General features: G+C 39.1%; 2 protein-coding genes across 2 annotated transcripts in view; one reads left to right on the forward strand and one right to left on the reverse strand.

Moving 5' to 3' along the window:
• Positions 1-12,546, reverse strand: part of LOC111220677 (gamma-aminobutyric acid receptor subunit pi-like) — a 46,142-nt gene extending 33,596 nt beyond the window's left edge. Inside the window, exons 1-2 of the mRNA XM_022743850.1 lie at positions 12,399-12,546; positions 2,825-2,914 (exon numbers count right to left, since the gene is read on the reverse strand). Of these exons, the coding sequence (XP_022599571.1) occupies positions 2,825-2,877 (53 nt within the window). The 5' untranslated portion in view covers positions 2,878-2,914; positions 12,399-12,546. The remainder of the gene's footprint in view (positions 1-2,824; positions 2,915-12,398) is intronic.
• A 39,582-nt stretch (positions 12,547-52,128) lies between these two features.
• cfap46 (cilia and flagella associated protein 46) lies at positions 52,129-100,630 on the forward strand. The gene is made up of 59 exons (XM_022743995.1): positions 52,129-52,177; positions 52,262-52,383; positions 54,248-54,379; positions 54,733-54,797; positions 55,666-55,830; positions 56,086-56,209; positions 56,574-56,668; positions 57,577-57,729; positions 57,919-58,018; positions 58,429-58,527; positions 58,954-59,144; positions 59,552-59,777; positions 59,870-59,987; positions 61,888-62,017; positions 62,563-62,687; positions 63,023-63,141; positions 64,037-64,143; positions 65,771-65,983; positions 66,796-66,994; positions 69,043-69,192; positions 70,355-70,465; positions 71,413-71,594; positions 71,970-72,101; positions 72,229-72,407; positions 73,481-73,519; positions 73,816-73,951; positions 74,038-74,221; positions 74,717-74,870; positions 75,575-75,798; positions 75,930-76,046; positions 76,471-76,632; positions 77,066-77,214; positions 77,641-77,739; positions 77,815-77,875; positions 78,458-78,610; positions 78,848-79,048; positions 79,141-79,247; positions 79,821-80,003; positions 80,242-80,380; positions 81,853-82,050; positions 83,952-84,140; positions 84,425-84,547; positions 85,799-85,981; positions 86,244-86,417; positions 86,887-86,984; positions 87,301-87,377; positions 88,004-88,170; positions 88,428-88,534; positions 89,089-89,174; positions 89,657-89,809; positions 94,234-94,313; positions 94,709-94,769; positions 94,883-94,915; positions 95,372-95,435; positions 95,571-95,683; positions 98,754-98,835; positions 99,059-99,195; positions 99,853-99,951; positions 100,215-100,630. Exons 1-59 carry the CDS (start codon positions 52,129-52,131, stop codon positions 100,325-100,327), a joined length of 7,731 nt encoding a protein of 2,576 aa, XP_022599716.1. The 3' UTR covers positions 100,328-100,630.
• The last annotated feature ends 21,266 nt before the right edge of the window (positions 100,631-121,896 follow it).

Genomic DNA, 121,896 nt, shown 5'->3' on the forward strand with positions numbered 1-121,896 from the left:
TCAATGCATTAAAAAATAAAGTGACTTTGAAGCGTGTGTGAGATCTGCACCATTGCCTCTTTTAGTCAACAATCAGTCAATTAAATACTTCATATGCAACCAAAGCCACGGCCTTGCGCTTCAGATGAGACAGATTCAGCATTCTTTTTTTCATTATGTATTCTAAGTAATTGCTTTTTTAATAACAAGTTTAGCTGTGATCCTTAGCCACTCTTCTTGAATTTCTTACTTTATTCTTTTCATTCAATGAGGAAAAACAGTGCTCCAGTGCTGCCCGGGTTTTCAGTGATAGCCATTGCAACATGAGAAATGGAAAATATCTAAGGCAAGATTTACACACAAGCATTTCAGAATTAGCCATTTGGAATTCATCTATATTGGGTTTATACTGTATTCTCATCATGAAGCAAGACATCAGTCTTTCCACAGAGTTCAAACAGGCCATTCATGTCCCTGTGAGCATTTTCTGCTCGAAGAATGTGTGGCTTTCATGACCCTTTATGAGCTTCCACTGTAGCAACTTGTGACCCGTAACAAGGTACTCATTTGTTCAGAGGTGAAGGTCTTGGCAGTTTCAGCATTCTCAAGGTCATAGGTCATTTTCATAAAGCTGTTGGATCAATGTATGTATGATGGTGAAAATGGGTGTAAGACATTTGTATTCAGCTGGCAGAGGGCAAGCAGTCTTTCCTAATCACCCTAAAGCTATCAAGGCTTCTGAGCTGAGTGCCTCACACTGAGAGGGTTTGCTGATAGGCTGCAGAGCATGGCAAATCAACTTTTCAGGGTCTCCATACACAATGTCACGGAGGTCATACCAATTATGTACTGAGCTGTTTGGTACCATTTGCAATCGCTCAACATTTAATTTTCATAATTAAATACTCAGGATTAGTTTATGTTTATCAAACACTATTAGTTATCAATGAAACACACCAGAGTACTTATGAACATTTGATGGTGAAAACTCAAAGGGGTCACTTGTCACTAAATTTATCTTAAATTTTCAAAAAAACAGTGTTTTCATGCTGGGCTGAACATCACTGCACTGACACAAAGAAAAAACGTAATTTCTCTATTTTCAAGAGCAGTTCCGAACACAAGCTGAAGTGATTGAGCATCACAAGGCAAAGCTGCACACTAAGCCTTTTGTTTTTATTTGAAATGGGAGTCAATGACGCTGACACTTGGAAATGCTTTTGCATGAAGTGTAGGCTATAGAGACTGTCAGCTGCATATATTTCTCATTCATGTTATTATGTATTACATATGAATACTGTGTATTGTATATTATTTCTGAATAAAGGTTTTCATGGGTCTAAAATGGACATGAAGAAAAACCTACCCAAACCTTATCCGCTAATGCTAAGAGTCCACAACCAGCTAGCAGCTCTGTGAGGCTGTACTTTGGCGCAGTTGTGCTTTGAGCTAAATGCTAACATACTCAAAATAACAATGCTAACATGTTGATGTTGATTATGGAGGACAGTCAGACCCAGCCTAAATAGACCAGAGGATAATTAGGACCAATCAAGTGCAGCCCAAACAGACCCAAATAGAGATAGAAGCCCATTACTGGCAGCGGAATCATTGCTCTGGCAAAAGAGCAGCAATACACATCATTTGCCCTGTACTTCATGCTTTTTACCTTTTGCTCACATAAAAATAAAACGTGCTTTTTTCATGCAGTTATTATGTAGAATGGCCTCAGTGCTGAGAACGAGTCTGCTTGAATTGGCGTAAGTCATCGACCTATGGGCATTGGGAACCTACCCCAGCTCATTAGATTGAATATAATTTGGACCCAAAACAATGTCTACTTCTGAGATATCTCTGGGTATCTACTGGGTAATGAGTCTGCAGAACTTGGCGGCTAGCAAATAGCATAGCTACATAAATAAATAAAAAGAGAGGTAGATAGACAGATAGCTAAAGTTACATTTGAAAGTCATTCTTTCAAAAATAATATCACATTTTTGCACTGATAAATTGACAAGCAAGATGCTTTGTACAAATTCATATTCTTATGCCTTTCTAAGCCTTGACTGACAAGCTTCAGTGCTTTGATGTCCACAGTGCAGTGGATGCAGTGTCATTACACATAGACAGTTCACTCAAACACAACAATGATCAATGTAAAAGTAATCTGCATGGGATCTTTGAAAGCTCACAGATTCATGAAATTAAGTCATTTGATGCTTGAATGACCCAAATCTTGCATATTGCGTCTACACTGAAAGCAGATGCATTTGGCAACATACTAGTGTAGCAGGCAACCTGCTACAGCACATTAATCCCAGAGCTGATTGTGCAAAGAGGCCCTGCACTAAACAGAGAATATCTTATAGCAGGATTCAGTGGGACCCAGAGGGTTTGCCTTATCTAATATGTGCAAAGTGCATTCTGTGCTTTGAAAATAAACTGTAAGAAGAGGAGAGGCTTCTCTTCACGGTAACAGACAAATGTGCACCAAAACATCCCATCATTCTCTCCGTATGACCTCTGCAGGGATTATAACACCAATTGTATGCAATGACTGATGCATGTGGTGCTGGATCCTGCCTCATCGCTTCTGCTCAGCAGTGTCATGAACGTGGCGATGGAATTTCAATGCTTCTTGTCTGATGCATGGGGAGTTGTTATTGAGTATTGATGGTTCACAAGAAAATGATACAACTGAGTACCTCTCTCTATCCTCATACAATGCTCTGGTGTTATTACAAATTACAATCTGACACGACTTGATTATGCTTCTTGCCCGTTAAGATAGCTGTGTGGCTACACATCCCAGCGGTTGTATTTCTCCTTCTGTGAGCGGTCTTACCTGCAAATGAGGAGAATGGTGAACGCGGTCCCTCCAGATATGGAGAAAGCCATGGCTGCTGAAGGAGTGGAGACACCAGGTGGAGTTTATCTGCAAAAAGAGCACATAGAAAACATGCAATTTAGATGTGATGAGAGTAGCTATAGATAAAAAGGATTTTTCTCCCTTTGAAAGCAATATTGTCCAGTGCATCCTAACAAAGATGCAACACTGTACTTTTACTGGACCAGTGACTTCTAAATCTTCTTTTCTCCGCTGGCAGGCATCACAGGTGGTCTGTGACCCCTTTCCTATTTTTAATCTTTACAGTCTACAATTCCAAAAATATTTTTCTACTGAGATGATATCTATCACCAAGGTAACAATGGTTTCTCTGTGCCACTTGGTTATCTTTCACAGATTCTTTCACAGACACGGAAACATGGGACAATCTGGGCGTATTTCTAAATCACACTGCAGCCATTTACAGTACTGACATACCCGAGAGACATTCTCTCAACAGCCTAATGACCTCTTGTTAATGACTTCACCCCTACTCTGAGTCTGGCACAGAGTTCCAGACTTGGGTGAAAAGTAATAAAGCATATTGCAGATTCCTTCAGAGAGACCTCTTGTTCCTGCTCCCTCCCTCGCTGCCTCTCTTAAGATAAAAGCAGGCCGAATACCTTAAGAGACCAGAATGACTTAAACAAGGAGCCCTGAGTGCCGTGGACAGCAAGCTGGGCTAAGGAAATATTTAATGTCAAGTTGAAAGCAAACTTCTCTGGCTGTGGTGTTAAAAAGTAGCTTTACAGTGATGTAAGGTTTGCAGTGAGACCTGTTTGGTGGTGATGTTACCTTTATGGCTACAGGTCTGGTTACATAACACTAAGTGCATGGCTCTGCAGCACTTAAGATGAGGCATTATCACTGCTAGGGGTAAATACAACATGGTTGCCACAGTAGTCTTTGTTACTGGGGTTACACGGGCACACAACAATTACATAACTTGCCCACAGGCCCCACTGTATTTTTTCATTTTTTTATGGACATAAAATCCATTTGGTTCATTTTTGTGTATCAGTGGTATCGCCCACGGACATCAAGTGAAAAACTACACTAGTTATCAGTACTAGTTATACTGAAAGTGTCTGCTCCGGGCATCAGCAGAGCAGAGTTGCACCACAGACAGTGTTTTATCCTGTGATGAGAGGAGAGTTGACCGACAAGACAGTGGTGGAGGATTTGGTGTGAAAGTGAAAAGCAAAGCATCTATGTGGCGATATCTCAGATTTAAACCCAATGCCTAAAGGGAACCTGATAACATTAATGAGGGTGGCAGCATCCAGAGGTAACACTTCTAATCTGCAGCTATTGAGCTGACATGTCTTTTCTTGAAAAACATCCAGTGTAATTGGTAACACACCTTGGCATCACGACTGTACAGCTGACAACGGAATTTACCACCACACCAATAATGACTTTATGTGCTGTACTCATGGTAGTCTACGTAATTGACATGTATAACATAACACATATATATTACAGTGACAAAATACAGTTAAAATTCCTGATATTCTTTAGATTATTTTCAATGTTACAGGCTACAGGTTTTGTAGCCAAGTGGGCACGCATCAAGCAGAGCACATTGCACATAGCTACAATCAGGACTCGTCTACATGCTTGACCTATGACCAACTTTGGTCATAAATGGAGAAAGCATTGCAAAGATACAGTATGGCCTACACACTGTTGCTGTTTTTGCTGTCAGTTTTGTCACAGGCGAACGGACCGCGGTGAATGATGACATGACTGATCCTGACAGAATTGCAGGGATGTTTGATGTTTTCACTCACTACTGAAGTCATGCTCATTCAGCTGTCCTGCATTATGAGTCATGAGCAAAATGTAGAAAAAGAATACAAGTGCAGACAGAAAGAAATAAGAGAATGAAATCTACAACATACTGCAACCACAGAATATATTAAAAGAGCAGGATTTCACATACGAATAACACCCAGGTTTAATAGACTCAGTGATCAAACAACAGGTAACACAATTAATTTTAGCATGACAGCTATTTTTCCCTTGTGAGAGCCCACATCTAAAAACTAGCCTAACAGACTGTGTGTGCTATTCCAGCAAAGTCAGTAAATGAGTAATACAGGAAATCACCCTCATGTAAAATAATTAAAACCCCTTTTAAAATTTAGAGCTATTGCTAATACAATATTTTTTTGCAGTACTGTGCAGTAGAAAGAAAAAAACATCAGTTATCATATTCTACTGCACACACCTCTTCGCTGATCTGTCATTCACAGCAGACTGAGCAAATGTACTCCATTTGTACCCAAAAATGCACCACTTCAGAGTGATTTAAGCTCCATAAGGAATGTTAAAAAAAAAAAAAAATAGCAGGGTTACTTTAGGACTGATGCACTGGTTTATGCTCTGCCCAAACAGTATAAAATGGGCTGCAAATTAGTTAGTGGAAAAGTTATTTTGGTGTTTTTTACTAAAAATACAGAGCTTATTGCTAACCTTTATGCATCACATGGATGGCTACACAGAACCATCTGGGAAGGTCTTTGTTGGAAACTGTTTGGAAAAGAGCAGGTGCTTTCAAAAAATACATAGCAGGTGATTGGAACTATCTGTCTATTACATCTGTCTATATAGGAGAGCGCTAAAGAGGAAACACAACAAACCACAGTCTGAGGAGCTTTGAAAGCTATTTAGCTTTGCGAGTGGAATCTAGTTAGCGTGTCAGCAAATGGTTCTCTTATGAATACCAGAACAGTCACTTGTCTGTAGCTGCCAATGGTTCCTCTCTCATAGGGCGCTGATGGTCCGAACCTTGGACCCTGGCAAGATGGATTCTCACTTATGAGAAATCCAGCTGCTTTGATTATCTTAATACCAAATACATTAAGATATTTTCCTGCTCCTTCAAATACAAATTAGAAACTACTATTTGCATGTTAAACACTTTACGTACATGCATTAGAAATTCTATTCATCCTTTTCATCACTACACTAAATGATTATCTGTATATGCAATTGAACTGTATTCAAAGAACCAAGTCAGTACATTACAGCACACTGTAATCGGGGGTATGCTTAAAAACCTGTGTGCCATCATAAAGAAATATTGAACATAAGATTGTTTGTCTCATTGTGTGTAGTATATGCCCTAGTTACTCAGGGAGCAGATGTGATGGGTCGGACAGTAAATGAGAATTCTAGGCTACATAATTTATTTTTTGTCTATCATGTGTAATTGGATTCATCTGTCACTGTCTGTGGAAAACCTTTTGATCTTTTATCAAAAGTAAATTAATTACACAACTTTCAGACGAGCCTTTGTGGCCTTATTGCACTTATACAGTACACAGCCTCTGACCAAAACACACTTCTAAAGCATCCATATAAAGAACTGACTGTTGACTATCACTATTTTAATCCAAGTCTTCAAAGTACCAAATTTGCTTATTTGTTATTTTAGGAGATGAGACCATGATTTTTCCCCGGGTTAAGCAGAGCTCATGCACTGATATCTCCACTCTTCAGCCCATGTTTGTTTGTTAAATCTGTCCTGGCATGCGCCCAAGCTCAGTGACCATCCTGATGAAGGACGCTCCAATGTGGGAGGATGGATAACAGTCTTCGAAAGTGAAGCCTGTCTTTCAGCTGTGACTCTAACTACTGACAATTTGATTTTAAGCTGACTTGAAAAGGGCAGCACCAAATATAAAAAGATATTTCAGGCAGAACTGAGTCACTTCATCTAATTCTCTGGGCTTTCTCTCCTTTGTTGCTCTTCAAGGTACTTATCCCAGGCATCATGGATGAGTCACATCAATAGCATATCAACCTTTGTGGCCCCCAAAATGCAAGTCCACACCGAAATTCACTTATTCCCATTTTTTCCCTTCATAACCATGGCTTACTGAACGGCAATGTTTTGGTTGTCATTGTAACCTGCATTTCATAAACCCACGTTATACAACAGGAGAGTGTTTCCTGCATTAAGAAACTGACTTTAACAGGTGAGCACCAAAGCTGCTACAGCAGGGGAAGAACATCATCACTTGGGTAGCTAACCATCACTGTCACATTAACAACAAAACATGTTAACACTGTATTTGTATGCCAACACATGTGGCACAAGCTACAAACCAGTAAAAACAAGTAAGCATTCCACATATTAAGATAAAGCATCATTTAACAACCTAGCTACATTGTTATTCTCGTATTTAAAGTGCTTCTTAGCTTGTCAGCTAGCTAGCTAACAGTGCTAAAAAAAAAAAAAAAGAATGTGAATAAAAACACAATAGACCAACACACAAACCATGGCTGTGTCCAAAACGTCTTCCTTGCTCACATATTCTCTCCTACTCTATCTACATAACAAACAGTCAGTAGTTTAGTCTTCAGCCAGTAGTAGTAGTAATGTTCCATAGCAATAACAGGCCTTGTTCACAGCAGATATTTTGACATGTCATTGCTGGAAAAGCACAGGTGCAACTAATAACATTAATTATGGCTATAGTTCATTACAGCAGGGCTCTGCTGTGCATGCTGGCTCACCAACTTAGCTTACAGAGACATCATTAGTCTCATTATGTACACCTGTGCTTGTTTTACTGTCACGAGTCAAAGGTTTTCTGTGAAAAACGCCTATTTCCACATCTATGAAAGATAAAGGGTAGGACACTACTTTTCCTTGCCATGTCATATTGCATTACATACAATATATGTACACAGTAGTACATATGTTTGTTATGTACACATTTTACATTGCACAAGGTACAAACAGAAAGTGATGCTGGACTCAGTCCATGGCTACATGTTTTCATTGCTCTTTTTTTTGTCACTTTACGTCCAGGGTTTCACAATCCACAAATCCATCTTTTCCTTTACAGATACTGAACCCATAACTTAGTGTACCTGCCAGTAATGAATACCAATTTGCTAGCAGTGCTTTCATTTTCCCCAAATTAAACAGTTTTTAGGATCATTTATCTGTAAAGAAACATAGATTGCTTTAACAATACCTGAGTCAGCAGCCCGTCATGATAGAATGCAACTGGTAGGAAAACACTGAATTTATTGATGATGTTTTACATGATGGAGGTTTTCTTTTGATTGGTTTCTGCAATGGATTTAGGATTTGTTTGGAGCATTTTTATTCTGTTTGATCTTTTACAGTGATTATAATCTGAATATTAGGCTCCATGTAAGCATACCTTTTGATAGTTATATCCTGCTATGTTCATTATAAGCTGGCTTCATCAGCTTATGGTTTATGTTTTTCAGTGAGGGCAGGATGTTCTGTTTAGGAGATTCCTGTCTCATCTACCAGTGTTTTTAGCAGGACCATAAACTAGCAGTTCCCATCAAAAAATCAGCTTGGATCATCAAACAGCTTGAACTCTTCCAGTGCAATTTTTTTCAACAGTTAATGAGACAGTCACCGGCCTGAAATGGTGTCAGACAAATCATTTTCCACCTGTATCTGACCCATCCAGTCTGGTAGTGAAACAAAGGTGAACAAAGAGATGATCAAAACCAAAATGGACTTCAAACAGCCCAGGCCTCCTGTCACATTCTCGTAACTCTTATAATCAAAGTGATCAGGGTCCTTTTCGAAGTGTCAGTCAGCAGGACTAAGCAGCCACATGACATGCTGCTGTAAAGACAATACATTACAATTAGGTGACAGAAGACAGAAAGAAAAAGAGAATATCTGACGTCAAAAATGGATAATTGTGCTAATAAGGAAGACTACAAGGATGAATACAATCTTTTATCATGAGTGTCAAAACAAAAGTTAACATTTTACACAATATCAAGGCATTCTTCCTTACATCCAGACCGTCCAAACCTCAGTCCAGCTTCCTTTTTTTTTTTGGATCTTTAAAATTTCTTTGGCGATTCCACAAGTACACTGGAACAAAAATAGCTCTAACAGAATCACTAATGTGAGAGTGATGGAACAGAGTAATGGAGCGTTTCACTCTGTGCTAGAATAGTTTCATCTTTGTTATCAAAGTCTCCCAGTGATGTTGTCAGTGTAGGGTCTTTAAGGTTCTTGCCACAGTCTAACCAACATTTTTATTATGTAAAAGTATCTCAACTCTATGTATTCCTCAGCTCACCTCCCGACGGACACCCCCTCAGTCTCACTTTCTTTCTTGTGCCGTCTCCTTTTCTCTTTCCAACACACCATGGTAGTGTCTCATAGAAACATTAAGGACTCTGTGGATTTCATCTAGGCGAAAGTCTCTCCCCCCTTGTTTTCATCTGCGGGTTTAGAAGCTTCATTTCAGGCTCTGAGTGACTTCTATTCCTCATCATCCCAGACAGGTCTCTAGGGTCCATCATTCTGCATTATTATTGGGATGAGCTAGCAATGTTGCTGCTCAAACATACAACAGTGTGCAGGCTGGCAATTACAGCAGTGATCACGACGGTGAGAATGATCAGGAGGAATCAGAAGAGATGGATAGGCCACACTTGTAACATAAATAACAGCTTTTTCTGTGAGACCCTCATCATATAACACATTACAAAGAACTGTTTAATGAGTATGAAACAACTAAAGTGAAACGTTTATGTGTAAATAATGGTAACATTAACCTCGGTTTCATGGTGAAATAGGCTGTTAAATATTTTTGTCATAGTTTTCATTGATGAGATTCATGGTGAGTGAGTGACACTGTATTTCATCTATAAACAGAGGTTCATCTATGGAGAGGTGCCCAAGCTGACATAGAGGAGGTTTTTACCCAAAATGTGCCACTTTGTGTTTTCAAAGTGCTATAAGCTAGGATTTCTTAACAATAATAAATAAGAGAACCAACAATGACATTATAAAAGCGCATAATTAAGGGATTTGGACATATTGAAGAAGTCACAAAACACCACTATAAAAACTCATTAATTGAGAAGGACTCATTCATGCCTCCTGGAAATAAGCTTTTGAGATTAAAAAAAAAAACATCCAAAATGCTTCCGTCTTTTTTCTGAGAGAATTGGCATTACTACGTCCTTGGCTGGGCTTAATGACTTCTCTTGCCTATAGAAAACACAGATGAAATGGGGTGTTTCATTTCATTGAAGTGTCTTGCAGCAGGAGTAGTTACATCATCCCTTTTGATAGAGCTCCTGTGTTCTGTGATAGGCTCTTTGAGAGAACAGGATGTCTCACCTACTGTATGTATACTATACTACATGGGCACTGTATTATATAGTTTTGCAGATGATAAAATCCTTAATATTGATGGTCGTCCCATTAGTAGGGTAGTTAAAAGACGAGGGTTTTGGTATAGGCTACTACTTTATACAGGCTCCATGTGGCCTTGAAATGGCTTTGAAGAAGCTCAGTTGCGAGCAATTCATGCTCTAACAACTCTGTCTCTTATGTTTCTCGTCCATTTACAAGTCACCATAGATATGTCCCTAAAGATTTCTAGAGGAGAACTGGAGTATGTGCCAAAGATGTTCTTGATGTGGAACAGTTAACAAGGTGTGGCTTAGATTTGAGCAGGTTTGTTTTGCAGATCAGCTTCAGTTGATCGGTGGACAAGTACAGATTAATTTCAAGACATTTTAGTGCATTGGACTCACTCAAAGTCCAGTGAAACTTAACCTACAGTATATGACTGCTTGAGAGCTTCCATGGTCCTTCAGCACAAGGCCTCTGGGCCATATTTCTATCACATGTAATCCTTGAGAAGTAAAGCCTGAGGGAAACCAGTTGATCTGAAGATGCATCTGGACACTGTGACAGCTCGTGAAGGGACAATACCAGGAGGACTTGTGCCATCAGATTACATTACTGATGACACATGACACTGTGCTACTGAGTCAAGGCAAAGTCCCATTAGACATGAGCCAGAAATGGACTCAAAGTGCTGCCAGGGTGCACCTGCACTGCAAATAAACCTGGCCAGTCTAAATTATAACTCTGCATAAAAACAAAAAACATAAGGTCTGACATAAGAGATGAGCTCCAGAAAATCTGAGTCAAACGGCTGAGATGAATCATTAGATGCCCATTTCAGTGACATGGGGCAATGTTCCCATTTAGCTGGACCACAGAAAGCAGTCACTAAGCAGGTAAAAGAAGCAAGAGGGGAGAGCAACAAAATCAATACGGAGAGAGAAAACTGAAAAATGAAGACAATGCTGGCACATGTTCACTAAGGCACAGCCGTGCCAATACTTCAATGTGTTGTTTAAGACTGACATTTTTTTAATCCATCTATGTTGTCCATGTGAGAGGGAAAAGAAAATACCACGCACTGCTCTGGAGTTTTGGTGATAACAGAGAGCCTTTCCATTATCTCCACACAACTCTCTACTTATGTAAATCTCACTCCTCTCCCTTCCTTTGCCTTCTTGTGACGGCTGAGAGCTATATCTGAAAGACAGCTGGCAGTTTATACCCAACGAGTGAACAAAAATCTGCACAAATTAACTCTGCATTACAATCTGGGCTTATTCTGCTGATTACAGGCATTATCGCTGTGGTAAATATAGTTCGACAAATTAGAGGAGGACTCAGGGAAACTCACCATAAGGCTTCACGGAGCATTAGCGTGATTTTAATTACTGTTTTTATCGCAGTGGAGTCATAGCATTGCTGGGAGCATTTTTTCTGTTGACTTGACAGCTTAACTGTTTTTATCTAATGCGGAGCTGCTGGGTAAATAGTGGCCAAAGTAAGCATCACCATTGATAAGAGGCATCTAATACACTTGGATATAATGGCTTGGAAATGTCTACAGGCTGTAATAGGTTAACTTTGATAAATTCACCATTTATGTATCCCAGTAACATCCTCCACTGCCTATAAAGACACAGCACCCTGAGGGGTTTCTATTAAATTCATCCCTGACCTTCACCTTCTTGTCACTTTCATAACTGTCATCCTTAAAATCACCCCTGTGCCCAATTAAAGGTTGCAGTTTGCTCTATTAGCTTGACCACAGTAGGAGCACTTGAATACTCTTCCTATTATAAACTGATCACAGTGTCCAAAAAATGGCCTAAGGGAAAAATCAATCAACGATTAAACGGCTTGCGTGGTCAAGCAAACACTTGTTAACCTCCTAACCCCCTTCACATTAAGAAAGAGCATCATCTACGCACCAGCAGCTTCCAGAGCCGAAATTAATTGAAAGCAACACAATTTAGGAAAGGAGACGCGCACACGCACTGATGCGCGTGGGTATATATACACATACACACACACACACACACACACACACAATCCATGCATTTGGCTGGTAGGTAGCGGCGTGATAAGCCTGGAATTGTTGACTACGCAGTAACATTTTTTTTACAGATTGTCGGACTTTAAAAAAAGATCACTCTTTACTTTAAAGTTTAAATGCACAGCGGACTTTGGTATCCAGCCTGCAGTAGATGGCACGCTCTAGAGACGCGCTCGTGAGAAAAAAAAAAAAGCGCACGAAAACACAAAACATACGTCTCCATTTGAGGCGCAGCAAACAAGAACAGGTTCTACCACAATTTTAAATTTTAAAAATCACCCAGAGCAATTAAGTTTAAACCTGAACTTTACCTGTAACTGCCGATCGCCGCGAGCATGTCATGTATGTCAGCGCATCCTGCAAAATAAGAGTCCGTAAGGCAAGAGTTTTCCTTCAGATCGGTGTGGTCGTAATCGAGACTTCCATCCAGTTTTGTTTTAAGGACAAGCACCTGCTGATCCGCGCATACAAATGCCCGTACAAACAACTGGTTGTGCTCTGTCAGCGGATTCTCATTAACCGCTATGGGCTGGACGCGCCGCTGCGCAATGACGCACGCCATGGACTCGCAGCTGATTTGGAGTCTCCAAAGCTGCCCAAGATGAATGCCCAGAATGTCTGTCATGATGGTGTCTGCTGTTTGTTACGCTGCCATTGCACAGTATGGGGGGAACGACGTTATTTCATGCCACAAATAAAACCATGAAAGTGTTTTTTTCTTTCTTTTATCACATGAGACAAAGATTTGCGTCAAGAGGCATTTAGTGAATATTTGTTGTCAAACCCTTAATAGCGATTCCCATCATTCAAATCAAACAGATCATCTTGGAATAATGTAATAAATACTGACACACAGCAGATGCACTATGTAATCAGTCAATCTCTATTTTGGTACTTTGAAGAAACCAAGTGACAATAATCCTGTCAGTGCACGTTTAACGCTTCGCAGCAGCACTTCAAGCTATTGCACTTTCTAACCAGCTTCACAGAAAAACACGTTGCTCTAAAGATTAAGGAGTTGAAGCTCCTACCTGCAGGTTGGGATGGAGGATCTTGTGCTCTTCAGGTGCTGGTCTCTGATGGACACAGCTGGACTGCCTTCCCCAGGCCTCACCCTCTTTTCCTCTGCGTGGGTGCACCCAGAGCCACTTCCATTCAAAACGCCCTTAGGGGACTGAAGGGGGGTCACTTAGGCAGCAGCTGATCCGATCTTAACTAACATGTGCGCCATAACTGTTGGGGGGGGGGGGGGGGGGGGGGCAGGGACCACCATTCAAGTGGGGAGAAGTTAAAGCCCTTCAGCCAAACCCTGAGAAGAACAATGACTCCCCTTCCACACATGGATGTATTGGATTCCACCTCCAGGGAAGCTGCTCTGTAGCTGACCCTGACCTCTGACCTTAGTGTGGAAGAGGAAAGAAAAAGAAGTCTTCCCTGTGGGGATCATTAAAGCATTAGCAGAATAGAGCTTTATACCCCACATATTGTATTTTACTGCAAGCCAAAGAGGCAGAGCTTCACTGATTGAGCTCAAGGAAGGAACATTATAATAATGAAATTAAATACAACTGTCTTGAGATTTTTTAAGATATTGATAATCAGTTAAATCCAAAATGTTGGAAAGTTTATGGTTTGACAGTAGAGGAAGATTAGTAGAGGAGATTTTAGACACCTCATTCACACATTTTTGAGTAACAGGATGATCATAATATTGTTTATTTTTTCATAATTTAACCAAACACCTTTAAAAAAAAAAATAAATAAATAAATAAATAATGAAATGAAAGGGAAGGAAAAGTAATCTCATTTTACTATAAATAAATAAAGGAAATAACCTATATCTGAGGATATTTAAAACATTAAAGATGCAGGCAAGAAAACAAGAATAGAATAAAGTAGGGACCCTGTCCTCTTACTAAAGGTTATGGATCTCTTTTACTGCCAAAAACCAGTCTGTCCATCAGTGCATCCAACAAATAAATAAAGTCAGCTTCCAGTTAACAGAACATAGCCCTTCATTTGTGTTCCTCACTGTGCAAAAATCTGTGCCACCTGCCCCTGTCCTTGTCGTGTATATCTTCTGAATATCCTTGAGGTTACATCAGGGACCCTCCTCCTGTAATTCTTTATGCATGTGAGAGTTGGGGACAGGTCAGAACTAGAAGGCCATCCAGATCTAAACCTTCTCCTCCAACGACAAGTCCACTTGTGATGAATCTCCCCCTCATATCTCTCGCTGTCACATTTGAATCCTGCTGGGGTATTTCACCATGTCTACCTGAGCCCTCATTTATCTGCTGCTACTGCTGCTGCTGCTTTCAAGGAACCATTTCACCCAGGGTTATAGGGCCATGTGCATGTTTTATGCATGATTTATGTGTGCTGTGTACTCTCGAGTTCCATCGCTTAGACCTAGGTCACCAGAGAAGACCAGATTAAAGTTTCACCCTGAAACCAAAGCTTTCATGCATTTGTCCAGTGATCTCTTTAGGGTCTCAAGGGGTCAATTGTGTGATACATTATTTGGATTCAATGTTAAAAGCTACTTTATATATAGATCTGTTGGAAATATTAATATTTTTCCAAGTGTGGCAGTAAAAGAAAGTCTTGGCCAGTGAGAGTGGTTATACTGTCGCTATGATCAGTACAAGACATTAGACATCGCTATGATGTCTAATGTCTTGTCCAATCATCATTTAACATTCGACCACACTGCAAGTAGAATTTGCTGGGATATTAGCATGGCATGCATTATGCAGTCTTTATGTTCAAACAATTCATTCATTCATTCATTTGAAGAAATAGGTTTCAATCAGTTGTAAGGTGACCTTGCCCTCCCCATCTGGGTGATGGATTTCATTGCAAAGCCTCATTCATCCACAATTTATTGCACAAGAACAAGAGCGTGGGCTTTGTAGAGCTGGTGCCATGTTGTCAACCATGGAATTTACTGCTTTTGACTCGGAGAGATGAAGACATTCATTTAGATTGCAACAATATCTGGTACCATTAAAGCATAATTATTTCTAATAATTCAGGACCATGGAGAGCGAACATTTACCTATTTCAATCTCTATCATCTATTCAAACAGCAGAGACTGGAGTTGTATGAGGGCCTAAATTGTTCAATATTAAATAAGTTGAAAATTGAATAAAATATCAAAATGAAGCAATAATTAATCTCAACTCATTATTATGGAATGTTGTTTTATCATTCACTTTCATAATTGTTATTGGATAACATTTTACTTGATTATAGACATTTTTATTTAAACATACCCTCTCTGCTTATATTTCATAAAGGCTTTTTTCCCCCAATAACACGTTTCTTTCATGTCAAGTTTTATTTCATAATGTTATCCACCACCCTATCGAAACTTGTCAAAGAACTACTGACCAATCAGATACCAGGAGAAATTGAATCATTGTTCCTACAGGATCCTGACAGGAACAAAAGAGTTTGCAATCACAAGCGACAGATAATAACGAGGAGGAGACTGTTTTGTAAAATGGTGGAATCGTTTTGGTGATTGAGTCTTTCCATGTGTCCACTCTGGTTTTAAAACAAAGCTTCTAACAAATGCAGGGAGAGTTTGTCACATCAAATAAATTCACAATAACTATTATAGCTTCATTTTAACTGAACAAAGATGCTTTCATCCCGACAGGATTCCTGACAGTGTTGATGTTTTACCCTGCTGCTCAGAGTAACATGCGGAGACCAGAACTGGGAATGAAAACGAAACCCTCTGATGACTTTGATTAGAAAAATTATCCACTCTCTGTTGAATATTTCTCATGATTATAAATGAATATTTCAGTCAGGTTGACCTCATCAGACATGAACTACTTTGTTTCTTTTCTTTCTCATCACAGTTTTTTTTTGCTAGTCTTTATAGTTTGATCATCATCAGACAAAATAGGAAAAATACTCAGTAAGAAGCTAATGATAATTCATATACACTTATTTACAATATAGCTTTCAGTCTGACTTTCATCATTGAAAATTATTTCTAATTTTTCTTTTTCTAGTCATGTGATCATATTGTTTGCATTTCCTTGAATATTACTTTTGGATGTTGCTAGAACCAAATTTACAAGCAGATATCAGCATTTCTTCTCATATCATATTAAGCACTTTATTCATGGTTTTTAACGATGTTGCTTATAATTAAAAACTCTGCCTCTTTCACATGAACGTGCCCATAGCCAGACAGGTAAACCCTGAGTTAACTGAGCCAGTTGATAACTAGTTTTGTAGTACAGGTTATCCAGGCCAATATTTTAGATAAGGACAAGTTATCCTTGGTATGTTGAACTTACTTAGTATAGGCCTCAGGTTTAACCATTTAGTTCCTGTTATCTCTCAACAACAATGCCAAAGTAATTCTGAACAAACAAAATAAAGGCTGCTGTTGTAAATACACTGTTGTAGTACACTGACACAGTTACTAAGCATGTTTAGCTTTAGAGCCTTAGCTCAACAAAGCTGTTAATGCTACCTATCTATCTGGCTAAGTTAGATCTTCCTGTGAGCTTGGATTAATTCAATTCAGTTTTATTTATATTGGGCCAAATCATAACATACATTATCTCAAGGTACTTTACAGAGTAAGGTGAAGACTTCTTAGTATTATAGAGGAAAAACTCAACAGTTCCCACCATGAGCAAACGCTTGGCGACAGTGGAGAGGAAAAACCTTTTAACAGGAAGAAACCAAAACAGACTCAGGGTGGTTGGCTGTCTGCCTCAACCGGATTGGGCTGAGAGGAGAGAAATGGAGAAGAGAAAGGGGGGGGGGCACCAATTGTGGCACCAATTAGTAAGAATAATAATGATATACAATGAAAAATTATTTGTTAATTAGTAGTGGCTCTACTCTACTACTTCGCAGTTGTAGACCTGGATCCTGCAGCTCTAGAGTCAGCGATCCCTGCAGAATGAAGACAAGACAATTGAGGGAGAAGAGACAAAGTTAATGACATGCAGTAGTGTGATATAAATGCATAGGGGGAGAGAGAGGGAGAAAGAGAGATTTGGGAGAGAAGAAGAGTGCTCAGTGCGTCATGGGAGTTCCCCCAGCAGCTTCGGCCTGTAGCAGCATAACTAAGGGATGGTTCAGAGCTCTCCTGAGATAGCCTTAACTATAAGCTTTATCAAAGAGGAAAGTTTTAAGCCTAATCTTAAACGTAGAGAGGGTGTCTGCCTCCCAAACCCAAACTGGAAGCTGCTTCCACAGGAGAAGAGCCTGATGGCTGAAAGGCTGTGCCTCCCATTTTAGTCTTAGTAACTCTAGAAACCACAAGTAGGCCTACATTTACAGAACAGAGTGTTCTGTTGGGATAAAAGGGAACTATGAGCTCTTTAAAATATGATGGAGCTTAGTCATTAAGGGCTTTGTTGACGTAAGGAGAAGGATTTTGAATTCCATTCTGAATTTTACAGGGAGCAGAGAAGCTTATATGGGAGAAATGTGATCTTTTTTTTCAGTTCCTGTCAGTAGTTGCGCTGCAGCATTCTGGATCAACTGGAAGCTTTTCCAGTTAGAGTTATCAGGACATCCTGATGATAAGGAATTACAGTAATCCAGTTTAGTTTGTTCTAGACTAGTTTTTCAGCATCCTTTTGTGACAGGACATTTCTAAGAATGCTGTCCTAGAGACTTGTTTTAACTTAAATCAGCCTAGTGTGGTTCCTTTCATCCCAGTGAACCAGCTTGCACTGCATCCACACAATGTTGGCAGGGTGGGGAGAACAGGAAAACACCCATTATTCCATCTTGGGAGTGTTATTAGTAGATATTAATCCATGGTGGTCATTCCTAATGCCAACCAGTCACACCAAATAACAGCCTATATTAGCTACTTTTTTAGTGTAGCCTTTTTGTAGCGTTTGGTACCAGATACTAATATGACCTCCTATAAATAAATAAAAATAAGGTTTCATAAAATTAAGAATGATGGAATGACATTTCATAATAATGAGGTGAGTTTTATTTTTAATATATAATACAACAGAAAAAGTGTTCAGTTCTCACCATGTATAGCCTATTTAAAATTGTTCCAATACTGCTTCTTTATAATGAAGCAAGACCCCACTTTCATTCATTTAGCTTTCAGCTCCACCTGCTAGAGCTATTGTCAGTTTGGAACCTCTAACTGGCTGCGAGTGAAAAACCACTGCATTAAACTTTAACTCTGTCAAATTCATTATATGCCTACTGCATGGTGTCTATTGTGGAAACTAGACAAAAATATACTGGAAGCATGCAGTGAAGATGCTCCCTAACTGAAGATTTTTGTAAGTGCAATAAGAAATAATGCATCTGGACACAGATTGGTAGAATTTGATTTTTAGAAGTTGCCTCTATAAAATCTCTTTTTCATCCTCATTACATTGTGGCTTCTTGAAGACTTGGAAACCTCATGATATCAAAGCAGCGTTATGTCTGGCTTCACAGGAGCTACTGTGCACCCTCATTAGACAGATGCTCTTGCCAGAGGGGACTGTGGTATCTGGGGTAAACTGTTAGTGGCGTCCTTGCTTTGCCTTCACAGGAACAGATGTCAGAGGCAGCGAGACTGCCTTGTCATTCCACCTGAGGTTTCCATCCTTTCATATTCTTGGCATATTCATATTAAATAGTTTTTGTGTCGAGTGTAGGCGCTGTAGATGGCTCGAATAACTTCATGTACAATGCAGAATGATGTCTAACAAAACAGCTGTACTAGGTTGATGAATAAATAAAAAAAAAAAAAATGTTGCAATGGTGTGTCATTAGTGGAGGAAGTCATTACGGAGCTAAAGAAAATTGTGTCAGTTTACCGCTAAATAATGTTACCCTGTGCATGTCATTTATTTTGCATAGCTAGAAGGGATCTTGGGTCATTAAGACTGTGTGCATCATGTTTTACTTGCTCCTTTTTTTTTTTTTTTTTGAGAAAGGAACTTTAAACAGGGAGTTAAGAGGGAAATCATTTTTTGTAAAAGTTACTCAAAGACACAACCAATTTAAGTGTTAGTGGGGCAGGTAGAGGCACACTTTTTATAATTGGTTCCCACAGCACATTTTCCTGTTTTCTCCCCCCTTTTCCTTTCCTGTGACATCCTTCATCTCTCACTCCTCTCTGTAAATATTTTCCCCATTTGATCCCTTGCTCATTCAGCTGCAAATGCTATCTTTGTCTTCCTCTCTGTCATTCTCCACCTTTGTTTTACTTGCATGTACATATATGCCCACACATTCCCAGGAAAACCTTAGCATTGCATATTGAGCAGAAAGACAATGCCAGCATATTCAGACTGGAAAGTGACAAATATAGGCTAAGTAAGTTTGTATTAATAGATGGAGGGAAAAAAAACAACAACTTTCTTTCATCTTCCCAAAGTTTTATCTAATTTTGTGTCAAAATAACCTTGAGATTACATCACCTGTCAGTCTGTCAGGTTGTCTGTATGATATATTAGATTTTATCTTCAAAATAAAATTGCCACAAAATCCATCCATTGTTTGACAAAGAAAACCTCTCACAGACTTAGGTACACAAAAAGCTATGAAAGATGAGAACAAACATCACACCTACAACTGAATCGTGCTGTTGTTATTGAACGAAAATATGTTTCTGTGAGTCATCCGAGTCCACTGGAGACCATCCCACTTAGAGTACTCACACCTTCAGTTTGTTTTCCTTGCTCCAAACTCCTATAGACACCTTTGCTTTATCACAGGCTGCAGTTACGTCTGATCCAGGGCTTACAAAAAAGACATAAAGGCTCATAATTAGTGTCTTTAATGGGCTCAGTGCTAATAACATGTTTTCCCTCCAGGTTAGACACTGGCTAGAGCACATGTAGTTCCAATAAATGCAATTCCATCTGAGGATTATGGGCTCTTCTTGTCTGGTGTCCACTTTGCCTAAGAATCCATTGAAATTGGCTGAAAACAATCTTCAGCTCAGGCTGTGGTTTGCCTGTTTCATTTTTCTCATGCGCTGCTTTCTAAGCTCACAGTATGAAAGCTACTTTCTCTGGGTCGACTCTGCTGTGTTTGTTTCCTGACTTTTGTTTCGCCTCATAATCTTGAATCAGCAATGCCTATGTTTTCTTCAAGGAGATGTATATTTTCAAAGGCCACTCACAAGTCGGTGATGGTATTTTTAACTTTGGACAGAGCGAGATTAGTTTTTGCCCTTGCTTCCAGTTTTTATGGTAAGCTAAGCTAATTGGCTCCACCTACACACTTAAAGGGGCTATTTGTAAGTTTTGCTATTGCTACATAGCCAACTTTAGAATGGACAGCTGTTTACTAGCTAGTCTAGTGGAAATGTTGCAAGTTCAGCATCAAACTTCATTCCTTTACTTGCCAAGAAGTTTACTCTTCTATTTCTTTCATTTCATTTCTTCCACTGAAGTTAGAATGCTGTGATTGCCCCTCTGCTCAGTTCACTCTGCTGTTGCTGTGTTTTGCAGACCAATTACAAACATAATCAGCAGCACAGGACAGCGTGTGACACCTGGGCCCGGTGTGTCCCATGCATATAAGCCAGAGCAGCAGTCAGTCTGTGGGCAGATCTCCTCACTCCACACAGCTCTGCATTGTGAGGTTTTTGCCTATTTTCTTTTGCTTTTACAGCACTACGACACCCACCCAGCATCTTTTCACTCAGATATTCCCTACACTACTGACTTTTCAGATTCCTCCTATCTGCTTTGTTTATTTTGACAATTTTGTTCTAAATAAATTTCCTTTGTTATTTTATATATGTGTGTCTTCTGTTTTTGTTGCAGTTTAAAAGCCGGGCTGTAACAATGCTAACCAGCTATCCCTGGTCCAGTCAGACTGTCTCGTCACTTACCGATAGCGAGTCACTGTAGCATCCAGTCTGCTCAGAGGCTGTATTATAACCTCTTGTATAATGCAACAATGGCTAAAGCCCTTAGCATAACTGGTTAAGTAAACAGCTGTTAATGAATACATTGGCTATGTTGCATGTCGAAGTTTGTGAACAGGCGTGACATAGTATAAAGAACGACAAAGTCCGTGTTAGGGGGAGCTTGGGTTGGATAAATGGGTTGACAAAACAAAGGACTTGCACACATGAGTCTGTTGTTCATTTGCTGTTTGAAACTTTTTTTTTATCAATGAGTGTTCCACAACATTACCTGTGTGTTTATTATTGTAACCAAGTCCTCTAACATAAAAGAAGTAGAGAACTTAAGAAGAACCTATTTTAAACCAAACCTCAATCTCCTCCTAAACCTAGAACCAAGTACTTCTTGTACCAAAAACCAAATGTTGACCGTTCCACAACTTCATCCGCATGTTTACTACAGAGGTCTGGTACACCTGCTGCTGGTACGCTCCTGTGGGTTGTATTATTGTTACCATGACGACAAAGATCTGGTACACCTGCTGCTGGTATGTTGCTATGGGTCATATCGGAGGAAAGGCTACATGGTCCTTAAAGTTGGAGGACTCGTTGGGAGTACTACTGTGTGTGTGAAGAGAAGGTTGGTGGCTCCACAGCTGACTTTGTCGATTGCCTCAAGTCATGTCGCTTCTGGAGCTGATGACTTTAAGTTTAAAAAAAAATCTGGGGTGTGGAGTAAGAAAGAACTGAGCTTACCAGACCTTTTGTTGCCTGCCCATCATCTCTGCCTGAGGCTGAGGCAACAGTAGCTGCTCCTGGCATAATATAACCAGATCAGTAACCCAGCTGTCAGGGATTTAGTTGCATTGTGGTTAATATAAACATCAGATTATGAAAAGGAAGATGTGTGTGTGGAATGAAAAAGACAACATATCTAGTTCTGCTGAGATAGTTTCTTTTTGTTTTAGTCTTTTTTTAGAAACTATCCATGGTGAATCCAACTGACAGTGTTATAGCAGTGCAATGCTAAATCAGTGGAGCACTCCTCACAGAATGGTATCGATCTAACTCCTGACAAACGACATGGAGACTTACAGAATAGTAGGTTTTGGTTTTAGTGTTGAAGAAGGGTTATAAGATGCAGAAGATCATCTTGAAAAAACTTGAGTATCTAGGTTTGAATTCTATTAAAACTTAGACTACTTAAATAATTTCTTTACCAGCTCTTGCTGATAAAAACCCATCAGATATTCTGTGTATGAGAGAAACGACTAATTGTACTGTATCTAATTATCCTGCACTACACATTCAACTGGTTTGGGGCACGAGAATAAGAGTTATTCTTTCTTTGGGGATTTTTTTCACTCGTACATTTAATATGTAAACATGCACAGTGATACATACTTGTATTCCATAATACTCACACTCTGTTTACTCATTAGCTCATGTACTCCTCACAGGAAAATCTGGAACAACATTAACAAGTGCACTGCCTATGTGCTTGTTTTGTTTAATAAATAAAGCAATTATACTCTAATTTAGTGAGGCAAGTGTACAATTACTGTCCATGTATAGTGTGTTTTGTTTCCATGGTAACATTCTGCATGTGGTCTGCAGGGATATTGATGAATAGGATATGAAGATGCTTTAAAACAAAAGACCCCAGCTCTGGAGCATCAGCTCACAGGACAGTTTCACTTTGCTGTAAATGGATTATTGTTGGGTAAGCATTTACATTTGAGCAAATTCTGGCACCTCGGTTCACATTTGTGTGACAGAGTGGAACTGTTTGACACCTCTTTGTATGAATGTTTGTGAAAGTTTTTAGGTTAGTCAAAAGAAGCTTTAAAAAAAGACGTCTGACAAAACAAAGGCTGCAGAACCACAGGCTCAAACCTGCATACATTTATTCAGAGAGATTGCAAATCAACCTCATACTCCAGGCAGGACTGAAGGTGAAGTGCCTGTAAGTAAATAATAAGTTACCAACAACAATAAAAAATATAAAAACCCAGCTCACATAGCAATGTATCTGTAAAGAGGATGAATATATAAAATGCAAGAAAATACATATTTCAACTCAAGAGCCATGTTTGGGGCCTAAGTGTAAATAAGTCTATTCTTAGTGACTGAAAGTTGCAGCTGAAATGAGCTTCTGTAAATGTGTGTATTTCTATCACTGCTAGTTGGCAGAGAAAGGTTTGGTGCATTCATCTCCTGGGAAAGGCATCACTTTCTGATGGGTACCCAGCACTTAGTTTGTTGCTGGTGCTTCGTTTTTCTGTGCGACTGCAGCTAGTAAAATAAACAGTGAGAAGACCATGTTCAACCAATGATTGGATAAAGGGTCAGCTGCAATACCGCTAATGGATCACGCACTGGCTAGACACTGTCCGAGTGTGTTGGAGGCTGAAAAATGGAAAGGTCACATCAGGTCAGAATAACAATTATACTGTATATACTGTATATGTTGGGTGGATTATATTGTAGTGTGGTTTTGTGTTTTGTCCAACTACAACTGATTCATTGTGCCTGAGGCCATGCAGAGGCCAGACTGCAGTATATTCTCTATCACATTTCCTCTCTTTACTTTGCCTACAATCCTATAAGGATAAATGATGAAATGGAAAATGAATGAATGTCTTAACATTGTTTCTTGAAAGATTTGCCGTGAAATTTGTTAGCAATTCACTCGAAGCACTGCTATGCACAAGTACAGCTTCACAGAGCTGCTAGCATGTTGTAGACTGATAGTTTTGTTTATGTGTAAAGCATGAAGAGCTTTTCAGCACCACTTAACTCAACCCACATATTACATTTCTTACTGGGGTTTCAGCTGCATCTCTTGGCCTTCATCAGCGGATTGAATTTGTTCATTCAGGAAAAAGGAGATAATGGGGAAATAAAGAGAAGTTAATAAATATTATAATAATATAAAATGATATAACGTAATATGATATAATACAATATTATGTAATATAATATACATAACTATAATACATGCACAATAATTAAATATAAAAATATAACATTTCATATAACAATGGTGTTATATTGTCTTGTAAATCATTAATACACTGTCTTTTTATACACTAGGTATGAATACTTCACTACAGCTGCATTATTGCGTGTTACAGTGTGCTATATAGTCTTAATGAATTGTTTCTCTGCTGCTTACACACAGAGGGATAAAACAAAGTTCCCCACATGTGAGTCAAGTGAGTTAAATATTAAATTGCCATGAATACAAATGCGAGTAACTGTCTATCTGCGTCAGAGCTGTGATGGACAGGTGAAGTCTCCAGGGTGTAAATTGCCATCAACTAAAAGCATGCTGGGAAAGGCTTCTGGGACTGATGATATAAGTCAGTAAAGAAAATAAATGAATGACTCAGGACTCATGTGATCTGAGGAAATTACAGAATGCAATACTATTGACACGAAAGGGATTAAAAGGATCTGGGTGCAGCGGACGAGTCATTTGGCAACGACTGACGGATGATGGATGATGATGGATGATTGTTGCAGCTAAACCAGAATTATTTACACGCCTTGCCACAGTCTGCTTCTCCTGTGTTAGGGGACCCTCTGCTCCACATTTTTTATGGCTGTAATTAGGACACGCTTTTACATAAAGTGTCACCATGAGGGAGAATCCATCACACTGTCTCTGGCAGTATGCTGTCAACACAAACACACCATGAGACAGAGGGAAAGCCAAGAAACACGCACATATATATGCAGTACAGTAGAAAAGTATTCATAAGCAAATATGATATGTAATACTCATGTATGAAGCATTAACATGTGCCAGATTTAGTAAATGTACTCCAGCAATGCATCTCAAATGTGCTGTGCGTACATTTGCATCTATGAATAACATATGGACATTCACATATGTGAATAATGACTCACTGTGATTTAACTAACAGACTGCAAATAAGTAGCAGATAACCCCAAGACTCAGCTTGAATTTCTTCCTTTCCTGTCCAGAGTACACCAGAGGAAGTCTAAGTGTGGGGTGTTTTTCTTCTTTTTTTGCACCACGTATTTGAAGTTGATTTTCAAAGTGGCTAAAAATGTTCAAAGTTTCCTAAAATAGTTTGTGAAACGATATAAATATGTTCAAAGCGAATGTGAACAATTAAAGTCTTGTTGTAGAACCTCTTGGCTTTAATAAGGTATGATCTCTGTGTGTGTGTGTTTGTGTTTCTCAGCTTGTGTGTGAACACTCAAAGTCAATAAGGCATCGGTACCTTGCAGGGACACATTTACAGAAAAGCAATTGTCTATATGTCTGTGAAGTATGATTAATAACCCACATGGTAATGGTATGAGTGGAGGAGAGTCTCAATTGAGGGTATCTTTGTGGCTGCGGAGGTAATTACAGAACATGTACAACAAGCGACAACACACACAATATGGACCGCCTCCTCATACTGTTGATTACTTTATCAGTAAATGAGAATCCCACCCAACACCAGCACCCAATTACAAAGAGATTGTAATGATTCATGACCAGTGAAATCAATAGGCCTTGGTTATAGCAGTTCTATAGTAGTTCAGTATGGGTTTATATTCAGATACTGCAGTTAACTGAGCTGTGTACATATAGTATTAAAGTAATGTAGACATTCTGAACTAAACCCGGCAAAGACTCTTAAAAGTGCCACGAGATGATAAATGAATCAGTGACACTTTTATCTCACAGCCTGCCCCATGAATCCTGCACCTTTCCTCTGCTTTTCATGTGGCAGGTCCAATTAAAAAGAAGATGAATTAAACTTGGTGGCAATTTAACTTGCCACGTAAATGATGACATTTAATCAAGGCTAAATTTATGTATTAAGTCATTGGGATTCTCTGGAGTACAAACACAATTACTATCATAGCTGTCAAAAAAGAGAGAGAGAGAGAGAAAGAAAGAGAAAGAAAAAGAAAGAAAGAAAGAAAGAAAGAAATAAAAAGAGCTGCAGCATCTCAGAAAAGTTTCCTCTAACTCTCAAGAAGAGGAGAGATTCAGATTTCAATGTTGTATCATTTTGTGATCATTTACATCTGAGAGGTCCCCTTAGGATGGAGGAGGAGACAACACAAAACGAATTCTTAACTTCACGAGACAAACTCAAATCTTGTTTTTCTAAATGTCCTAAATGTGCCAGATTTTTCCAGTAATACACTGGAGAGGGATGAAGAATCTGATCCGGACTAAATGACTCTAAACTCTAAATAACTGATTGTCTCACATCTCCTCTGCTTCTCCACAATGCAGCTCATCTCCTATTCTGGTTTATTTGTGGAGCATAATCATGTAAAAAAGAATGCAGTTACATGCTGTTTACCCCTGTAAAGCAGGCTGCACAAGAAATTAACCTATTTAAGAGGCTCAAATGCACCGTGCCTACACAGTTATTATACTGTACAATGGCTATTTCCAAGCTAAATATCTGCTGCCTCCATGTCCTCATTTGCCTTCTAAAGGAAAATATACCAGTGAATCTACATTTAATCATTAGCCACATTTCCATTAACCTGCTTAATGCGCAATTTGAAATTGCAAATTAAAAAACTAGTAATGGAAACACATAAAAATAAAAAAAAAACCCTCATATGTCGCAAAAAATTAAACGCTCACATGAGGTTGATTTTCAGACTATTCGACAAAGGAATTTTTTTTTGACTTAAGTCACATGACATGAGTAGACAGATGACATAAGATACTGCAGACTTAAATTTCAAAAATCTGTGATACATGGCCACCGCAAGATAAAATGGGTTTGCCTTTCTGTAATTTCCATCCTTGCCTTTGATTAAATTAAACAGCTATTGCAATGGATGCATTGCACTGCTATTGCAGTGGAAAGATTGCAAGAGGAGAAAATGCCAGCATAGACCATTTGCAATCGTGTTTTGTCCACTTTTCTAAAAAAAAAAGCTTCTATTCTGCATAAAATTGCAATGGAAACATGGCTATTCACAATAGTATGTCACATCTGTGGTACCTGTGGTGTTTCCTTGGTCAGCAGAGAGTTTCCAGCCATGCTAACACAATGGTAATTTGAACTAAATGCTCATTTGCGTATTCTAACATGCTCACAGTCCAAATTGAATGCAAATTTTTTAAAACTATTTGCAAGAAACTGGCAAAAGAAAATGTGAATTGATTTGTATTTTCATCCACTGCAGTTTTGTGAATATTAGGAGACGACTGTTATTATAAACAGTTGGCAGTAATTCTTCTGTTGGGTGCCAGTAAAAATTAAAAGCCAGCCAATAAAACATCAAATAATGGAAAACCATGTGGGAAAACATGATGAAAATATTGCATTTGTGTTTGTGTTGGTTACAGTCAACATCAGCCAAGATCTGTTTTTCATCTGCTGCTCTTTTTTCCTGTCTTCAGTGGAAGCTTCATGTACGTCATGATTTGTCCATTAATATTATTAACGTATGCCACTGTGTTTTAGACAAATATAAATACAAAGTATCTTATATTTATTAACTTGCTGGAGGTCAAAATTTACAGCTTGGTTTCTTGAGTAACAGACCATTTGAGATTTAAACGCAGCTGCAGTGCATCAAATAAAGGTCTCGTGCAGATTTCTAACTGCATTTCCATACATTGCTTAGTGTCAGCTGTGCGGGTTGAGACACAGACGTGTTCTGTACACACTGCTGTAGAGACAACCTTAATGAGCTGAAAAATATGCAATAGGCAAAAAGATCTGTAAGCATATGAATTCTAAGGGGCGATGAAGCAGTACATACATAGCCTTCCTCTGACCTATGCTATGTTATACACTTCAAACACATTTAAATCACATCCTGTCCTCCACACATAACATCTTTATCTGTGAGAGCAGAGCAAACTAGCAACTAGGCAAATACAGTTACAAAGCAGCTTACCATAGCAAGATACTGTCAATGTAACAACTAGAGTATATCACCTCTTAAAATGGTTGTTACAACACGCTTTCAGTGTTTCAATGAACAGGTTGTGAACATGATCGCGAATTGGCTAAAGAATTATCAGATCATCAGAACACTAGGTTAATTGATCACTCTGATAATCTTTTGTCTGACTACTTTTGTATAGAAGCTTATTTTCAGAGGGACCTGCAGCTGCTGAGTGCATGCCCTTCACTGTAGCTGGCTATGCTACAAAACTCAGTCTGTGTCAGTCAAGCTAATGTTGAGAAAATTAGCAGAGGGAAGTTATTTCTTTACACTGTGTTATAACTGGCTGCTGCTGCTGTGGCTGTCATTGACAGGCTGTGGCTGTGGCTTTGGCTGTGATTACTGGCTGTTACTATTGCTGTAATTATGGCAGTGGTGGTCTATGATTATGGCTGCCGCTGTTAAGATTACCAAGGCTGTGACTCTCATATTTTTAATAACATGCATTTGTTGTGCAGCAGTGAAGTGACAGGGTTGACCTGACTGAGCATTTCCTCCAAACCCCTGTGGTGAACAGGTAATGCATCTGACCTATATGATGGAAGTGCTGGGTTTAAATCTTGGCAGGAGTATATGGCATACTATCTTAGCCACAGCCACAGTCTTAGCCATAGGAACAGCCACAGCAACAGCTACAACCAAAGCCATGGATACGCTGCAGCCAAAGCCTTACACACCTTATTATCTTCAGCTACAGCTGTAACCATAGTCATGCTATGGCTGTAACATAACAAAGCCAAAGAAACAACCTCAGCCACATAACCACAGGCATAGCCATAGCTACACCGACACCTTTGGCCATGGCTTCAAGTTGAGTTTGAGCTCCCAACCCACGGCCAGGAGTAGCAAGCCATTGAACAGCAGTACTGTCAGACCTCAGCTTCCTGACAGAAAATGGCTCAGGGAGAAAATGTATTGCAAAGTATAACACAAAAGCATAGCTAAGATCCTGCCTTGACCTGCTTTCGGGCATCATTACAGTTTTCTATTAGCAGGAACTGTAGGGTTTCAGTGTTTCTAGGAAGAAGTGAAAAGAATAAGAATTCTTATCTGCAGCTATCTATAAATATCTATAATCGATCATCTCCTCAAGCCTGGAGCTTTAGAATAGAATCTCCTGTCTATGCTCTAGAGTTTATCATGTAATATATACTGTATGTAAAGTTTATGAGGGCTTGTAGAGTTAAACATATGGTTTATCACTTCAATGCAATGGATGAGTTTAAGTCTGTCTAAGCCTGCACCCAGAGTAAAATTTATTGCCTTGCCTTGCTCATCTATCATGCAAGCACCATCTGTTTGGGGGATTCATTCCATTTTTTTCTCTCTCCTCATATGTATTGTTTCTCTCTTACACCGTCTGTCTCCCTCATATTGGGATGCTGTCTTTTTAATATCAGGATTCTGCCAGTGATCAGGTGACAGGGGTGTACACTATGTCAGATTAGCAAGTCTGCCATATTATCCAGAAATGTGTGGGAGACTACAAAGCCCTGTCAAGTGCCAGAGAGGCGCACTGTATAATCTCCCAGTACAAACTCTGCCGCAGGACACAGCAGCTGTTTTTTCTGCAATGCCACAAAGAGGAGATAATGGAGAGGGACCATACCTAACTCCCAGATTTGACCAAATCAAGTTTGGGTGCTGTGATTTTTATTTTTTGCTTTTCAACTTCTTTTTATTTCCTTTTGTCAAGTGCAATCATACAATATAGTCACATGTTCAGAGATACAATACAGGCATAAATATCATGGGGGGCCATCCTCATAATGGCCTTATAGTGTATAGTTCATGTCCATGAACACAGAAAAACCAGACAAATCTATATTGTTAAAGAAAGTAACATGCAGTCTTCACATTTAAATGAGGAGCATAAATTGTTTCACTATCTCTTAAATCATATCTGTTGAGAAATCTGAGATAATTAGGGACCATTTAGTCAAATATATGTCTGCTTTTAATTGGAAATTAATATTTTCCATGTAGTAAAGATCCTTAAAGGAGCTATTTGTAAGTTTTCTCTGAGGCCAAACGTGGTTTCTTGCTGGGAGCAGGTGGTGATTGTCACTTGACAAGAGCTTCATTCCAGCCAGGGCTAGCTGGTCTGCATGCTAACTTCAGTAAAAGAAAAGACGTGACCAGAGTTAACAAAGGTGTTGTTTTCCACAACTGGAGACAGCTCTTGGTGAGTAAAGGAATTAAGTTTGATGCTGAACTCACAACTTTTCTTCTAGACTGGTAAGTAAACAGCTGTTAATGCTAACGCTGGCTATGTAGCGATAGCAAGACTTACAAATACCTCCTTTAATCTTCTGCCTCCACTGTGTTACTATTGCATCCTCAGCCTGGAGACTGTTATTATCTTCTTGGCAATTAGAAGAAGGACTCAGTAATAATGTCCGGTTGTCATCATCTATTTTTTCTGGTAATTTTCCTAATAGGAAGTAAGATGGTTCTAAATGCAATTCTGCATCTAAACATTATGCAATTTCATTTTTTATGTTTTGAAAATTTCGGACATTCTCAGAAGACGAGTGTGTGGTGTCCTACCAGGCCACAGTCCCTCCAGCGTTGGTCCAGTGACCTAAAAAAATCCCATCTAAACCTTGCATTCAAATTCCTTCCAAATGGGTATTTGATATTTAATGAGCCTCTCCGTATGATAGTTCCCTATTTTCATCACCAGTTCCCTTTTTTCCTTGATATCCAAACTATTATCCGTTAGTTCTTCGTGTAAACTCTTACACATCTGTGATATAATCCTATTTTTAATAGTCCCTCAACATATATTGGATGGTGAAATACGTAGTTCGTCCCTTTCCCTGTGTTTCTGTAGGCTGATATCATTTTAAACAAGTCATGGACGATATAAAACTGCAGACATGACTAGAGTGATTACAAAGGATTAGTCATTAAGGAGAAGGGAATATCACGAGGAGAAGATGAACAGTACAGAGTGAAATGTCTCAGTCTCATCTAGCGGGTGCAGCTGTTATTAGACAAATCCTTCCCGTGGGAGGGCAGGGCAGATCTAGTTTAGACTACTGCAGCATTGCATAATTTTTTTTTTCCAGCCAGACATGTTGGCAAATTATTGATGCTAATGGGCTACACCGCGCTGAAGACAGTAAGCTATTTCCTCACAACATTTTTCAAGTAATGTGCATCTGTCTTGCTGGGAGTCCATTTCCTGGGAGAGTTGTGCACTTGATGTTTCTTTGACACCATGAACTGCACTGAACAGATCTTCCCTTCAAAAACATGGCCTAATCAAAACCAAAGAGAGCACGGGAGAACATCTTGATGGTTCACGATGAAGAGGAGCTGGTTTTCGCGGCTCCAAAACACCATAAATTGACTCTTCAAAGCTCAATGGGTGACCTACTTTTTTGTAGCCAATTATATTATGTCTCACACTTGCATCTTCTTTAAGTGGGTCAAGAAACACAAGAAATCTGAAAATAACTGAACAAGTTTATACACAGACGGTGTGGTATTTGTTTTTCTTTTCTGACTGATGATTAATAAATGTCTTGGGTTGATGATCAGTTAAACATGAATTACTTAGTTAAATGGAAAGCTGTTGCCACAAATGGAAAGATATTTAAGAAGAAGATTTACCAAGAACCAAAGGTAAAGGTTTATTAAGAGAAGTTTGGCGTATAGGAGCTGAATATAAACTCCTATTCTATGGCTTCCTGCGAATGTATCTGCAGCTCATATGAATTAGTTTTCTTTAGCTCTGCATTAGTTTAACATTTCCATGTTTTCCATAAAGTGTTATAGGCTGTTTGGAAATTTCTAAATACTTAAGACTCTGAGAAATATGGAAAATCACATTTGAATTACTACAGAAGGTATCACTAGCAACGTGAGCACGTCAGACACACAGACAGTGACTGATTACTTCTCGGATCATGAACATCCATGATAGCATAAAAACTGGCAACCCCCATAATGATCTGCTACAAAACATTTGCCTGATTAATGGAGTAAAAGTACCTGACAACAACCAACCAGCTTGTATGAGTCACTCAACAGTGAGTCAACACAACACTTTTCACTTTCTTTTGATAATGACCCAGTGTTAAAGATGCTATATGTGTGGCATTATTCCATATAACGTAATAAATTTTTGTCTTTCATGTCAGATCAGACTTAACAATGTAAAACAGTGCAGGGCTTAGCAGTGAATGCAATAGATTCCTCCTATACAGGTTTCTTTTGGTTTCAGCTGTATTCAGGATGCTGGCTTTCTGGTCCAGCAGCGTTGTCAAATTACAGTTAAGCTCAGGAGGGATTTGTCTCTGAATATAGATGTGAAGGTAAACAGTGCTGAGTGAAATTAGACACTAAATTTGCCAAAATATCTTTTGGAACTAGAACATCTTAATCGGGTGTTTGTAGATGTGTGAAAAGATGAACAAACAAATGAGACCACATTGAAAGCAGAATCTGACTATTATACCACGGCATTCTTCACGAGGCTTTCTAACATTTAGACATGTGTATATACTGGTGATGTAGTAAGATACAGCAGTAGTCATCATTAATAACTGACAGACAGACAGACAGAGCTGTTGACTGTTGACAGGGTGATCCCTAATGCACCACTCTGCCTAATTATTGAAGCTTTTACCAATTAATTACTTTTTTCAAAGACTTGAGAGGTGACCTGGACTGTGGATGAAATCTTTTTCAGCTGGAGAAGAGATGATGACCAGGGGTTCAGATGTCTCAGGCAGAAGTATTTATTGTAAGCTTGGCACCAAGGGAAAAATGATGACCAGTGCAACGCCAACAAGTGACTCAGAGTAGTACCACACCATTTTCTGAAGATGTCTTGTCCTAACTATTGCTATGTGTCTTGCCTGTTGTCCTTCTTTACACCTACAGCACTTGTCTGGGACTGGATTTGGGCAGTCTCCTCTAAGTTATGCAATAATATCTTCCTGCTTTCTTATCTATGACCTTCATTACCATAGCTATGGAGGATAGAGTTGGCTCCATCTAGACACCAACAGCCATAATAGAGGCTAAACAGTGAACCACTGTCTAACAATGTGAAGGTTGAGAGTGGTGAGAAAAACTCCGTCACACGGACTAGTCCTTGAAAAGACCCAAGACTTGTCTAGGACTTGCCCCTCTAAAGACTTGAGATTTGTTCCAAAAGACTTAAAAACAGGGATCCAAGTAGAATAAAGAATGATACAAGTGTTGTTATAAAACACCAGCACTATCTATACAAATAGGATTAGGCAGTGGCCTATCAATCACCAGAACAGTGATATCTTCTCTTATTAGCATGAGAATGTTGCAACACGTATCACCCAGATGGAGATATATATGTGTGTGCGTGTGTGTGTGTTTGTGTATTGGATAAGTGGCATAAGTGTCTGTCTTTCTAGCACATGCACAGCAGAATACTAACAATTCTTCCCTCTCTTGCTGTCTTTCTCCAACTGTGTGGGAAGGTTAGGATAACATGAGACTACTGGGAACCAATCCACTGAAAAGAAAAAACGACTTGGCGGCGAAGCAGTCAGGTTCTTTTAAAACCCCATTACTGTCCCCAGCCCCGAAAAGACACAAGCCAAGCTGAGGTCTGAGAGGAATGCTGAGATAAGATGTGAAACAAGCTAAAAAAAAAAAGAAAAAAAAAGCTGCTTAACAACTCGTGTGAGTTTCCATTTCTGACAAACAAACAACTTACACCTCCACCATAACAAAGCATCTGGCTGCTAAAACTTAACAAGGCGTGAAGTCTCTGTTGCAGCTGATATTTTACCTTCCACTGTTGTCTCTCCTCTCTGACTGGATTTCCAACTTTATTTGTCTTCTGAGGCAGCCAGATGGATTGAAGAGCATGAGTTTAAAGGGGCACTAGTATTTTTTGGACTAAAGCTGCTGACAGTGTGAATCAACACTCAACACCATGTGACCATTTTTCAGGTCCAGTTTTTAATGAAAATGCAAACAAATATTTCAGCTAAGCCTGTGTCTTAATGATGCCATGTTTAGAGTCTCAGGGTATCAGTCTGGTTTCGGTAACTGTGTGTGTTTGTGTGTGTGTAACACAAAAGCATGCCCATGAGCACAGATTGCCTCCAGCATTACACAGGCAGCCTTGGCCATTTGGCAAGCAGCAGACTGTAGTCTCTGTCACCGGGAGGAATACACAGCACAGCCTGAGGAGGGGAAAGAAGTGGAGGAAGGCAAAGTGCCAGCGGACACTCAGAAATAATCACTCTCTCCCCCATCACCCACACACCAAGTTCTGTCAGTGCAAATACAGCCACCCACTTGCTGTGTCCGAGGTCCTACAAACACTTGAGAGCCAAACTGACACAGTTCAGCGGGTTTCTGGAAAAAGCACGCGCCTAGTAATCGCAGTCGGATCCAGACGATGGCAGAGTTCTCTGTCAAGCTCAAACAGGTCACTTAAACTGTGACAGCAAAGTAAACAGCAGTCGCTCTCGAATGTTTAATTAGAATGCCTGAGTTACTGCCTGAGAAGAAATTGTGGTTTAGCTGTAACTGTTTAGTCATTAATGCAGATTTTTTTTTTAAACAACTGACAACTAGTTTGTTATGAATTGACAAAGTGTGTAAATGAGCAAAAATCTAAATTGAAGTTGTAGCAATCAAATTTGCTTCCTTAAGGCTATGTGGGTGCAGTTTGATCAAACTTGATTGACAGTGCCGTCAACAACTATCATCAAATTCTCATTCTCATGATTTTATTGCAACATTTGTAATTGGTACAGGTGGAAATACGCCATACCATCTTTTTCCGACAAGACCCAATCATCTCAAATGCTGCTGTCAGACAAGAGCGTTGATATTGGCCAATTCTGCAAAACCCACAATTATGTTCACTTACAACATGTTTCTAATTCCAGTGTCAATATTTTTTTAATTCTAACTTTTGACTGTATCTGTGCAAAGCAACAACAGAATAGTTAAGATAAGGGAAGATTGATGTCATGGCAAATAAACTATGGTTAAGGAATGGTTAGACGACTAAAACTCTTGGTTAAAGTTAGGGAAAGATTGACCTCATGTCAACCTCAGAGTAATGGTAGGACTCCAAGAAATAGCCTGGCCCTGTCAAACCACAGCTTGTAGATTTTACATTTTGTTAAACAAGCAAGATATAACAGTTAGCCACTGGTAAGCCGCTGGTGCTAGCTTCTTATCATATCATATCATATCATATCATATCATATCAATCTTCTCATCTACCTCTCGGTAAGAAAACAAACACATTTCCCAAATCTCAAACAGTTTCTTTAATAAAAAGGAGAATGTTAGCAGCAAGTCTGTCATGGGGCCCAAAATTTGTTTTCCTTCATTAAAATCTGACGCACAGCAGCCCATCACCATCCCTCGCTACATATAGTGCACAGATGGATGGATGGATTGCTGGTCGGGCCTACTAGGCACAGCCTCTGTTGGAAGTGACTACTGACACTATCTTGTTGGAAAGTTAATGAAATGACTACAAAGATGTGAAATGTTGGACAGTGACTACAAAGGCTGTAATTTGGATGTAATTCATGAGGATACTTTCAGAAATCCCCAGTACTGTTCTGACTTTGGCATTTATTATTGTGTTCACGTGGGACCCTGTCACTTTAAGAAAGACACTAAAGAAAAATATAAGTAACATCTCTGCTCTGACAAATGGCAGCAAGTGGTAAATGTTACTTCATATAGCATGTTTGTGCTTTCCAGTCCAGTTGGTATGTGAGGCTCTACAGTGTCAAGCCTACCTTGAAATTACCTCCTATCCCACCTAAGCGAGACAGACAAAGACAGGCTTTGAAATAGAATATGTCTCTGAGGAAATGTTTCTGTCCATTTTCCTCCTGTGTGCATCGGGTGATTTACTGAAAACAGAGAGCAGAGTGTTGCGGCACTGATATGAAAAAAAAAAAACTCAACTGAGGGACATTGAAATAAGATTAAAAAGAAACTTTGAACAAATCAAATTAAAAGTAGATGCTCACTGTTGAAGTCAAGCTCTGCAGAACTTGCTGTCAGATTGCAGCAGAATGAATGACAGCCATTGGAGGACTGATATCTGATTGGCTTTATCTTATCTGACTGTGATATGAAATGCTGTAGTTTCATTTAGATCAACAGCGATAACACAGCTGCATTTTCTAAAAAAATATCCTGCGTATCCAGAGAAGAAAGGTAGGAAAGAATCTTGCCTTCCAACTGCCCGGTGCCAGAATATATTAATATCATCTAGCCCACAGCTATCTCACTTGTAAAAGAGAACACAGCCACTCCATTACTGAGCGGCATCCTGTGTGTTTTTGTGTGAAAGTGAGACTAGCAAGCGGGAGAGAGAAAGTGTGTGTGTGTGTGTGTGTGTGTGTGTGTGTGTGTGTGTGTGTGTGTGTGTGTGTGTGTGTGTGTGTGTGTGTGCGAGTAAATACGAGCATAACAGGCACCAGCAGGAGCTGAGATTCAGCTATCATTTTGGGATGCATATGGTGGAGAGGGTGGGTGGAAAGAGTGGAGAGGATGAGAGCGAGAAATTCTAATTTGCTCAGGGTTGCATGGCAAATATTTTGTGCTGATATGTTTACAAAAACAGAGGCTGGTGGAATATTTGCTGCTGCTTTCTTTTGGGGTTTTTTTCTGCACTTACCACTGCACTTGTGATGTGAATATGTCATACTACAATATACTACAACTGTTTCTACGGCGTAGGCATTTTTTATTTTATTTTATCACTAGCACACATATAGCTACATCCAACACAGGACATCAAGTTCTTGATCTTGATCTTTGTCCTTTGTAGCTAACTTTAGCATGAGAGCTGATGCAACACTGGTGTCTTGAGGTTTGTGTGACACATTATGTCCCACTGTATCATGAATGACTCAAAAGAAGTGTAGCACTTTGGGAACGACATTCAGTTCGCCAGTGTGTTATGGCAGCTGCCATGGAAAGGGAGGCTGGGGTAAGGGCATGTAAGCAGAGCTTGGGTCAAGGATGCTTCATATCACATATGATGTTATCTTCTCCAGAAACTAATTACTACAGAAGTACAAATAAATGCATATTCATGCTGTAGCTTTGAATAGAGCACAGTTGCTGCTTGAGCTACAATCAGTAGTTGTAGCTTGTTGAAATGACGTGATGAAGGTGCTATTGCTGCTTTAATTTAGCTTTCCCATGAAGAACTAGCTCCAACTGTATTGCTCAATTTTGAGCAGTACCTGATTCCGAGGGAAGATACAGAAGCTGCATATTTAGCCATGGTTTGACAAAAATGTGACTGTTGGGAACATACTGTGCAAACAGATGGGCAGTGGTGGTGTGCCTGTGCTGCAGAGGACATTTCTTTTGACATCCCCCTCATAATCTCATCACCACTGGAATCTATTGTATTTGAAGAGATAAAATCATGTCCCTTTGATAATAATCTAGAAACAGGAGCTAATAATAAAGCTTTGCTTATGTAGCACATTCTATACAAAAAGATGCTTCACAAACGAAAAAAAAAAAAACATAAAAAGAGAGATTCAAGAAATAGGAACATTAAAACATGAAAAGAGAGAAAATTCATATTTAAATGGAGTCTTGACTGTAGATAAGAACGGACTAGCTGAATATTTGGAGAGGTGGAGATGCTGGCAGCAGCAGACAAAGGAACAGATGACCAGTGGCAGATGATTGGTTTGCAGAGGCAGTGGCAAAATCTGATTGGTTGAAGTGAGGAACGTAAACGCTGTTAGTCATCTGATTAAGTTGGAGTCGGGAAAAGAAAGAAAATCCAAATAAATGGAGTATACATGAGCATACACTGTCACTGCTTTATGATGAAACCTTGTTAAGGTTTTACTATAAACCGTGTGCATGCAATCTCATCTGTCCAGATCCTCCCTCAGTTGTCCTGTGTGTTGAGCTTCGAGTTGGCTATTGCCTGGAGCTTTCTTAATCCGTCTTCCTGATTTAACTTGCGCTAAAATCCATTTGTGTTGCCAAACTACACTGAATGCATATATTAGTAGGTAATATTGGCCGATTCAGATTCAAATAAACAGCAAGCTTCCACAACAACTCTGCCATCTGTGCTGCAGAGCTGGTAGAGCTTCAAAGAGTTTACATTTATTGATGTAAACACCAGGTGACAGGTAGACCATGGCTCTGGCACAAGTGAAGTGGTGCATTACTGAAAAACCTAATCTGCATCATGAACAGTGCACTGTTCAACTAGAAGTGCAGCACAAGGACATAATACTGTAACATTTCAAAAACCATTCACACTGAAACTGAATCTTGGTTGCATCCCTATTATCTTAGTCATCTCAGCGTTTGTGCACAAAACATCCCTTTGTCAGTAGACGGAATGGAGAGAACATCTGTGATGGCACCTAGCACAACATAAAAAAACTGAAGTACACAATGTAAGTTTAATAGGCTATAGCCAGCAGTGTTTTCATTTTGATGTCTTCGCATCTGCTGTAAGCAGCAAAGAAAATGTCTGTTCACAAGAGGTGCCTGCAGTATCCATACACAACATCATACACATCAAGCTGGGATCCCTACAGTCTGTGGGGTTTCCATGCAAGTGTCACCTTATGAGAGGATCTGAACACATTTTTTAAGGGCCCATATAGTATAAATGTGAGGGCTAACATGTAGGCTGAGAACGCTGCCCTCTGCAGTTTGGGTTAGGGAGAGTTTCCTGCCTTTTTAAGGACAGGTGTGGGCAATCAGTGCCTCTTTGTCTGAATCCTGGTAGATGTGTGGTAGGACTGCTTGGTGTGTGCAGATGTGGAGAAGTTGTGTCCTGATTGATCCTGTCTGATATAAGCTCTGCAGCCTCGTGTTGAAAAGGAAATTCAGCCTTTGTCTTTCCCTCCAATTTGAGCCAGAATAGTTGGTCTGCTGACCTCTCCAGTGTCACCTTTAATCACGGCCCCAGATTTAGCAAGACTTAAGGGGCAAACTTAGTTTAGTTATCAACATCACAGAAACACAGAGATGTCTGAAACGCCTAGAGAGCGATCTTTATCTCCATCCCGAAGGACGCTCCGACAAGAAACCACGTTCAATGCCAAAGAAAAGAAGAAAACATGGGTAAAACCCGGTGTGGTTTTCCACTGCTGGAGACAGCTCCGAGCGAGTAAAGAGATGCAGTTTGATGCCGAGTTGCAACTTTTCTTTTAGACTGGTGAGTAACATCTAATGTTGGTCTGTAGTGAAAAGTATCATTAGGAGAAATGACAAACCGTACAGAAAAACACTTCAAGTGGCATAAATGTATGATTGATGATGTCGACAGACGTTTTAGCGATTTAGTAGAATTTCGCCTGTTCCTGCGGCTGTTGTCCAACTAGATGAGTCAGTAACTTTTCTTTTACAAGTAAGACAAAGAGACTGTTTGATCCAGAACCAGCGGGTTCAGGATCCACTGCCTAATACTGTATTTATTTTAGCAAATTCATATCCATCCTTACTATTTATTATACACACACAACAGACCTAACATGTTTGAAACTAGTTGTCCTATCACATGTTTGTCTGTATCAGGACCAGAATTCCAGTCCTCCCCAGTGATGGACTAGCACCTGCCTTTTCTTCTGCGTCTGGCCTCATCAATCAACAACAACCACATTACAGTAACACCTTGGAGTATTATCGCTGCACAGAACAGATATTTTGCACATCCTGCTCAGTAGGAGTTTTGTCAACACTTTTGTACATTTATCTTTTTGACTGTTGCAGTATTTTACCTTTTTTATTGTTATATCCTGGTAATATGTTTATTGGATACTGCATCAAACACCAAGCCAAATAGCTTGTAAGTAAAAACTGGCAATAAACCTTATTTTCTGATTCTGCCTTTGTGATGTCATCATCCCTTCCTCGCGCTGCTGTAGCCTGACACCATGTGTCATGCAGTATCCCCTTGCCTTCATATTTTTATAGGTAAATAAAAACATACTGTTTGTATTACAAGTACTTATAATTTGTTTCAGTGCAATCAACAATTTAAATATCAACAATAAATGCACACATGTACAATACATTATAAGGAACATGGAGAAAACAACAATATGATTAACAGGGGGTGAAGACGTGAAATACTGCCCCCAACTCCCAGCCATGCCCCAAGCCCTGACAACCTGGACCCACCATCACGGTTTACCTGAAATCTGCTACATTTTTATTTGATAACTCAGAAAACAGTCAGGCTCACCAACGTGAGAGAGGAGATGTAAAACTACATTGAGATTGTTTGTTTTTGGTTCTTAAAACCATAAATATATCTTCTTATGGATCAACACTTCAAATAAAATACAGTAGAAGAGGAAAATACGGGACCTTTTCTTTTTTTTCTTTTTTTTTTTTTAAAAAAAGAAAAAAAAAAAGCTGAATCAATCTGAATTGGTTCCCAGCAGTAAGATAAATGCTATGCTTGTTTTTCAAGCTTTCTTTTGTAAATATTCTGTTACAGGATATTTTTTCTTACAATATGAGTTGCAGAAATAATTCTGGTATACTCCAGCACACATTTGAGTCTCGTACTTTTTTTCCATCTTCATCAGCTTTTATATTTTTGTCAAGCCTGTGTATGCTCTGACTAAAGCCTGAAAAGAAACTGCAGGACGCCCGGGTCATGGCTGGACCTCTCTGGCTACATGACAGTACGGTGACAGCAAGGCCAGAGTAACCCTGATCCAAGGAAACACTGAATGAAAAAGTAACAGAATGACAGCATGACCTTCAGACGTAAGATTTGCGAGGGTCACTGGATGAAACAGACAGTCAGCACTTGGGTGGCAAGGTCAGTGTGTCGTGGGAGGATGGAGGATATGAATGAGCAGTCTTTTTATAGGGACGTGCATGGCTCAGAACACTTGCACCCTGCAGGCCCCTCAAGAGTCAATTTAGCGACAGAGTTATGGAAGATGTGGACATGAAGAGAGAGACAGTGTGAGAGAGGGAGAGAGGGGAAGGGGATAGCCTGCATTAGGTTGAACTTAATGTCTTGGCTCACAGGGGATAGATTTTCAGGAGCATAACAGCCCATCTGTGCCCTTACGTAAAGTGTTTCCCTCATGTGGGATTGTGAATTGAGAGGGAAATGCCCTAGTCTGCACTATTCAGCCTGGTGAAAGAAAAGCCACTTGAACCGTAAAAAAGCTGGGACCATCCTAAAGGGCATGTGATGACAGAGAGGTATCACGCCTCCCTTCCTCCTTCCCACTCTACTGTTCTCTATTTGAACCCTTGCTATCATCCTTTGCTAGGCTTTTACTAGTTGCTGTAAACACAAAGTATTGAGATGATAAAGCTCTCCCCTGAACAACGATCGTCTGATCACGGCTCAAGCTTCGGATTTCTCCACATGTTGACGTGTACAAAAACTTCCCTCTCCAAAGCCAGTGTGTTTATCTGCCCGAAAGCAATAGTTGCAAATGTTAGCATGTCTGGCTCACTACCTCACTACACACAGTAGTAACCAAACCCAGCATTACCTCCAAGGCCATGCAGTAGCATTTCATAGGTTGCTTTGAAAAACATAAAACCTTACAGAACTAACACAGCCACTGTTTCTTACAGTCTTACACGCTACTGTATCAACAGCTAATGTTAGCAGCTCCGTCCTGCTCTACTGGATTTGTGGAAGTTTACACTCAGGCAGCTGCAGGCAAACTTGTATTCCAAAATAGCCTGACATGGATCATCAACTGGTTGTGATGCTGACATTTTGCCTTTGACATGCAGTGTAGTGTAGTTGGAGTAACAGACTGATGCATTTATCTGATGCCAAAACACTGGACAATGGTTTGTAATTGTCAAACACAGGGTATTACAACTCAAGAAAGTTATCACAGCAAGTTAACAGTAGAAATGCTCCAGTCACATTACCAGGAATGTGAGTGAGCTTGCATATATTTAATTGGCTAATGCAGCTCCTTGCTAGAGGCATTGCATTGCGTTGCAGTGCCCATTTCGCCCTGTCACCCATGTCCACCCATGGCAGAGCCCTTTTTACAGGCTATGTCCACACTACTACATTTGAGTTTTAAAACACATACCTGGTGTAATTGTAGCAAAAGTTTGAAAGGTCTGGTGGGGCAGAAACGGAGACCTTTGGAAACAGCGACGTAGACACCAACGTTCGCTCTCTGATTGAGTCTCATCAGCCTCGACTACCAGTGGTACCAGTGGGGGGGGGGGCTTAGTGAATAGTCAATGCAATGCACTAGTGTCTTGGTTGCTTCGGTGCATAATGTTATGTCCAACTTACAGCATATCCTCAGAAGACTTCATCGTACTCCAACTCTCCCATTAGATCAAGATTTCCTGTGGTTTAGATTGATTTTGATTGTTTTTTGACATATAATTTGACACTGCACACTCATCAACAAAAAGAAGAAGAATAAAAATAGAACAATAGAAATAGAGTCAGGGTTGGCTCAGTTTATTAGGACGTACAAACTTTTCTGTTATTAAATTTTGAGTTGCTCTACTTTGAATAATCCATGTAGTGAGGGGCCAGTGAAGTGCCTTATTCTGACGCGTCCTGAAGCTAGAGCCAATATGTTTGGCAAACAGCCAAGGAGCAACTGAGAAAAAAGACAGAGCACCAAGCTGCATTAAGAAATATAATTCACACATAAATACTACATTTTCCTTCAAAACATGTAAATTTAATCTATGACTGACCCAATTTAGCTTCTCTTAAATTTAGTTCTTTAACACATCTAAAGATGTTTCTTTTTTCAATCATATTGTGACAGCATTGCATTATAAGTTTTTTTTCAAGCACATGTTACTTTTCTTATCATCAAAGAGAAGAAAGAGAGGAGGAGTGAAGAAGGGAGAGGGAGGGAGGGAGCTGCTCCCTTAGAAATTGCTTTCATAATGTGACCGTGATGTGAACTTTGTCACCAGTATGACATGTCCACAACTCTCTGGTAAATCTATGTACTGTTAAATCATCAGTCTGATACCGATTGATGACCAGTTGCTCACTGCCACATGGTTATGTGTTTCTAAAGGAGTACAGCCTGTTTTAAAGTATGGAGATAAAATGGGAAAATGGCAGCGGGAGGAGGGAAGTTCTGGCTGGTTACCATGGTACCTGAGCTCAGCGATGATGCAGAAGAATTAAATATCACTGAGGGTCTTTTTGCTTTTGATCCAACTCTTCAAGAGGCAGGCGGCTCCTCCTCAACATCTTGGCAGGATGGGCACCTTGCTGGAGATACAGATCAGCCACCTGAGAAGAGAGAAACAGTCAGACGCAGTAACACATACACATCCACAAACTGATACAGGACTTAATATATAACAACATGATGAAAAACAGGTTCTCATTAGCCAGGTGCACCATTCTGAGAATGACACTTTCCTCCTGAAATATTCATGAACATGTATTATTTTCATCTCTTTGAAAAGATGGTGTCATATTTTTGTGACAGTTGATAAAGTCAAGTCAGATATCCATGGAATTTGGAAATGTCATTTCCATGACAGTGTGTATAAAATTTTCTTTTTGTTGTCACTTTATAAAACATTATCTGTCCTGCTTAAAAACGAGCCAGGAATGTGTTTGGCATTTCCTGTTGTGAGGAATTTGCAATGCAAGAAGCTTCTGCAGCTCTTGGAATATCAGCATGAATGATATGAATGGATATGTAAAGGCTACATGAAAACATATGCTTATCCAGGTCATTTTAAACATGGTGCATTAAATCATACAAAGACAATTATACCAAAAGTGGAAAAACAGCTCACTTCAAGTGCAGCACCTGCACCACCATGCATCACTCCTGTCTGCACTATTCAAAGTTTTACATTTGTATAAACACATATCTCAATTAGCCAGGTGAAAATTCTGGCAGGAAATAACATGAAACATATTTTGAAATATTTTTCAGTTGGCATTGCTAGAGATGTCCTATTTCTTATAAGCTATGGAGCTACAACTCAAACAAAGAATGTGTCAGTTAACATTAGCGAGCATATCCAAATCCAGTCTGGTTATACATGTCACAAGTGAACAGCCTTGGTGCTCGCAAGCTTCATGTGATCTGGAAGAGGTGACCAAAACAAAGGGACAAACAAGCTACCTTGCCAACCTGCCGACAAGTTCAAACTACCAATGAAAATGCAAATAAACAGTTCACCTGCATGTGCTAATGTGTGTGAGATACATAAACAACTATCATGGTTAACTTTGGAGGCAAAATTAAAATCTTGTCTTCTGTTATTCATGCAAAATGTTCTATAAAATAATACACCACACTTTTTGTGGAAAAACTAGTTTATACAGGTTTTTGTCATGTATATAATACATGTCAAGTGAGCAATGGTCATCTGTTGGTGCTGAGTCCACTTACAAATTGTACGATGAGAACTGTGCTTTATAGGGCTCGTTCTGCTTGGAATATGTTCTGAATCTACATCAGATAGACTAAAAGTAGATTTTCTTTCAAAAGGTTACAAAAACAAAATTTGACATATCTCATATAGATGTTATTGTGGTTTCTGTACCTTCGATTCTTATTATTTTTCATTTTAAGTTACTTTAGTTATTTGTTTTACATGTAGAGGTATTCTAATTATATTCTTCGCTTTGCTTTGTTTTGTTTTTTTCTGTTTTATTGATATAGTGTGATTTTAATTATTGTTTTTTGTTGTTGTTGTTGTTCTTGTGTGTGGACCCCAGGAACACCAGCGAACACTGTGTGGAAACTTATAGGGGATCCAAATAAAGAAATAAACCTGTGAGCATGGCATCGCTCAGCAGTCAGTTATGTAAGGTACCAGGTGCTTTAGATATAGCCTTCATTTCTTGGTTGTCCATCTGTAGTCCTGTGGTGGAGCATCAGGGATGGCTATCTGTTTCCCTTTAGCTCAGTGCTCACTTTTTGATTAAATTATATCCTTGTACCAGCAACACCATGTTTCTCATTTGGCTCTGAACTGAAAACTACCAAATACAACTAAAGTCAGACTTTTAGCTAATGACAGTTCAGTTTAACAGTTCGGGGTCAAGTCCTTATACCTCGTTACTCTTTTTCAGTTTCAACACTATTGTCTCATTTCACAATAAAATTCAAAGATCCATCATCAGACCATTGATCTTACCCCACCATCAGAAAAGCAACAGCCTGCAGAGAGGCACAACTCTAATAGTCAGTTGTGATGAGGAGAGGCTATATTTGCTATGGGCAGTAAATGCACATGCTTCAAAATATGTATGTCATTGAGCATGAATTATAATCCCATGGGTCAAGTGACCCTAGGTTCAGTTATGCCTATGGATATGAGATGTGGTTTATGTTCAGGTCAAGCTGTACTGAGGCATCGTCAGGCGATGGACGATAGGAGCTAGTAGTGCAACCAGCGTGCGTCTTTAAGTGGTTTATTGATGCCTGTCGACTGGGAACTGGAGTGTGGCTAATCACAACCGACACCCTGTCTCTGTGCTGAGAGGATGGCTTTGAGAGGGAGGTGTAGGAACCTTGGCAAGATCAATCAACCCGGCTTATCCTTCCAGCAATCTAAATGGAAACAAGACTCAGACTGTATAGGCATACTGTAGCTTTGCTTTTTTTTATTGTTACAATTCGAGGGGCAAAAGTTTGAAGTCAAAAGGGTTTATTATGTTGTGCAAATTTCCAGAAAATTGGCAAATGAAAATGCAGTGAATGCACATTTCCATCTACTGATGATCCAGTCCAGTTCCAGCCACTGCAGGCCAAGAGAATGCAATGAGATGACAATTAAAAGAGCGCTAGTCAAACTTTAAACAATGGAAAACTGTTGGAAAAATGTAATGGAAATATGACGTTTATGTTTGTTTCATGTATTCATTTGATTAAAGTTACAGACTCCTCACTGGTCCACACATATATGATGTTTTAATTTTTCTTTAGTTTAAATCACATACTTTATACACATCACTTTGTCACATTTTTTTTATCGCTACACACACTTTTCCATGAGTCAAGCATAAAAAGATTATTGCCATATTTTAACTTTCCACTCAGTTTTTTTTATATTTATACAGTATATATAGAAATGAGTGAGAGTGAGACTTTTCTGAATGTTTCTGAACAGTAAACCAGCAGATACTCTAATATAAAATTAGCAATTGTCTCATTAGTCTGAATAACTGAGTGGTTTGGGTGTTCTCTCATCAAACCCTCAGTGCCATATTCTGTATGGGAGGGGTTGTTATTTTACTGTAATATGTCAGAAGCAAAGAATATACTGGACACATACATTTTTCACCTCAATCAAAACAGCTGTGTTAATCTCATCTAGTTTTGGTGCAATTTTTTACATTTTTTCTGCTGCCATTCTTCTGGCTCAGGCTCATGAAGATGACTCACCTACTCTTAAGTCTAGTTACAAAGATCTGATTGGCCCAGGTCTTTTTCCAACCAGGGAAAGAATGAATACAACACCAGACCTACATGAATCACTGAGGAAATCTGGGATGTGGGCAGCGATTCAGAAGTCCCAGACTACTTTAGATTACAACACACTACAATGACTGAAATTATTAGACCAAGGCCTGTTATGTATGTGTGCTCTATGAAACGTCACTGCATCTCTTAAATCTTCAAGACTGTAAGCACGGGGAAATTCGAGCATACTCTATGATGACAGATTTTGCTCAGCTTGAATTACAATATTCTTAAGTAAAAAGCTTGATGGTGCAAAGTGATAAAGTTTGGATCATACTACTTGAATTTATAAGATTCATTCTTTTGGCATCATGTACAATCCCTTCAATATTTAACCAATGCAAATACATCACTCTGGATCAATGTTAGACTGACAGCCAACCAAAACTGTAATCCTAAGAGTCACATCTTTACTGTGGCTAAAAATACATCTGGTGAACAGTGTTATTTATCTTCCAGTTGACTGCACAACTGATCAATCACTTCTCAATCTCTATCACATACATTAGGGCTTTTTAATGAGTCTGTTGAGCAATTGCAGTAAAATTAAACACTAAAACTGTCTAGTGATGATTTACGTGTTTCAGGAAACACCTTGTCAGAGAAGACATTTTTTATTTTTGCCCGAGTACAAGAAAATCACACCATTAACCATAAGATAACCAGCAAGCACAGAAATCTGACACACAGTTATGTAAAAAAAATCATGTATTCATGTCTGCAGCCCTGTTTTACACTGCTGATGTGAATTCAGATCACATATCAACATGAAAGTATGACTTACAGTATACATGTAAAATATATGCAGCTTGAGTGTAAGGCAGTGCTTCTGTAGAACTTGATATAAATGACTAATCTCTATGGAGTGCAACCAAATCAGTAAATACATGCTGTGAGGGATTGGGCATCGTGTCAGTTATTGTTAAGTATGCATCCAGGGTGCCACCAAATCCAATCCCCACACTGATGATGCTTAGACAAATCAGTGACATTCGTCATCTCCAATGAGAGCGTGTGCAGTGAGTCAATACCCTAATTAGCCGTTTGAACACATGCTGGTATAGATAAGAAACTGTGTGTGACGGTCCAGTTCTGACAGGCCAGATTATTTTTCAAACGTGAAACTGTTTAAGATAGCAGATCAGGAAACCAAGTCATACTAAAAGTGTGTATGTGTATCGCGCGTTAAGTAGGACACTTGGGTACAATGCAGATAAACTGTTGGGTACAAATTTAAAGGACATGCAACATTAACCCACTTAGTGTTACAAAATTGGATAACAAAAATCTTTAGGTAATCAAATGTCCATCAAACAACCTGTAAATTATTTATTGCTCATAATGACTCAGTATTACTTAGGGAGGGGCGTATTCTGCACCAAAACTGCTATGAGGTGTAACAAATGCGTGCAAATGCTCCACAGCATGATTTACACCACTAATTACCCCTATCTAATAGAAATCCTCCTTCCTAAAGGGAAATCAATATTAATATATATGTATATATGAATGAAAAGAGACATTATAGAACATTTGGTCACATTAATAACCAACTGATTAATTGCCTGAAAGGATTTGAAATGGGCACTTGGGAAGGGCTTACAGTTTAGAATTTAGCCTGATGCTCATTATCCAATCAATGCCTGTTGTTACCGTATGACTATTTAAAAAAGAGGGGGGGTGGTTTGGGGGGGTGGTTTGGTTCTTGAGAAAGTAATTATACCCAGCTCAGCGTGGGCTTTCTCTGCATATGCACAGCGAGTTCTGGATGCATTTATTTGAATCATAACACCTACATCTGTTTAAAATTTTATGCTGATTGACTTGTATCTAAAATGTGGGTGGTCCTGCTGATTAGCTGCAAACACCACAGCCGTGCAGTAAAGACTCTATATACATATGCACTGTATATTTATGTTGTGTAGGCTTCTGTATGTTTTTGTACAAGCTACTGACTAGTGTAATGGCAATGTCGTTCTGTTGGTTCAGTCAGTCCACCACTTTGGCACTTTGTACATTTGGTACGGACGTTCGTGGTCCCCAGAGGATGATGCTGAAGGACTTTGGTGATCTTCTGACTTTGAGCTGTACTTTGTGTTTATGGTGAACATGGTAACCATTATACCTGCTTAGCAGCAGCATGTTAGCATTGCCATTGTGAGTATCCTAGTATGTTGTCATTAGCATTTCATTTAAAGTGCCACTGTACCTCAATGACTAAGCTGCTAGCATACTGAGGCTGTGGACCAATTCAGGGGCCAAATCCCTCAGTGGGTGCATTTGAAGACTGAATGCATCACAGCGGCGTGACTAGGCTGACCCATTTCGAAGGCTCCTTCAAATGCGGCCCAGAAACTCAGACATCTTTACTGGGCAACGAAGGCTCCAACGGGTGGATCCTTTGTAGCTTAAACTAAAAGTATTGGGTTTCAGCTCAGTTGAGTAACTAACAGTACAACTGCCTTAAAACGTCAAGTTTCTGTGAAAAAAGTTATGTGTTGTCAAGGTTACTAGGCAACAGGGGCTGCACTTTGTGATGCAACAGAAAGGGCGGGCACAGCTGGTGACACAAAGTGTAAAAACAGGAGAAAATAATAACTTAAAATTGCTTTTGCATAGTGTGGCATTTAGTATGGTTTCTATGGTAATGACTGATTGGAAAAATTGTTTTAATCCTGCACACTAGTTGCAGGTCATTTTAATGAGCCTCTCAATTTTAGATGTCATCATATTTATGCAATATTAATAGCATTTGAACTATTTTAGACCAAATCCACAACAGTTTTATAAACTTGATTTCCAAAGCTAATGTATTCTAAACCTTTCAAAGTAATACTCTGTATTGCAGTGCACTCTGCAGTAAACATACAGATAAAAAAAAGTGTTTTGGCACCGGATCCAAAAGGAAGACATTTTGTACTTCTATATGTATCCAAATAGTAAAGTATAATGGGATTTGCATGTATGTAGCAACACAAGCAGTCTGTATGATTTAGGCTGATGTGATCACTGCTTGGCTGCTGCCATTCTTGTGTATGTGGACTTCACATGTGTAAAATGTTCAATTATTGATAACAATTTGAGAGTTGATCAATAATTAATTTGATCCTGCTGATTTAACAGCTTAAGAGTATGCTGGTATTATGGGGATTTTGCAGAGATGGGTGTAGGAGGGCACATAATGCAAAGGAGTTTGCTCCACACAACTGCCTCAATTCATTATGAATGAGAGGTGAATTGTGCATGCATAGGTTGACACAAGCAAATACTTTTATTGACCACTTGTTATGTTAATGATTGTTATCAAAACTCCACCCACTCTAAGAGGCTCTAGGTATTGATTAGTGGCAGTGTAATATATCCTAACTTCAAAGGCTGTAGCTTTTCAAAAGTTTGCCACATCAAATGTATCAAATCATCATGATTATCTGAATGCATGTCTACAATTGAGCCTCCTCGTGCAAAACACAGGAGCAAGCCTTTTGGGTTTTTGCTTCTATTCATCCCTGGAAAATACTGGGATGATTAATGTAATTTCACTACTGGTGCTGCATTGTTTATCTTTGTTCTTCACCCTTGGTGTGCATCGGCGCTAGTGACAAGATTGTGTCATGTGGTTATATCCTCATTAACTGTGGCTAGTGTCTGTGCACTGGTCCAAAGATAACTCACAGACACAACTTATGGATCATCACTTAATGGCATTTCAATTTCCTTTCTAATTTTATGAGAGACCATGACCCAAACATACTGCATCTCAGAAAAATAGACTGTGTAAACAGAAGCTGAATGGAATTAAATCTGCTATTGAGCCCTGACTGGAGCTTAGCATTTATACATTGGATTGAACTTCAACTCACTCTTCAGTTCCTTAGATTAAACTCTGAAAAGAGCCCAGGCTTGTTAGTCATTTAAGCCTAGACAGTTAAGTCTTTCTTTGTGAGATGACAGTGAATTAAAGTCAGATATTGTGTGTACACAATGAAAATGCCCTGGTTGTTTTTCTCGGGATATTGGCACATATTCTATTTTATAACTGTCATTCTGTCTGTTTCAAAAAGCTAGTTTGGGTAAATATTTCCCCTGTGAATGAGGTTTTGTCTTGACACTACATGGTGAAGCTTAAGTCCTGCTATCTAGATTTTTTTTCCACAGTTGCAGATATTAATTGAACTTTATGAGATCGTAGCTATATAATATATTATATCAATTAGGATAGGGCATAGGATTATACAATAATAAAGATTCTTGTAAAATATATAGCAAAGCAGATGTATTGTTGGAATATACTGGATGACAGCTTGAACAAGCACATTTTTTGAGCCTATTCATCATCATATTGCACCATCTGTGTTGGCCATGATGCCTGGCTACTGATTTGTGAAGCCAGCCACACCCTCTATTGCTATGAAAATACTTGTTCTGTGCATTAATGAATGTGAATGTTTGGACTCAAGTCTGTTTCACTAAGAACTTATAGGTGATGGGTTGGTCAATGATTAATTTTGAGAACATGTAATTGCAGGTACTTTATAATGCACTGATTCAAAGTGCTTACATTATACTCCTGAAACATGTTTTAAGTATTTGAGTACACCTGACCAAATCACATCAGGCCAAGTGTTGTCCACAGAGGTTTTGCTCTAAATCATATCCCTTATATTTACTTATACGTATAATCAAATACACCATATGACATGACAGAAATTTTAAACAACAAATAAAAGCACTAACTCAAACCATTAAGTAGGTCAAGTGGCAAAGGAAAAATCTCTTGCAGAAAATAATTATATATTTCGCATTTAAAGCCTTCCAAAGGGTGAATATTCCCTTTGTGTGTATTTTTAGAAAGATCCCACAATGAACTGCTTAACAAATTTGCTTGAGGGCCACTGCGGAGCTATCTATGCTGCTTTGAAATACTGGCAGGTAATACATGACTCTGTCATTTAAACCTCAAACTAGGAATCCCAAGTCCATTATAGGGAGAGAGCCAGAGTAGTTTGCTTTGCCTGACTACTTTGTCCCCTGTCACATCAGTAGTGGTATTTGGTTTGACCAAGTAAATTATATTTGCACACTGAGTGGCCTGATTTCTAATGATGCACTTTGAAGTTAAGAAGTGTTGGGACCACAGGCATGAAGAGGTGCTTTTTGTACCCATGTCTGTGTGTATGTGTGTGTAAGGGGGGTGGTAGTGGTGGTGGTGGTGGTGGTGGGGGGGGTGTATTATTTATTTATATTATTTTTCCCAATTAAAATTTATAATTTATGCCAATAAAGTATTTTAGAAATTACAATATGTATTTAAACTGTAACTGGTAGTCAGGGTCAATTTAGGTTAATGACATTATAATTATAATCAATTTTAAAGCATGTTAAAGCAACGAGTGTCAGCCTTTTTGTCCCGTTCGGTTACCGTACTCCAAGCCCGGTCCCCAGTTGCTTAGTAACGCTCCCTAACTACAAACACGGATGGTGGAATAGTTCAGTGTCAGGTCTAGTATTGCTGTCGACATAGGCCAAGTTGTTAATTAAAGAAACTAATAAGCGGCATATTTACATTAACACCAAATTTAACGAATTATCATGTAGTTTATCTACTTGTTCGACAATTTCCCATTTTTGTTGACAACTCAGTTACAAGTTAATGGGGTAGCGCTAACATTAGCGTTAAAACCCGCTATTAGCCTATTAGTTTTACGTTAGCCAGTTAACGTTAGCTGATACACAAATAGCTTTCACCAGATATGGACCTGGACATTCGTCAGTATTTAACTAAGGCAAAGGTGCAACAAGGTTTGTGATGTAATAATTCAGGGGTAATCACAGCTGTAAAGAGTTGTAAAAGTAAGCTATGCTCACCGTGGCTCTTTCACACAGACCCTGGAGCTCTGCAGTCGGCCTACCATTTAATTAAAGACATGACAGCAGCTGGAACCAGCGGACCAACTCCACGCATTGCCCCTGAGTTGTACGTCGTTTGTTCGGAATCAGCTCTTCAGGTGAGACTTTTAGGCGGGGGTGGCTCAGTGTAAGGATCTTCTGAACGTAGACTTCATCAACATACTGTCAGCAGGGTCATGCCCAGGATTTTAAAGGATAACAGGCTCTGAATCAGATGCCTTAAGTGTGTGGCTAAGGACATGGGGATGGAGGACACACTGTATTTTATGAGTCAGTGGTTTCATAGGAAAAAATGTCATTCAAATACTATCATTCTTATAGTGTCCCCTTATTAGGATAACACATTCACAGTTCTCAACAGCATAATATATTCTATGGAGAGGGGGTGGCTTTGTCTTGTTTGGTAGGAAAACTAACAGGCCTAGTGAACAGTTATACTAGGTGTAAATTATTTTCCCAAATTACACATACAATATGAAGTTTATGATCTAACTCTAAATGCCAAGTTTGCCTATGACATTGACAGTACCAAGTTTATTTAGAATCTCCAAAATCTCAAGAAGTCTTGGGTCTTGAAGACAGTACAGTACAGTCTTGAAGTCTGAATACCTATACTGTATGAACATAATTTTCTTAATTATGTGAAATTCTACTAAATACAATGTTAATTTAGAGGAATAAAATTACTAAAAATGCCCACTGTCTAAATGACATGATGTCATGAGCTTCATACCATGGGTAGACCTAAATTAAGGAGCCAAGTTATGTCTACACATTGGCCTACACTCAACCTTAGACTGATGCTGAAATCATCTGTGTGAAACATTGATCTGAGAAAACACATGCTATGAATGTGCCTTCAACCTTGTCCTCCAAGTGCTGTGAGGAGTGTTGTCCCGTTATGAGGAGTTCATAACTGCAGAGATGTCACAAAAGACATGAGGCTTCAAGCAGTCTCTAAGAATGAAAGATTTACATCTGACTGTGAAAAATGTGGAGCTTGTTTATGTTAGTAAATACCTGCTCTGTGATGATGTGTAGGCATCTTCTTCTGTGGAGGTTCCTAAATTATTAGTGACATTAACTACATGTAGAGAGGATTTTTTTGGGTTTGACAGCAGGATCTGGATCATTTTGAGGCTGATGGTTGATTAACACCAATGCCTTGTTTTGTATTTACAGGTACTGATGTAGGAAATCATGGAAATAAAACCTCTGCAAAACCCCTCTCCTAGAAGAGTCTTATCACAGATGTCATTATGTCGCTGTTTTTGTATAGTAACTTTATTTTGCTAAATTTAACGATTCTCCCATTAGGGAATATTAATGAATATTTAGTATTGTAGAGTGAACTGTCCTGGGGCAAGGGAAACGTATTTGAATAATGAAACACAGTGCTATTCTATAATGTGATTTGTTCTCTCTTCTTTATATCATACAGCAAGTTTGCCTTGAAGTCTCAGGCTTAAGTGAATACTGAATTAGTCTTCATCCTCAGCAGAACTACATCACATTCTTCAGTTTTCTAGAGAATCATGACTATTCCTGTTGCAAAGTTCATTAGTGTTAAGTTTCACTAGTTTCATGATTTTCTGGCCTGAAAAAAAATCACAACACAATTATCTTAATAATCTTACAATATACTGTCAAAATATCTGTTACAAGCTTATCTCGCCTGACAGTGCTGCAACTCCTTCAATGAAAACTAGCCTGTGCGAATTTATTTATCTATCTATTTGTTTATAAGACAACATGTCCTCAAGGACAACAGCCTGCAATTAAGACAATTTATGTTATGCATAAAATAAAAGGGCATCTCACATACTGTTCATTAAGCCATTTCTGAATAGTTTTAATAATGTATCAAATGTAGAGAAGTGCTGGTGACACAATATAATGGCGGATGAGGTTGAACCATTTATTTTTTTTGGCCTTTGTGTATCTCTTTTTCTGTGTTTTCAGCTGGGTTGTTTGGAGATAAGCGCAGCGTGTCTAAAGATGTACTTTGAAGGGAATCCGCCGGCTAATCAATTTTTGTGTCGAGCCTACCTCTGCCAGGGCCAGCTGAAGTCTCCACCGGCCACTGGGAGTGTGGTGAGGACAGTAAATTGGACACATCTCCTCAAGGGGGTTGTGTGTGTTTTTGTGTCTGTGCCAATGAGGTATACACACATACACCATTATAGTATATACTGCTCTTCTTTGCACTAAAAATGGGGCAGATATCCTAGTGTCATAAACAAACTCTGCGGTTTCACATTTTTTCACACTGTGGTCAGTCTTTAATGCATATTGCCCTTTGTCTTTTTACACTTTGTGCAGTTTAATGTTTTTCTTGGTATTTCATCAAGCTGTGGCTACCACTGAATAAACTGTTTGTCAGATCTTTGTACGTTTGTCTGATATGACACTTCTCACTTCCCTCTATGCATTATTTTCTGTCTTAGGAAGACTTTGAAGAGGCTGTGATGTATTTTCTTAAAGCAATTGAAATTTCAAAGCAGGAACCAAGGTATGTAACCTCTTAGATGTGTGCTTGGCTTGTCAAGAAAGTTGAGGACCAATGTATGTTATGTACAGTTTATCATCTCTGATATTTACATTTTGCCAGTTACACCTGTAAAAAATAAGATGAAAGTGAAATGTTCAGAACAGTGAATATGTTTCATGTTATGAGGGTTCTGGCTGCTGCATAAAGACATCCTGGGACATGACGGTTTGAAAGAACATTGTTGAAATATTACAAGATTCTTCATGCTTCGCTCTGACCTCTTATTCACAAGTGTATGATATTCAGCACATAATCCTCTACATTTTAACAGCTATTTTGAAGTCTGTGAGCACAGTGAAAGGCGTGATAAATATAGATTTAATAGTAGAAATTGTGAAAGACAAGTTTCCTTGTTCCTTGCACGGAAATATGTCTTTGGAGATACTGAAGCAGCCTTTGCAAGCTATCAGCACTAAATCTCTTTGCTAATGAACTCATAACCTGTCAATAAAAGAGCTGAATGAGCAATCCCAATTAACACCAAAGAGAATACATATCTAACACATCCAGCCCAGACTAATGTACAACACATTCTCTGGTGAATAAATTAGCAGCACTCAAACAGTCTGTTCACACGTTTTCTCTTAAACAGCGCCTTAAATTCATAAATTTCCCTTATTTCACATAGAAAGGCTTATACAGGGTGCACTCCTGTGGCTCATTGGACCATGGTTAATCCACACCCATTTGCAATTCACAGGACTACACCATACAGAGTTGACATTAGGTCTGAATTGAGTTTTATTAAGAGATGAAATGGGTTGCATGTGCATCATATAAATAATTCAGAGCTCTGTGCTTACTTCTGCATGTGGTTTGTGTCTTACAGATACCATTTCATGGTGTTCAATGCCTCAGTGCTATATTTCCAGACAGTGCGTCCCCTCCTGCGGCCAGGGCAGCGCCTACACCTGGTTCCCTCCTTCCAGCAGGTGGTCCAAAGTCTCGAGGAGGTAGCAGACCAAGACCACAGCTGGAGGGCTGAACTCATGATGCAAGTGACCCCACAATGCTCTCTTACTTCTCTTTTATGAATAAGTCGAGTCCTGATTCTGAAGGGCTATTGTATTTCATTGTATTGGATTGTGTTGGATGTGCAATAGTTAAATGTATACTTCAGTGCAGACAACTCTTGTAAAACTAACATCATGGCACCATTTCCATATTTTGTGGAATTAACCCAGTAAACCTTGAAGGTTACAAGACACTGTTCTTTTGCAGTTAAATTTTTTTCTTTGTTTCTATTCAGGCACCTCATCAAATGTCTTGTTGACTCAGGGAAAATGGAGGATGCTGCAAGGTTTGCCAAAGTTACAGAAGAATTGATGAAGTCACATACTCTGCATCTTTATCCAAGACTCTTTATATTACTGGTAAACAGCATTTCTTTGTCACTTACTAAAAGTATAAGATTTAAGAATTAACACAATGTAACACAATTAATGAGTTTTTAGGGTGTTTTTTGTTAACAACATAAAAACAATGTCTGACCCCACAAAATAGCATTTAATCTTTCAATGTATCTAAAATCTGCACATATGGAAATACATCTATTATATCTATTATTTGTAATTATCCTCTTCAGCCCTGACCCTATACCAGTTTAGAAAGTAGCTATCTTTGCACTACTTTTTATGCAGTTAATTGAGTTTTATTTTGAATACAGTAGACCTATTATTTACACATTTTAGGTTGATAAATAAAGTGTGATGTCTACCTTTACTCTTCTCTTCTCAGGTACAACACAATCTGAGAGAGAGTAATGTCCTCATTGAAATGAGCAGGCAGAATACCACCTTAGCAGTCATTTACAAAATACAGGAATTTAAAAAGTAAGCAAAGAGTTCTCTGTTATATTTAAGTAAAGGTTATTTTTTCTTTTGCTCTAACTTTGCTGCAGGATTGTTTTGCAGAAAGCATTGTTTTCATGCTGTCATGATAAAAGCCAATTCCATTTATCTGCAGCTAAGATAAACAAGTTGTGCTGGAGTTGTCCAAGAAAACAAGCCCTTGATCTGCTTTAATAGTATTTGCTTTTAACAATTGTGGAGGCAAAACACTTTTAAAGCATGTGTTTTATTGATTGATTGCATGTTTACTTTTTTAGAATGCTAATAATAGAGGCAAGCTGACTCATAACCGTTTATGACTTTATTAATGGTGAAATCAAGGACATGTTTTTTGAAGTCTACCATTCTGTATTTGTAACCTGCAAAGTGTATTTTTATATATGCTATGTTTTCTTAAGCTTCAGGACTGACAGAGCGATATTGATGTGTTTGTGATCCTGAAGCTTTAATTCCTTCAGCTAACGTGGAAGCTGTGCAAACATTAAACCTGGGTCAATAGTCGAGTGATCCGCTGGCTGTCAGCTTAGTCTGTGGCGTCCCGTAGTGGACAGGTTTATCTATCTGCCTGTGTACATTAATAGTATAGCACCATGGCCTCTAGTGTGGCATACTATAGTACGAACCCAGCCCCCACTTTTCTGCAGGCATGTACTCAACATGTCAGAGCTCCTTATGGCTTTTCGGCTCAGCTATAAACGTTGACAGTATGACTCAGCCTGACCCAGCCTTCGTCAGCATCATATACGTTATTTTGCCTAAGCTTTATGCATGGTTTGGTGTGAGTATATTAGAGGGAAAATTAAAATACACTTGCATGCATTCTCCTGGATGCATAAGAGCGTAAGCGTATATTAATATACAAAGACACATTTTCCTGTTGTTTCCACCAGGTTGGGAGAAATAAATAAGGATGAGCTGACAAAAGAGGATTCTGCCAAGCTTGAGGAGATTTTCCATCTCCTGGTGGATTGTACGAAAACATCCACTACGTCCATGAACCTTAGCCCTCTCCAGAGCCCAATCCCCATCCAACCAGCTGACAGGTCTGTGACCCAAAGCGTCCCGATCAAATCACCTACCCAGCAAGCTTACCTTTGTTGCTCCCTGTCCTTCTCCTAAACCTTCCAACACCAAAAACCCACATATGGATATCCAAAGGGCAGTACACGACTCAGATTACTGTACTGCAGTGTTGTGAATTGTATAAATTATGTTTTATCTGGGATTTGCAGAGTTGCTTTCCTCCTGGAGTTGGCTCTGCTGGCCTTGCAAGTGAAGCATCAGAAAGTAGCTGCCGACTGTTTGAAAGAGCTAAAGTTGGCAAGAGAGGCTGTGAGTGTCCGATATTCTTTTAAAACCTCAGGCAGTAGCATGGCGCCATGCTGTAACTGTACATACTATGAAAACATGCAAATTTATGCATGGAATTTGACATCCCCTCTTAAGTAGGCTCCTGACAATAGATTGGATTAATTAGCTGAGCTTATGCCCAAGAGGTTGCTGCATGGTTTTGATGTCTCTCAGCCATGGAGAATTTATTTCACAGAAAAGTATGCAGGTTTTTCAGAAATTTGCCCCTTTTTCTTTAAGGCAAATTAGGTGAAACGATAATATAATTAGCAACATTGCATGTGCAAGATGTGTTGGCATAAAATTTGACTGAATATTTGTAGTGTCATTCTCTTTTCCATGCACTGCAGAATGCTGACTTCTGAAATCACATGTGTGTCTGTCATTTTTAGAGCATTGGCCAGCGCTTAATAATGGAATGTATCAACTGTGAAATCAACCTCCTGAAGAAAGCGGCGAAGATGAATGTCTATTCCAAAGCCAGTGTGGAGGTGCTCGATCATAGACATGAATTATTAGCCATGTGTTTCCGCTGCATGTTATAATGCAGGCATTAGACCCATTGGCAGGGACTTTATTCACTGTTCAATAATATTGCTGTAATCCTATTCATTAATAGGTAGTTTAATAAGTTTAAAGGCAGTGAATCCAGAAATCCCCTTCACTTGAATAGGTGTCCCTGATTTAAGGAACTGCTGACCCAAGAGTTTTTTTCTCTGACAAGAACAAAATCTTGGGGAAGAAGGATTGTGTAATCTCATTTCATACCATATAGTATTTGGTGTGAAAATTTAAGTTTAAGAATTGGCACCACATATTCAATCCAATTCAATCCAAGTCTACTTGCCAAGTACATAGAGGTGTTGTGCTGTCATTGCTATAGTAGAGATTCTCAATCTGTAGTTTTTATTCCACAGGCCCGGCTGAAGGAGATAGGCAAGCTGGATAAGTGGCTGCAGACTGCAGTGAGAGAGGGGGACCCTGAGGCTGTGCAGGCAGTGTGTGCTACCCAGTGGAGATTCTGCCTGCCCCTTTTGCAGCACAACCTCAGGAAATGCATCAAGACACCTCTGCTCAAAGTGGTGCAAGCACTGGAAGACATGCAGAGGTTTCCACCTTTCATCATGATGACAGTGTTATGTGTATATATCTTGATTTAGTTTTTATTGATGTGTTTGCACTTCACTGTTAATTATGTTTACAAAAAAATGTGGCCTAATTCAACATTCATTTCCATAGCAGCACTGCCTTTAATACAGTATACAGTATGTTATTATGGGCCTGTTATATTTCCGCTCAAATGTGTTTCACAGTTTGATCAAGATAAATGCTATTATGATCATTTATGGTAAGATAGAGAGGCTCTTTTTCCTATTGCCTTTTGTTATAATTACTGAGACACATCATATAGGTATTTTTCAAGATGACAAAAGTAGACATCATAAGTATCTCCCAACTTGCTACTTTCATGACATATTAGTTTATGCTGGAAGTGTTTGTGTGTTATTTTCACAGTATGTTGCTGGAGATGCGCTGTCAAGTCCACTCAGAGCTGGCAGTGATTGAAGAGGAGGAGGGGCGCCTGGAGGCTTCTTTGACCCAGCTTCAGAAAGCCATGCTGCTGGATAACGGGGCACAACGAGAACGCCTGTCATCAGCTTTGCGCCTCCTGCAGCTCAGAGGGACCCTCTTCCAAACACCCTCCCGGACTGAGGACAAAGCTGCTATGCTTATGCAGCAGGTTTTCATTCCCTTTGCATCAAACACTCTGGACTGTAAGTTAACTGTGTGGCAAGTTAACTTGGATATTCAACACATTTCTCTCTTCCTCAGGCCAGGGACATGGAACCTCAAGATAAGACAGACACTCGTCCCATCCTGGTTGCAGTGGGTCTCCTTTTGGGCCCTGATGATTTCCAGATGGTTCTGGATGGAGACAACCCTTCCACAAGTACAAATTTCTCATCTTTGCTTTCAGTTTTCACTAAGACACAATCACATTCTCTTAAGGCATCTCTGAGTTGAAATATCTTATCTTGTGAGGACAGTTTGAAACACATTTATATTTACTGAGCCCTTTTATCTGCACCAGGAATCAAACATTTCATTAAACTAACGGACAGTTTACTGGCCTGGAAGAATATAACCTAGATACTTTTTATCTGAGGTATATTCTGCCTGCAGCAAAGTGCAGTTTTCTCCTTTATGCATAAACATTTAAGGGAGAAATTAGAAAAAGTAAAAGTATCTGAGTATTTTATAGCATCAAATGGTGCGGAGAGAAGGACTGGTGGTTTTGTATTCATTATATTTCAACATCACATTCAGTCAACTGTAAAAGTGCTATAAGTTGGAAATTTTGTTCTTTTGATAAGACATTTACAGTTCACATTTTCTCCGGCCTCCACCTGCTTGGTTCTGAGCCTCTGCTGAGCCTGCCGGTCGGTCCTACTTAGCTATCCCTCCGTCTCTCGTTCACTGCACTCATTGTGGTGGCTTGGTACACTGTATTTATGTGTTGTTTTTTTCATTGAAGTTCATTTATTTAGCCCTGTTGCATTAATAATATAAACAGGCCTACAGAACAGGGAATATAAATTATTGAATAATCAAACTTTTGTTTTAGGTGTTAGGTGACTGAGCTCTCCTTCACTCGCAGAATGCCCCTGGAAGGCAGTCCTCTGCACTGATTATGTAATTAGCTGCTGTCTCAGTGAAGCAGCCACTGATTACCTGCAGTTTATGAGTGAAAATTGAATGAACAACACAGAGCACTGTTTTGTATGACAATTTGTTCCTTGATCTCTAAGTCTGGACAGTCTCTCAGTGACAGCGTTAAACTTTGTTGCAGGGTTGTGTGCTATTTCTCAGAGAATCTGTGTGTTCCAGTGTAGCTCACAGTGAAGCAGTGTCCACTGTGTGCAGTGGATCATGGAGCAGAAGGGCGAGAGCCCGGGGAGAGCCTTTGATCTCAGAATCATTCCAGGCTCCTTGGTCCACAGCAGCAAATGAACACTCAGCAGTCCTAATGACCAAGGGAAGAACTGGCCTCTATCAGCTAGTCTAAGGGTTTCTACTGCAGGCATGGGTAAAAGCTTTGGTCCCTAGAGGCACCTGTTGTTTTCATCTACAAACCTCAAGCATCCCAGAGATGACGACATTTTAATCGTTGTGTTCTTAGCTTCAGAGCCAGCACACCAAGTAACCCTTGAGAACAGAAAAATTTATTAATTGCATATGATGCTGCCACAATTTTGTATTGTTCCTCAGGCATTCATCAATGAGAGGTGTGTGCTTGATAGTGTGTGTGTATTTGAACTCTGAGAGCATGCATGCAGACACTGGAGCCCTTTGCTTCTTTAAAACACTTAAGTCACAGACCTGTAGTCATAATTCAGTCCATAAAACAAATGCTTAAATACCCCTGTTGCTGTTGATGGATTTGAAAGAAAATCTGGAATATGTTTCTTTGTTTTTGGTAAATCCTACGTGTCTAATCTGATTACACAGCAATCAATAACAACCCTGTTTGAAAGAGTTGGCAGTGTTGGAAATAAGATGTTTACTCAAGTTGTCTTTCCTTGCTTACATGGACATGACATAATAAGGATAATTATGTAACTTCCTCAAAAGGATAACATTCTCACTATGCATATGAGTGCAGATTTATTCCATGTTCTATAAATTATAAACTATGATTTAGGTCTAAATTGAGAAACACAATGACTAGACCTTTTCTTCTGCACAATAGCCAGACACCTTTATTGATTCATTCTTTACAGAAAATGAAGTTTTCCTGATAGTATTAATGAAGTTTGACTTATGCAAACAATACCTCAACAACTGTCTAGTTCCCGTAGGCAGTCTTGGATCTGGACCAGTGGCTCAGCTCTCTGCGAAGGCTCAGCATCACTCTACATCTTTACAGAAGGTGGATGGACACCTGGTTAGACAAAGCAGTGACACCGATAACACAGAGAGGTGTGTGTACATTTAAATGTATTCATTTGAATGTATGTGTATGCATTTTTTCTGTCTTCTTGCCAATGTAAAGTTTTCTGTAATTATTTTTAGCTGTCAGGCTTCCCAGAAACCCAGTTTGGAAAATTGCCTGTATAATCAGCCTTTTTATGCCTTGTTGAATTTATTACTCCATGCTTTTACTGAACATTAGATACTAATGAATGTTTGATCTATTGCTCCTCTCTGCAGTTAAAGTTGTTGTGTGAATATAATAGTTTGCAACATTCTATTATGCATATCTATGCAGAGTGTATAGTTGATTTCCCACTGTTTTACCCCTATCATTACAGTTAAAAAGTGTGTACGTCAGAAATGCCAGGCTTAATGGTCAGAGGAGAGCAGAGCCATCAGGACTTGAAGATTCCCCAAAGGAAAAGTTTATTGCTCGTTGCCCTGCAAACAAGCAACCTTAGATCATATGCATATGACTGTGCCCTTGCCCTGACTTCCATGTTTTAAAAAATAATCATCTCTAAGCTTTCTTTATTTCTTGGCTGTCCAAGGATGAAGTTGTGGGCAACACTGGTGAAGACAGCCAGGAGACAGGAAGTTTGGGATGTGTGCCGAGCTGCTTGTCGATTCTGTTTGCTTTACGATGATGGGAGATGGAAGATTTCCAAGGCTGACAGTAAGATAATGAATGATTCTGAAGACTGACATACCAGAAATATTTATAAAGCTGAGGGAGACAGTATTAGAATGATTTAAAGAGAAATCATAGATGTAGATATATAACTGCTGTGTGATTTAGTTTGCAGAACTGCCGTGTTATCATTAGCAGGATTATGAAATTATTGTAGCTCATTGTTCATGTGTGAATCAGATCCATAATAATATAATGGATCTGGTATACATAAGGTATAATTTGATACTGCCAATGAAAAGAGACAGATGGACACAAAGTAGTGGTAATAGTAGAGGTTGTAACAGTGTGTCAACACAGATTTTGTTAATTCTCTGCAGAGTGTACATGCTTGGAGGAGGAAAGCTGTGCAGAATGTCTTCACGGGTGCAATGAAAGCCAAACCTGTGTGAGGGACTTCCTGCGCCTTTTAGCTGAAATCCACTTCATCAGTGCTGAGGTTTGTGCTCCTACATCCTAATACACCCAGTAGGAATTCATCAATTTTATTCTACAGATCAGACACAAAAGCTTTTATGATACACCATGTTAATCCACATTATTTGCCAAGAGCAATGGAAAGAATACATTCACATCTTCTGCTCTACAAACTTTTTATCTCAATTATTTGGGTGTAGATGTTTATTGAAGTGAGATGGTGATGCTCACAAATGCGTAATAGGAATATTATATTTGAATTTTTATCTTGAACTCCTCTTTTGAAATATGAAATCATAAACAAAGACTTCTTGCAGTAGTAGACAAGCATTATAAGGATTCCAAACAAGCCCGTGAGGTAGATGTTGATTGGTCGGAGTCAGAAATTGTTGTGCTTGTCTTATGAGCTTGTCTTATTATGTAATCACACTTCCCATCAAGCCTGCAGCTCCAAGTCTTTATTAAGTCCGTAGAGATGTTAACTTGACAGCACTTTGAAGAAAATGGAGACGACTATCCACAGCAACTACATGACCTTGCAAAAACTGACTCACACTGCAGCCTCTTTGCTTGCTCCTCTCATGTATTTCTCTCTTTGTTCTATGACACATGGATATGATTTTTTTAGGAATAGGGTTGTAATTCATTAAATTAAAAGATACGTACCTCTCACTCTGATGATGAAGACAGCTTCCTCTTGTCTTACCTGAGTTGCCTGCCACTGAAGTGAAAAGCTCACCAGTAGTTTCTTTTTTCTTTGATCTGCTATAGCTGAGCTTTAATGGCTCTAGAGAAGCTGTCATTCCCATAGTGGGAGGTCTTCTATTCTCCTTTTATTATGAAGTTGTCAAAACAGGAAGTCACCTTTTAATATTATCTTTTGAAGTAGAGAAATTAATGTACTCTGTCTTGCTCAGGCCACCGTCCAAAAGCTGCTAACGGAGGGGGTGCAGCTTAACAGCCCTGCTGTCCCCCCACAGGAGGTTTGTGTGTCTGAAGCGGACCCACACTGGGTTATTTACAGGTGAAAACACAATATGCACACACACACAATTTTGCATCATAAAACTAGAATATTTTGTTTGTTTTGTATATCTTTTTTCAGTGTTCTGTATGGTTCTGCTTTATTATTTAAATATCAGAGATTTAATACATTTTTTATTCATTTTAAATCAAAAGTTGTCATATTATATACTTTTATGTGACCATATTTAACAATTTAGATTTAGAGTTTAGTTTTGGTTATAATTATAAATAGCTATAGCAGCAAATTAAGCATCAAAATAATAAACAAAAGTTTGATAGGACAGGACTAACGTGTATCCACATTTCTTTTGTTCTGTCACCACATGTGACAAATTGTTCGGACAAAATTATGATTTCCTATGGTTTAAATTTTTTTTTTTATTTAGGTCAGAAAAGTTTTTCCAATTATTAATTAATGCGTCTATGTGCTTTACCAGCTGTGGCTGTTCCGTTAGTGTGGTTATCAATGTATATGCAGATGGGAGAAAAAAAACAACATAAAGTGTCTTAGTAAGGTGTTGGACCACCACGTGCTACCAGAACAGATTAAAGGCTCCTTGGCATCGTTTCTACAAGTCTATGGATTCGATGGTTTCGATGATGGTGGTGGAGAGTACTGGCTAATACGTTGGTCCAAAATCTCCCATAGGTGTGTGTATAAAGGGAAATTATTTTCTGCTTCACTGGCTCTTTAAGTGGGCCAGTGAGTAGTCTTTTAAAGTAAGTGAATTTCCATAACTGGTCAAGAAATAATCATAGGCACTGGTGGAAATGACACAATCTCTTGAACTGTGTTTTCTTTATCTCTTAAACCAAAACTACACACCAGATCTGAAACCATTCAAACCCCATTCATGTGGTATGAAAAAAGCATCATCAATTATGTGATCTTAAAAAGGTAAAGACCAAGATGTTGTAGATGTACACTACAAAGCTCCAGGATCACACATTACCTGTATTGTATTGTTTCTCCATCACCTCAGAGTCATGCTGACAAGGGTGGCTTTCTTGCCCATTGATTATGGGATTCAGAAATTGGACCAAGATAGATTCTTTTTTCTTTTTTTTTTAAAAGAATGCTTTATATGTGCAAATTTTCTCCTTGGATCACAATCATTATTGTATTATACAAAGGAGGAGTCTTAACAGCTGATTTGTTGAATGGACAAGAACTGACATAACACATTCAGCAGTGGAACCACTGTACTACTCTGCTTTGCTTGAAATTTTGCCTGAAAAACACATTACATTACGGGGGCTGAGAGCTATCACTGTGCATCCAGGTGCTCAAACAAATTGCTGTTGCATGCCTCATTAGATACAACCTATCTGACATTGTCATGGTAGGGTTCCACTCTTCTCTTTGCGTCATGCAGAAACACCTGTCAGAAAAGCATGCCACTTTTCTTTAGCAAATGGAACTATTCATGTAAAAATTTCATGCATTATAAGTTTAAACAAGCAATTTTTTAAAAGATCCATCAACTTTTTCACCTTTAGTTCACTCAAGATGACACCATGTGGCCACTATACTGCTGTATCTTTCTCTCTCAAAAGCAAACACGATTTTCTCTCTCTCTCTTTTTTCCCACTCTCCACTGTACTTCTCTACCTCCCTCAACTAGAGACTGGATCCAGGCTCTGTCTGCCTACGCCACCTCCAACTTCTTGCGGGCAGCGGAGCTCGGATCAGAGATCAGGGAGCCGTGGGTGGTTGGAAATGCAGCCATTTACCTGTGGAACTACAGCAGCCACTTACTAGCAGCTGGCGAGTACCAGTGCTTGTTTCCCCCCTTCCAGAGTCTGGTGGAGATGCTACGAAAGATAGAGTTCACTGGGTAGGCTGGGTTTATAAACTAGTATCATTCTGTTACAGGGAGTAGTTAGGGTGTTTGGCCTGTAGTTTTTGTAAATTTTATTTTGGTCCTGTACTAAAAAAGAGCCAAGCTGCTCCTCTGATGGATGAATGACATTGATATGAACTTCTTTATAAACAGGTTGGAACCGGAATATCACATGCGTTTGGTAAAAACTCATTCACAAAATGTCAGCATTCGTAGAAACATGCAACATAGCTGTTTTCAGACTGATGACTGTACATATTTTAAATTACTCAGTGGGTTTTCAAAGAGTTTCATCAGCCCAGCAGTCATTTTCTCAACCCTCAGTGGGCTACTGTGGATACAAAGTCATTCAGTTCAGGTGAAAAATGAAAATTATTACTTTTTCAGCTATTAACAGCAATATGTATACCTGTCCTCAGAGAATCACTTTAGGCATAGTCAAAGTTGACTTCTGAAAAATGTTTGTAAATGTATTCTCTATGGCATTACAGCTAATTCACACAATGAGAGGCAGTTTAAGCTCTGCTCTTATTTTTGACTATGAAAAGAAGCAGTGAATGTTCATGAAAACAGACCAAACTGTCCTTGGGCATAACAATAATTATGTGAATTTTCAGTTTCAGTGACATAACATACAGTAGACAGTAGACAGTAGAGTAACATACATTTTTCTGTCCAAATTTGTGGTAAGGGTTTATACTTTTAGGAAAAACTAAAGTATGAAAAGATGCCTTCAAGCTCAACTTCCTGTCTTTGTTTTTCCAGATAAAATCATTTTTGAGAGTTCTTTACATTGTGTTTCTCAGGAATCGTGCCCTAGTTGTGCTGCTATGTGATGCTGTGGCCCGGGGTTTGATCCAGCCTCTATGTGGACCAGAGAGTGTTGAAGAAGCCCTGCAAGGAGACAAGAGCAAAAGCAGAGCTGAAAAGGGGATGGAGAAGGCTGCCACTGCCACTGTTTTCTTAGACCCTGCTGCTCAGCAGGACGTCCGCATGGCATTAGAGGTATGTTAGTGTGTGTATGTGGCAGTAGGATGGGCACCTTTCCCGGACTAAATGTTTAATTAATATATTTGATGCATATCAGCCCCACAGAAGTGTTTATGAAGAATTGTGATTTTTGGTTTTGTTAAGTTTCAGTTACATTATTGTAGCATTAGGCTTTTGCAGTGGCAGGTGTGAACTACCACCTACACTAATTCATCTACACCAACATGTGCATAAAACTTGCTTATGGCACCATATATTTGCATAAAATCATTACAGATACATTGATACCCACATGGATACAAACTTCCTTCTTCATAATAAATTGTATAACAGCTGCACACATAACTATACATTTGCATAAAAATGTCTTTTTTTTAATCATATATTTGTATTAAAAGTCCCTACATCAACAATTATTTGCAACATAATGAATTAAGTCACTATATTTGCATAAAGATTAAAAACTACAAACTCAAATTGGACGGACAATTGCACAATCACTGATTTTGTCCAAAACTTCTTTAGAAGATAAGAAATAATCAGTCTTGATTGAGGTCGAGAGAAAATGTTATAATACTTTCCTCAGGGTTGAGAAACCTCCAAGTATCATGTAACATGAAATCATGACAACTCAGTAACCAGCTTTTTTGCGACCTATATGTACATTAATCAAAACATGTGAAGTTGGATATCTGTTGATTGGTTATATTTATTTGAAGCATACATGCTTGACCCTCTGCCAAGTCTCTCCCAGACTGATTGTGGTGTTTTGAGACACTTTTTTCACTGTCTGATCTTTCCAATGTGAAAACAAAGTCTGAAATCCCAACATTCAAAGCTTAAGAACAGATTGGTATCTCTGAAAAGAGCTGAAAGGAGTGTGTTGAGGAGTGTGTATATAATCTTTGAATGAAGTTTGCTGAATCTTTGGGGATATATTATGATCACAAACTCAAATTTTAATCTTTGTACAGATATTACACTGCAGACATTATGCACGAAACAGTTTACACACTCTTTGAAAGTTTTCAACTTTCCAGTCCCATTTTTTCACCTTTCTAACCGCAGTTTGAACCAGCAAATGTTACTTTTAATCTTCCAAAGGTTCTCTTAATTTTATGAATTATGAAACAGGTAAGTATCATACAGATACTGTCATCCTCCATAAAATGTGGCTGGTAAGTAAGCTGTTAGTACAGCTACCCCCTGAAATATATTTCAAAGAAAAGAGCCACTTTGTACATGTTGAGGCTTAGCACTTAAAGCAAGAAAAGGTCATAGATGCAGACATTGTTCAGGTTTCATTCAGTATCTCTTTGCATCTGTGTCTAAGAAATACGAGGCCATTGAGGAAGCATTAATTCCTCCTTGATATGATATCGTGACACATTTTGAAGCATCACAGGTGAAAAGTTGAAGAGTCTCGGGGCGTCTTTTGTTATCTCATTCATTCACATACATTACTCATCTGACCATGCAAGCACACACATGCGTTCACACTCACATGCAGCTTTCATGACTGGGTTTCTTTGTGCCACTGGAGTTTGATGTCTCTGTTCTCTTTGCTACTGTTGCCAATTAAGCCCTGTTTCTTTTCTCTTTTTCTATCAAAGGTTCCAGCATGAATATCAGCTCTAACTTCAGATGAAAGTCGCTTTATCAGTGAATTATTAACTAAATTTCATTGTATCTGTCCCCTTTTTGAAGGGAAGATATAAGCCTTTCCAATACATTTTTCATAAGTCGTCCACCGCAGGGTCAGATACAGTGTCTGACTTGTAAAAGTCTTAGTTAATTTGAGTGTTTTGTGTATTTGTTTCACATCTGCAGCTTACAGGCTGGCAGAGGGCTTGAAAAAGTTCAGGTTGTGTTGTCAGTTCCCCAGATATTTATAATAATCAGTAGTATTTGATAGACAGTATTTGATCAATATTCATGTTTTTAACATCATTCAGGATTACACATTATACTGAATGTGTTAATGTCATGTGTTACCTATAGAGCTTTTCAGTCTGCTAATACCGTACCAAGTACTTCTTGTTATTTTCTACACTTCCACCTAGCTCTGTGACTACGCCCTCCACATATCTAACTGCAGCATCCAAGGGGAGACGGTCCCCATTGCAGCAAGGAAACAGGTGGTGGCCACATGGGTGCAGATCAAGAGGCTGCTGCAACAGCAGATCGGCTCAAAGATTGACACTAAAGATGAGGTACCATTCTCCACAACTCTGGCTTTTGTAAAGTTACTAATCCACTGTATGTTTAGGGTCCTAATCAGCATTTGAAAGCACTGTTTATAATCATAAGATTTTACACTGTAGTAACTACACGAGCACACTGTGCATTGGGGTTACAGTTGATAAGAATATGGCACGAGTATAATTTCTTATTTTCAGTGTGATTTTAGTGCCTTAGTGTCCTGGCCAATTAGGATTTCAGTAGTCTTTGGATACTGATTCAGAATATCTTTACTTACAGTTTTTCTCCATTGCTTTGATGCATTGCCTAAAAACAAAAGGCCCATTTAGAGAATAAGTTAATGAAACAATAAAACTATTTTCCAGTTTGTGAAACAGCGTGGTCCTTCATATGCTCCATACTTCTTTTTTTTTACTTGAAGGGGCAGATATCCTCTGTGTGTATTGTATCTAAGATAAAAATGGAGGATGAATCATGGCTGAGACAACAGTATGGTTGTGTCACAACATAATCATGTCACATTCATAGTGTATGCTGTTTTATGGTCTACTCACAGTTCTTCTAAAATGTGGTTACGATATTGTAGGCTCATGGTGCCTGACATTTTTATTAATCTTTTTGATGTTGTAGGTGTTACCTCCGCCATCTCCATATTACAGCATTGTATCCATTAGTCTGCAATCATCTCCGGATGATTGTACTGTTTTGCTGTGAGACCAAAATGTGGGGAAAGTATTTATACAATTTGTCAGTTAAATGGACTGTTTGATTAGTCACCATAATCCTATGACCATTTGTCAGCCAAGAGTTCCCTGGCGTACATTTCAGCTTGATGGCACTGAGTCCCAACTAAATGAGGTTTGTTTTTTTGCTGTGCAAATGAAGAAATGCAGTGTTAATATAAATGGGGTTTATCTCTTATTGCAATCAATAAATCATTCATCAACTAATTTTCTACACAGTAGGAAGTCATACATTATCAACGAGGCCATCTCTTCGATATTTGGGACACATATAACATGATAATCATACTGCAGGTCCATGTATAATTTATAGGCAAGTAGTAATACATGTATATGTCTTTTGTATAATTGAACTTAAAGGATTTATGTATATACAGCAGAGGATGGTACTGAAATGCTTAGTATGAATTGTTCTCTCTCCTGTTTTCAGTGTGAGAATGAGGAAGTGTCAGCGATGACGCGCGTGCTGATTGGAGTGGAGATGCTCCAGTGCAATAGGAACCCGAGGCATATGGAGTTCTCTGTTCCCAGTCTTTCCTCAGTATGTATTTCTCTGTTCACATTTTCCTACTGTGGCTGCTGTCAAACAAACACATGCCGAAATGACCTATGAGCCTTCAGAGCCTGTCTACATCTCATCATGTGTCAATACCTTCAAGATACTGTAGCTCTCTCCATCATCGTGCTGTGGTCGGATTAAAATCATCAGAGATTTCTTTGACATGATATGTTATTTGCATGTTTCTGTGGATAGATCCTCACTCTAACACTTCAGGCCCTTTAGCTTTTTTCCACACCTTTATCTTCTTTCACCATGTCTCTCATCCATCCATGTGCCCACGGCTCTCTTTTCTTCTCCTTTCTGTCTCCTCATTTTTAATCATTCCTTCCACTTCTTTTTAAGTTATATACTCTCCCCCTTTTTGCGTCACTCTCTACACACTGCTTTCTATGCTCTTCTTCTATCAGCTTTTCGTTATCTGCATGCCACCATTCACTTTCTTCATTCTTTTGCTACCTTCTTCTTCTACCTACTTTTCTCCCTTACTTCCAGGTTTCCTTTCCCTATGCTTGCCTTCACTTTTTTACTTACTCTACCCCTGTGCTTTCTTGTTATTTACTTCCTCCTTCTCTTTTCCCTCACTGATCCTTTCTTCATTTCTTTCCCTTCCTTTTCTTCTCTTTTCTGTTCCATCACCTTTACCTTTCCCAATTTCACTCACTACTTATTGTTTTCTCCCATTCCCTGCTTGTATTATTTAATTTCCCTGTTTACATTACCCCTTTCCTCCTTTCTTTTCATTCCCTCCTTGGTTGCCTCCCCTCTTTTGTCCACCCTCCCTCTTCTCACATCTTTTCTCTAACTTTCTCCTCCCCTTTTTTCCCACATTTCCTTTTCTGTGTTTGCATTCCCTCCCCTCCTCCTCCCTTTTCCCTCACCACCTCCATTTTCCTCCCCTCCCCTTTCTCCTTTCTCCTCACCTAAAGCTGGTGAGCATGGCATCAGAATGCAGCTGGACGGACGCCGTGGTGGAGATGCAGGTGTGGAGCCAGCTGGCTGCCTTCTGCCACTATGCCAAGGAACACAGCTTGGTGTTGTGCTGCACCAAGAGCGCTCTGCAGCTGGAAGAAGCAGCAGCAAAGAGCCTAAACACCATGCCCTGTGTTTTGTAAGTGTAGTTGGATGATTAAGATTTATTTAAACAGTAAAGAACTTTTAGAAATACAAAGGTAGATTTGTCTTTTTTGTTGTTTTATTGTTAAAAATAGGCAAGGGAGACGACGCTTGATATGAATGTGTGTGAAAAGTTCATTAGAGTTGGGTATTAGGGGTGGTTGAGATTTATGCTTCTGAAGCTCTCTGAGGGGCAGGTGACATCTTGTGCATATTCAAGAGTATTGCAGTTGACATAAATAAGCCATTTTCATAAATGTCATTTTTTCAAGTTTAAAAGTTTTAATTAAGTTGCCAAGTTTTACGTTTTGGTTGACTGATTGATTGATTGACTTTTACTGACAGCTAATAAATGCCATCATACACCTAGGTATGACCTTACTGCAGTGAATGAGATACTAAGCAGTGCAGCCTGTTTGAGGGGCTTGAGCTTAGTCCATGAGTCCAATGGAGATCTACACACTTACAGAGAGGCTATGAAGGTGCTTCTCTCCAGTGTCAGGTGCTGTTCACTTGTTAATTTATGTATTCACTAATGCCTTTGACTGCAAGAAATTTTTTTTTTTTTTTTTTTTACATTCTCTTAATCTACTCTTACTTATCTGCTTGCTCTCTTCTCTTGCCCACAGCTATGCAGAAAAGGCAAAGAATCCAGCATTGTGTGTCACAGCTGCCAGGCATTACTGGAACACTTGTCTACTCCTGACACATACTCCCGAGGAAAGATGGCAACTCCAAGATCCCCTGGAGAGGATCCTGAATGCTCTGGTTCATACCACCACTAAACATGCAAATGTAAAAATCCCTCTTTAACCACATTTATACTATCATATTCCTCCAGATAAATTCTGGCAATTTTTCATGTTGGTGTCATGTGTGAGCAGGAGACTGAGTTTTTTTTCTTGATTCTCATTCAAATCCTATTAAAATTTACATAAATTTTCCTCTAAGTTTTAACTAGAACAAAAGCAAAAGAAAATCCTTTGAAGGTCTTTCTGTGACATTTGGACCCTTTCAGGTCTTCATCAGGAAAGTGACCACCATTGGGGGCATTGCACTGTGTATATGGGCACAAAACTAATGACTTCCTGTTGTAGTCAGCCAGGTCATCTGATATATAATTCAGCCACACTTAGAAAATGACCCACCAGATCCATCATCAAAAATTGAACTAGTACTAGCAACAAAATGAACAGCAAGTGAGCAAAACAAGAATTGAATGACAGCCAGAACTGACCTTTTATACCCTGTTATTTTTTCATTCCCTTTTTGTTCTATTTTTTGGTTCAGTTTTTTAATGACTCTAGTTTGGTTGCTATCAAACATAGTAAAATATGCGTCAAAGCTTGATGAAAATTTTTCTTTAGGGTGCTACAGGGAAGAGGTTGTAGGTGTGCTGAAGTGTGAGAAAACATTTTCCCATTGGACAGTTTAACAGCTGTTCAACTGCAAAATAACTTAAAATCAATAATTAAAGGCAGCTTATGTGAGAAATTCAGAATGATGATCATCTGCGGTGTTCTTTCCAACTTGACACTGTTCTTCACCAGTGCTGTGACCCACAGTCAGTCGGGAACAAAAGCTTAATCTGTCTTGTCTTAATAGACTTAGTGTTCATTTTTTCTGTATGGGATTCCAAGTGTGAATGTCAGAAACAATCCACATAATTAAAGACTGACTCTAAGTGTGGAAGGGGGCAGGGTTGTACACAGGGCAAGGTCACATAACAATTTATTTATGATATACATCACTGAGCTTTAAGTACCACCAACTATCCACCACCATCAACACTCTTCTATCATTCTTCTAGTGACTTAAGTATTAATCTTCTCCCACTTCTATTTCAGAAACAGAACAAAGTGAAAGGTTTGCTGACCTCGACAGCACTGCCTCTTGGGAGTTCTAAACATGAAGCAACAGGTGAGTTGAAAAAGGACCAGAAAGAACTTACCCCTTGCAGATGGCTTCATATTTGGTTTTACTTCCTGCTATGGCACTGAGTGGTTTTATTTGCACCACTACTGTAAATAATTGATGGTAAAAAATTCATTTCAGCATAGACAATTAAGTTTTGAGCCCTCTGACATTTGCATTTGTATTGTCTGTTTGGACTGTTAGATTTCTAAGATGATGAACACATACTTGCTTTCATTTGTTTATTGATCAGTCTTCTAAATATGTGTTTTTGTGTATGTATGTATGTGTCCCTGTAGTAGGTGAAGAGGACCTAACCCTGAGAGCAGCCATTTACAGTTTGCTGCTCCACATCCACATTGATAAAACAGACTGGAAAAGTGCTCTGCAGCTGCTGGACAAAGCTAACAGAGACATGCCTCGCAGCAGACACAGACTGTAAGTAAACTTGACTTGAAAAGGACAGGAAAGATAGAAATACAGAAAGACAAAGGGAAATCTAATTTTCCTCTGTGTTTTACCAGACCTCTGCTGAAACATTCTATACTGGTGAAAGCACGACTGGGGGCAAGTGTATTGATGGACATGCAGAAGTTTCAAGACGAAGGAGAGCAGTGCTGTTCATTTATGTGGCATCAGGTGGCACTGTGTGCTGGCAATATAAGCCAGCAGCTGACTTGCTACCAGAAATCCATCACTTCTCTGTTGGTAATACCTCTGCTCTGGCACCATTTTTATATCCTTACCAAAAGCTGATCCGTCAGTAGATTAATGCAGACAGATGATGTTGTAAATCTGTCATATGAGAGATTCTACTCATTAAATCCATAATTTTATTTTTTGTGTGGTTTGCTTGAAGTAAAGACAAAAATGAGCATGAGGCTCAAGCACCATCTTGTGGGGCCAGAATGTCACTACAGCTTATTTCCAAGGACTCCTTGGTGTGGCCTGGAAGGAGGAGAGTGCACACATACATCCTTGTAACACTGGGGTTAAATCATGTTTTGTTAGATTTAGGATTAGTGACATATGTAACAAAGCACAAGCTCCAAGGTTCTTACTATTAGAAATAGAAAAAACGTGATTGTCCAATACATGGCAATGGAACTTTGTCTTGATGAGCTCATGAGTAAAAAGCAAACAGTACAAACAAAGTCAAAATGTTAATGTTATGGTTTGTTTGAATTTGTGTTGGTGATACAGAGCACAGAGACCCAGTGGCAGAAGGTCAACCTTATGCTGGAGTTTGGAGAGTGGCTGTATTGTCACAACTTCCCCAAAGCCACTGCCCAACACCAGGTTGAGTGGGCCATAGACATCCTTCTACACCTGGAACCTGAACAGGAAGAAGGAGCAGGTAGGACTTGCTCATTGTATCTTGACACAGCTTTGTAAATTACCATTTAGTTTTTAATTATACTACTGTGAACTGTCTAGACTAGAGGGAAAGGTAACAGATTCCCCTCAAGGTACACATGTGGGCATGAAACACAGATATCTCAGAGGTATGTTGCCATATGGTTCAGCTTTTGTGTACAGCTGCACATGTGCATGTGCGAGTACACTTTTATTTTAGGGAATTCCTGATGTTTTACACTGTGTTAGTCAAAGGGGAATAACATCTCATCTGTCAGACTGGAAAAGGGCCATGTCACAGCTTTTTGATGGTTGCATCAGCAATGGAATTTAGTGTTTGTGCTTTTATTTCAGTTGTTACACTTTGTAAACAATAAACCAAGCAAACATTGTTCAGAGGAAAAGGAGCTGACCAGACAAAGACACAGATTTCTCAAGTCCCATGTGGGTACCCTCTGAGAATAGCACAGAACTCTTTTTAGTCTCCTTCCATGAGCCTTTTGATATTCCCTAAGAGACAAACTGAACATTCAAGTAAAAGAAAAGGTGTAAACCGATTACAGAGATACTGTATGTGTCTCTGTATCACTGGCTTCACGCATAGTTGTTTGAAATAATGTTATTGATGCTCTTCAATTACATTCAGAGATTATTGTATGTATCTGTCTTGTCACGGTAAATGGTGTATGTATATCTTTCCTTTAGAGGACAAGTCAAAAAAGAGGGGTTTACGTTCAGTGGAATGTGAGTCTCTGGTGGGAGTCCAGGGCTTGTCATTCATGCAAAATGTGTCCAGTCTGAGAGATGTGCAGCGCCTTGACTGCTTAGTCCGAGCACACACTCTGCTCGCTGTCATGGCAGACAGGACTTCACCTGAGCACCAGCTTAACCTGCTCAGAGCCTACACCTTTGTACTTCAAATATGGCAGGTACTGAATCTTTACAATAATATTGTCCTATCACTCAACTTTGACAATGTGGTCTTGGCCATTCTTCCAATACAAATTATGTTTGAGTTGAGTACTGAATGTGCATATGTGGGCATTGTATTTTACCACAGGTTTCCATGTCAGTTGCTTATGAGATTTCCAGTGATATGGCAAAGACTCAGCCACTCCAGCCTCCTCCCTCTGCTGGATCCAAAAAAGGCAAAGAGAAGGGCAAAGGCAAGAAAGATGTAAAAGTGAAAGATGTAAGTCCTGTAGCTCAAATTGGACTATCATCCTCAACAGCAGGGCTGGTATTGTTTTCACCTTGTCAGTCTGTGTGTGTGTGTGTGTGTCTGTCTGTCTGTCTGTCTGTGTGTCTGTCTGTCAGCCTGCCTGTGTGTCTGTGTGTGTGTCAACATGGCAAATTCTGGTCCTGGAAACACCTATTGTAGTGGGAACTACCATAACCATTGTACATATTCTCTGTCTGTATGTTGTTGTTGTACTACTGTCTTATTATTGATTATTATTATATATATGTATACATTGTGAATGAACATTCATAATGAAGTTAAAATATTCTTGACAAGTATTTACTGAACTTTATTTAAATGTACTTATACATTGTAATAACAAGAAAAAGATCATTTCTATGTCTCATTGTTTCACCAGACAACACCTGCAGAAGAAAGAGCTAAACCTGTTGTCCTGGATCAGGCACTTCCTTCCTCACCGAAAGACTGGGCTCGCTACATCTGTCCTGACCAGGCCAGGCAGATATTCAGAACCAACAGTAACCCCCACTGTATCAATACACACAGCATCGCAAAGCAGGCAAGACTTCCTCTCCCTCACATTTCTCTGTGTCATGACCATCTGCTGTCTATGGTATTGTCTCTGATTTCAATATTGTTTTCAACAAGAACTGTATCAACTGCCTATAGAATCAAAGGCTCAGCTGGCAAGAGCATGAACTTGGTTATGAGTGTTGCTCTAAGAAGTTGTCATTTGTTGGTCAGGAGGAGGTGCATTAATTGATGTTTGTGGATCACGTTAAGATGTTGGTTGAATCCTCAATATTCTGAATTAAAGGTGACATTCATTTAGATGAAAATCTTCAAGATTTAAGTAGTTTGGAAATGAAACAAACAGACCATTTCCTATTCTGATTAAACACTGGAAACTATGTAAAACATTAAATTGTAAAAGCATTAGAATGAGATTTTTAATTCTTAATTTTTCCCTGTGTTCGTTTGTTTGGCTGCAGACTCAAAGCCTGTTTTATCTCGACCTGCTGGAAAAAGAGCTTCACTCACTCTCACTCGATAACCTGACCCTGCCCATAATGCATCTAGCTGAAACCATTGCTCATGACCTTTTGGATGGGAGGAGCCTCTCTGACCTCTACCAACTTAGGTGAACACACTACATTAAAGGAGAACTCCTCTAGAGACTTGAGACAACTTCACCACCAGAGGCATAATACACCCAATTTACAATCAAACTGTCTGAGTCTGAAAATGTTAATGAAATGCAGTGCTAGATAGGGTGAGTGTTCTTTTAATATTTTGTAGGGATATGAACAGCACTGAAATAGGTCTGATTTATTTAGGTTGGTGTGATCCAATTCACTTTGTTTAAATTGTGTACCACTATAAGAGCATGATTTCACTAAAGTCTGCTGTCATATATTTAAACAGTTAAAACCCAGGGAATCACAGAAAACTGAGTGAATGAGGAGCATAAACTTACAGCACCATTTACTTTGAGAAATCCTGTTAATACCAAATAAGTCAGTTTTGTGTGGTGACGTCTCCTGTTGTTCTTTTTTGACCTAATTAGGATTGTGAGGACCTGTCTTCAGCTGGGTTTGGAGACACATTCACCATATCAGGAGAAGCTCCTGAACTTGTGTAGAATCCAAGAACAAGAACAGATGGAGTACGTCAACTCAGCTATAAAGATTTATTATCTGCACATTTTTCTTCAATAACCAAATCATACTCTTGACTTCAGGTGCCACAAAGCGATTGCTTGTTCTCAGGGAAGGAGAGGCCTTCACAAAGCTTACAATCAGGTCAGCCTGCTGCTCACAAAATCAATATATGATTTTATTTTGCATCAAATGATTCACATTCACAAGGATTTACAACTTTTAATTAACTCTATTTCATTACTTCATATAGGATGATTGGCAAGTGCCTACAAGTAACTAACTGTACTTAATATTGGCAAAGGAAATTTACCGTATGCTCTAATTACTACTTTTATAATGTAACACTGATTGATGGCAGATTAATATATGAGGTTCATGACAGTCTAATGACTTGTCTCATAAACCTGGAATGAGTGTTCACTCTTAATGGTTTGAATTTTATATTGAAGTCTACAGGGCTCATCTCATAAACCTTAATATGATAACCCTTAACAGAGAACATAAGAGTGGTTTTTCTCTGTTGCACCCATTTTTTCACATGGTGGTATTGATGGTTGTGTGTGTTTGCACTTGTGTATGCAGCTTTCTGTTACATGGTACAGTATGTCTTGCGTGTATCCAACCTGCTCCAATTGACTGCTTTAAAAATCATTATCTGTTTACAGTTTGAGTCACTTTAGAAACAAAGTGAATTGTCCCGTATTGTCATTTGTCATTTTTCAGAAAGCTGAGATGGATGAAAACGTTGGGTCTTGGAGACACGGTATGGATGTGTGTGCTCAGGACATTTGGCTGAACAAAGCTGAGGTTTGCCTCAGCATGGGGCTCTATCAACCTGCCCGGGACCTCCTGGCAGAAGTTCATGTAGTGGCTACGGTGAGTTGGAAGAAAGGAAAGACCACAGTGCCAGGCTCTGACAGAAAATAGAATGTGAACAATAAATCTTGCTTAGATTGAATGAAAAATGTTGTTTTACTATCATGGCATACCAGACTGGACCAGTATTACATCTGCAATGCCAACAAATATTTTCTCTAGTTACATGAAAGAAAATGTTACTAGTATTTACTGTAATTTACTCTAATGACTGTTTTTCAAATTCTCTCTGTTCAGGAGCTTGGCGATCAGAAAACAATTGCAAGAAGTTTGCTCAGTCTGGCCACTCTGGCTTGTGAAGAGCAGAACCATGCCCAAGCTTTGATCCTGCTGGAAAAGGCTCAAGCCCTGGGTGGGGATGAGGAGTTCTGGTACCAGCTCACCCTCACTAAGGTTAGAGCTGTAGTAGGCCAAAGACTCCAAGATGCACAAACCAAGGTATAGATTTGCCAGCTTCGAACAACCACATACAGTGCAATTACCTTGTTTTCGTAGTGAATACATTTCCCATTGTGCTTTTTTTTTCACAGGTTATTCAGACTATAAAACAAGGCTGTGGGGCTCTGAAGCTGGTTCTGGAGCAGCGGGTAAACAGAGTCCCAGAGCTCACATTCTTGATCACCTCCTTAGAGATGAGGTAACCTCAAATCTGTGTAATCAAAACTGATGAATGTGTAATTTTTCCTGGTTAATGCTGTGTTGTATTTGATTAAGACTTTTAACATTTCCAAGTCGCACTATCCAAATGTCTTAAATGTCTCCACATAACATAACAAATGTTTGAAACAAAGTGAGTCAACAACCAACCTTCAGAAACAATTCCTGATTTTTATGAAGTTCAAAAAACCTAAGATGCAGTTTATTGTTTTTACTCTGAGGTTTTAATAGAAACATGTACACACACACATTCACAGTGGATCCCCACACCTTAAGTCTATAGTCATGAAACCTATAGAGATGAGGTAACCTCAAATCTATAGTCATGAAGACTATAGACTTAAACTGATAATATACTCGATTGAAAGTCAACTATGAATTAATAAAGACCACTTTGCATGTAGGCGGAACATGTTCTTCACACTGTACCGGATAGAATCGTTTTTAAAAACATCTATAAGCACTTAGCCAAACATACTCAAGTAAATTGTATCTACAATAGGCATTTACATAACATAACTGGGCAGTTACATAATCTTGTGTTGTGTTCCAGAGGTGCCATGGAATGTATACGTGCCACTGGAGATGGTGAACCTGGAGAGACACTTTGCACCGAGGCTGCCCAGAAGCTAATGGCTGCCTGTGATACACTCAGAGAGTGTGCCAGTAGTTTCACTAAACTCACTTATAGAGAACAGGCAGCAGAGGCACATGCAGAGTACGCACATGGTGTGAGGTTAGTCTGTCAGGAGCTACTCTAGACCTGACTGGAATATTCTGTAAATAATACAGTATACCATTTGTTAATACAATTTTTGGATGCCTTTTGTCTGCACATAAATCAAACCAAAGGATAATTTCAAACCAATATTTGTCCATATTGCCATATTTGACTCATTTCCTGTCTCACTCACACAATCATACTTTGTCTTCTCTGTTTTGATGAACCATTACACCACATTATTCCTTTACAGAATTTTAGCCAACCATGCAACTGATAAAGAGGAGAAACAGCGCTTCCTGCTCGATGGCCTCTCCCAAATGCAGTTAGCTGTCACAGTGCAGGAACATCTGGTGCTGAACGCTCAGAGCCTGCTCCCACCACAGAAGGAGGTAAATAAAGTGCATGAGAAAAATCCATCTTTCATTGTGTTGAAACAGATTTTCAAAAACAATAGGAGGCATTTCATCTCACACATGTTCTGAGAAACACTCACTTGTCACAGCCTCTGTACTTTTGAGGATACTGATCAGCAGAGAATGTGGCTGAAGATAAACGGTAAAAATCACTGACTGAACAGAAGCAGAAAGTTTTACACTGTCTTACATCATAAAAAACTTGCTTTGAACAACTGTGAAAGTAGATTTGTTTGGCTGCTACACTCCAGCTAGGAAGTTGCATCCTGGCTCAAATTGCTGGCCCATTAATGACACATGCAGATGCCAAATCTTTTGATCCTATTTAGTATCTGAGCAGGTTTTTCAGTGCTGAGAGAAGAAAGGAGTTTTCTTGTTAAATGCTTTGTTTAATGCCAGAGAGAGAGGTTGTTTTGTTTGTGTCATCTGCATTTTCATTTCCTAAAGGGTCTAATTGACTGAATCTCAATTGAGTTGCTGCATGAGGTCACTAAAGCCCTGTTGTGCCTCTTGGCTGTGTGATATGTTAGCTAAATATCATTCGATGTGTGTGTGTGTGGGTGTGTGTGTGTGTGTGTGGGTGTGTGTGTGTGTGTGTGGGTGTGTGTGTGTGTGTGTGGGTGTGTGTGTGTGTGTGTGTGTGTGTGTGTGCTGGCTTTTATATCTCATACCACAGTTTAACAATGTTCCGATGTTCTGATACAAACAGATAAAGCCTCAATTACTGTGCCTTGTCAACAGCAGATGGGTGTCAGAATCATATTTTATCCGGACACTATACAAGCTCTCATACAGATGAGGTTATCTGAGGGCTTCTGTGCCAGAGATGGACTGGCATAGCACTTACTGCGGCCTTGATTTACATGTTGATGAAATCATGTAAGAAAGATTGATTGAGCAACTGTCACACCTGCTGCGAATCCTTGTTCAATTGAGTTTTTGATTAAACCTTCTGTGGGTGTTTGACTAAGCCATTAGAGGCTGGATTGTAGCAGCATGCTTTCAGCAGATGGTGCTGCTTCCCTTGTATCCAGCCTGCTTTGTAAACAAGACAGCAGCTGCAATCAAGCTCGTTTATTCATATCTCTGAGCTGGGCTAACTTTTGCTCCATATTCTATTCTATCATGTTTAAATCAGTGGTTTTCAGTCTCATTCAGATCATTTGCCATATCTCATATTATCTGATCATGTCTCACTTAAGTAGCTATTTGTCTGTGAACTCATCATCCTCATCCTCATCTCAACCCCACCCTGCACCTTAACCTGCCACTTGAGAACAAATGTCTCAAATTACCATTTTAATAGTAGTGTAGTAGTAATAGTAACTTTGTGCTTTGAGTTATTTCCATGGCTCATACATTGTGATGTGTATATTTCAGGTGTGTGTTACATTTTCTTTTATGCTCTATCGTGTGTGCATATAAATTTTCTGTTTTTTGCTTGCTAGAATCATGGAATGTCACTGGCAGCTTTGCGGAGGCTGCTGCGCCTGCGACTGGCTCTGGCAGACTATTGTCTGGCCATGCTGGAGGAGCACTGTACTGAGGAGAAACACCAAGCGTTGTCCCGCGAGAGGAAATCCTCTGCTGAGATAGCACTGGAGGAGTTTACACACTGCACACCTGAGCCCAACTCTATTGAACAGGTTACACAGTGCACACGCATCCTGCGCCAAATATCAAAACTTATATCTTTTTAAATATAATCAGACTTACCTAGCACAGTAATGATTTACTGTAGTAACAGCAATTAATGTAATAAGATAACAGATTTTACACATTCTGTGTTCTTGTAACAGACTATTGTATTAACTGTATTATGTACTGTACTACAGCATCTACATTTAAAGGATGAGACTGGCATCATTTTATCTTTTTGTTGTCACAAATCCCATAAACACACCAGTACCAACAATGAATTTGTCCTGCTCACAAATATAGCTTTTATGCATATGTGCAATGGACCTCCATTGTTGTCCAACATATATTAAAAACATTATGATGACATATTTCTCCACTATAATGAACATGACTATTGTAGCTCAATACATATGGATGAGGCAAATTTCTTTAGAGCTGTGTTGTACTTTGTTGTTATAAAATATAAATAGACTCCTGTAATATGAGTCTGAATACTGAAGAAGAGAACTCATGGCCTGTAGATTACCTAAATTAAATGAAGGTTTCAGGCAGAGTCACTGGGACACAGAAAAGGGCAAGCTGCAAAAAAAACATTCTTGCAAACATCAACAAGTGAAAGATCCACGTTGATAAAAGCTGCCTTATTATAGGTGAGAGGATTGTGCAGGTTGGTTTCATTTTATTAACACTAATATGCAGAGCAAAACCAAGCTATTTTGTACTTTATAGACTTTATCTGTGACCACCCTTCAGGGAAAATCTCTTGTGGCTTACTAACAAATTACAATTGTTTAACTTCTGGTAGCTCTGAGGATGTTACCCTCAGCAGACCCTGCTTTTGTCTTCAAATTGAAACTGCTTCACTTGCTTTGAAAGAGGATGCTGTTGTTTATTATTGTCACAGTCACAACCAAACAATTGCAGCAACAACCCATCATTCCAAGTTGGCCTTTCATCAGTATATTTATTTGGTATTACCACTGCCTGGGATTTAAACTGGTCAGTGTTTTGCTTTCATTCAGAATATTTATGTATGCATGTATGCATCTCACTAGAGTGCTGGGTTGACGAGAGACAGATATAGTAAATGTTTGAAGAGTTGCCAAGGTTCATGGCATATACTCACTCTCCTGTAAGCTACTGCTCCTCTGGAAAAAAGGAGCTAAATATGAGCTGTATATTAATTTATCCAGCATTCACCATAACATGTATTGCTCATAATAATGCAATTTTGAAACAATAATAAAGATTTGATTTCCAGAATCACAATACATACCACAATACATACTGTTACACTATGTAAGAATTCCCTCCATTCTGAATGTGCTTATTACCAGTCAACATATGTTTGGAAAGCCAAATAAGATGTTAGTGGTTGCATCACCCAGAACTCTGAATTGGAAATTGCTCATTCAATATTAATAGTTCAGGCTGAGAAGGGCTTGCAGTGAATGCGAGAAGTGCAGTTCTCCAGCAGCTCTTCTCTTGGTCTTTATGAATGGTGTAATCACATAGACTTGATATAATTCTGATTTTCCTAGTAAATTCCTATTTTTCTCTCATTCTCTCTTGCTTTCTCTTTCTTCCTCTGTCTTCATACCACAGGGACTAGCTTTTAAAATTAGAGTACTTCCTTCATGTTTTCTCCACAGACACAACTCCTCTTACAGTCCTACTTCTGTACAGCTTTCATAACAGCTTTCCCTAGCGAAAAATCAAAAAAGATTCCTGCCAAAATAGATTAAACCTGAGGTAGTATTTGCTCCCAAAATGAATTTCTGTTCACCCAGTGCCTGAACATTAATCAATGTGTCCAAACAAATTTTGAGAGCTTTGTGTTTTCGAATAAGTGTATTCCTTGTGATCCAATCCTCATTTGACCTTAACTTCCTTGTGTGTTGTCCAGGAATGGGTGAGTGTTGGTAGCACTTTGGGGCAGGTGGCTCTGGGCCAGCTGGCTGCAGTCACTTCTCACTCCTTGGACAATGTGGAAACCAGAGCGCGCTGCCTGAGTCTGATGGGAAAGTACCTGAGACTGCTGGCTGTGCAGGAGGACCCCATTTATCTGTGTGCTCTCTGGGACAAACACAAACATGTAGGCAACACAAATGTCACTTGAGACATGTAATTGATTATGTGAAGTCATAGAATCTTTTGGAATATTACAGGCACGCAACACATACGTAGATGCACATGCATACACCTCAAAGGCTAATAACCTGGAAAGAATTGCTTCCCAGAGTGAGAAGCTTATTGTGATTAGAGAGATGAATGTCTGTTTACATAATTTAAGACTTGAATTTTCATGGTTTGTGATCATGAGGGGATTTTATACTAATTACAATCATTGTTCTGTGATCTGGAAATAACTTTGTGCAGAAGGAGGCCTGGCCTGACCCTAAAACTGTTTCTGTGGAGGAGGGGAATTCAAAGAATGACAGAGACAGAGAATCAAGCAGAAAAGAGCTGAGGATGACCTCTGCTGAAAGTGCTGAGCTGCAGGTACATACCTCCTGACAAGTGAACCAATCACTCCTGACTCAAATCTAATCCAAGGTCTTTATACTGAGGTTCACCTCACATTTCTAAACTCCCAAAGGTAAATCCCTGGGCGTTCTGCATTGTTCTCATATTGAAAGTCAGTGTTGAAAGATCTATTGTCCATATCAAGCTTGGGGCGGAATAATATGGTGGCAATGTATTAATTATTTGGCAATATTTGGCAATATTAAGTAAGATTCAATTGGTGATGATGTAAGATTTAGTTTTCACCTGGGTGTCTGCTTTGAGATTAACTGTATCGATACGAAATTTATTGTTAATGTCTAGATCCCAATTGAATCATACCAAAATTAGATTAATGCTTTCACAGACAGCTCAGTTCATTTCTTCTGCTTTTGTCAGTGGGGAATCAGAAGATTGTTACCAGACAAAATGAACTTCTTTTAAATTGCAAAGAACGTTGTAGCCTTTTTTAGAAACATATACAATAAACTTTACATATTATGTGCCTTTTAAACTATTAAGAAATTGTATCTTATTTACAAATGTAGGAGTAAAGTATCTATTAAGACATGGCTATAATGAATATGTGCCTGAGCTGCACACTGATGCAAGAGATGTCTCTTCTGCAATGGGCACATGCTGGAAAAGTTTGGCAAGGGCCCCTGTTTGGGGTTAAAAAAACACACCAATACAAGTTTTAAATGTCCTTTTATTTTCATGAAAATATATAGAACCATGGGAAGAGGTTAGAACAATAAATAACAGAAACACCCCTGTTGAAAATGAAGCTATGGCAGAAACATTATTGTGACTGACGAAAGTTTAGTCTTGATTTCATTGTGGGCATCACAGTGAAGTATACTGTTACACTAGACTGTTACATTAGATTTAAAAAACAGTAATGTAAAGATGGGTGCATTTGAAGATTATAGAAAATTATTAGAATATATCAGAAGATGATGGATGATCAGAAGAGATGGGGATCGGAACTGACGGTCTCCATTATGTGCAAAAAATGCTGTCTAAGCAACAATTGAACCTTATATGTGGCTTCAGCTGTCTAAGTTATACAAATTAAGTGAGTATCTTCTGCAATCAGTACAAAGTTCCATCTTTGTGTCAAGCCACCCCACCTGTAAAGTTTGGCGTGCATGTCTGTGATTGAGTGATCATGTGGACTTGCATTCACTTTCATAATGTATAATAATATTTGCATGTGTGCGTTTGTCATGTCTCTTAACTGTGCAGCGGAGCAGGCATAAAGCCCAGCAGCTGTTGGCACAGGCCAGTAAAGCTCTTGCTGAAGCCATCAGCCTATGTCTCCATCATAACCTGCCTTTTTCCATCCTGGCTGATGCCTCTATCAACATGTTGGACTGTCATGGCCAGTCTGAACCTACAGTGGCAGGTCAATATCTTGCCCTGTTTCAGGTATTATGCATCAGATCATATGTGTGAGTCTTTAACTAATCATCAGGTTTCACTTTCAGTCTCATCATTGTTATGCCCATGAACTATGTAGAAAGTTCCATATATAGTACATTGTATGAAATAGTGGTCCATGCTGCCACTGACCAGCATGCACAGCACTTGCTTGGCTTACTTAGTGGTATTCTTTAACATATCATACATCAATTGCAATTCCTGCTATTACCTTTCTTGCTGGCTCCTTCATCTTCTCTTTTTTTCCCAGAGCTGCTGCACTGCAGCTATGATAGCTGAAGTCCTAAGTTCTGCCTGTGCTGACACCAGTGTGTCCCAGCTCTCGGCTCTGCTCAGCCTCCACAGGAAACTGCTCCTTTCTCAGGAGGAGAGGCCCAGCAGCATGCTGAAGGGAGCAAAGGACTCCCTCAACAGCCTTTCCAAGGTATTGTGTCACTGACCCCCCCCCCCACTCATGATTTATGGATGCTGTCATTCCCATCTCTAAATTCCCTTGATGAGGGACATGATGTTGGTGCTGTTTTGACCTTTTGCTCTGAATGTACTGAAGGATTCCAAAATCACACAGAGCAGTGGAGCTGCAAACGTACCATACTTGTGCTTAAAAGTTTAGTGTATGTTTATGTGCTAGTATGTGGGACATCTTGGTAGTATTGTATGACTACTATGACTGACTTCTATTTGTACATTTAAGAATCACTGATGCTGGTGATTTTAACTTGTAATGTTTTATTATGACTGAGGATGAATTAGTTGAAGAGGTTTCATAGTTAAAATATCTTGGGGATTGGATCCATTCTTTTTATATTCTGAAATCAAACATTGAGGACCATTATTTTACTTTTTATGCTTTCTGAAATGTTGTGATCTTGAAATGACTTTCTGGTTCGCAGGCCTTCAGCCAACTAACCATCAATCCCAACCACCTAAGCATCCTTGCAGAGCTCCCACCCAACCTGAAAATCCTGCTGCTTCAGCACTCTGAAGATGGGTAATTTCTTGTTCTTATCTCTTTATTCTCACTATTTCCCATTCTTTTCCATGCTATAAATTCTGTCCTTATCTGCCTCTGACAGTATCATGGTACATGAGTAAATGAGTACAGGTCACATTAAGTTTAGGCCACAGTCATACCTGGAGCAGAAGGAGCTTGCTGTGTGGTATACCTGCCACTAGAGGCTGCAATTAAAATTACTGTATTTGTGTTTGTGGATGCAGATAAAGGCATTTTAAATATACTTGTGAAGTATTGCATACAGTAAACGGGAAAAGTGTAAAAATCCTTGTGTTGGTGTGTTTAATTTTAGGTCAGAAATTTATGGGGCCTTCTATGAAATGACAAAAGCTCCAGAAAATCAGAAAGGAAAGACTACACAAGTTACAGGTTTGGTGCTTGTTCATTTTTAAAACCAATGTTGACACAAACACAAAGAGTAATCAGACTTCCTAAGTATATGAGAGGTGTGGGCAATTTCAAACATAACATTTACTGCATTTATGTATTTTTATACTGCGTTTAATTTGTTCCATAGCTCTGGGGAATATGGTCTTCATCACACATACAGTGTTGCATGAGGCATTGTTGTTAGCATGTAAACGAAGCCAAATTAATTAAGTATTCCCAAGTAATGTTTATCTGCAAGGCAGATAAAGAATTCCGATTGGTGTGAGGGAAAACAAAAAGCAATGAAATGTAGAAATAAAAAGCACCTGGATCTCCCTTTCACCTCTCTCCTCACATGACCTTTCCTGGGAATAGTCTGACATAAGTAGTTGTAGAAACAGTTGAAAAAAAGCAGTTGGCTCTTATCTAGACTCATTGCCTGATAATGAGGACAAATTTGTAAAACAGAAAAACAAGGCGGCAGAAGAGAGAGGGAGATCTTACAAAAGGAGCATGAGGAGGAGGAGGAGGAGGAGGAGGTGGAGGTGCGAGCAGGGACCAATTACAAGGCCTGTATGTGTCTATGAGTATGCATGTCTGATTGTGTATAAGTTCTGTTGTTGCAGGTACCCTGACGTGCTCTAGAGTGGCCAAGGTTTCCGTTTGCCCGCAGGCTCTGCTGGCACTGAGGGAGCAGACTCGGGCCTTTGGCCAGCAGACTAGACATTCCCTCCTCAAGGAAGCCTGTTGGCACAGTGCTGAGGGCAGGATGGAGGCCTCTGAGGAGCATCAGGTTTTTCCTTGTGTATGTCCTCTTGACACCTCTGCTTCGCTTTCACTCTATTAACATTATCCACTGTGAGTCTGATAAATCAGCTCACTCCACTGCAATTATCATCTCATGTTTTTTTTTCTTACTTGCTCAGGAGACAGGGGACAACTGACTTTTACATCCAAGCATTGTGTAGCTAAGGAATGGCCTGAAACAATAAATACTACATCACAGCTGCTGAAACTCTCCTTTTTCCTTCTTCTTGTTCCCCTACACAGAAAACTGCTGCAGATGAAAAGTTAGCACCTCACTTCTGCAAAATTGTACAAGATATGGAAGACTATTTGAATCCACTTCTCACACAGTTTGACTTCTCTTGCTTAAGGTGAAGTATTGTATATGTCATTAGATTCCCCAACTTTGAAGTGAAGATTTTTAAGTTTTAGAAGTCTGCAGTTACTTATAAAAGGAACTTTTTTCATGACAGTGGAGGTTATGGTTCGTATACTTCATATACTGTAAATATCCCTGTTTATGCTGTGTAGTGTGAAAACTACAGATTTTTCTCTCAACAAACATTTTGACATCCACAGAGCCAGGATCCTGGCTCTCTCATTGGTAGACCTAAATAGGGCCTACATTATTAATGTCACAAGTTAGACTTGTTTTTTTTTCCGCTGTGGCAGGTGCAAATGTCCAGTGTGAGAATAGTAGTTATTCAAGTGTGTTCACATGAGACCGGTTTGTTAATCTAGGTTGGTCAGGTATGTCTTTCTCTCTGCATTCACAGCTGCTTGCAGCAAGGTTACACAGCAAGTGCTGCATGTCTTCTTACACATTGTCACATCTTACACAGTCTGGTTCTATCTTATGTACTGTGCTTGTCAGACATGAGGTATTGTAGCCCTACTGATCCTCACCTGTCCTTATCTCCTTCAGGCTCCAGGCTGCATCAGTACCATTTCTTGAGACAACCAAAACCAAAGATAAAGAAGAAAAAGGGAGCTCAAGTAAGAGTATTTTGGGTGTGGGCTTGTGTGTGTCTGTGACACCCTCCGTGCCTTGTGGTTATCTCTACAGTGTATCATGTGAACCACTGTTCCAACATCTGCTGTTATTCCTATCTGACAGCCCATCAGCAGGTTTCTATTCAAGCTGCCCACTGCTCAGCCAATGTTGCTGCAATACATGTGATTTAAAGTGATACATGTTGACTTACAAACACACCCTGATAACTTTACTTTTACTTTTACAAGGCATACTGGGATTATAGTACCACTAAACAGTTTTCAAAAGAATTAACAGCCCATATTGTTGGGACAATCACTGTAAAATCTGCACTTCACAAGTGGAGAAATTGCTCTTTAAATGTACAGTTGTAATCAGAATCTTATAGATTCAAAGGTAGAAAATAGTTACACTGTCATAAAATACACAATATACTGTAGGTGAAAATCATTGTACTTTTGTGTATGTTTGTGTATACAGCTATTACCAACCGAACCAGGGGAGTATGTGGTGTTGCTGGCGGACAGAAAGTTGCTGGAGTTGCCACTGGAGTCTTTGTCAATCCTTCAGAAGGAAGGCCTGAGCTCTGTGTCCCGAGACTTTTCCCTCCAGCTTCTTCACAGTCGACTGAACAGAGAAGTACTAGAGAAAGGTAACAATGACACATATGTGAATATGAATATGTGAAAAATGAATTGCCTAGGGATTCCTAACCCTAATCCCCATGAACATGCAATTTTAAGACCAACATAGAGCAGCTAGTCTAGTGGATTCTGAGTCTGCTGATCTTGGTCTTTGCATAATTCATGTCATTTTATAGTTGTACTGTCAAAGTTTTAGTCTATTGCACAGTTTAAATAGATACAGAATGACATGCCTGTGCTTAGAAAAAATGAGCTAACTACAAAAAAATCCAAGACACTTGACATTTTTGCACTAGAGCTAAGCATATTTGCACTACTTTCCAAATAAAAGATGTGACTGTGAAGTTGCAAATGAGGCATTTGTTAGCCCTGAGTGTGTACAGGAATATCATTAAGAATGTTTCAACTGTCTGTTAAACGTGTTTAGTTTGATAGCTTGTAATGGCCGCACAGAGGTGCACACAGACAAACACATTGCTAATGCTGTATAATCTAGTTATTGGTGTAAACAAAGGGCATGAGTAATGCATTATTTTATATAGCACAGGTATTGTTCGAAACCTTTTAGAATATGGAAGTGCAAATGAGTGGACTATGTGGCAGCCACATTATTTCAGGCAGGTCAAAAATCATCAGGAGACTTCCTGCTCAGCATTTATTAAACCTGTTATTACTGCCCAAATTAAACAGGCCCCCTGTTTAAGTTTTCACAAAGCTAATACTTTTTAATTGCCCAAAGAGTGTTTAATCAAGATGATTATTTATGTTATTATTCATTCCCTGTAATAAATTTTTAACTCTAAGAAATCCTTTTTCTTTGTCAGTTTAATATCTAACTTACTAATTTCTTATTATTAATTATTATTCAAAATTATTATATTATTCTTATTATCTCAGTGGCAATAAATACAATTCTGACCAGTCCTTGAAAAATGGGCCTCTATTTTCCATGGGAGGATATTTTCACATAAAGATCAGTAGAGAAACAGCAAGATATGACTTATAATAAGACAACCTATGAATGGGCCAGAGCTGAAATTCCAATTCTGTATTTAATGTGTCCAACCCCAGAGTCACAGACACTGTAAGATGGGAGAAAAAGGACAATGCAGTATAACTGCCTTATCCATCATCCACTTTTAATAATTAGAGTAGGGTTTTGTGTATGACTGGATGTTTGCCTCATATAATTCCTCATCATATTTTAGTAAATAATGGCCTACGCTTGCGAAAGCATCTTGATGCCAGGATTTAGGCTGCAGGCAGCCATCCATAGAAATGGAATTTGTTCAGGACAGAAAGGTCATTTCACATCCTGGCAGCATGCAGAAGTTCATGCGGACATCCGTACGCACTGTAGCTTGCTTTGCTAAAGTGGATGTCCATTAACTGTGGCCATTTTGCTGTGCCTGCTAGAACAATTTAGAGTCAGCACTGTAGGTTTGATTGTCCAGGGTTAATGTATGTAGGTCTGGCCAAAGATAACTGTTCACTTAGCAAGTCAAGCTTTAAATTTAAATGACCACATTTGTTGAAGTTGTCAGCCTAAGACACAAAAGGTGTGAACAACCGAAAGGGATCATATCCAGCCTCTTACTGTTTTGCCATGTTCTAGATTTACCCTATTGGTCAAGCTCAAATTCTGGTGTCATTATTGGACACTGGCAGGAAAAAGTGACTAACTGTTAAATGCAGACTTTAGTCTTAAACAGTTTTGAATAATATGTCCATCTTAGGGAAACTGTAGCCAATAGTGTCTGATGTTTTCCTACTTTCCTCCAGAAAGGAAGAACCTAAACCAAAATGGACAGAACACAGTGAAGGAATGTAGAGATGCTGTGTAATCCAACACTGCCTGGGAGCGCAGCATCAAGTGTTGGTCACTTTGATCATCACTTGGATCATCAATATTTCATTCGGAATTTTATTTAGAAGGATAAATTTGCTTCACAGTCACACTGTGGTAAGATTAACTGTCTTTTTATATAATTTTAGTCTTAATGTTTCACTACAGTTTCCCAGAATTGTGATGGGCAAAAGCATTATAAGAGGACTGATCTAAGCATTAGGATCCAAACTTAAATTGTACAAAAAAAAAAAAAAAAAATTACACATAAAATTGCCATGGCAGTTGCAAAGCTATACTTCACTATAAGGGAGGATCACTATGCAGCTTATTGCTTTTTTCTTTTTCTCTTCACTTTGTTATCGTGTATTGCAAGAAGTGTTCACTGTAAACCATGGCAAACAGTATTTTGTTGGATCAGGAGACAAGTAATAAGAACTTTTCAATGTGCAGACACAATCTGGGTAAAAATAATAAAAAATTTAAAAAAAAAATTTTTGTTTAAAATGATCTGCTGAATAAGTATTTTTGGTGTTAAAAGCAAGAAAAACAGAGAAGGATGAGCCAGTTGAAGGATGAGCCTCTTGTTTATTTAATATTGCCCATTACATTGTATCCTTCTGCAGTCTCTCAGGGTTTTATTTTAGAGGCCTACTATGAGCGTAAAATCCCAAGAAGAAAATCTGGTTGTTTTGTGGCGATGATGCCTCAATTCTTGGGAGAATTATGCACATTAATATTTTGGAGGGAAGAGAAAGGGGGGCAGAAAGAGCACTGAAGCTGATGCTGCAGACATCTTTAACTTTTTAAAGGTTGACTCATTTGCATAACTTGACTGAATGTTCAAAGGTTGCTGTTAAACTTGTGTGTAGTATGTGTGTGTTTTTCACTTGACACTTGCTTATGCCACAGATGGGAAACTGCAAGAACGTGCATTTTATATTACATCTTTCAATACCTGGATCAAATAGATGGGTGATGATGAAACCAGGAAAAAAGTGATCTTTTTCCGGAACATCATTACCATAATTTTGACAACTACAGTTTAGCATTGTGTCAGGAAGATATAGTGCCTGAAAGCACTTTTGGAAGGGCTATTTGTTATTCTGTGTAGTGCTTTGCATGAGGTATGCACAGGACAAATTAGCACAAACTATAAAAAGACTGCCTTCAGGTTGAAAATGTGTTTGCCTTTGTATGAGCATCTGTTCTTACTGCATCAAACTCTCCTGTCTCACAGTTGTCAAGTGATTACTCTGTGATTCAGACTACATGAAAGATTTTACATTTGATTGGTCCTTTTAAGAACAAGTACAGTGCGACACAGGTTTACATACAATTTTAGAAAAAAAGATTTCAAAAAAGAAACCTAATAGTTTCAGTTCTAGCATGAACAGTGTGAGTCCCAGATATAGAAACTCAGGTTGTATTGAACACACTGGTGCCATCTGATCATTGATGACATGTGCAGCCCGACAATAGATATTAAAGTTGTGCAGGCAACACTGGAGTTGCACCAAGGTGTAGTGTCAACAAATTGGTCACATCTAATTAAAAGCAAAGTCAATGCACTTATATTCAAAAATATTAAAATAATGTTGAACCATTAAGAAAAATACTTTCACACAGGTTCATGTGTCATAAACACATGTACACAAGTCTTGTGGACACATGAGCTTTATTGCCTACTTTATGAGTAGGATTTAAAAATTCCTGATCTTGATGATTCTAAGCACGCTGCAGTATAGCCGCTAAGACTAAACAATTTAAGGCTTCAGAGGTTACAACAGCCATAAACTGGCTACAGGTTCCGACCAAAAACAGAACAGTTACATTCAGTCTTTATATTAAGTCAGTGTTCCTTGTATTTTATATGTATTTAGTGAAAAAAAGTTTCACTAAAAAGTTTGTCCTGAGTTTGGCATTAAAGGTCGGCACTAGTGGTCACTTTCCTGGGTCGTTCCAACAGATCAAACACTATGCTATTTGTGCTTGGAGCTATGTTACTTTATGTACAGTTGGGAACTTAAGCTATACGTGGTGTTATTGATGTGTTATTGGGTGGAGATTAGAGTGTGATTAAAATCATTGATTCATCCTCGATATACATTGACTTTCAATATACAGAGGAAATGTGTGCATTTAGTCATTTGTTTGTTGCTTCCAATCCATTCATCCTGCTCCTACACACCTGCCAAACTAAATGGATTTTGAAAGTGTTCTTCTGTATGGATTAAAACTTGAAAGTATGACAGTGATAAACCTAAAAATTACTACTTCAGTGTGTCTGACTAAACCTATTTATTTTTTGTTTGTTTTTTTGTTTGAAATGAAAGGTGGAGGGTTGAATCAAATAAATGTGGTAATTAAATTGATAATCAATGCTTAATCAATAGTCAGTGCTCTCATTTACATGAGGTAATACATTTTGTGACCACAAGGAAACTTTTAGAACAATTCAGTCACCTATAAATGTCATTGCTTGCAGATACTGAGAAAGTTATTTTTTTTCTCCTCAGTCCAAATGCTGTGTAATCTACCCCACAGACAAGTGTACATATTAATTCTGCTTCCTGTTTGTGGCAGTTGAAAGTGACAACAAAAAGGAGACCAAAGGTGGTAAAGGAACTAAGGGGAAGGCAGATCAAAGCCAAGCCATCAAAGTGGTGAGTTCAGTAAATTAATCTGGGCCTTCCAGATACAGACAGCAATATTACTTTTACCTGCTGTCAGCAGTAGCAATTATTTAAGTTCCTCCCGCCTCTCTTTTAAGTGTGGTTTTTCAATCAATTACATAATGTGTTTTCGCAACAATCCTATTTCTAGCTTCGGAGCAGTTATCCTCTGTCATGCATCACTTCTATTTTTTCAACCAACCCTTTCCTCTTTCCTTCCTTTTCTTTTCCTCTGTCTCCTCTGTCCTAAAATCCACTTTCATATTTTCTCTTGCAACTGCTATTTGTATGTCTTAGAGACAATGTTTGGATGTATTTAGATGTGCTATGTGTTATGTTTTTAACTGCTTGGTTTAAGCTGAAACAGTTTTAATTTATTTACCCAGATACATGCCAATCATGCCTCAGCTTCGAACGCCTTCCCTGTTGACACACGAAACCTCAAATGTATCTTTTTTGAGTATGTACCTTTTAAAATAACTTTTGTTAAATATTATATCTAATTCATTTGGTTCTACTGCAGAATAGAGTTTCTTATAGATCTTAACATGCCTGTAAAGATATCGTCGACCCTTACAATGAAGGCATCTTTGGTAAGTAAATGTAATCCAAAAAATAAGGTTACATACAATACCTACTTAACTTTGTAATCTTTGTAATCTTCTTTAATGGGATGGAAATATACTACTCTGTGGCCTATATAAATGGTTGTTGCTTATGATCAATTACATTAGAGTATAGTTCAAGCTGCTTTTATTTCAGTGTCTGTATGGGCAGTGTGCACTGGACCAAGAGGAAGTTTAGAGACTCAGCCCTGTTCTGCAGTGATTAATGTCCTCTTTAGCGTGTATTGTATTGTAGCCACCAGCTGGCTCTGCATTTGATCTTTTTTGCACCCAGCCTTTCAAAATGTACTTTTACACTGTACTGTTTTACAAAACCTCTACTGTTGTGGCCTTGTATAAGTTACATTGCAGCTCCCATTTAGTTTCACCCCTTCCCCAAGTGGTTTCATAATATTTGTATGTTGTTGTCTACGTGTGACACAGAAGGGACCAGTCTGAGCAAAAGGATAAAGGAGATTTTGAAAACACACAGCAAACAAACGCCCAGGTTAGAACCTTTAAGTAGAGCAAATCAATGCAATGCAGCATGTCTCTTCTGGGTTTTAGAGCACCCATTGTATTTATTGCATTTCAATACACCTAATCTCTTCTGCTCTGCCATTGCTGTATTTTATCTGTCAAGTCTGTCTGAGATGGAGCAGCTGCTGAGCAGATGCAGCGCCTTTATTTACCTGGGGATGGAGCGCTTCATGGCAAACATCCCACCTGCTAAACTAGTTGCCCTCAGTCTATCAGGTACTGTACACCCATACACTGCAGTTTCCCTCCATTGTTCTTAATAGGACCTGAGAGCGTTTTTATTTGAATGATTGTTTCTAAAATTTTAGATATCAGCCTTAAAAATTCACAGCAAGGTGAACATATCCATGTGAATACTACTGTGTGTGGACAGAAACATGTTACACAGGTGTGTTAGTTGCTATGGTTTTATTCGGAGATAACACCAGAACATAGACTTAATGTCAAACACCCCCAGAAATTTCACATAACAAAGTCATAACATTTCCATCACTAATCTGCATCTACTGTTAATGAAAACAGTCTTGTTTTCGGCTGACAGAAAATAAAATGTCAGCCGGGGTTGTCAGTAAAACAAGAAATTAGCATATTCATTTTAATTGTAAAATGTGTGTTGCTCAGGAACCATTATCACTATCACTGAATATAGGCTCTCCCAAAAAAATACAATTGATAGATACATTACCACCCAATAAAAAAAGTCAAAATGAGACAGATAGAGAACTAGTCCATCAAATCATCAAATGTCTTAAGCACCATATGTCCCCAGATTTAATGAAATCACACAGGATGTTGTGTTTTCTAAAGCATTTAAAATGGTAAATTAGGAGGAAAAATGGGAGGTAAAATACTGTAATAAATGAATTTGGAGCAGGGCTGTGGATTATGTAAACACTAAATGGAGCAGTAGGCTTAATCTCCTCAAACACATCAATCTTTCATTTCCTGGATGGGTATATATAGAAATATCCCTGTTCTGCAGTGAGAAATCAACGAGGTTTTACTATCAGATCCTTGCTATAACACTTCCACAACTTCACCAAAGAGTGAATCTAATGAGGATTAATGATGGTGAATTATAGTTGTTGATCATACTGAGCTGGACAAGCAGTTGAAAATGTATTGACTTTGTAATAATGTTTCATTCCTCATAAAATAAATTTAACAAGGGTTATTTACACATGACAATGAGAACACAGTCTGGACCCTACTTGTAGGAGTGATATAGTGTAATGTAATGTAATGCTAGGTAGCAAGGATTCTTATTTATTCTTAATATACAAAACAGTCTGGTAAAAGTCTTCAGTTGTTTGTTTTTTGTCAATGAAAATTTGGTTTAATAAATCAAACATATCACAAAAAACATACAACTTGAACATGGGACAGTTAAGACCCCCCCCCCCCCCAAAAAAAAAAAAAAAAAGAAAAAAGTAATGGACCATTAGTAGTTAGTAGTAGTTAGTGGTTTCAAAATTTTTGATGAGCTATACAAGTCACAATGTTCAAAGATAGATATGTCCTGAACGGTTATCTCAGCTGTTTGATGCCTCAAGAAATAAATACGTCAAATAAGTCAAGAATTACTGAGTATATTTCCACTGAGCCAATCCACCAATACTTTGATTCTTTTTTTTTCTTGGAGAAGTCTTGAAAGAACTCCTGAACTCCTGTAATTTATTTACACTCAGGGTACAAGAAGATTCTAAAGCTTTCGCCCCCTTCACAATTATTAGGGGGCCTTTTCCAGTCTTCACGACTCTTTAAATAAATAATAACCTGTCCCAAATCGCCTTTCAGCTCTTTGCACTTTCAAAGGTATTTCATAAAACAACTATGGCTTCATCGTCACGGCTCCCGTCCTCTCCTTCACCAGAAAACAAAGGTAGTCTGAGGATGGGTGACTGACAGAGTGTCAGGCTGGCTTTACACTTCGCCCTAGGCCAGACATATGTGCCACCCACTAGCCTGGCATTATGCTGCTAACTATAGTGTGACTGACACCATGGTCTGAATTCCAGCTGTTACTTCACAACACACAGGACTGTTCCTACCTAATTGGCCATTGAGATATTATTAGGCGATGGCAGATTCGTGTTTCTCAGAAAAAACGGTGTCACACAGAACATGCTGCACCATCTGCACTCACATCTTATCTGCGAATTGAGTTACTTTATCTCTGCATCTTTGATTGATTAAATAAGAATGTTACATGACTCTTTAGAGGACAAAGCTTGATGAATGTAACACTGCTATGGCAATACCTGCACAAGTGAGCTTCATATAGTATCAGAGTAGACTGCTGTTCTGGCCCCGAGCACCTGCAAAGGGAAGAGGGCCAGCAGTGTCTTGTATTGAAGGGCCATGGCAAATATGTCATGTTTTAGTCAATAAAAAGACTTATATTGTATGTATCTTTCTACACAGCTATTTTTCTACACAGTTTTCAGGAAATGGTGCACAAATAAAATCAGGAGAAGCAGAAAAGGCTCCTACTATTATTCATGATCAATTCAGTCATTTAACCTCAAACTCAGCTATAAAACACTTTCATTGTCTTGGTTAATTTGGCAACACCTGTTATTGTGTTGTATATGTAAATACAAACACTCAGCTGCTTTTTCCAAGATACAACAGAAGAGCAGCTGGTGTTATGTTTTACAATGCAACCAAATAAATTCACGTTCTTTAATGCTTTCATAAAGAAGTCAGTCAGTATGTGGCCTTTTTCCCATCATGCTATTAGCTGCCACAATCTGATTTCATGCTGCGTACAGCACAATTGGTTTTGCACACGACGGCCGGGGAAAATAAAGTTGGTTACCTCACTGAAAGGTTGAAGGTGTACGGCCAGTAGCCTGCAGCTCTTAATCTAACAGCTCACTGTCCTCCTGACCATTACTCCTCTACTCTACTCCTTAGTGACAGCTCCACAGTAAAAGCCATTCTGTGTTTTGCCAGTTCTGGCACAGTGTTAGTAGACTGAACAGTAAGTGATGAGATACAATTACCTGCTTTATCACTTCACTTTAGTTGTGCTCTTTTTGTTTGTAACAGAGTATGATGGACCTCCTCAAGGGTGTGTTTTATACTTCATTTGCAAGTGTACATGAAAAACAGTCATAGTTGCAAACACTGCATTTTGCATGAACATATATGACAGGCCACTGAGGCACCTAGTACTGTAAAGTATTTTGTTTGTGAGGAGCTGTTTCTGAGTAGTTGTCTTTCATTAGAAGTTTTATTTACTCTGCTGCCAGATCATGATAATGATGTTTCCTCTCCTCAGAGTGCCGCATGGCCCTGCTGTTTGAGCAGGTTCAGAACAATACAAGCTTTCTCCGACAATCAATCCTTGACGTGCACAAGAGGTAATAAAACAGCTTTATCGAACAAAGCTTTTAAATAAATTTGCACTTAGACTTTCTTCTCACTCCATTTTCCCTTCCTAATGTGTTTTAGTCACTTTATAGTAGTGACAACTGATGTTTTTGTCGCCGGCAATATTTTGGCTTTTTGGTTGACAGTAGTTTACAGAGACAGGGCTTCCCCACTTTCTCCCTCTAATAATCTCACTATTTCTCTCCTCTCCAGCGCAGGACAGCTTGCCCTGGAGAAACCCCTTGAGACTGCTCTGCTGTTGAGTTTGGCTGGTGTCGGCTGTGTTGTCCTCAATCAGTGGCACTGCAGCCTTCAACAGAACACACACAACATGGCCATCGTTCTGGACAGTAGGTTTTGGACATACTTTTGAAACAATAATGTACTTTCTACATTTATCATTACTCTCTGTCAAACTAATACATTGTACTTTAGCCTCTTTAAAGGTCCCATATTGTATTAAGGTAGATTTCCATGTCTTTATGTATATATATATATATATATATACAATACTGTGAAAGTATAAAAATGCTCGGTCCACAGAGAAAGGCACACAGCCTGTACTCAGAAACTGAGCCTTTAAACGAGCCGTCAGGACTTCTGTAACTTTGCGATGTCACAACAAAGTAGCCCTCGGCCATGCCCCTCCCCCCTCCCCCCTCCCCCCTGGACCCACCATCCAACCTTGCAGGATTTGGTTTCTCTGAGTGTTTACCTGAAATCTACTGTATTTTCATTACATCACTCAGAAAACAGTCAGCCAATCAGAAGAGAAGCTCAGAGACTCTCTTTTGATTGGCTCACCAACCTGAGAGCTCTAGAGAGGGAGAGGGCATGTAAAACTACTTTGAGATGGTTTTTGGTTCTTAAAACCACAAATATATCTTGCTATGGATCAACACTTCAAATAAAACATGTAAAATGTGGGACCTTTAACATTTACTTTATGCCTGTTGGCATTACTAGCAGTTACAGTAATATAATCTGTCTCTCACCATGTGTTGAAGATCTACTGAGAGTCGGACAGACCTCTGGTCAGACCATCCATGCTTTGAGGAAAGGGAACGGTTCAGAGATAGCACACTACAAGGTTACAAGATCATCTGGTACTGTAAATTCTACTTGTTACCTAATTTAGCCTCACATTTGCATTTCTATTTAGTGTAAATTCATTCAAGTCCATGTGTTTTTGTATGGGCACATCACAGACACCCACACCTCTCTCTTTCTCTGTGTGTGAGGTTTGGGTTTCTTGACAAAGAGAATAATGTAATGTCAACCAGAATCGTTCAAATGATTAATCAGTCTAAGCTGAATTTCAATATAACTCTCATATGTAATTACAGCTTTCTCTGGCTTTCCTCTGCAGATCTCATGCTCCTCTCTGACTCAAAGGAAGACGATGTTCTCCACAAAATGACTCTCACACCATCAGCTTTCAGCTGTATACTTTATGGACTCCCTAACTTAATTGTCATGTAATATACTGTAGTATAAACTCAATATTCCTCTCTCAGTTCAAGATGATACATGTCAGCAAGCTTTGCAAATATTACTGTAGGCAAAAAACTGAACCTACTGCAGTATGGGGGTTAAACTCTTCATAAAGGATGATTCATTACTTACATTCTCCTCTATGTGAATTTATGAGAATACTGGCTTTATACATGATGTTTTTAATATTGTTTTTACTATACACAGCAGACAGTAATATACAATATGCAACATGCCTGCTAGAGCTCTCAATGTTCTCAGAGAGGGTAGCTTACACAGCTTCACCCTGTACTTGCCTTGTATTATTAAAATATCAATGTTACTGTGTCATTGTTGTGCTGTGGAATTATACCTTCGGGATCTCTGCCTCGCAGATAACATTAAATATATTAAGTGTTTACAATGTTGTGTCCACATCAATCACCATGATTGCCAATTTTCCATTGATGTACATTTGTTTCAGACTTTACCAAAACTGAATGTGAAAAATTATTTCTGGCCAAATGAACAATTTGACAGAAATGGATGAACTCCTACAATAAGTGGACTGAGCTAGAAAAACAATGGCTCATTGTCAGGTATGCTTTAAATGTGGTGATGCAGCTTCATCTTGCAGCTGTAACTGAAGTTCTGTTATTGGTTTCATACGTCTTTTCTTGTCTTTTTACTCCAGCTGTGCCAAACTGTGTCAACATGAAAACCACCAGACCGCTCTTCAGTTGACTTCAGCTGAGAGAAGCTGAATTCATTCATTCATTAAAATAAGGCTTAAATTAAACATAATTGCGTTTACTAATTTTAATTTAGAGAATGCCTTTATCAGACGGTGCAGTGCAGGCTTAATCCTTATGTTTCTTGTTGTATTGCATTAAATGTTAATTTAGAAACTTCCAAATTGGTAAATACACCCCTTGAGGAAAAGATGTTCTTACTGTAAGAACTGTGTGACCTGAGGATTTGAATAATGCCCTATTTATTGTCATTTGCTGAGCTTCAGTTCTCTCCTTAAACTTGCACAGAAACTGGGATCCTTCAGTCACATTGTGAAGTGGACAGAGAAAGATCCTGTTGGCAGGATCTGGTCTAGCATCATTCATTGCTCTCTTGGATCCCCATTTGTTGTTGCCTTACCAATTGACAATGTTTTATTGATTTGGCCAGTCTCAGACACCCTGTCCTCAGCAATATTCAGACTCATACAAATGATTTGTTAATCTTCAGCCCAAATGTTGCCCATGCCCCCAGTCAGACACTGACGATGAGATTAGAGAGCGTCCATGCAGACGTGCAGGGATTGTAGTGCTGCAATAGTTCTCAACAAATTGTCCACAACAAATTGCTGATTATCAAATAACATTTAATAAATTATTGTTTCAGCTCATGTCTGCATTGCTGCTGTCTGGAAAGCTTGTTCTTCAGCAGCTGACATTCAAAGCAAGCTGCTGGATACCACTTATCTTGTTTCCCTTATTCTGATAAATAACTGCTGCTAACTGTCTGTCTCAGCAGCTTGTTTGTCTTTTCACCCGGCGACAAGTTGACTCTTCACCCCTCTGGGCAGCCAACAGATTCTCTCTCTTGCTGCTGTGCTCCCAAAGTTCAACATGCTCACCTGCATTTAGATCTCTTAACAGCACAAATACATCGTGTATGCTTAAATACTCTATACGCACATACAGTACTGCATATGCTTATTAATTGACATACATGTAGTTGAATTATGTACTGATGAACATTTCAAACAGTGGCATGTAGAGCACACAGCTATTACTACTACTACAACTACTATTGCAAAGCACTATTTTTAACACATCTGCACTGACTGCTGTGTCCCAAATCACTGGATTCTGCTTTTGTTTTCACCAAAGAGAAGGAGAACTATAGCCAGAGGATGTTCTTCTACAGTCTGTCGTTTGACCTTCTTCCACACTGTATGTATGTAAGTAGGTCAGAGATAACTCTTCGCTGTGCAGAAGGACTTCTCAGACACTGGAGGCAGCTGAGACAGGAGGAAAGACGGCGGAGGCCCAGGGGATTTATTCGCAGACAGAGGTACTACTACATATTGGGGATAAACGTTATCAGTAATCATCATCTCCACTGTGATTTTATGTGCTGCTGCTTGGGTAAATATTTGCATAGCAGTAGGAGACGGAGGCAGTGAACTACAGGTATAGCTACAGTAACTGGGTTAACAAAGAAGAAGCATTTTGATGATAAGAGTCCTGGGTAAATGAAAGGGAGTGGTACTTTTGCATCTAGGATGAAGGTAAAGAAATCTCCATGGCAAAATTTAAAAACTGAAAACTGGTCACATCAAAAATTAGTTTCCTTTTCTTTTTAGGTTTAAGGTAAAGATTTTTAACTTTTGGGGCAAGTCTTAATGTAATATGCATCTATCAGCGTCAGACACGAAAGACAGAGGGAGGAGGGAAATGAAAACAACAGAGTTGCTGTGCTGCAGAGTAGTGGGAAACTGCTTTTATCATTCCTGAAATATTTTGGTCTAGCTTCTGTCAGTTATATTGTTAACCTAAATTACCCAAAATCATATGCAGATGGCAATGTAATTGGACTGGGCCCCAACCCTCCATCCAGCTGCGTGAAGCAACTGTGTGGGGACAAGTCAAACTCTGTCGTTCAGATAAGGCTTGTATCCCTTCACATTAGCAATTAGTATGTTTCGACGTGTTAGTGGCCGGCCTAACCAAGACTTAGTGTTAATTGCACGGTCTACACCAGTGGCTCTCATACTTATTCACATCAAGGACCCCTAAACTGGCAGAAATAAGACCACAGACCCCCATTTGATAAGATTTTTGCTTTTAGATATTTCATTACTGAAAGCGTTTGAGACACATGACCCCTGGGCATCCCCAGGCCCCACTTTGAGAACCAAAGGTCTACTGTTTGTTCCATCAATATAACGTTATTACCACTGCACAAAAATAGATTTTTGGACTTTGTGAATCAATTGAGTTGTTGTAGATAAAAATCACAATTCTTACATGAACAGTTGTTTTCCCCACCCATAATTCAACTCCACCTTAATGGTGAAGAAGTTGGAAAAGATATCCACCCCTTTGTCTATTTGCAGTTCAGAAACCTGAAGCGACACAGTTTACATTAACATAAAAGACACAAGTAATTAAACATATTGATCTAAGAAAATTAAACCGGAAAATGTGAAAAAAACCCTGAGTGATTAATCAATTATTTAACCTATCCTCAATTACTTCTGCTTTGCCTGAGTAATCAATGAATCGACCTGATTGTCCCTGCTCCAACAGAAAGTCTGATGAATTATGTTCAATGCATGCACAGGAATTTATTTATGCCAATTTTCATTGTGGTTCCTGTGAAAGTGATACAGGGAGTAAGCTGCACACCCAATTTTGGAAACAATTTTGGCAAGAAACCCCTGAGTTGCTATCTCTGTTCCAGCCAATGTGGCAATGTAGGACTTGTCCCATTGCCATAGTGGCTTAGTAATACACCAAACTGTACACTAGTGGCCACTTGTTGAGCGAGGGTGGAAAGTCTTGCTCTACAGGCACACTTGACCTGTAAGCAAGTTTACAATTGACAATACTGAATGATGAAGATTATACATGCTCAAAAAATGTGAAGGCTGTGTAAAGGCTACTTAAATAAATAAGTCTACAATAGCTAAATATTTTTCACTCGTGCATATATCACTTGATCTTTCAGGACACTTTGTGTGGAGTCAAGATCAGAAATCATTAAATGTACAGCGTTATTGAACCATTTTCTCAGCCCTTGAAAGATTGATTTTACAATAGCCTGTGTGAGTTTTTCCAGTAATGGAATTACTGAAGCAAAGATTTGGCAAACAGCAGTTGAAAAGTACCAGTGTAGGCAACAGGAGGCGAATGCATCTGACTCCGTTTTCCATTCAGATGTATGGAAAGGTCAATTTGGCCATAACTTAAGAGGAGGTAATATAAGAACCAATTGAGAAGAAAGAAATTGAAATAAAGTCCTATTTATCCTAAACTCCATTTGTATCTCATTTTGCACACCAGATCTCAACTTACCTCACACAGAGGTCAGTTTGGGTGAACATTGACCTGGAAACAACTGAGTCACACCAATGCTGTGACAATTTGAGAGTGATGGTACTAACCTCCTTAAGAAGTATTGATTGTTACATTTTAGCTTCTTGTTTTGGGCTATCTTTATGTGCACCCCATTTGTCTTTTACTGTCTCCTCTGTTCTTGCATGACCCAGATATCAATCAAGTTTGCCATCTCTAAGCACCTCTGAGTTCTCTTCACCCTGCACAGAAGAGAGGAAAAAAAGGAGGCTTCCCAAAGGAGGCTTCGGGAAGAATGCACCATGTGGAAGTCAGTTATCAGACAAGCGTATCTGTAATTGGAAATGTGTAAGTGATTGAATACTGCTGGTGATATACTGACATTCTGCAGCGCTGCATCACCTCACATAGGTTAGCTTAGCTTAGCGTAAAGACCGGAAATGGGGAAACAGTGGCCATACTAGCTCCAGGCTAGCAGTTCTAGGCCATACAGTCTTGTGCTAAGTTAAATTAAATGGCTGCTGAAAGTAGCTTTATATTTATAACTGTGGTGTCAATTTCTTCATCTAACTGTTGGCAAACATTATTATCCAAAATATTGAACCATTTCTTTAACAAGACTAAGAGCCTACAGCCATGCTGACGGCTCTATGTGGCTTTACCTGCAGTAGGCACTACAGTAACATCACCATGCTAACATGGTCACAGTGAGCAATGCTAACAGGCTGATGTTAAGCATAATTTTTACCACACTCAGGTTCTTAGTTTAGAGTATTAGCATGTTAACATTTGCTATTTAGCAGAACCAAAGTCTCTGCTTCTTCCTCTGGGGACAATTACATGTGATAAAGCGTTTGAAATATTTCAGTTGAGACCAAAGTACAACGCCCTGCAGACAGACTTGTGTGGCTAAAAAATCTATTACCTTCTATTAATTGTTTCATAGTTTTATAAAGTGTTAAAAAATGGAAATGGAAAGGAAATGGCTGCCATCCCAGTTCACCCAGTATGATCACCGGCTTCTTCCCACGATTTACAAGAAGGATTGAAGCAACATGACAAAGAAAAATGAGATTCACCTCTTGTTTGTGTAGCTAACCATGAGCGGCTGCATAATGCATGTCTGACAGTGATAGAGTAGGAGGTAGAGTATAGAGTAAAGACAGTATGGTATCTGATAAGATGCATCTTTTTCAACATGTGGAATGCTAATATCAGCTAATCCTCGTGCTAGCCCTAAAAGCCGATGCTTGCAACTCTTCCCACACTATATTTCCCAGTTGATTGCCACAATGGGCAGGTAAATTTTTCCTGGCTCATTCTTTCCCCATCACTACCCACTTTCTCCTCAGTCATTCAACTTAGTCCATGTAAGGTATCTGGGTACTGGAGGCTGTAGCCTATTTAGGCTAACTTGGGCAATGCTGAGCTGCATGCACAGCCATTCTGACAAGCAAGGTTGATTGACGTAGGCCTGTGAAGTATACATGAAACATCTGCTACTTTATTCAAGGCTGGAGCGGTCTGCCTGCTAACCATGGGTTCCCAGACAAAGCTCTGATTTATGGTAATGCTTTATTTGACAGTCGCTTTTCCTTGGCAAAGTTTGGGGATTTGTTATTTTGCATACTAGAAAATAAAAGTCACTAGATGTATTTCTATCTGGCTTTGCAGACAATTGCTTTTAGTTCACATTATAGCTATGCCCTAAGCTAACCTACATCCTTCATCCATTAAGATCACTAACTGGCTTGCTGCCCTACAGAGGAAAGAACTATCCTGTATGTTTTTTGGTCAATATCAAGCAAATTGAAGAGATAATAGGTGAGAAATTTAATGAACCAGTGGCCCAAGACAAGAAGAAGCAGACCAGCCTTCAGAATGAGATCTGTCTTTAACTGTTTTTGTTTTTTTTATTTTTGCAGCCATTGCTGATAAAAGTGTGAAAGCCAATGTCATTGGATTTATCCACTGATTGTGATCCTTGTGCATAAAGTTTTTTATAGGCCCAATTTGGTCTGGATGTGGGAGCTGCTTAAATTCTTCCATTTTGGTTCTGGTTCACTGAATTCAAGAATTACAGACTGAGTGAGGCAAAAATCATTAATTACTGTATTTCTACCAGTTCCTGATGGAAAGATATTGTAAGTCACTCACAAAATCTCTCATTTCCACACACACACACACACACACACACACACACACACACACACACACACACACACACACACACACACACACACTTATGGACAGTAATACCTGGTGGAATTTTACCATCTGTGCCGGCTATTAACCACTGTTACTTTCTTTAACTGTAGATGGCGTACATGGGCTTGTTCTGCACGTCTGTGGGAATGTATTGCTGACATTCTTTATGTTCACTTTTTTTTCAAAATAATCAACATCCACAAGCATTTTGACAAAAAAATTCAATATTTAGCTCCTTTTCCATCATGTTATAAGCAAACACAGAGCAGTAAAGCAGAATGAGAACAGTAATCAGGCAACTTTTTTATTACCAACAATCCCCCTACAGTTTAATAGTGTGGCAAGATCTGGGCCCTTCACATTTGGTCTCCATAGTCATATAATCACATTAACCATGCTATAAAATGCAGTTAGACCGTGTAATCATATCAGAGGAGCAAGGATTGTAACTTACTTTCTGAACACGTGTTTTCATTGGTTTAATAGTTGAATGTGTTGATAAGACAATATGTCTGTGTTCTGATGTGACTGAATTGGTTCTATTACTTAATATCTGAGATCACATGATCACTGATGATCACATGACCATCAGTACTGTGGCCGTAATAAGAGTTTTACATGTGATGAGGGAGTGGAGAGGGTGTCTCTTCACCTGATCCTCTTGCACTTTGAAGCTTTAGTTATAAGTCACTTTGGATAAAAGTATCTGCCAAATGAGTAAATGTCATATAAATGTAAATGTGAGTGTCATTTATTCACACTTCAGAAATTTACCAGAAACAGTAGATGGATAGGAATGTGCTGGGATGACAGTGACACAGCGATAAAGCAAAGTTAATTGCTGGCAGACAGTAGTTACACGGGTGTAATGACTTTATAGATTATTTGCCTTGTGTGCAGGTAGAATATGTTATTTTTGTGCGTAACTATTCTGTCACACATCACAACAACTTTATGACAGAGGTTGTAAATGATTCAAACTTTTCCATGCACACTGATTGGAAACCAAATAACATCAGTTATGATAAAACTACTGCAACCACAATAACAGTGAAGTTTGCAGATGGAAAAAGGCCGGCCCACTGACAGTTACTGTCAGTTGTTCTATTATATGACATTTTCTAGGATTATCTTATTCACCTGAACTGCTGAGGTGGAATTCCACATTGCTAGATAAGAAGAGAAATGTCATGCTTTCACTCATAACATTATGTATTTACACACATTTGGAGTACACTGAAGCGCAGTAATTTATATTCGATATAGTGCAACCTCTTTCTTGGGAACAGAAAGGAGAAATAATCCTTCTTTGCTTTAATTTCTTATTTTACCAGGAACAAGACCAGGAAAATTTTATAAAGGAAAGAAGATGTTCACATGATAGTCACAGACAGAAACATGTTTGTGTGGTGCAAACTCATATGAGCAGGATGAAACTGATTAAAAGAGACTGTGACTATTATAACATGAAATGGATTATGAACACTATCTCAAAATGGATTTGTATGATTATTAAATTGTTTTTAAACGAAAAAAAACACGTAACTTGAAATGGTCATGCATATCTGAACTGCAAATCAAAGGTACAAACAAAATGAATAGTTAGAGGTGCCCCTGAGCAAGGCACTTAAGCCCTTGGTGAGTTTGCCACGTGGAACACAGCTGATTTTTTTTTACTTTCTCTGTCTGGCTGCAGATCTGAGACATTTCAGACGGAAGATTGGCAAGAAGCGGAAAAGGTCAGATTCTGAAGAGCAGAAAAATGCAGACATTTGCTGCGCGACTCGCACAGATTTATTCTTTCAACTTGTACCCCTTTCTCTCCTTCTATGTATTTCTTTTTATGTTATGGGTACTTTCATTGTTCCGCTGTTTGATTGGTCTTTGATATTTTCTCTTTTATCACCTCTGCCCTTATTATTTTTATCGTTCTCCCTGTTCCCTCCCCTTCAGTTGTCCTTAACAACAGTATGATATTCAGTGTGTTCTGGCATTCTCACACAATACTGTAACGAAAATGGATCCATTTTGCTTCCAATTTACATTCTCCATAGCAACCTATACACACTCAATTTTGTGTGAAGGCTCTAATGCGCTTGCAGGTATTGGTGCAGGTCTAGCTACACTTCGAAGACCAATTTACCTCTGAGATTATAAAGTTAGGTGGTACATTAGACCTCTAGTTTTAAGGCAGAAAGCTGACAATCTCAGCGGACAACATCCCAGCAGTATGTTTTCACTGCGATTATAGGGGAATATCCCTTTGGTGCTCCTCCAGACTATCACCTTGGGTGTCATTCCTGATCAGTGGCGGCTGATGACTCAGAAAACTGGGGAGGAGAGGAGGAAAACCAACCCACAACATTGTGTTATTTTACACTAGTTGGCTACTTATCTCTACTGCCTTATGTCCAATGGAAAATTAAGCACTTAAACAATGACATCATTGCTTCACAATGATGAAGAAAGAATAATAACAATTAAAAAAAAAAACATATTTATATTGAGCTAATAAATGCATGGCGCACATCTGGGCCAGAAATGAGAATCTATTGTGGAGGTTGAATGGGAAACAATTTGGTGGTTTGGACGGTTGTTCCCTGAGGGGGAAATGAGGGGAAAGTGAAATCCCACACAGCTGACTATAAAGTCTATTTCACCAAGCTTGTTTTGTTAATTTGACTTTGGTTAAAGGAAAAAAATAGTAGTAAGTAAAAGGGAAAACCATTTAACTGAACTGCAAAAATCAAATATTCAAAAAATTTTTAGGCTGGTGGATTTCAATCCACATAAGCAACATTTGTGAATTTGTGATTAGTGAAGCCCATTACGCCACATATCAGCATCTTTTCATCAAAGCAGATGTCTGGGGATGTGTATTGTTACCCAGGCTCTCCAGAACAGGAGACCTGCTCAGCCCTCACATTAAAGTGCCAAAACTGCTCTGCCTGACGACTTCCCAGAGTGCAGCTTTGGTTAGGTCTGGTTCTGTTTTTCCAGCATTGTTGACACTCTAAAGACAGTTTGCATAGCTAGGAGTCTACAGCCATGCTATAAGCTCTGTGAGGCTGTTCTTGGGCGCATGCTAAGCATACTAATATGCTTAAAATGACAGTGCTAGGGGCGCCTCGGTGGCTCACCTGTTAGAGCATGTACCACATAGGTTTAGTCCTAACCGCAGCAGCCATGGGTTCGAGTCTGACCCGCAGCCCTTTGCTGCATGTCATCCCCTCTCTCTCTCCCTAACTTTCCTGTCTATCTCTCACTGTCCTGTCAGAATAAAGGCAAACATGCCCAAAAAAATAACTTAAAAAAAAAACAACAATTCTAACATGCAAATCCTGATGACGTAGTTTACTTTACTTGTTGCTCATTAGCACTAAGTGCATCTGAGGCTGATTAGAACCTCATTAATTTTGCTGATCATATTTGGTCATAAACCAAAAATTTGACCTGGTGGTGAGGCTTGATGAAAAGTCAGGTATTACCATTAGTATTAGTATACATAATTTGGGAACCATGAATGTCTGAATAGAAATGGTTGTTAATCCACACAACAGGCCATTTTCTTTCTCTCAGTGTTGACCTGCTGGTGAGGAGAAGTCAGAGGATCACCACAGCCATTAGAATATCTCCTTTAAGGCTCCTTTGTTTCAAACATTTCAGTGTGGAGCCACACCGCTAGTGTTGCTTCAAATATTGTAATGAATGTGAAGATCAATGAAGACAGGTTCATGACCTCTGCGTCACATGAGTCCTTGTAATCCTCTTACAGAAAGAACTTTTTCATCATCTCCATAAAGACTGTGGTTAATGTACATCATCACCATATCTGGGCAACCGAATGTACGCAGCCACTGTTTTTTTTTTTTTTTAATATTCAGAGAAAGAGCAGCTAGTGGCTCTAATGGGCTTCTTTGATATTTTCAAGGCCAAAGTTCCAGCTCTTCCTGTTTATTATCAATACTGTCAAAGCCTGCTTTGAAGTCAAGGGTACATGAGCGCATATGTTACATCAATGTGTTCTTGTCCAATCATCAGATATATTCAAAAGGTGGAAGGGCAATCATTCAGCAACAAACAATGACACATTCGGAAATACTTGCTCTGTTGCATGTGGACTTGCTGGAAAGCTTAATCTGTATTCCTATTGCATTCCTCTTTGTAAACCTTCAGGCACAAAGTCAGATGGGGGAGTTTATTCTCGTGCTGGGAAGCAGAGAGAACAGTTGCAGGGCTTTTGCTGCGTGGATACTGTTTGGCTTTTCAATGGTCATGTTTGCTCTGTAAGTTCAGCTGTGAAAGTGGGCAATATTTTCAGACACAACAATGTAATAATCCTCAGTACAATGGGCTTGTCAGCGAAATGCACTCATAAATTATACAGAAGTTGCTTTACTGCATATTGTCTCTATTCAACTGGAAGAAAAGTCTTTATTTTCTGTGTTTTAGATAATGTTTTCATGTTTCTGATTAATTGCTTTGTGTAATGGAGCAAGAACAAATACTATATGTGAATCTGCTACTGTATGCAGTGACCTACTGGATATACTGTTCTCAGCAGAAAAGCAGCAGCATGGATTGTTCATTCAAATGTATAAAACAACCTGCAGAATAAATGAGGGGAGAAGTATAGCCTAATAACTGCATCCATATCGGGCCAGAAAGGTCACTGAACAGTTTGATGAGTATGAAAATTACATGATTTACAAGCCGTACACTAGATCTCAACCCAAATGAACTCCTATGGGAGATTTGGAGACAGCACTCTCTGCCACCATCATCAAATCACCAAATGAGGGAATATCTTTTGGGAGAATGGTGTTCACCTCTCCAGTAGAGTTTAAGAGACCTAGAGATTCTGTGTCAATGAGCACTGAAGTTTTACAGGCTTATAATGGTGCAATGCGTCACTAAGACATGTAATATTGGCCTAAATTCTTCAACCAAACATTGCAAAAAGTGAGATCTAAGTGAAATTAGACATCTTAAATCAAGGCAATATGTGTTTCTTTTTGTCTGACAAGATATTCTCATTAGCAGGCAGTTTTTACGATTAGAGCATTTCACTTGTTTCAGGCTTCATTCATTCATTAGCCATACTGCTGGAACTAATCCCAGCTGACTTTGGGCGAGGATGGGGTACATCCTTGACATGTCACCACGGTCTATCACAGGGCTGACATGAAGAGACAAAGAACCATTAAAGCTCACATTCACACCTACAGGCAGTCACCAGTTAACCTAACCTGCATGTCTTTGGATTGTGGGAAGTCCTGGAGGAAACCCACGCAGACAAGGGGAGAACAGCAGAACTACCGTTTCAAAATTATTAAGCATATTTGGTTATTTTTACTTGGCAAGTGGAATTTTCCTATTGTGTTGGCATATAATTGTGCTTATTTTCAGAAATAATTCTATATAATATAAATATTACTGGGGTTTTTTTTCTTGTTTTTGAGAGCTGAGTTTTTGTAGTGTGACAAGCAGCCTCTTGTGGTCATGTGCATAATATTATGCATATACTTTTTATTTTCCTCAGAAGTTGGTGAAGACTAAAATAGGACTAAAAGGAGAGTGCCGCCGTATTTCATAGCCTTCTTTAGAGACACTGTGTGGATATTATGTCCTTTGGACAGAGCCAAGCTGTTTCCTCCTGCTTCCAGTCTTTTTGCTAATCTAGCCATCTTCTGCTGGTAGTTTCGTATTTAGCGTACACACAAGGGAGTGGTATCATTCCGCAGCAAGACTGCGCCTAAGCATATTTTCTGATTTCTAGAATATTTTGTTACCAAAATAGGTGGAGGATCAGAAAACACTCACATAATCTGGTCACGTCATGGTCATATGGCTTGTTTTGGCAGGCAATGACATACCATCTATTTTCTTGTTAAGGCGAGAGAACTGGCCACTGAGCCTGAGCCATTAGCGCAGTCAGTCTACTCACAGTAAGCTGCAATGAAGGATAATTTCTATGTCTGCTCCTCCCAAAACTCAAGCTGTGAGAGGATATTGAGACCATGAGAGTGGAGACAATTTTCTGCAGTTAGCAACAAGCTGATTAGTGGTGTATCTAGTGCATATTGCCCTGCCATGAAGTGCAGTCATTGTAAATGAAACTTTTTGTGTAGCAATCAATACCCATTCAGCAGCAGAGGACAAGTGCACTGGATGAAGCCATGGGACACAGTGATTGTGGTGAAACCCATTCTACCTGTCCACCCTTTCTGTCTTTAACCATTCTCTCCTCCCATTCTTCACGTTTGATTTACTTTCCTCAGCAATCTGACACTTAGTTAGACATTTCAGGGTGTAACCTGCAGCACCTCAGGCCAGTTGGGGCTTGGACTTTACCTCACTAGACTTCATGTTCACCTTTCAGTCATGTTTTATATGCTACTGAGGTTCCATGACGGTACATCAGAGGCAGCTAACACACATTGGTCCTCGAAGCAAAGCCTGAAATCCTTCCTGTCCTGGAGTCATAGGGAGGGGGCTCATGTAGAAGCACTGCCAGCACGTGATCAGTGCATTGAAGACAGTAAATAATCTTGGCATTGAGATACGGGGATTATAGCATGTTAACCACCACAGAAGTAAATATTCTCATCTGCCATTCATCTATCCTACAAAGTCAATATGGCATATGACAATGGAACTCTCTTATTCTTCAGCAATAGAGTACAGTCACATATAACATGTAATATACAGTATCTTGTTATATCACATGAGGAAAGCTCATCATCTTTGTTCCTGTAGACCTATACGTGAACTGAACTGTTTCATGCGCTACTGTGTTAGCCTTAAGCTAACTCTTGTCCCATGCAGTCAAATCAGACAAAATCTTCCTGCTCCTGACTGCCACCGTCTCCTGATTGCCATCAGATTTCTCACCTTGTTTTTACCGTCCTCCTCCACTGTCTTATCGCTGAGGGTGTGCTTAGGAAATTATGACTCTGATTGAGAGATTTGAGCCAAATAGAATCTCGTTAGTACAGTAAAGTAACTTCTTAGTCAAGTAGAAGAATTTCATTTACTGTCAGCTGACTGTGTCCCTGTGTCCAGTGCAGTGATTGCTTTCTCATTCTGTTAGTTGTTCCCCATCAGCTGCAGGGGTCTGCTGTGCATTTCCCTCCCTTCTATCCATTTGATATCTTGATTGCTGGTGTAAGCATCTGAATCCTAATGGTTGCAGGTATATTATTCCTGATGGTAGACACCATATCCGCCACACATGCCTATTTTTCCATTCATTGAAACACATCAGAGTAGTTTTAGAGTAGTTTGTTGTTGGTCTGTAAAGCTCTCCAGACTCTGACTCACAGGGTACACATGTGAGCCTGAACTGTGGTAGAAAATTACTAATTAACACTGATTCATAAAGAAAGACCGATTGCCATACGGCACCATGCAGTGCATCTCACCCGTCATGAAGTTGTGTTAGAAAAGATTGGGCTTCCACTTCAGAGGAAAGGCCACACCCCCCACTGTGGCAGTCTGGGAGATGTTCTGAGTGTCAGCGTCTGACATTTACGTTTTTAGAAGCAACAGGATATAGAAACTCATGTCAGTTCATGTTCATGTAGTCAGCTGTTTTAGTGATTTTTTTAAAGGGAGTTGGTAATAGAATCAGTAAGTAAATAAATGAATGTATTTCACCTACAGACCACAGATCTATAGATAGATAGCTACTGTACACACTGTTCATACGCACATATTTTCATGAGATGGGTTTATTTGTTGCATTTGAGCACTACACACAGGTTGAATGTTGCTGTAAACATGCTCAAGTATTTAATTATCACCCATCCAGTTCTTTACATCTGAACATTTAATACATCCACACCAACTATCTTATTTGTCTTATTATGACTCACTGTAGCCTCCGATCTGCCCTGGAGTCGTAGTGCTGCTCAGGGGACGTATTATAACCTCTTGAATTATAAAGACAACGATGCCCGAAGCTCTTGTCAAGTGACGATCACCACCACCTGTTCCAGGCAAGAAACCAGGCAGAGATTTTTATTTCCACAAAATTCTATGATCCTTTTCTTAGAAAGGCATAGAAAAACTACCATCTAAGTGTGTTTGGAAACACTGTAGAATGGTGGCATAATTGGAAAGACTGCAGCATGATGGAGAGAGGACGTATTGTCTGTCAGAAATACCTTCTGTTCTATGACCCCACACATGGCCCCAGTTCCAGAGAGATTCTCCTGCAGCTTCATGCAAACATGTTATTATGAACCTCTGCCGTCCATTACACCAGCTATGGGGAAAAGAAACACATGCACCTGATACATTTCTACTCTTGTGTGGAGCTGAGGAATGTATACAGACACAGCAAGGATCTCATTGCATCAGCATGGTGATGAGGCCCCCCAGGCACTGCTGACTGACGGACTGGGTCAGTCTCACTGGATAACCAGCCAGCAGCATGTCAGTCATTGCTGAGGAGAAACACACTGATGGATCATGGTTGACACTATGCGGACGGAGGAGTGATAATATGATATAATCACACATTGTCATCTAACACCATTTCAATACAGCGAGTCTTACACTTTTGGTAATTGTTGCTTTTATGCTGTGATCATTTAATCTTGGTGGCTACTACTAAGGTTATTAGTTTTGTTTTACTTTTTTACGGTATCTACAACTTTTTTATAATAGCGTCACAATTAGGAAGTAGCCTGTGGTTTTAGGCACATTAGACCTGAAATGCTAATGTCTGCATGCTCACAATGTCAATATTAACATGTTGACATTTAGCAGGTCTAATGTTTGCCGTGTTCACCATTTTAGTTTAGCATGTTAGCGTGCTAACTGCAAACATCAGCTAATTAACAAAGGCTGAGGGGAATGTCATTAGTTTTGTCGTCAGAAACAATAAAGTACTTGACAAATTTTAAATATGACATTGTGATGGCATTAAAAGTTTGGGATGACCAAAGTTCATCCTGTTGAATAATAACAATTATTAGTATTATTATTGATTTTATAGAAATCCATCCAATATGGGCATCCATACAGGCACCACTCTGAAGAGTCAACCAGCTGATGGCACCAGGTGAAAAATCTGGAGATCACCCAAGTCAAAGTCAAAGAGGATTCATCCTCTAAGGACCAATAATGTCTCTGCTAAATTTCTTGACAGTCCATCCAAAATGTGTTGAGATATTTCAAAGTGGGGGACTGGGCGGCAGACACTAGCTTTCATGGAGCCACTCTGGCAGTGTGGCTAAAAAGTTGCTAAGGATCACAGTGAAGAACAGGAACGTAAACAAGTGTCTTAAATTGGTATTTCAACCATGGAGTGTGATGTTGGAAAACTAATAAACAGTAAAACAAAGCTTGTAAGAAGGAAATTCTGTAGCAAGACATGCTGTCTTACTTTACCTTGTAGATATGATCCTTAATTAGGGGCATGATGAAGGCTTCGCAGGTTCTGTCTACTGTGATAAAAGGAGCTTTCATGTGCACTGTTTGATAAATGCACTCTTGAACTTGTAATCACCATAAAAACAAGATGCAGTGCCACATTGTTTGTTGCTGGTTTTCACAGTGTTTGTAATGATTACTGGGATCACAGTCAGGTTGAACTATTAAAGTCTGCACATCTGAAAATCAAAGGTAATGTGTCTTTAAAAGAAGTTTCATATTACAGACATGATGGCACCCGTACATGTCCTCACATCCTTTGTTTTGCTGTGTTGTTAACTGGAGTTGTTTGCTGTCACCTCTGTCAAACTGCCCTCCTCTCTCGCTGCATTGATGCAAGGCAGAGTTATTGACAGTATTACAACAATGGCTCAAACGACCTGTCTAATTTGTGGACACTCAAGGATTCTAATGTTTTTTTGATTGTTTTACAAAAAAATATACACACACGGTTTATATATTTGATATCATTGATCTTTGTACAAATTGACAGCAGTGCTATCATATGACTCAAGTGTGCTGGTGTCAGTCATGCACAGCAGCACACTTGATTCAAGGATGAAGTATATGTTTTTTGAAGGTCACCAAATAACCGACAGCTAAAGAAGACAGCTTCACCTGAGGGATGGCTGTAGAGCAACCAGGCCAGACAGATGGATCTGCGGGTCGTCTCTGAGGTCTTTGGAAAACTCTGAAAAAGGCAGCTGTGGAAAATCACGCAGGAGACTATCCATGAAGTTGTCAAGACAGTGATACATCAAACCTGGTTCACCAGAGAGTTGGTGTTTTTCATCATGGCTGACTGAAGGCGTCTTTTTATAATATCCATGATATTAGTCTTTCAAAACATCCCTCGAGGGTTTCAGCATGCTCTTTTATTGCTCATTGATGCTTACTGAAATATTATGAAGCAGTTATTTATATGAGGGTCTGAAAGAATGACCCTTGATCAAATCACATGTGCGGTTTGCTGACAACAGACACAGTAAGATCTCAATGACAAGACCATGGTGTCTAATCAGCTACAAATCCAAACTAAGCAACCGACTGTGCTGAGACCAGCGTAGTATGTGTGTCTGCAGTCCTGACTTTGTATCCGTAACCTTGTTTCTCCCAACTGAGCAGAAGCAAACCTTGTTCAAGGATACTCTGAGAGTTAAAGAAAGAAGAGGAATATTTTTCATTCACTCCCGCCACCCAAACTTTCCCAGTCAGACCAGTTCAAATGACCAACCCTCCAGTTATTAACTCATTAGCCCAGTTGTCTAACCTTCCCCCAGGCTACAACTGTCCCCATAATTATGTTATGTTCATACAGAACGTCTCCACTTAAAGGAGAACGCAGGGTTGTTGAGACCATTGAGCTGGTCCTTATAGTGTATATAAAGTATGTCTTACATTATAGCACATTTCAACAGACATGTTTGTCGTCCCTTGCCTAGGCTGTTGTCACAGAAATGGCGCTCAGTGCAAGTTCAATCAGGAAGACTATCATCTCCTAACTGTACATTCAGACTGAAAAAATTTGCTGTCAAGAGGAACTGATGAAGTTCGCGAGCACTCTGACATAGATGACGTGGAGGAAATAGACAGCGAGAAAGTTTGTTCAGAATGCTTAGTCTTGCAAACTTTATTTAAAAAGTGCCAACTGACCCCAAGTATAAGTATAAGTAGAGTATAAGTTAACTGCATGAGATCTTTTAGATAAGCAAAGTTAACATTACCGACTGATTCACATCAAGTCGTCAAGCAACACTGCTTTGCATGCTATTGTGCTAGTTGCAATTCCGTTCTATTTTCACAAAATATATTAAAGGCAACACAAAACAGCGGCATGTCGTAAAGGTTGGGGAAACCCACCACTGCAGTTATCAATTTTTCCTCCATTGTGGTTGAGAGCAAATATTTGCTGGGAGAAAGAGTTTAGATGGTTGTGTTCTGTAGTTTCTTCTTTCTCTTCTACATTCCAGCTAGCTGCCGAACCACGTCATAGCTCATGACCATAACGGTGTCTGGACTGCCGCCGCTCGCCTCCAAGAGATGCTGGCTCACATAGAAAATTAAGGGCTACTTGAACGTACCAGACCTTCGATTGGTTTCAGCCTCACCCCCTTCAAATATGAAGACATCACGATGGGGTCTAATCACCAAAGACTCATTGCTTACTTTCCCCCCTTGCTTGTGCACATGGCAATAAAACATTTTATATGTTCACTCAGAGGGAAGTCTCTCCTGATTGAAATGAATGTGTTTATTGGTAAAATGTGGCCCGCTTCCACACCCATCTTTATTTTATTATCCATTTCTTATTTATATTTCATTTATTATTTACAATTTTGCAAGCCACAAAATTACCAAACGCATTCCAGCAGAAAGATTTTGCACCTAAGCAAACTGTTAAACACACCATTATTCACACCTACACCAGCCTGCACCTGCACAGAAACAGCACTGTGTGTTTAAGTTTGTGTGTTTCTGCAAGTAAGACTCGATATTATTAAATTTATATATAATATATTCAGACAGCCCCAGGCATTATGAATTTGAGGACAGAGGTTTCTCATTTAGCTGTAGCACTACATGTAGTGGAAACACTTGAGAAATGTTGACCTTGTGATGGAGAGTGAACCCAACAGATGAGACACTAAAACCAAACTACGGCAACCCTTGAGTACCCTGCGCCCTCAATTTAATATAGACCCTGAGCAACATGCTCATTCCATCTGAGAGCCAGCGGCGATGTTACCTGTTTACATTTACATTATTACTTAGATATTTATGGAGTCCTGGCAAAGAAAAGTAGGTCATTGGGGATGTAATCATTTCCAAAACAAAGCACTTGATAATGAGGTCATGATTTCTTCTTGAAATAATGCCTCATGCTCAGTGGCCAGAGAGCCATACAGTGCCAAATCATATTAGGATATTATATTTGGTTGTTTTTCCAAATCAATTTTAGTAGAGGAAGGGTTGGAGAATGAGAGGTTGAAATAAAAAAATAAAAATAAAAGGGTTATAGTGAGGCGTCCTCCTTTGTCCCTTCTATTCATTATTATTGAAGGTAAAATTCATCACCTAATGGCCTTTTTGGCTGCAGTGCCAAAAGAAAATCACAGTCACACTGGGACAGGAAGAACTGCACTAAACCACTCTAATTGCATTTAGATATATGCCCCCAGCCTACATTGTTCTGTCAACATGTTTTTAATCTCTTGCACTCATGACATTACTTTAAGAGAATACGATATGGTAGAAATTATACAACCCTAAAATCAGATTAAATAAATCCTTATCTGACGTTATGAAAACAGCAAACCAGGTACCAAGTGGCACAACTGACTGTGGAAGCCACTTCTTTCTTTCTTTCTTTTTTTATTTTTTTTATTTGATGACTCACTTTTAAAACCATCCATTTTATTTCAGTCCAATCATTTCTCCATTTAAATTACAATTCCTCCTTTGTTTCACCTTTGCATGAAATGGTTTAGAAAAAAAACCCATTTGAACATTTGGCTGTTGACCACGGTTCCCTTTCTGTGTCTGCCAAAAAAAAAAAAGAGTTTGATCGCGGAATCAGGCAAATGATGAAATCTCGTCAAATTATATTATCAGTTCAACAGAAGTTTCTATTCTTTTAATCGGTGTAGAAAAATAAAAGCTGGCAGCATGAGAACAAACAAACCATAATGGGATGAGAATCCCTCAGAAAATACTTTTACCTCTGCTTAACATTTGCTTCATACTTCACCCAATGTTCTCTCTATAATAAGATTAACTTTCAAAGGATCCCATAATCCATCAATGACATTAGCTAAAGAATTCCATCATTCCAGCAAGTCAAGCTACATTACTGATTAAATATGGGATAGATGAGTCTGGCCTTGAGCCCGCCATGTGGAGATCGCCTGGTACACTGTCAGGGTCCCCGTCATTACACGCCTCTCTTTGGTGATGAGAAATGAACACAGTGTGTGGTGGCAGCATTGGGGCTTATTGGTTGACCATTTTGGCTCATCTTGTGCCGTCTTCCCCACACTCGCCATCTGTCTCGGTTTCTTTCTAGCTCTCTAAACAGTGTGACTCACTAATGGCTGTGTGTCGAAGATGACGCTCCGCATCCCTGCCCAGCAAGGAGTGTCGGTCAGGGAGTCAAGCAACCACGCCGCTGCTAATGGTCTGTAGGACTCACTGGGTTTCTGATTGATAAAAAGTACATGTAAGATAAAGACATATTCAATCCTTTTTATTTGAATCAATTTTTTGTCATATTAAACACTGAAAATATCTTTTTGCTTTTTTTGGTGATCAGGAAATTAGTTGACAAAGTTGTTGTGAACATTTTAGTGTAGTTTTAGTCCAGACCATGAATAAGCATTTCAGTCACACTGCTTTCGAATAATAAGACTTTATAATAAGACTTTATTTGTATAGCACTTTTCCATACAAGTAACAAAGTGCTTCACACAAGTCAAATATAAAACATCGAAACAAACCAAAGTAAAATGTAAATGAAATTAAAAAGACATCATACAGTAAAAACCTTTTTATAAAGATGTGTCTGAAGAAGTGAGATAAAATGGGGAACTGATCTCCTCTGGCAGGTTGTTACAAAGTCAAGGGGACTGACAGCAAAGACCTGTCTCCTTTGGTTTTTAACCTAGACCTAGGGCAGCAATGAACTACCAGAAGATCTCTGCGTCCTGGCTCATAGGGGGATAAAAGCTCAGAAATATAGGGAGGGGCCAGCCCAAGCCTGACCTGAAAAGTAATTAAATATTTTTTAATCAATCCTAAAATTAACGGGCAGCCATTGTAAAGATGCTAAGACTGCAGTGATGTGAACACATTTTCTGGAGTTAAGAGCCGAGCTCTGAACTGACTGTAGGCGGTGGATTGATTTCTGACTGAGACAGGTGTATAGAGTTACAGTAGTCAAGGCGAGAGGAAATAAAAGCATGGGTAAGTTTCTCCAGATCTGTGGCTCAAATAAGAGACTTAACCTTGGTTATATTTCTTAAATGATAAAAATAAGAATAATAAGAATAAGATTCAATCCAACTGATTTTAGACTCAAAGAAAGAAAATTAAAATAAACCACAAAATACAGGTTGTATGATTAAGAATGCAGCTTTGCAGAGAAGGTGTCTGGTCTCATGTTATTAATTTAAGCAATACATCCAGACATTAAAGAGGATGAAACAATGATGTCTGGACAGATACAACAACATAAGCAAATCCAATGCAATTCAGCTGTTGCAATAGGAGTCAGTCATTGCTCTTAACTGATCTTGATCTTAACTGTTTCATAACACAAAGTAGTATTCTTAAAAAAGCAAAGCCTACAAAATTGAAAAGCACACAACTGCTACTGCCCAGCAGATTTTATTAAACCCAAAAATCATTCTGACAAGTAGATATCATGAATGGCACAAATGAGCTGACTTGCACCTATTCAAAAACCTGACTATGAAATGTGTATGGCAAGTTGTGCATGGATAGCATGTTGAACCATCAAGCAAAACGTTAGTTAACTTCGCTGGCTGTTGCTGACGTTGCAGTGAGGCTGAACCCTCATCTGCAAGCAATGCAGCAATGTCCCGGTGCCTTCCGATAACATTTTAGACAAGTTAGTTAAGGTCAGAAGGAAAGGAAAGATGGAGCAGAGAGGGAGAGAATTAAAAAAAGAAAGGCTCTCAACACAGACGCAGCTAAATACTGCAAAATAAGCAGTCTCTTTCTTTTTAAAACGTGTAGGCTGAAATTGTTTTGTGTGTCTGCCTTGTACATTTCTGTATGCTATGACGAGTGAGTTTTGAGGGGTTGCCCACAGCCATAGCCATACCATGAAAA

Source organism: Seriola dumerili, unplaced genomic scaffold (assembly GCF_002260705.1).
Source record: "Seriola dumerili isolate Sdu_G_001 unplaced genomic scaffold, Sdu_1.0 BDQW01000073.1, whole genome shotgun sequence".
In the NCBI taxonomy this organism is placed as follows: Eukaryota; Metazoa; Chordata; class Actinopteri; order Carangiformes; family Carangidae; genus Seriola; species Seriola dumerili.

Coding starts and splice junctions, on each gene's coding strand:
- cfap46 (XM_022743995.1), top strand. CDS start 52,129: ATGGACCTGGACATTCGTCAGTATTTAACTAAGGCAAAGGTGCAACAA. Junction 70,466..71,412: donor CTGTTCCCAGTCTTTCCTCA/GTATGTATTTCT, acceptor CCTCACCTAAAG/CTGGTGAGCATGGCATCAGA. Junction 95,436..95,570: donor CACAGCAAACAAACGCCCAG/GTTAGAACCTTT, acceptor TTATCTGTCAAG/TCTGTCTGAGATGGAGCAGC.